Source organism: Anomalospiza imberbis, chromosome 26 (genome assembly GCF_031753505.1).
Source record: "Anomalospiza imberbis isolate Cuckoo-Finch-1a 21T00152 chromosome 26, ASM3175350v1, whole genome shotgun sequence".
Classification (NCBI taxonomy): Eukaryota; Metazoa; Chordata; class Aves; order Passeriformes; family Viduidae; genus Anomalospiza; species Anomalospiza imberbis.
Window position 1 is genome coordinate 4,572,407 of NC_089706.1, and position 119,223 is coordinate 4,691,629.

Sequence of the window (119,223 nt, forward strand, 5' to 3'; positions counted from 1 at the left end):
ACAAAGCCCATGGGAAACCTTTGCATCTCCAGCTGGTTTTCCAAGGAATCACTGCAGGGCTCACTGTCAGGCAAGCAGGTGGCATTAGCTACTGAGCACCCCAGCTGAACCTGTAAAACAGGGATTAGACTGCCATGGTGCAGTGACACCCTGCACCTCACCACAGACAGGTGAGCAGGTACAGCTGTGTTGGGACACTTCACAGCTGTGGGAAACTGTCACAGTCAGGGACGAGTTAAATACTGAACAACGAGTTGTAACCAAAACTTTAATCCCAAGGATCTCACAAAAGACATTTTACAAGTGACATGAAAATTCTTGTACAGTAAAGAAATGTTTAATAACTAATGTTTCCAATGTACCATTAGACACAACACATCCACTCCAGGTGTCAGTTCTGCTGTGGATTTGGTCTATTCAGAGCTTCTGGAATACATGGTCAATCAACAATCATCTAATGAAGGACTCTACTCACACCAAGTACAAAATTAACTGACCCTACAGCTAAAAAGTTTCATTTCATGGAATATAAAGCAGCTCAGTCAGAACTGGAGCTGGATGAAGCTGCAGACCCCAACCCTTTCCCTCCCCATACCACAGGCTCACTACTCTCTTTCCCAGACCTGGGCTATGGAGCACCTGTGTCCTGCTCTGCTCCTGGCCTGATCCCACAAGGAAAACATCACCCCTGCACACTTCCTCGAGCCGAGCCCCAGCAACCCCCAGCCCAGCCCTGCTGTCCCAGCTACACAACACAGACCATTTGCCATTCCACACACACACACACACACACCTCATGTCTAGTAGTACATTGGAAAACCATTAATATTACAAATCATAGGATCTGCTCAGAACCATATACAGATTCACATCTTTACACCTGCCACCTGTTACAAGATACAAGGAACAAAGCAAGTTCGACAGCTAAAACATTTTAAAAATGCACCAAGCTTTATGAAGTCTCAAAACAAAACAATGTTCTGTACATACTCCTGGCCTCGGATCTCATGACTTCCTGTACACAGCTCCTTCCCACAGTCCTATTTCCTCTCATTTGACCTGGAGCGACTGAAGAACAACAGACAGGTAAGGTTAGGATCAGGCATCAGGAACAGCAGATTTCCTTTAAGCCCCCCAGCCACAATCAGCAGGTGAAATGTAAGCATTTTTAAAATACTGTTTATTTAATAAAACTGAGTATTCTGCTGTTTAAGGTGAAGAATCTCTTACGACATTACAGGTGGTTCTCCAACAAGGCACAAAGTTATTTTCACATTTACTCAGAACACACAAACACTGACGGCTCTTCTTACCTGCGAGACCTGGAAAAGGAGCGAGAAGGCTTGTGGTTCCTCTCCCGTGAGAGTGATCTCTCTCTTCTTCTGTCTCTGGAGAGGGACCTGGTACAGATCACAACACCACATCATCAGAGCAAAGCTTAATTAGGCCAAGGAGGCTCCTTGAGGAGCTTCCCTTCAGGAGTGAAGGTTTCAAACTATTCATCCAGGGAAAACCTGTTACCCATGCTGCTACTAACCCTTTCTTGAGGGAAGAATAATTAGCCTGAACCAACAACTTATAATGTGCTGTAAACAGGCATGTAGTACTTTGCAGAAGTTTGGGGTGGTTTTTTTTTCTTTTTTCCTTTTCAGAATCCCACTAAATCACATTCTGATTTATGGCTGGACTCCATCTTAATTGTCTTTTCCCACCTCAGGGCTCAATGATCCTATGCTCACAGTATCTGTGAGAGAGTAACACATTAACACTTAAACTTTGGGGAAAACTGACAGAAGACGCCAGGCAGCTGCAGCAAGGAAATTACTTCTGTTCTCAGTATCCTTCCACTGCTATCCCTGGAATCTCAAACAGCTCAGTAATTTCCAGGCAAGCATTATGACAGAAGCAAATCTGTTTCTCTTTTACCAAACTACTGACTGTGCACAGCCCACACGTGGAGCTGTTTTGGGCTGTTCTCTTCAACCCCCAGGCTGGAGCAGTCCATGGGGTAGGGAAGGGATTCGTACCTGCTGCGGCTCCGGGAAAAGCTTCTCCTTCGCGGTGATCTAGAACCAGAAAACCAAATGTGAGGCACTTTATCCATTCTTTGAGCTTTAACGGGGTGAGGCATTTCCCAACTTGTCAAACTCACTGTTGGGCCCAGGGAATGTGCCAAGAATAACTGGCATCCATCATCCAGTAAAAGGCATAGAAAGATTAGGCAGTAAAACCAAGCTCAGTGTGAACAGCACGTTTCCAACCACGAATTCACTTAACTAAGAACGCGTCAGAGCAGAGTTGTCCAATGCAACACTTTCCATTTCAACTAAATACACTGCCCAGAACACCACACCAAAGTCCCACAGGTGGTTCAAAAAAAAAAAAAAAATAGCACAGAGCAAATGTTTTGGAACCCATGCAAGCCAAAAAGGTCCATAACAAGACATAAAAGATATCAAGTGGAAAAAAAAAGTGAAAATGCGCTCAGTGTCAATATTGATAATGCCATTAAGTGCTACATTAGAACTGCATATTTGTGATTGTCATTTTTAATGCCATAGAGTGTGTTTAGACTATTTTCTTATAAAAAATAAAAAATTTAAAAATATAACCTTAGCTCGGCCCAGTTCATCCCAAAAAGTAATTGTTTTAAGTTTTGAAAACTGTTAGTAAAACCATTTAAAGGTGATAGGATTTTTCTGGCAAGGAAAAGCTACATTCGTTAGAGCTTTATTAATTTAGTTTGGCATCTCACATGCAAATATCCTGGTTTTTACATTATTCACAGTGTAAGAGCTTCCATATCACCCTTAAAAGTTTTCTCAAGCAACATATGTACGTTACCACTCAATTATGCACAGCCAGCCTTTGATTGAGAAAAGTAATTACTTATAAGCCGCTTACTCCTTATTTTAACCAGCAGTAAACTGTATAAGCAGGAAAAACTTACAAGTCTTTGGTTTCAACAAGCTAGAAATGGTGAGGTGAGGCTGCCGGACTGACTGCCAAGAAGAATTTGCTGAAAAGGTTTTGCCAGATGTTGCGTTGTATTTAGTTGGTTGGCGAAGGGGGTGTTGTGGATTTTTCCTGCTTTTTTGTTAGCCGAAGGCTGCTGCTGTAGTTGTTGTGAAGACATTTGGTAAATAAACAGCTGAGCTGATTGGCCGGGAATGTGTGGGCGGTCGAGGTGGCTGCTGCCGATTTGGTTAAGGTTGGAGAGAAGGCTGAGAGAAAACAGCATGCTCGGGAACCAAAGGGCGGTGCAACCTGACGACTGGCCATGCCTGGGTCATGTGAAACGACACCAGCCAAGCTGCATGGGGCGCGCTGGTCACATGACGCTGAAAGGGCTAGTTGGCTGGCTAATGCAGACTCAGAGGGTGGTGAGAAGAGACATGATGGTGACTCTGTAACGGGTTCATTTTTATTAATAGATGGACCAAAAAGCATAAAAAAAATGAAAAACAAGCCATCAGTACAACCATCTATTAGCTAACAAATACTCCTAATGTGTTATTTTTTTCAACAGCAAAAGGGTAAGCTTGAAACCCTGGCTTGGGAGGACTTCACTCACCTGCCACAGGTAAATTCAGTCCTGTAAAAACCACGGTGCACACTTAAACTGCCAGACAAACTAGTCTGTGTCCAAGAACGTGCCAGTTCCCAAAAATCCTGCCATATGCTAGAGCTGGGTTTGCAAACCTCAAGTGACAGGATCGTCACACGATGCTTTATTTCCACGCTAACACTAAAGTGTCAAGATTCCAGATGTTTAGAGCAACTGTTACTCAATTATTAAACAGCTGCTTGCTTGGGAAGTATTTAAGTTCTGTAAACAAAGTGGAAAAACCCATTGGTATGGAAATGCTATACTGCTGTATGTCATGTTTTGCCATTATGGAGTAAAGGAAAGGAACAGCCTAAGTTGAAGTATGGGGAAGAAAGGGAAAGTGTGACTAGAAGATGAGCAGGTTTTAAGAGGAAGGAGGATAAGCCCAGGACAGAGGGCACTGGCTACCAACTGCACAGTCACCTAAGGACAAACGCCAACAACATTCAACACAACTGAAGTTCACCTCGATTTTGTGGGGGGGTTGATTTTGGGGTTTTTTTTTAGCATCTGTCATTTCCGAATCACAATCAGATAGATGAATGCCATCCATCAACGTGCCTTTAACAAGCCTGCTTCTAGGATGCTACGTGGTAACTGTGCCAAGAGCTCTAGGATTGTGCTGTGCCCAGGTACCTGCGCCGAGGAGGGGGACTCCTCCTGCGATAGTCATCCCGAGGGCGCCGGCCCCACGACGGAGGGGGGCCACGGTTCCGACTCCGCTTCTCCCCGTTGGAGAGCTCCACTCGGACGCGACACCCACACAGCGTTCTGGAAGAGAGGGGGACTCTGGTTAGCACTGCCAAGGAAAGGCAGCGTGGATAAAGCATACGCGATCAAGAAGATGGAAAAACAATGCATAAAGGCAAAAATGTTCTGTCATCAAAGCACAGTGCCCAGAGCCAGCTCCAGCATGACTGCAGGGGACCCTTCTCTGGAAGTGTCCAAGCCCAGGCTGGACAGGCTTGGAGCAACCTGATCTATTTAGTGGAAGGTGTCCCTGCCCACGGCAGAGGGTGGAACTGGATGGGCTTCCAGCCCAAACCATTCTGACGTTCTTTGGCAGACAAAAGGTTTGGCTGCTTCTCAAAACTGCTGTGCCAGTAAAGCAGGCAGGGAAAGAGCAAAGGAGAGTCTCCACTATCAGTTCTACCTCTTTATAGTAAGACCATCTGCAATTTAATTAACACACACAGAGATGCAAGTAATTTCTAACTTGGGAGCTCAATTGAGAAGTGCAAAATTAACCATTACAATGCTGTTCACAAAGGAGGGCAGGGATAGATGGGATACTGGGAAGGAGTTCTTCCCTGTGAGAGTGGGGAGGCCCTGGCACAGAGAGCCCAGAGCAGCTGTGGCTGCCCCTGAGTCCCTGAAAGTGTCCAAGGCCAGGCTGAATGCGGCTTGGAGCAACCTGGGATGGTGGAAGGTGTCCCTACCCATGGGGAGTATGGGACTGGATGAGCTTTGAGGTTCCTTCCAGCCCAAACCATTCTGGGATTCTATTGCTGCACTACAAGAACACCCTTATAGTATCATAAAAACAAACAGTGCAGCAGAAATGTGTCAAGACCTTAGTCCTGCAGTTTAAGCTTCACAATTTAAAACTGTATCACTGCTATAATAGCTCATATTTTGACCAGCCAAGCCAAGCACACTTTACCTTCCATCTAGTTCTCTTACTGCATCAGCTGCATCTCGGGGATCTTCAAATTCCACAAAGGCAAACCCAGGAGGATTTCTCGCCACCCATACACTGCGCAGTGGTCCATAGTAGCCAAAAGCTCGCTCTAATTCTGTTTTGTTGCCATTGTTTCCAAGGTTACCCACATAGACCTTGCAGTCCAGCGGACAAGAGTCACGATGCATTGCTAGGACAAGAAAAAAGAAGTTCACATATATTAAACACAGCGCATGTGCTTGGTCACTTCCAAGGGAAGTTACTCTATTAGCTGCTTCCCCCTGAAACTTCAGCAGCGATGCGCCGTGATGGAGACACTGTTTGGAAAGGGCGAGTGGGGTGGGCGAAAACTTAAAGCACAACTAGAGAGCTGCTATGCCACAGTGTGATGAATATTCACTATTTCGGGGAAATTCGTTTACTTTTACTGTTTAGATTGCTGGCGGGAGGTCCTGCGCCCCTTTTCCTGCTTAGCGCGGGGGGGTCTGCAGAGGGCGCTGCGCGGGGGAGGCTCCATTGTTCCCGGATCAGGATTAGGATCAGGGCGATCCGCGCACGAACCGGGGGAAGGGGGGAGGGCAGGGCCATCTCCCGCCGAGCTCCGCGGGCAATGCCCGGGGACTCGCTCCGGAGCTGCTCCTCGGCGCGGCGTGAGGGACAAGCGCAGCCACGGGCGGACAGGACACCGCCACACCGCCCCCGCGGCGCTTCCCACCCCGCGTGGCCTCACGCCCCGCGGGGAACAGGCCGAGAACGGGCTCCTCCCGGCAACCCGCCGCCTCCCCGCCCGGTTCCGCTCCGGGCCGCGGCAGCCGCCGCCCCAGGCCCGGCGATACAAAATGGCGGCCGCTCTTTGTTTGCCGCCGCCGCTGCCTCCATCCGCCCTGCCGGGCACCGAGACCGCGGCTGCCGCCTCCCCCCCACCCTCCGGGATGAAGATCCTCACCGGTGCTTAAAGGGAGGGCGCGCGAAGGGAGCCCGCGCTAAACTCAGCCGACTCGACCCTCAGCGAGACCCCAGCTCCGCTTTTCCTCACTGGACAAAATGGCGGCTGGGACGGACCCCGCCCGCCCTTATATAGGGCCAGTCCTCTCCCACGTGACGCCAGGCGACAGCGAATCAGAGGGCGCCGTTGCGCTGATTGACAGGTGGCGTCACGGCGCGCGCGCGGGCCCCCGGCGATAATGGCGGGAGCGCTGAGGGGGCGCCGCCCGGGCCCTGGAATCACGGCTGCCGTTTGTCCCGGCTAACATGAAAAATAAAGTTTTATTTCCTTTTGGTCTCTGGCCCGATGAGCTCCGTCCAGGAAGGGTTTACACCTCTGAGCGCTTCAATTCTCTCAGACCCATTTGTCCCCCCGAGCTTTAAATAAGTGTGTTGAGCAAACTGCTGTAAGCCAGAGTTATTTGTAAATGTTATGTCCGGGCTTGGCTTACTGAGGCACAAAGGACGGAACTGGTTTTTTTTGGGGGTTTTTTTTGGTTTTTTTTTGTTTTTTTTTTTTTTTTTTTTTTTTTTTTTTTTTTTTTTTGTTTTGTTGTTTGGTTTTTTTTTTTTTGCGCTTGAGAAAACGAGAGGATTTGAATGGAGGAATTTAAGTTACAGAAAATGCAGCGCTGTTGATGTGCTTTGCCAAACTCTCATTCATACATTACATTTGTACATACTCTTATAAACGCCAATCACTTGGTTTTTAAAATTTTTTAAAGTTTAATAATAATAAAATAGTTATAAAAATAGTAATGCAATTAGAGTAACGAAAATTTAGAGGTAGGACAATTACAAGACAATAAAAAGCAAAGAATTACGGATGGATGCTCTCGGGCACTTAAGCCCGATAAGCATGCCTTGTGAACAAAGGAATAATCTTAATGAAAATTTAGAGTTAGGACAACTACAAGACAATAAAAAGCAAAGAATTACGGACGTCCGGATGCTCTCGGGCACTTAAGCCCGATAAGCATGCCTTGTGAACAAAGGAATAACCTTTAAAAGCAGTAGCCTGTTGCATATTCATACATCTCATACATGATGCATAAATCCCTTGCAAATTAAGAACTTTTCTGGTTTTTGTCAACTTCTTCCCCTTAATCCTGGTGGTTCCATACAGACGGAGAGAAGGTGGAAGAATGTTTGTCTTTTCCGATAAGGAGGCAGTAATTCTTTATGGGCCCCCATCATTGTCATCTCTGTGTGAAGAGTTTCTTCATTATCTCATCTCTTGCTTGAGCTAGTAAAAAAAAACCCCACATACATAGGTTCTATTTTAACTACAAAACTACATTTACCATACTATTAAAATGTTAATACAGCACTTCTAATCAATATAACATAATACATATAGTATTCAATTTAATATTTGCGAAAAGCCAATCATAAAATATGCATTTTTCACACATACGACGTGGGTTTTAACCTCTAATTAAAGTATTAACTTGCTCCAAATGGGTTGCCCTAGATAACAAACCTCCTGATTTCAGTTGTCAGGTAATATAGGAAACCCACCCAGGGTTGTTGCTGCAATAACTTCCCAAAAACCTCCCCTCGCAGCCAGGCTGGGTTTAATCCAGACTTCAACTCTGCAGGTATAATTAATAATATTTTAATCATGTCATACACAAAAAGGCATTTTGAGTCCAAATTAAGGCTTGTTGACTCTGTTTTCCAAGCAGGAACTGTGCAAAGGATGGGATATCCTTGTCTACCAGAATTCCAGAAACAGAACTGGAATTAAAAACAACCAGCTGATATAATTAACTGGAATTTTCCAAAATCTTTTGCAGCATCGCCAATTATTTTTAAGAGCTTTTTCTCAGTAAAATCTTCAAAGGGTCAAAACTGGCCAAGGGACAGAAACACAACAATGATTTTGAGGTAATGAATGCTCCGAAGTCTCTTTATTGTGTATAGTTATCTGAGAGTTACCTGCCTTTAATTAAGGAAATCTAATCCACTGCAATCTAAATTAGCTGATGGCTAATTTCCTGAGGCAAAACAAACAAAGGAAATAATTTGAAGCTATTTTTCACTTTGTGACTTCTTTGAGACCCGTGATTTCCAGCACTTACCTCCCTTCTCCAAGGGGGTTTGCAGCATTCCTAGACCCTCCTCACTTCACATAATGTGCATTTCAAACACGATTTAAGTTTTGTAATAACTGATATTAAAAAAAAAAAAAAAAAAGAACAAATATTAGAGACCAACTTGGACAAACTTATAATCTTTAATTTCATACTAAAGTTACACATGATGTATGAAGACAATTCCAGGTGACAGACTTGGGAACAAAGGATTTATTCCGAAGCCAGCTCACCTGCTGCAAAGCAAACAGAGCACTCACCTAGGACATGTTACCTGCTCTTTTCAAGCACTTCTTCCCTGCGGTTAAGCCTGTCACATTTTATAAATCACAGTCCACAGTAATCACGTCATACAAACATAATCCGTTTTCGGTTTGTTTTTGGTGTTATTCAGAAACTAAACAATGCCCATCACCGGGACACGAGGCAGAGGTCAGAGTGCTCAGCCAAATTCCCAGAGCTGAGGCTGGGATGTGCCAGCACAGCCACAAGACTCTTGTGTCATTCCAAAGTCAGTGGTTTGATTGTCCTCCCAAAGCTGGTCCCCAAACCAGCCCTGTGGATGTCACATACGTGGAAGCTTTATGCTACATTACTTCTCTCCTTCTTCCAGGTTTGTGAGTGTTTGGAAAATCCTGCTGCATTGCACTCGCTGGCTTTTACCACTTGTGTCCAATATCATTGGTGAAATGTTTTATAACACCCCCAGACCAGGATCCAAGACCACACTGATCTGGAGTAAGGTGTTCCAGTCAAACTGTTGCTGTGGTTGCTGAGATTTCAGTCTCAGAGGAAAATGAACACATTCTAGACATTATGATTTCGAAGAAACCTCAGCTGTGTGAGCCAAATTTAAGAGATCACTGAGCCACAGAATAGCCTGAGCTGGAAGGGACCCACAAGAACCATCAAAAATCTACTCCTGGCCCTTCACAGGACACCCCAAAATCCCACCCTGTGACTGAGAGCATTGTCCAAAAGCTTCTGGAGCTCTGGATGCCTCAGGAGACAGATAATATTGACTGGAGAACACTTCTATCTGCAAGAGGATCTCTTTGAGCTGCTCCTTAAGCAAAACTAGACACCAGCAAAACCAGTTATTTACTGGCACAGTTCTGCCCACAGAAAGGCCTCTTGTGGGAAATTCATTGCTCAAACACAACAGGAACTGGTGGGGGGATGCATCTTCAGTCAGAAACCGACTGCACACGGGCACATCTGAGCCTGCTGTCGTGAGGTTCCTGTGGATTCGCCCCATTTTCACATCCTGCCCATCCACCAACCCTGGTGAAGGCTGTTTTCTGAAGAAACAGAGACTTACACAAGCCTGATCTTTAGATATATTTCAGTGCATAGGTTTATTCCCACACACTCTTCTGTTTAAAGGGTACAAGTCCCTTATTTCCTCACTTTTAAAACATATATTTTTACACAGTGAAAGCTTTTATCTCTACCTCAGACTTCATGTAAAGAGAGAGTGAAACAACAGACTGTAATTTATATATCATAGACCCAAAGTAAGACACAACACCAAGCACAGGGGGCACAGCACGTCCCCAAGACTCAGCATCTGGGGATTAATTATTGTGACATTTCTTTACTTGGATGACATTTAATTGCTCATCCTCCATCTTCACCTTCCCAGGTGTGAGGCTTCTGCCACTCTTGGGGTCTCATGTCTAAGCTATTGACACCACAGTGACCTTCTCCTGCAGGGGCAGATCCCAGAGAGTTCCTTCTCATGGAGACAGGGCCCATGGCACTGGGAGACATCCCTTCTTTTTTTTTTTTTTTTTTTTTGTTTTTACTCAGGTGAGGTCCTCAGGAGACTTCTGCAACACTGTGGAACCTGGGATAAGCTCAGAGTCCAGTGGGTGTTACAGAAGCAGCAGAAGGGATCTGAGTCTTTGTCTCAGTTTCACCTGAATTTGTTTTGCACACATTAAAATATTCCATCTGGAGATTATTTTGGGCAGAAAAGAGAACCAGCCCCAGGCTTGGCTTCAGGGTAGGTTTTGGAGGAAAAAACACTCACCCTTGCTACCATGTTCAGACAGAACTGTGAGTCCCAGGAGCTTCTGCAGATCTGGCTTGAAATCAGAAAATGGAAAATGAAAACAGCGAGCCTGAGTCACTGCTGTTCAACTCTAATTTTAATTCCCTGGAAGATGTGAGTTTTCTCTGGAATGACGCAGTACACAGTGCACAGGGGCCACGATTTCAAACTGCTCCTGGAACAGTTTGCCCCCCTCCCAAAAGTGATTGCTGGCACCTCTCCAGACGGCACAGGACTGTCCTCAGCGACACGGAGGTGGCACAGAAGAGCTAAAAGGACCCAGAGGGAGGGGAAGCCTGGAACTCACTCCTGGAAGCTGAACTTCACCTCTTGAAATGGTTATGGAAGCCATGGCTCTGCTGGCTCCTTCCCCGGGGACAGAGAGCTGGTGATGCCCCTGTAGCACCTCGAGTGCAGGTGTGATGGTGCCAAACCCTTCGTGGTTTGCTGTGAGGTGTCATTTCCTCTGGTCTCTGAGCGAGGGACCAGGGAGGGCAAACAGCCCTTCGGCAGCTGCTGCTTCTCCAGAGCTCAGGGCAGCTCTATTTACCCTGAGCGTGGTCAGAGCGTTTCCTCTCGGCAGGGCGGTGCCCGGCTTTCCACACACGGCACAGCAGCTCACAGGATTTCGGGTCTGTTGGGCTAAGAAAAAAAAAAAAAAAAACAACAAAAAAACCACAACCCGAAAATAATAATAATGAAAAAATAGTTGATGTTCTCGTCAGGGAAGCAGGAAGATTTCTGGAGCCCACACTCCTGTTACTGGTGAGTAACAGAGAACAGCACACGGAAAAAATTCCTCAGATCTCTCAGCCCGTCTCCTTACAGATAGAGGATCCCTTTGATGCAGCACAGCCTTTGTTTAATTAAGTTTTCAAATCCCAGGCCAGAGGATCCCCCTTACCCTAACGAGGCTATTTGCACATTTGCTTTGCTTTCTGTTCCCTCCCCCAGTTCCTTCTTCCCCCTCAACCGGGCCTCCAGGCTTTCTCTTCCCTTTTTCTTTCATGCCTTGCAGCAGGCCATATTCCTTTCCTCCCCCACCTGGCTCCCCGGGGAAAGGACTGGAAAGCAAAACAAAAGAATCACTCCCTGGGAAACTATAATTGGCACAACCCTCCTGCTCCGAAACTCCCGCTGAAGGTGAGGGAACAGCGAAAGCTCCTCCCATGCAGGGACCAGGAAAAGCCGGAGGGAGGGAGTGAAGGCTCTGAAGCCAAGGCTGAAACCTTGGATGGCTCCAAGAATGCTGTGGGGGAGGCCCCGAGGGCAGCAAGCTCTGGTCAGCCCGAATCCCTCCCTCGTCACCTCCCCTGCAGAACGGGCTCCTACTCCATTCTGCACCGCTCAGGCCTCTCACAACGCTTAACTTATCCCAGCTGAAAATATCACCTGGGAGTGCTGGTGGTACAATTTCCCCCTGTGACACTAGCGCTGACCCCATTACAGCTGGGAACGTTTCCTCCTGGGTGTGTGCCTTAGGTCTGCAATGGACACATTTTATATTTTCTTTAGAAATCTTGTATCTCTCATGGATATAGGGTAACCCTGGCACGGTCCAACTTTCTGAGAGATGTCACAAAGTGACGACCATGGTTATTCTGACTTCTCCAGAGTCCTTGGTGGAAAGAAATGGCCGGGGGAAGGGCAAAGCCATGGCAGTGTGGTGTGACCACCAGAACATTCTCCGAGTGCTCCTGTCCTGATCCCACATCACCATCTCTGCTTGTGGTCACTCAGTTGATGTTTTTCCGGTGGAGATGCTGATAATTGCATCTGATGAAAACCCATTGTACACTGGAGATTTGAAAAGTTCATGATGAATTGTCCCAGATGTTTCACACAGGACTTTGGCCAACGCTTATTAATCCTTGAAGATGTATCCAAGGGATCCACGGCGGATAATTTGGTGTAACAGTGTAAGTGCTGCCCTGGAGACTCAGACGTGAAGCTGGGCCCTGATCTACCAATATTTAATGAATGTCAGCCTTAATTGGTGATGCACTCAAATGTGTGACACTCTCCTTAACGATCAGGACACAGGTAATGAAATGGGGAATGTTTATTGGGTGTCTCAGACATAGTGTGGGGCTCAGACAAGCTGCCTTGAGGAACATAATGAGAAGCAATTTGGTGTCCGTGGAAGCTGCGAGAGCAGGGGCTGTGGAGCCCTGCAAGGGGCCTGTCTGTGCAGGACGTGTCTGCATCCACCTGAGCCTGGCTTTGTCAGGAACGCAGCCCTGTGCCTATGGGAAAGGAATCCGTGGCTTTGGAAAACACTGAGCAAATGATCTTTCCAATCTTCCCAAGGAATTGCTACTCAGAGGTGACAAATACTGTTTTTCACTTTGAGAAGCAGGAACTGGTCCTTTTAAGTAGTTCCAGCCTAATGATCCAGCCACACCCCGAATATCCAAATTCTATTGAAACGACCTGCTTTGAGATCATACAGTGAATATAAAACCTTGTGTGGTGTCAGCTTGCAGGATTTCAAAACATACTGGAATTTGGCTTTTTGCCTGTACTACTACTTGCATTGTTATTGCTTAGTGAGTTTCTCCCATTTTCCAAGATTTCAAATTTTTTTTTTTTTTTTTTACTGTACAATCAACAGATTTAAATTAAATTTGTACTGAACATTAAAATCCAGGGGGATCTTATTTTGGTTGCCCAGAGAAGCTGTGGCTGTCCCATCCCTGGAAGTGTCCAAGGCCAGGTTGGACATGGCTTGGAGCAGCCTGGGATGGTGGAAGATGTCGCTGACCATGGCAGAGGGTGGGATGGTGGGCTTTAGAGTCCCTTCCAGTCTAACCATTCTGGGATTTTATTATATACCAGCTCTTGAGATTTTCTGTAACTTGAACTTGCTTGAACGTGTCCAGAGGGAGGAAACAAGGCTGGTGAAGGGCTTAGAACACAAGCCCTATGAAGAATGGCTGAGGGAGCTGGGGGTGCTCAGCCTGGAGAAAAGGAGACTCAGGGGTGACCTTATCACTCTCCACAACTCCCTGAAAGGTGGCTGTAGTCAGGTGGGACTCGGTGTCTGCACTGACAGAACGAGAGGACACACCCTTAAGCTGCACCAGGGGGAGTTTAGGATGGACATCAGAAAAAAATTCTTAACTGAAAGAGTGATTGGGCACTGGAATCATCTGCCCAGGGAGGTGGTGGAGACCATCCAGGATGTGATTACAAAAAGCCTGGACGTGGCACTCAGTGCTGTGGTTTAGTTGATGAGGAGGTGTTAGGTCATAGGTTGGACTAGATGATCTTAAAGGTCTTTTCCAACCTGGTTGATTCTGTGATTCTGTAACTGGGTTTTGCTGACTGTACATTGCAGGTGTCACCAGTACTGTTAATTTAGATTCCTCTTACCCAACTCAGGGTCCACACCTGAGCCATAAGAACAGGAAAAGAGCAAAATCTATTTCCCCACCAGAGATGCTTTTCTGGATCAACCCTGGAACAGTTGGATATCCGCTGTCCATCATCTTGGGACACAGCAAAGCTGTGTTAGAATCAAAAGTTCCCACAAAACACGAGAGACTGCAAAGGAAGAAGAAACTGCCTGCAAAGCTGTGATCTTTTCCTTAGTCAGAGCTGAATCTTTTAAAATCCCAGATTTATTATTGCTGGAGCTGTCTCATTTCCCTGGCACAAGGTCTTAGTCACGGAGTGCTGTGCAGCCCATTCCCATTGTTCCTGAGCTCTCTGGGCTGCTATAAAAGGTGGTCAAGGGCACTTGGTGTCACTGTGCTGGAGCATCACCACGGGGCTGGCAGGAGACTCTGCAGGTCAGGACTTCCCTGGGATCCAAACACCATCAGTAAGTGAATAAAGTTCCTTTTGTAACTGGGAGATGCTTTTAATTAGAGTTTACTGTTGATCACTGTCGCAAAGTGTCATTTCTCTATTGTGTGTGAACATTCATTAGCATAATTTCAAATATCCCTCAGCATTTAATACACACATCTCTATGTATATTTATGTGCATGTATCTGCATTTAATACACATGTTTTTTATCAGAACGAATACCCACTTGTTATTTCGCATCTACTTTGATTTCAACATATTGCCCAAGAAAATTATTGACAAATTACTGAGGCAGGCTTATTAAGAACAAGCTTGTTAAAAGCAAATACAGAATTGATGTCTATTTACGTTCTGTTAATGTATAATTTGCTTTATTATCCAGTCACTGACAGTATTCAAGTTAGTATAAAGACAAGTCATTTGAGGAGATGCTGAGTTTTTTATTATCCCAATTTTTTTCTGCACAGAAAGAATTATTCCTACAAAAAATTGTACAGGAACTTGTCTTTACTACTCTTACATAACAATTTAAATGCTACAACTTTTTTTGTTGTTGTTGCTGTCCCTCCAGGTTTTGATGTAACAATTAATACAGGATTTGCTGGTAAATGAATAAAGGGCTAGGCTGGAGCCAATCCTAAAGCAGGGTACAGTCATTAGTACCAAAAATACAGAAATTTTAGGGCTAGACGTGGCAATAAAGGTGTGGTGGGGTTGAAGGGATGGGTAGGTATGGGTGTACCAATGCCAAGAGCAGATATAGAGCTGGATGAAATGATAACATAGATTAAAATAATAATTTTTAATTGCACAATTACATCTTCTAGTTGTCCCTTCCCTAAGCCAAAAATCCACTTCTTCACAGAAAATAAATCCAGCATCAGTCTAATATAATCCTGGATATTTGGGTGTCAGCACTTGTCTTGCTCGTGGAAAAGGTTGTGTTATTGAAGGCCCAAACCCAAGGGCTGTGAACATGTTTTAACTTAATATTCCTGCTCTGCCTTAAATCCCTTTTGGCTTTCACAATTTTCAGCAATCCTGATCTTTGTGTCAAATTGCTGTGAAGATTTTTTTATCAGGAGGGTTTCTTCCAAGTCCTAAAATAATTTTCTGTGCTTGCAAATGCACAAGAGTTCAAAATGTTATATCGAGAGGCAACAGTGGGAAAGGAGATTTAGGACTCTAAGCAAGGAAATGTAGAAATATCCTGTGAATCCTATCTGTCCTTTCCTGTGCACGTTACAAATCCATGGTCTGGGATGATGTGGGAGGTCCTGGGATGTTTTACCACAGCACAGTGCTCCACTCTCACCCCTGCTTAAAGGCTGAAATTCATTTTGTCAGGTGAAAGCAAGAACAGAGGAAAAGATTTCTGATCACACCGTCAGCCTCTGGTCCTGTGGAGCTGATTTAAAGAAGAGAGAAAATGTTCCAGCCCCAGATATCTCTGCAGACAGTTACATTTTTGGCAATTCTTTTTTTTGCCTGTTTTGCAATGGGCCAAGACCTTGAAAAGTAAGCAATATTACCTTTTTACTTCATTGATATCATTAGAAAACTGCTCATTTTGATTTCATGGGCTGTGTTCTGCACTGCTCTTAGTTACTCCAGGCACGGGAGAAGAAAAATTTGATGTATTTGATACAGCACCATTTTACCTCACCCTCTCTGCAGTATAAAATTAGACCGATTGCATTTTTAGATGTGCAACATGGACCACATTTCAGTTGTCACTTTTAAACACAGTGTGGCAAATCACATAAGGATGTTCAACAGAAGCCCTGGAGATGGCACATTCTGAAATTCCATATTTAGGTTCCCATTCAGATCCAAATCTGCAGTAGGAGCCTATAGCTGCTGTTAGATCTTATCTAAGCAGCCTGGAATCCTGAAACATTTGCATCTGAGATTTAGCCTGCCCTCCTCAGTCAACAGCTGACTCAAAAATTTTGGTGTATCTGAAGAAAATAGGAGTTTGGTTTCATTTCATGGACGTCAGTGATTTCAGGTAAATTACTCCCAAGTTACAACTCTGGAAGGAAAGAAACAAACCCAAGAGTCCTGTAACACTGAGGTGATGGAAAAGGAACCTTATTCTGCTATTGAAACCTCTGAAAATAATCTAAATTTGGGAAAGATCAAATTGTCAGTCTCCCCAGTTTACCTTTCTTAAAAAAGAGGAGATTCAAGGCATGCCTTTGGGAATAGCACACCATTTCAGCTTTGTTGGAATCTGAAATGCAGGGAACTCTCAGGACTTTGGGCCTGTAAGCCAAAGCTTAGAATTAAACACGGGATTTGACCTGAGACTTTAGAAAAGGCTTCCAAATTTAGGTGCTAAAAGCAAGAATGTGGATTTATAATTTTAAAGCAGAGACACATTAAACTAAGTAGAAGAAAGTTTAGAGTTTTAGGGTACAGTGTTTTAGGTTTGTGTGTCATAAGGAAGCTTACACTGTAACATAAGTCCATAAGATGAAATATTTAAAGATTAAGTCAAAAACATAAATATCCTTGTTGACACTGTTTTATTAGTTAATAAATCCTTTAAAAGTCTTTTAACTAGAGCTCTTGTTACCTTCTGAGCCATGCAGTGAAGATGTGAGCCAAACTCACCCTTCCTGCCTATGTAGAAGATAAAAAAAAAACAAACCCACACCATCTAAAACAACTCAAAAAACCCATCTCTAAATTAATTCAAAATTCTTTCAAAATCCCCACAAACTTCCCATCTGCAGGAATCTTTAGACTTCCTGACAGGCTGCTGGAGCCTGAGGCATTTCCAGTGCTCCTCAGTGCAGAGAAGCATCTGGGATCGATGGATGCCAGTCTGCATCTCCCGTCCCTGACTCCCTGTTCCTTCCCCTGCAGCAGGAGGGCAGTGACCGAGCACCAGCTCCTGCACGACAAAGGGAGGGCGCTCCAAGGGCTGAAGCGGCTGATGTGGCTGCACCACGCCCTGGGTGCCGTGCACACCGCCAGCAGCAGGGATATCCCACTCCCAAACGCCAGGTGGGACGCGCAGAAGAGCCAAAATCCCTCAGATTTCAACAGCAGCGATGGAGATGAGGCTTCCAGCCAGATGAAGCAGCTGCTGGAACCGATGGAAGCTCCGGGCTTCCTCCCACCAAAGCAGCTGGATGGGAACATCCCAGAGGGTAACTGGAACCCATAGCGCCTTTTCAAGCCCCTTTGACTTCTCCCAGCACTGTCAGCCCAGCCTCTGTCCTTGGCTTTACACGTGCACTGCTGGAGGGAACAGCCCCAGCACAAAGGGGAACAGCAAAATGAAAACCCTTAAGGGCATTCACTCCTCCAGGTGTTCACAGAGACCCTCCCACAGAGGGTTAGGGTCCTCTCCCATCTGAGCGCTGTGACTGTGAGATGCAGAACTCCAACAGGTCCCTTCTCTTCCCCTGCCAGGGCCCTCCATCCATCCCATCCATCGCTGGGGATGTCTTAGGCATGCTGCAGCCAGCTGGGGCTCCTGGAGCTCACACTAGCAGGAAGTTTGGGGCATTAATCTGCACATTCGCAGCCTAATGTTTTGACAAAGAACTTTAACTCTGGATACAGGTTCTCTTCCATTCACACCTGCCTGCAGTAATTTCACACTCTGCTCTAGTAATCACTTTTCTTATAGTGTAGTTACAAAGGGTTTTTCCTGCTCCCTCAGCATGCAGACTGTTTTAGACACCTCGGACCCTCAGGTTTTCCTTTGTTTTCTCAGGTAGAAGTTGGCAGTGATCCCCATTCAGCCAAAGCCCCAGACACTCACCTTGTTCTGCTGATGGAGGAGATGAGAATGAGCTTTCAGGATCTCTCTTTGAGCCTTTTGTTCCACACTTCCTTTTCTTTTCTCAAGTGAAATCCTCTCCAGGAGCTCCCACAGCAGCAGGAAAACAGATTCATGAGGCCACCTGTGTCTCCTGAGAGGTACCACTTGATTTTGCTGTTCACCTTTGATAATAAATAGATCATCTCTGTCTAAGCAAAGCAAGGTCCAGTTTAACTGTAAAGTCAGTCTTTCAGAAGTTAAATCTGTCATGTGTGTTGCAAATATATCAGCTTTTCCATTGTGTAGGGACACTGTTTTAATCCTGAAAAAATTTCTCCGTTGCTGATAGACTTCAACTGTGCTGAATGCAGTTCTCAGTGATTAAAATGTTAATAATAAAAACCCTTTTCACTCTCTTAATTGCACTGTTTTTTAATTTTTTCTTCGGTAGAAATGTAAATAAAATGAAGCACAACATTTTCCCAATGTCTCCACACATCTGGGATGACTATTTGTTATGTCATTCCTCATAGCTCCCTACTAGGTTCCCAAGGCTAGTCAAACCATTATTGAAGCTGATGGTTTCAGATATTTTAGATGAGCTGGCAGGAGTGAGATGAAAATGAGTTGTGCAGCCCCAGCTGTACAATGAGCTTGCTGAGCTGGGATGTGGGAGCTCTTCCTCACCAGAGTCAGAGGATGGAGCCCCGAGGACCTGACTGTGACAGCTCAAACCTCTGGGAAATGATCCTGTCCTGCCCAGCACACTGTGGATCAGCCTCTCTGTCCTTCTAGATGCAGTTTCCTCGGGGACTGAGGGCTTGTTTCCGTGATCCCTGAGAGGCAGAAGTGACTGTTGGTGGCTTGGTGGCCTCTGTCCCCTGGGCTCCTGTGGCCATAGGGGGATGTGTATCGCCTCTATGGGGACGGGCAAAACCAACCTCCTCTGGATGGTGAGCCCAGGCTGTGTGCTGGGAGGCTGCAGGTCACAGCACCATTGTGGGAAGGAGGCAGCTAGGACAGGACTTCCCAGGCTGGCAGGAGTACCCCAGGAGCATCCTAGAAGCAGTGTAGGTACACGGCAGTGTAGATACACAGCTTGTGGTAATTGGGAGTGGGGCTGCGGCCGAGCCTCATCCCCAGTGGGCTCCAGCTGTGTAGATCAGGGGCCCAGCATTGAAGGGAATGAGACATGGAGTGCCGAGGTGTACTGACCAAGCAACCACCAAAGGGTAAAGAGGGCACACAGGTGCAGTGCATGAAGGATAAGGGTGTAAAAAGTTGTGCTGAAGAACAAGAAAGGACAGATTCTTGCAGCCTTCTGAAGTGACACGATGTTACTCGGTATGGGCAGACACCCGAGGACTTGCGCTGTGGTATTGTGTACGGTATCTGTACGAGCGAACGCTTAAAGCCTTCTGAAACTGTAAAAGGTTGTGCTGAAGAACAAGAAAGGACAGACTCTTGCAGCCTTCTGAAGTGACATGATGTTACTCGGTATGGGCAGACACTCGAGGACTTGCGCTGTGGTATTGTGTACGGTATCTGTACGAGCGAACGCTTAAAGCCTTCTGAAACTGTATGGCGATGCTCTGTGTATCGCGGACGTCTCGACTGTGACACCGCAGACAGGCCGGCACCGCGGAGCTCGCAGCGCCGGTGCCTCTGTCCGGACTCAGGGGAGAGCAAGGGCTGCTCTGGCTCCGCGCCCGCCCGTCCGCAGCCCCGGGCCGCCGCAGCCCCGGGCGCGGCGCAGGCGCTGCCGGCGGGGGCGGGCGGGCGCGGGGCTCCGCCCGGGCGGGGCGGGCCGGGCGCGGGGCGCCTGCGCCGCCGTAGCGGTCCCTGGGCCGCCCGTCCCGGCCGGGTCGCTGTCGGTGCGGGGGGCGGCGGTAGCGGCCGTGGGGGTTCCGGTGGCCCCGGTCCCGAGCCCCCCACCCGCCGCTCCGCAGCCGCCTCGCCGGGACCCCGCCTCGCCTGCAGCTCCTGCCGCCCCTCCCGGGGGCTCCGGGTAAGCCGCTCCCGCCTTGTTCCCACGGGCGCTCCGCATCCTCTCCCCGCCCTCCTCTGTCCCTCCCTCTCCGCGGGCCCTTTGCCGCTCCGGGGGAGCGGAGCGCTGGGGTCCGGCGGGGCTGGGGTCCCGGGGTCCGTCCAGCGGTGGGTGTCCCTCCCGCGGGGCGGCCGCGCTGCGGCTCCGGGGCCGGCGGGAGTCCCCTGCTCCTCCTCTGGTGGTGGCTCGGGCCCCCTTTGTCCGCTCCCGGGGATGCTGCCGGGCCCCTCCGCCGGCCGGGCCGCGGGGCCGCCACCCCAGTGCCACGCCGGTGTCACCTCCCCGGTTGAGCCCCGGTGCGGGGGCGTCCAGCCCCGCTGCCTCCCGCAGCCCCCGGGGTGGTGGTTGATGGGCTCTGAGCGCCCATCCCCGTGGAAGGAGCCCCAAGCACTAACAGGTGGTTTGGCACCGATACTTTCTCTTTTCTTCCCCTTCCTTTTTTTTTTTTTTTTAATTTTGTTTTTGTTTTTTGTTTTTTTTTCCCCTGCACCCCCTTTCTGTCAGATAACTTTCCTGGTTTGTTCTTTAGGAAGTGAAAACCACCCATGGCTTTTACACCTCCCACTCACAACCACAGAGTGTATAAGTCCCATTTCTGGGAGCGTGAGCACTCACCTCAGATATGTAACCCCATATCCAGGGGTACTCGCAGAGTGTGACCCCCCACTCGTGCCTGCCACTCTGAGCTGCTCTTGCATAAAGCCACGATTCCACCTCACATAAAGACGTAATTCCATCTCAAAAGCCACCCAGCTGGAGATGGTCACCAGCTCGTGTCCCACGAGGAACCTGTAAAGACAGCACACACGGAGCTGCTGTCTGGGAAGGAGGTGGCTTGCAGGGCCCTGTGGTGACGCCTCGTAAAGATCTGCAAAAAGTGAACAGAAAGAGTCATTCGAGTGTGTTGGCAGCGCCCAGGGTTATAAAAATGGGAAGTGTCTCACCTGTTTTGTCTGCAATTTCTAGTAATAGTTGCAAAACTCTCTTACCTTACTGCGAGTTACGTGATGCACAGGAGAACCAGGGGTGGTTGTACATTGGAAATCTTTAGGGTTTTTTATGCATATCAGGAAATAGAGCTGGGGTGTCAAATCCACTGAAGCTGCTACTGGTTAGGGGTGCCACACTCCATTTATATAGTGTATTCTCAGAAATTGAAAGGATATTAAAATACATATATCTTTCTTAGAAATAAATATGTTACATACTTACACTAGGGTTTGGGGTTTTGGCTATTTTTTTAAGCTACAGCTTGCTCAAAGGCAGTGATCCTCTGCATTTGACCAAATTTCTGTGAGAAAACATCTTGTAAAAGTGTTTAAGGACAACTAAATGCTCTTTTTGCTCATTCCTCAGTTGCTCCCTTTTTGGGATGACTTGCAGGATTTAGATAAATTTCACAGCAGAAGAGCCAGTAGGTAACTGGTGGAATTATTTCTGCAGGGGTTATGAGAAGAATAACTTCTGGATTAGATGTTTCAGTGTGATATTCCTGAATTTTGAACATTCATTAAAGATAGAATGTGGTGGGAGCAATAAGCACTTGCAGTACTGGCTGAAATTGTGGTTTTTGAGGTACAAAGTTTCTTTAGTTTCCTTCCCTCTAATTTCAGATCAAAAAATGTTCAAAACAGGAAGTTTGACTTGTACCTTTTATTTTGTAAGACTTTTCCCTGCTTAGCTTAGACTGGTGGTATTTGTTGTTAAAACCTGAACTCTGTGATTAAGCATCACTTAATGGGTTTGGACTCTTGTTTGCAGATTATTTGTAATTTATAATGTTTGATGTTCCTCCTTTCTCCTTTCCTACCAGCCATGGCCATGACAGGCCCTACGCCATGCTCATCCATGAGTAACCACACCAAGGAGAGAGTCACAATGACAAAGGTGACGTTGGAAAACTTCTACAGCAACCTCATAGCTCAGCACGAGGAGCGAGAGATGAGGTAAAAATCCTTCTTGTTTCCCTTCCATACTGAAGAAGAGCCAAACTTTACATTGAACTAGTTTCATTTTAAAAGCAAAAATAATAAAATCACAGACTGGTTTGTGTTGGAAGGGACCTTAAAGCTCATCCACTCTCACCCCCTGCCATGGCAGGGACACCTTCCACTAGCCCAGGTTGCTCCAAGCCCTGTCCAACCTGGCCTTGGACATTTCCAGGGATGGAGCAGCCAGAGCTGCTCTGGGCACCCTGTGCCAGGGCCTCAGCACCCTCTCAGCCAGCAATTCCTTCTCAGTATCCCACCTAACCCTGCCCTGTGGCAGTGGGAAGCCATTCCCTCTTGTTCTGTCCTCCCAGGCTCTTGTCCCAAGCCCCTCTCCATCCCTCTTGGAGCCCCTTTAGGTACTGGAGGGGGTTCTGAGGTCTCCCTGGAGGATTCTCCTATGCAGGCTGGGCATTCCCAGCTCTCCCAGCCTGGCTTCAGCCATCAGAGCATCTCCATGGCCTCCTCTGGACTCTCCAGCAGCTCCGGCTCCGTCCTGTGCTGGCCAGCTCTGCAGGTGGGGTCTCACCTGAGCAGGGCAGAGGGGCAGAATCCCCCCTCCCCTGCTGCGCACACTGGGGGAGCAGCCCAGGGCTCCGTGGGGTCTGCACTGGGGCATGTCCAGCTCTGCCTCACCAGCACCCCCAAATCCTTCTCCCAGGGCTGCTCCCAGTCCATTCTCTGCATTTGTGCTGGGATTGCCCCGACCCATGTGTAGGATGTGCGGGAAGACAATGCAGGGAGCCAAGGAGGGGCTGTTGTGGGGAGTCACTCAGTGCTGCCTGTGACTGACCTGAACCTGGGGCACCTCTTTAAATTCCCCAGTCCAATCCAGCAATGGACTGCACTGAGCTGTGTGACTTAACCTTGGCTGGAACCCTCTAATTTGCTGAATATCCTCAAGTTGTAGCACTGGGACTTCTGCTGTTCTCCCAGCTTGCCATGGAGTCTATAACCAGAATTTGGAAAATGGTTCAGTGTTGGTTTGGCTTTGCTGCCAAAGCTGTAATGAGCTCCCTGAGGAGCTCCCCAATGCCTGCTCACTGCAAGAGCTGCAGAAATGAGGAAGCAATTTAGAAATAAATACTAATGTGCAAAGATATTTGCTTCAAAGCTTCCGATGAGTAAAGAGAGACTGAGGTCCAATTCAGACAGAAAATATCACCGATTTAATGAGTTTCTTTCTCCTCACACAGCTCTTGCCTTTAAAATTTATTTACTTACTATGAGCACTGTTGTGTGTTCCCAAAACCTCAATTATTTTTTCTGTTTAGGATCAAGACCTTGTCTGAACAGACTGGAGTTTATAAGTTACATGGTTTTTGTAACAACAGACATCTGTGGGTGTTTAATTTGGAGTTTAAATAGTGTTGACACTGTACCCTGAAGTGCAGATTGACCCTGTTAGGGACATTTGGGGGAATTTCAGCATGGCTTTGGCATCACTCAGTCCTGCTGAGCTGTTTAATTCTGTGTATTGCACAGACTTTGCTACTGGAGTTGCTGGTTTGAGTGTGGGTTGGGATGCCTGGGCAGGGCTCACTGGTACTTGAGCAAGGGCATTTTCATTGTGCCCGATTCTGAAGTGATAGCCCCAAATATTATCACATCACAGCAGCTGCAGAGAGCCCCGGGAGACAGGAAGAGGATCTTGCAAAGAATGACTTGCAGAAAGAGAAGGAATTTTTTAGTACATCTGTAATGTTCCAAACCACCAGGCCCAGTTCAGCCAGCTGTTAATACGACCGGCACTGGGAAAAAGTTGCCAGAGGATAATCATTGCAAATGTCCCCTGAAGTCATTCCCCTTCTGAAGTCTTGCTTCCTCCTTTCTTTTCTCCCAAATAATCCTTTTGTACTAAGACTGAAAATATTTCTGATTCTTTAAGGGGGAGAACATGTACAGACAAGTTTCCTCTTCCCAAATATTTTGAGTGTTTCAGGGATTAGGAAATCTAAACTAACTTTTCTCATCTTGCATGTGAATAATTTGAGATGCAGAGAAATTTTAAATGTGTTTGAATACTAATTCTTCCTGGAATAAGTGAAATTTTGGTGTTTAAATGCTTCTTATGGCTCTGGCCTGAAGTGACTTGCCCAGCTGTCAGAGAGAGATAAGAACAGAACCCAGATCGCTCAATTTGTATTTGTGTACAGCAAAAATGTACACTTGAATAACTTGTGGAACTCAAGGCAGGTTTAGTTTATTAAAACCAGAGAGGACAAGGTTGGAATTATAAAACTGGATAGTAGATTCTTCAAAATTAATTTCCTGTCTGAGTCTCTCCTTTAAGGAGAGGTACATCTTTACCTCATAACTTGCTGGCACAGACCAGAGGTTGTGGATATGTGCACCTTGTTAAGAAACAATGATTCAACCTGTTTTTTTTTTCTAATTTCAAGGTTAATGATTCAACCTTTATTTTTCTAATTTGTCTCTGCTCTAGACAAAAGAAACTAGAACAAATGATGGAAGAAGAAGGCCTAAAAGATGAAGAGGTAATGAATATGGAAAAACTAATCTTAATGGTTATACAAGAAATTTTCTTTTTCTAAATGGAGATCTGGGATCTTTCCTTGGAATTGCTGTGGTCCCTGTGGAACCCACCTGCAGAGCTCTCACTGGGGTCTTTTAACTCTAGAAAAGAATCAGGAGGTCGGCACACGCGCAAAAGGAGACGGAGTTCCTTCGCCTGAAGAGAACCAGGCTTGGCCTGGAGGACTTTGAGTCTCTAAAAGTAATAGGCAGAGGAGCATTTGGAGAGGTGAGTCCAGAAAAAAATGACTACGTGTGTTTTTAACTGGCTCTGGTGTTTGTTAAAGACTTGCTTAGTTTGTACAAGCAAAAGGAAAGTGTAACAATCACTGATTGTCACCGATTTAGCTGAACAGTCACCTGCAGCTGTTTTTTTACCTAATAAATGCGGGTTCAAGGCATCCTGTGCTTTAAAGGAAGCACAGTGATGTTGAGAAGGACCTGATGGACAGCTAAATACAGGTTTGCAGTGGGTTTTAAAGGGGAACTTCTGAAGCTGGACTTCAGGAGAGGTGGAGGGCCCTTGCAAAGTCTCTTCAGAGAAGGGGCTTTGGACCACCTGCTTTAGGTGTGTTGCATTATGGTTTTTTCTGATTTAGAGATGGGGTAATTGAGAGGTGTTTTAAAAACTTTTATTCTGTTTTTAGTCTCATGTGAAGGGTGAGACAATACAGATGTTATAATTTACACCATCACAATCAGAAGTTAACTATTTCTTAGTTACAATATATTATTAGTGTTTCTTGGTCTATCACTTTTTGCTACACTATATTGTAAATGCTTTAAAGCTAGTTATCTCAAATTACTCTTCGTGGGTCTTATTACAATGTATTTCTTTTAAAACTTGTTTCTAATTCTGTTTTTCTCTCAACAATGTTTATCCTATTCCATAATACTTCTAACTTAATATTTCTTACCTCAAAGTTTACATACAAATGTATACTATGTGAACTTTCTGTTAAATTTTAAGAATTCTCTACAAATCTATTTCCTACAGGTGTGAATCACTCATGGTCCTCTGTTAAAATAACTGCAGCTCTTAGCATTAACAGGACTTTCTGCCACTGCTGTGCCCTGTGTAATGCTTCTTGTGTTTTATAATCTGAGACAATTTCATGAAATGACAGCCAAGGGCTTGATAGCCAACTTTGCCAAGAGCTGTGCTGGGAATGCTGGATTTGATCCAATCTTTGTGTGCCCCCAGGTGCGCCTGGTCCAGAAGAAGGACACGGGGCACGTTTATGCCATGAAGATCCTACGCAAAGCTGATATGCTTGAGAAGGAGCAGGTGAGGAACACCCCGAGCAGGAGCTGTACCATGGGTCACTGTGGTGTGTGCAGAGGAGGAATAGGCATCTGTGCTTTAGCAGCTAAAAATTCTGGGGGGTTTTTTGTGTCTTTTCTTATAGAGGAAATAAGTCAGAAAAATCTCTGAACTCGCAAGGACTTCTTTTCTAGTGGGCTCTTTCAACACAAAGTCCTGTGCAAATGATTCAATGCAGACTTCAAGGCCAGTGTTTTACTGCACTTTTGACTTACAGGATTGGATATAAATACCAGAGATACAACTGCTGGAATTCAGACTCAGAGACATAAAGCAGCAACATTTAACATATTTAAGGCTTTCCTTTGCTAGTACTTCTGGATATATAATGATCTGGGACAGTCATGTGTTCAGCACTGGGATGAAGCTCTTGTGTTTTCAAAAAGAGATCTAATCAGTAGGTAAAAATTGAGGTTTTTGTTTATAGGATTTATATAATGTATAGGTTTACTAGGTGTATATATAATAAGTATAAAATATATGTATCTAATCAACCACATGTTGAAGTTCTGATAGTGTTTCTGCCTTTGTGCAGAAGTTTGACTTTTGTCTTCTCAATATTTGATGCTGTTCAGAATAATAATTGAATTGCCTCTGAAATAAATGCATTTAATAAAACTTATCCAATGCACTATGTCTGTCCAGGTTGGCCACATCCGTGCAGAACGGGACATCCTGGTGGAGGCAGACAGCTTGTGGGTTGTGAAGATGTTCTACAGTTTCCAGGACAAGCTAAACCTCTACTTGATCATGGAGTTCCTGCCTGGAGGTAACTCTTGGGAATGCAAGGGCTGCTCTCCTTTTGGGGATTGCTAATTTCTTCATTACAAATGCAGTCTGGGACTAGAGTGCATGTGGGTGCCCTGCAGTGGTGTTTGTACTGTACATCTGGAAGGGAACAAGATTTCTGCTTTTTAGGGTACTGAGGTGTTTGGGCAGGCTTCAGGTTTCCTGTTGGGGTCTTCAAGCTGTAGATATTTAAATTTGATTTTAATATTTTTCTATTTAAACTTGGCTTTAATATTCTTCTATTCTAATATTCTACCCTTGCTGTGTATAGAGCCACAGCATATCCAGGTTTGGCAACCTCTAACCTGCTGTTTTAGCTGAATGCAGCAGAAATAGCTTTTTTCTACAAATGTCTTCACACTCAGTGAGAGTGGAGCCCGTGTGTTCACCTCTGGGGGGTTTCCAGGTGACATGATGACACTGTTGATGAAGAAGGACACTCTGACAGAGGAGGAGACGCAGTTCTACATCGCCGAGACCGTGCTCGCCATTGACTCCATCCACCAGCTGGGATTCATCCATCGTGACATAAAACCAGACAACCTCCTCCTGGACAGCAAGGTATGGGCTGGCCACAGGCTGGGGAGGAGCAAAGAGGCCTTGTGATTGCTCATATTGACCTGAAGGGCTGTTGACAGTTGTGGAAGAAGATGGTGCTTCTTTATTTAGCCCTGTTCCTTCCAGCTTTTGAGGGCATATCTGCCAAATTGCCGGGGAGAATCCCCAAAAGCCAGGAAAGACCCCAGCTCCACTCAGACCCTGAGCTCTTCTGACAGCTGTTTAAACTATTTTTGGCTATTTCAGATGCAGTTTAGAGCACGTGGTTTCAGTTCCCTCTTAGGCAAAGCCGTTTCCCTTTTCTCTCACATCTGTTACACTCCCACTTGCCAGCTCTGGTCGTACCAAACGTGAAGGACGTGGCTGTTCAGTAGCCAGGCTGAGAGTGGAGAACCTCCCTCAGGGTCAGGGTGTACCCCCGAGGGCTGGCCAGGCTACCTGGTTATTGCAGGCACTTTGCAAAAGCCTGATTGTTTCAATGTCCTCCTATTGCTCACTCCAAGTTTGGCTAAAATCAAGGTTTCTTGGGAAGAGTTTGCCAGCAGTAAATAATGACTTTCCCACTACTGTGTAATGCACTGTTGGAATTACTGTAGAATCCCAGAATGGTTTGGGTTGGAAGGGACCTTGAAACTCATCCTGTTCCACCCCCTGCCATGGGCAGGGACACCTTCTGCTGTCCCAGGTTGCTCTAAGCCCTGCCCAGCCTGGCCTTGGACACTTCCATGGATCCAGGGGCAGCCACAGCTTCTCCAAGCAGTGTGTCCATTTCAGAATGTTCACATTTAGACATGATGACATTTAGGACTTTGAAAAGGAGGTATATTTTATAGATACACTTCTGAAAATTGCACATAGTCAGTGTGGTCACGTTATGCACCAGGACAGGTTCAATCACTGAATCAAGGGTGTTTTTCATCTCTTGGGGCCAATACACAACCCAGGGACTGCAGCTGCCTCTGGAGACATTTCCTTTCACCCTGAAGTGGTTGAGAACTTGCAGAGCAGAGGTTTCCTGAAGTAAATTGTCACTGGGCTTTCTCTGTGGAGTAGCAGTGGAAATGATGGCTTCATTCCCTGTACACATCCAGTGTTGGGTTTAAACAAGGAAGGCAAAGGACCCTGAGGGGCTGGAGTGTGTCCAGAGAAGGGAATGGAGCTGAGGATGGGTCTGGAGCACCAAGAGCAGCTGAGACACCTGAGGGGGTTAAAAGGAGGCTCAGGGGGCCTTCCTGCTCTCCCTGCCAGGAAGGTGCAGCCAGGTGGGGGTCAGGCTCTTCTGCCATGTCTCAAGTTAAAGAATGAGAGGAACTGGCCTTAAGTTGTGCTGGGGAGGTTCAGATTAGATTTTTTTTTCCACTCTAGGAGTGGTCAGGCATTGGAATAAATTGCCCAGGGAGGTGGTGGAGTCACAGTCTCTGGAAGTGTTCAAGAGGCATTTGGATGTGACATTTGGAGACATCATTTAGAGGTGTTGATGGTGGTGTTGGGTTCTCTTCCAACCTTGCTGATGCTGTGATTTACTATGATAATATCTTATATATTTTTTTTTTTGTTTTTGTTTATTTTGTGTTTTGTTTATTTCTAGGGCCACGTGAAACTCTCAGATTTTGGTCTGTGTACTGGACTGAAGAAAGCCCACAGGACAGAATTTTACAGGAATTTAAACCACAGTCTTCCCAGTGACTTCAGTAAGTTCTTTGGCTCCAAAGAGTATCCAGTTGGTTGCTCTTGGGTCCTGACAAAACTCCTTTCAGTGTGAGGGCGTGGCTGCAGTGAGGAGTCTAATAATCAACTTTACATCTTGAGGTGGATTTTCATTTTCTGGAAAATCAGTTCAGTTAATTTAAACCCTTTTTCATTTCCAGAAGTTTGTCTCTGAAACAGACTCTGCTGTAGCCCTTTGCACGTGTAATAAAATGAGAACTCAGTGACTCGGTGGCTGCTGGCTGGATCTCAGGTGTTACTGAAATTAATAAACCAGCAGAGTCTCTGAGTATCCAGGGTTATTCTCAAGGGGAAGGACGTGGGTCATGGAGTTACATCAACCCTGAAAGCATGGCTTGCTAATGAAAGGCTCAGTTAGATGCTGCCCACATTTCATAGGTTTGGAAGGTGCTGAGAGGTTTAGGTTTGGGGTATTGACACACATCCTAAATGAGATATTTAGTGTAATGGTTTTGGGGTAAAAATATATTAGGTGACCAGTAGGATTCAGTCACAGCTATTGAATCTCCTTCAGCTTTCCAGAATATGAATTCCAAAAGGAAAGCAGAGACTTGGAAGAGGAATCGCCGGCAGCTGGTGAGTAGGTTCCACCTGCTTGGAGATGTTCCTGCTGAGGTGCTGCATCCAAATGGAACATGGATTTACATGGAAGTTTTTAATGCATCTGAGTTCTGGACAGTTGTGAAAGGAAAAGATTCAGGCATTTTTTAAAAAGAAGAGGAATGACTCTAGTTTGTCCTTCATCCATCTGCTGAACAGCTGGTGACATATGTGCTAGAGATAGCACTGCCATAATTATTTACATGGATATCTGAAGTCTCCCAGCCAAAACTATCAGTTCTTGCCACTTCCAATCTCACAAAGGGCTGCTGACCCATTCCAAGGTGACCCATTACAGGACAGTGAAACCCTTCTCTGTTTTCCTGATGCTATTTTAAGACTCTTTCATGTGAAGACATTAATTTTGTCTCTACATATCTTGGAGGAAAGGCTTTAAACACCTTTGCGAAAGGATCTTGGAGACAATCTGGTGTCTTCCTCAAAATAACCACTGTTGTATAAGTTCCCATGTCAGGCAGTTTTCCCTGCAGATGCATAACTGATGGTGTTTGTTCCAGGCTTTTTCTACGGTGGGAACTCCAGATTACATTGCTCCTGAGGTTTTCATGCAGACTGGATACAACAAGCTGTGTGACTGGTGGTCCCTGGGGGTCATCATGTACGAGATGTTGATTGGTAAGGAGCAGGCAGGGCAGGCTGTAAGTGGGAATGGTGGAGCAGAACATCAGCTGTATTCATAGAATCCCAGACTGGTTTAGACTGGAAGGGACTTCAAAGCTCATCCCTGACACGCCCTGCCATGGGCAGGGACACCTTCACTGTCCCAGGTTGCTCCAAGCCCTGTCCAACCTGACCTTGGACACTTTCAGGGCTGGGGCAGCCACAGCTTCTCTGGGCAGCTTATTTCTGAGCTTGGGGTCAAGTTCTCAGAGCATCCACTCCCTGCCTGGTGTCTGAGGTGTGTTTTGGCTTCAGGAATTAATTTTGCTTGATCCAAGATTATATTTTTGTTTCTTTTCAGGTTATCCACCATTCTGTTCCGAGACTCCTCAAGAGACATACAAGAAAGTGATGAACTGGAAGGAGACCCTGACATTTCCTCCAGAGGTTCCAATCTCTGATAAAGCAAAGGATCTTATTTTAAGGTGCCAGCCCCATGGTTTGCCACTTAATACAGCACTAACTTTCTTGTCTTGTCTCTGTATTCTGTGCCTCTCATGTTTTGTTTCACATGGAAAAACCCAGATGCTACAAACTGTTACACACATGCATCAAATGCTGAACTCCCTTGCCAAATACTTTAGTCTTCAGGACATTTAGTGGTTCCCTGACTAAACTGTCCTAAAAAGGAGTTCCCATGGAAGTGCTACTACTCTGGCAAAATGCTTCTGCTCCTTATTTTGCCTGCAGGCTTCTCATGGAAGGACACAAGTTCAATCCTTTTGACAGAGCTGACTTCTTGCAACAGCAATGATTTTGCCTTTGTATGCACTGGAGCATACAAATGTATCCCAGTGCTTGCTGACTCATTTGTACTTCAGTATCTATTCTCAGGACAGAAATATAAATGTCTGGTTTTCTAGGCTTTATATGTTCTCTACTCTGGTCCTGAAATGGAAAGGTCACATTATCCTGTTGTTAAGGAGTAGCACATCTTAACTGTGGCATTGGACATGACATTCCTATACATAACTTTGTGTGTTGGTTTTGCTGTGGAAGTTTTTAGTCTGCTCCATTTATATGTTAAGATTTTAGTCTGCTCCATTTATATGTTAAGAAACTGAAGCAGTATCAGTTCAGAAAACTGTTCCATTTCTGGATGGAATGCTTCCGTTTTCATTCTCCCTTCATTTTCATTCTTCCTTCCATCCCAGATTTTGCTGTGAATGGGAGCACAGAATTGGTGCATCTGGTGTGGAGGAAATAAAGAGTAACCCATTCTTTGAAGGGGTTGATTGGGAGCACATCAGGTAAGATGCTTTGCAGAAAAGCAACTGCTCTTCTCTAGGGACTGCTCAGGCCAGCCCTGGTCTGCAGCAGGGAGCAGCTGACTGGCATTTATCAAATCCAGCTGTGGGTGAGAGCATTTTGTTCTCTGCCTGAAGCTTGCTGAGGTTTAGGTACCTTCAGTCTTGCTTGTGTTAGGAAATGGAAGGTGGCTGAATCTTGCTTTGTTTGCCTTTGAAATCTCAATGCTTCATCTGCTCTTCTTGGCAGAGAGAGACCTGCTGCAATTTCAATAGAAATTAAAAGCATTGATGATACCTCAAACTTTGATGAATTTCCAGAATCTGATATCCTTAAACCAACAGGTAAATGAGTGTTTCATTCTCTGTGTAAACCTTCCTCTTCTCCTGTAGAATAATCCTTCCTGTTAGTCAGATCTTACTAGATGCTGATTTTATTTTTTATCATGACCAAATAGCTTGGAAACCTTGTGGTGCAGGGGGTGCAAACTGGAATTTGGGTTCCAGGAGATGCAGGCTTGTAAATGATGTGGGAGTTGCCTGAGAAAGGGCAGCTCTCAGAGGCAGCAGAGCTTCCAGAAAGTTCAGATCTCAGCAGGGCCTGAGAGCCCAATGCTGCAAGCTCCCCTCAGTGCTGATTCCTGCTGGCACTTGGAGTAGGGGTAGGGAAGGGTGGAACTCAAGGGGATGTTTTGCTGTGAATCTCTGAAGGATCAGAGCATAGTCACACATTTGTTCTGTGAGTTTAAAAACAGAACCACAGACTGGTTTGGGTTGGAAGGGACCTTAAAGCTCATCCCCTTCCACCCTCTGCCATGGGCAGGGACACCTTCCACTATCCTAGGTTGCTCCAAGCCTGTCCAACCTGACCTGGAACACTTCCAGGGACTGGGGCATCCACCACCTCTCTGGGCAACCTGTGCCAGTGTTTCACAGCTCACACTGTAAAAATTTCTTCTTTCTATGTGGTGTGAATCTACCCTCTTCTAGCTTACAACGCTTGTGCCATGTCCTGTCCCAGCAGTTCTTTCCTGGGGCTGAAGCATGAAGCTGCATCTGCGGTTAGGATATTTTTTTTTTCCTTTAGAAACATTCATCCAGTGTTTTGAATGAAAATAAACTCTGCAGTTTCAAAGAATAATTCTGTTTCTTCTATGTCTTCCCAGTGGCAACAAGCAACCACCCAGAGACAGACTACAAGAACAAAGACTGGGTTTTTATCAATTACACCTACAAGCGTTTCGAGGGCCTGACAGCCCGAGGAGCAATTCCATCCTACATGAAAGGAGGGAAGTAACACAGCTTTACCTGAGACTTCTGAGCCGTGGAATTCTGTTGCTGTACTTTGGGTTTATACCCATAAAAGAACTTGTTCTTTTTTTTTTTTTTTTAAGAAAACTTGAGGGCTATCAACTCTTGGAGAAGACTTCAGGACCCTGTTTTGTTACATAATTGGTTGTTATTAAGGATTTTTTTTCCCCTGTGCCATTGAAAAATTCCACATATTTGCATCATCTCTGCTGCCAGCACCTTTTGCTGCTTCAGGAGCAAGAGGGTTTTTTTTTATATTCTTTGACAGACTGTCCAGTCCACTGGGAGATGAGAGCAAGCTTTCCCTTTGGCATTGCAATGCATGGGATTCTCCAGGACTGCATCCAGTCCTGCATGAAGTGACAAACTCACTCTGCTAATTCTGCCAGCACTGTTTGCCCAGTAGTTGAAGACTCCAGGACAGAGGAAACAAAGCAATAATTGAAGCTTGAGACAGACAACTCTCCAGGAAACTGTCTAGTAGAAGGACACAACTTGGATTGCCTTAACCTTACTTTGTAGTGCTGTTTTTATAATGCTCCCTGGAAGCCTCTTCAATAGCATTTCTCAGCTCTGTTGCTGTGGCCCCCAGTTCTGGTGCACTTTACTTTTGGTACTAAGTGACCCTCAAGCCATTTAATGTTTTTTCTAAATTAAAAAATTTTGCAACACTTTTTCTTTCCTACATAGAGGAGAAATGGGCCATTTCCTCCACTGAGCGCTGAGTTTTTGGTTACTGTATGTCAGGATGGATCCATAAACAATGCAGATAAACTACAGCTAGTCACATAAGTGGGTCTGGAATTAGAGCAGAGGGAGGGAAATTCCAGGAACTTGATCCTTGGTGGGCAAGTTGTGCACAGCTGGGTCAGCCCTGAGGCTCCCCAGGCCGGTGGCTGTTGTTTCTTGGCCACCTCTGAGCTCTGCTGCATCTTCAGTGGTTTAAAGGCCAAACCCCAACTTCTGTGGCCTTTTTGCTGTTGGTTTTGAGCAGAACAGGATCAGAATGTTGCTGATGGAGGCCTGCCTGGTGTTCCCTCACAGAGCTGCTCTTGCTGTCCTGGCTGTACCATCTGTACCCGGAGTGTTCCACGGATGGTGCCTCATGGGCTCACTTTTGGGGCACTGGAACCCCCCATGTCCACTTGTTGATTGTTGCCTATTCTAATTTACAAAAGTATATTCAGTTCTGATCAGGGTCTCTCCAGAGAGCCCCGAAGTGCCTTTCCTTGCCTAAGCCTCTCTCAGAACATGACAGCATTTTGGGAGGGAGGATTCTGCCTCAGCTGAGCTTTTCCCCGATTCCGTTTTCTAACCACAAGCTCCACTTTGTGCCCGTTTGTAGTTAACGCTGCACTTCCAGGGGCAGGTGGCATTAACCCTTGGGCCTGCATGGTTCCAGTCTGGAATTTGCAATCAGATATTAAAAATACAATTCAATGAGTTTTCTAAAAGCGTGTCTCAATTCAAATTGTCTTGGATTCCTGCCAACTTCTCTTGGCGCTGAACACTTAACTCCAGACAAGAAAAAGCTCCAGTGATGTCTCACAGGAAAAAAAAAAAGGCTTCCAGGTCTGTTTAGTCCTGACTTTCTTGATTAGAAAATGAAACAAAATGGATTTGTAGTGGAACTTTTTTTTTAATATAGGTGCTTTTAGGGAATGTTTACCTAGATGTCTCTTGACTTGAGTGCCATCCCGAAGGACTGGTGGGGGACTGCCAGTACTGTACAGAACTTGTCAGGTCCTCCCCTCACCACCCCTGTGCTTTTTGTACATGTCCTACAAGTTTATGACTTGCCATAAGCAGTTCAGACAGCAGTTGGATCCTACCAAGCTAAAATGCAAAACTAGCCTTAGTTGGAAGTCCCAGGATCTCTGCAGTCAGAAGGGCTCACTCAGATGAATAAGGGCTAATGGAAGGAATGACTTACAGGATCAGGCTTTCATCAACTCGTCCCTAGATCACATTCTGCTCCCTTCTGACCTTGCATGAAGGACTCATACCAGCTTCTGCAACTGTTCCATCCTTATCCTGCAGATTCTTCTAGCCATTAGAAAATGTTGCCTTATAAACCATTGGAATTAATGTAAGACCTTTTTTTTTCAATTCCTAACAGCTTAGTTACTGCCTTAAAATAAAAACAAAAATCAAAATCCTTTGAAGCTGCTGTGGATTAGGAACAAATAATTTTGAGATAATAGCTGCATTCTTAGCCCTTTACTGAAAGGGACCAGCATTTTTATTTATGAATACCAAAGATGAAGAAGCTAAACAATTTTAAGTTGTGATAAGTTGCTGTGAAAAACCAACTCTCTAGTACTGTGTATTGTGCATTTTTAGGCTGTGTTTGAAGTGGGACCCCTCAGGTGTGTCACTGGAGTCCAAGGTGAAGTTTTCAATGGCACGAGGAGCAGTTGGGGTACCATCTTGTTGTCTTCCAGCAAAAGCTGGATGTCTTTGAATCCAGTCCTGCTGGACACACCTTTGCAGTGGGAGGTTCTGTATCCCAGGTGCACTGTAAGCCTGCATCCTTTTCCAGTTTTTTAACAACATTAGGGAAAAAAGTGTCTCCTACAGCATCTCCTTCCCAGGATCCACACTTCACTGCTAACAGTACGGATTTTGTATGCCTGTTACATCTCCCACAGTAGCCAAACATTTTTACACTTTTTTTTTGTGTTTTGAGGTTCTTAGTATCTTTTTTTTTTTTTTTTTAAGCTGCGGTTGCTGGATTTGTAGAAGTAATTCCAGTCTGAATTTCCAGTGGATCTGAACACCTTATATTGCCAGTTCATCTCTGTATCATGCCTAGCACCAAGCTGCACTAAGTGTTTCTTATCACTGTGCCCTGACTCTGCCTTAACCTCTAAGTTGAAAAAGTGTTCTGTAAATATTTAAAAGCTGTTACAAAATTGCACTGTACAATTTGGCAGGTGTAGTCAACTTTTTATGGAGCGATCTCATTGTGTTGTGTAAATAAAATCCTCTTAGTAAACACACTCTTGTTGGTACGCTGTTTTACAAACAAGAATCAGGGAATCCTGGAATGGTTTGGGTTGGAAGGATTTAAAGCTCATCCATTCCCAGGCTCTGCCATGGGCAGGGACACCTTCCACTGGCCCAGGTTGCTCCCAGCCCCATCCAGCCTGGCCTTGGACACTGCCAGGGATCCAGGAGCAGCCACAGCTGCTCTGGGCACCCTGTGCCAGGGCCTCAGCACCCTCACAGGGAACAATTCCTTCCCAATATCCCATCCATCCCTGTCCTCTGGCAGTGGGAAGCCATTCCCCTTGTCCAGGTCCTGATGAAGACTCCTCCACTTCTCTTGTAGCCCCTCTACATAGTGGAAGGTGATGTGAGGTCTTCACACAAATCCCACCTTGTTTGAACTGTTAGTGCCCTTCCCAACCTTCATCAAGAGAAGCCTGGAAGTACATCCAAGGATGAAGATGGAAATCAAAGCCAGACCTGCTCCAAAGCTGTTTTCTTCTGAAGACAAGTAGGTAGAAGTGGAAAGCACTTTTCACAGCACGGATCAAAAATACTGGGGCTTGCTAGAGATGCTGCAGTCCGTGGGTCAAGGAGTGTTGTCTGTGCTGCCTTTGGAACATCACTGCAATGAGGTGTGGGGATGAAGAGAACTTTGGGGTCCTCTCAGCACAAATGGGGCGAACACTTCCGTGCAAACCAGGCTCTGATGCCAAACTACTCCTAAGACTTTGGAATCACAACCCACACTTACTTAATGAAGCAAGGAAACAAAACGTTGTAGCTTTCTACGCCCTGCCTGTTCTACTCCACATTTAAAACAAATTTTAAAGGAGCCAAACAAGTCACATATAATTTATACTTTAATACAGATAAAGAAACCATACATCTGGGGTTCATACACAGCACAGGAGCACTTCAGTACATCTAGAGTAAGACAAAAGTTGACCTTGTACTTGAAGTAGGTGACCATGAGAGGAGGAAAAACAAACACGTTTAAAATTTGATTCAGTGTTCCAATGGAACTCACTCTACTAACAAAATTTAAAATCCAGAATGAATAATTACTTGGGAAAGCCAATAAACTACAGTGGGTAAGTGGTAAAAACTGCATGGAAATCATGGGAGCTGGATAATGCGCATCCCATGCTGAAGGGGCAGTTGATTGCACAGGGAACCACCAACTCCTACAGGCACTGACAGTCTGTAACTCCCAAAAGGGCTGGGTGCAGCGTAATAAACTGCCTGAATCCTTCCAGAGGCTGAGCTGCCCCTGGGCTCAGGGACACACTAGGTGGGATTTGGTTTGGCTGGATATGGTACTTTAGCTGTCAGATCCCAAAAGGTGCTGTTGAGGTGCAATTCTCAGCACATGATGCCTTGACACAGTCCTGAGGAAGAGCTCTGAACAACACCCACACTTCAGTCCTTAGAGCAGAACATGTGGAACCTCCAATCCCAGCTCAGCTGGGCAACACTCATTTACTTACACCTGACACTGCTGGGGAAATAAATACACACTGGAAAACATAATCACGGAGCCTGGGGGCCTTCACTGCTGGGCACTCAGGACCTAGGGCCAAGTTCCACCACTGCTGGGCTCACCAGTGCTTCTGTTTGTCCTGAGGAACAGCTCACCACCAAGGCAAGGACTGGGGTTGGTGTGGTCCCTGGTGGAGGCTCATGGTCCATGTGTCTTCCATTCTCTAGCAATTCATCTGGACCAATAATGGAGTGTCTGCATATCACCCCAGCTCTGTGCAGGCACCAAAGGACACTTCTCTCTACTGACCTAAGGACACACAGGGAGGAGTTTTCAAAAGTAGTCAAGAGAAATTTAGGCATCTGAACACCTGGGACTCTTAGAAGGTCCTGAAATCTTCCCATAGGCACTTCTTTTTAGAAGAAATCTATTTGCTGCACTTGGGAAAGAAGCTAAGAAGGGAAACACTGAGAGAATGGAACTTGTATCCATACTAACGGAAACTAAAATGTGCCTTGGCAGAGATTTGTTACTTGCAACTAAAAATTTCTGCTTGATCTTGTTATGTTACTTGCACTGAACACCACAAACACCTTGGCAGCAACCAGCACTGCTCAGTTCACCATGCACTTGGCAGTCAGAAGGAGAACAATACAAATTTGCTTGATGTTGCAGCATGGCAAAAAATGATTCAACTTTCTAGGGCCAGACTAATACCTACACCTCAATTTTGCCTAGTCTGACCAGGTAACTCAACACTCATGCAATCCAGGTTTCAACACCTTTGCCAGAGCAGCACTGACCTGCCCAGTTTTGCGAGGAGCTCTGTCCCTCACCTTCTTGAATGGTTTCAGCTTTTCTTTGCACCAGCACCATGTTTTAAAATTCTGGTTTGGGTACATAGAGCCTTTACGCAGCCACCAGAAGGGATGGCTTTGTGAGGCAGCCCAGTTCTGGGTGCCCTCAGCTCAGCTGGGGCAGTGCAGAACTCACTGTGTGCTCATCAGGGGTTAAGCCACTTCCTACAGGGAACTCTCACAGGGAATTCCTACATGTAACTCCCACAGGGAACTCAGTGCTGCAGGAGCAGGACCAGTGAGGCTCCAATCCACCTGAGCTAAACCAGCCTGGAGTGTGCCTGTTCTTAGAGTCACAGCTTTGTTGGCCCTGAATCCAAACTCCCAGAGCCCTACACAGATCAGGATAATACACTCAGAGCAGCAATGGAGAGCTGTTCCCAGGTATGTGCATTTTTCTCTGCTGAGGTCTGGTTTACTATTGGTATTTCTTACCTGCCTGACAAAAATGGTCCAGTCAGTTCCAAATTGGGAAGGAAGTAGCTGGCTTTTTAAAGCTGGAGCAGCAGCTCCTTGGAGAGTCTACAGCAAGTCTGACTTAGGTTGATGAGACCAAGGATTTTACTCAGGTAGTCAACTGGGAGCTCCTCCACTGGCTTTATTTGTCTTAACAGGGGGATGGAGAAGACAACTCAAAGTCTTCAGTGTACACAGTCACCTCTAGAAAGCTTCTTCCATTTATTTGGCTATTAACAGATTTATTTTATTGGTAAAATATCAGCTACAGTCTTTTGTGGGTTTTCCTTCAGCATGATCTACTCATTTTACAGAACTTTACAGAAAACATCCCTAGAAACAGTGATTCCATCTCACAGAGAAGTACAGATGGGGAATTCCTGTGAACATGCTTCCTATGGAACTGGTTCCTCCTTCCTAGGGCAGCAGTACACCACGCTGGATCCAAAGCCAGGTGGCAGTGCAAACAGATTCCTCCTTGCTCAGGGTTTGCTGTCACACTGTGCTACATTTCTGCTGGTTGATATAGAATATCATCTGTCCTGCTTTGATGTTCACTCCTCTGTAACTCACAAAAACAAAGCAGTGCCTAATGGTAAAGGAATGCTTTGTCTTGACAGGCCCAGACCTTCCTCTCTCATGTCACACAAGTCGTTTCCACACACTTGTGCTCTTCTTTCAGAAGTTTAGATAAAATATTCAGCACCCACAATCTGGAAGCCTTTGTAGTAGAAACAACAGGTCATTTCTTTTTGTCTGAGCAGACGTTGCTTTTGATTGCACAATTAAGACTATGCAGTGTGGCTCTTTATTAACATGCTTGAAATATGACAACGTAGTAAGAGCATGAACGAGGAAAAAGCACCTTGCAGGAGTCTGTGTCCCATCACCTGGGATGAAACTGCGGCGAGAGGTTCCCACATCCAGCAGGATTCTCCACCCTGAGCCGCACTAATCCGGTAGATCATTAACAACCATCTGGGAGAAGGGGGCGTTCAGCCTGTCCAGTTCATCCACTTGTGGGGGATGATGCATTATAACCTCGTGGTCCTCTGAAACATCATCCCCCACCGTGACCAGGTTTGTTAGGGATTTGCTCCGAACACACTGGAAATCCACGTGGCGGCTCTTGCCCTCCTCCTTCTCCCAGGACATCTGAATGAACGGCCGCTGCACATAGTTGTAGATCACCTCGGAGCGGCCACCAGGCCTCCTCTTCACCTTCTCCTTGCAGGTGGGATACCCTGGAGACACAGACAGCCATTCAGTTTCACTGCACCTCTCTGACTCACAAAGGGACAACAGGATTCCAGAACTCCCAGGCAGGAGTGACTGTGGGGTCAGGGAGGGACACACACACAACTCAGTAGACAAATGCTCAGATTCCAGATGAATGCTCAGATTCCACATTTAGCATTATTGGCTTGCAAAAACCTGTTCTCTTTTCCCCTGAAAAGGAGTCCTGGAAAGCTGGACATTCTTCAAGAAGGAAAACTTAAGGCTCCAGGAGCAGGTCATCCCCATGTGCCAAAAGATGAGCCAGTGAGGATAAGAAGGAAAAAGGGCCAGATGAATCAGGAGGACTATGAGGAGGTTATGTGAGGAGAAAATGAGGAGTCAAGCCTGAACATGAGCCCAGGCAGGCAACAAGGCCATGGGGACCTGGGCTGTACCAGCCACGGTCTGTCCAGCAGGCCCAGGGCAGTGATTGTCCCCCTGTGCTGGGCACTGCTGAGGCACCTTGAATATCGAGTCCAATTTTGGGCCCCTCACAACAAGAAAGACGAGGGCTGGAACACGTCCAGAGAAGGGAACGGAGCTGGGGAAGGGCCTGGAGCACCAGGAGCAGCTGAGGGAGCTGCTGGGGCTCAGCCTGGAGCAAAGGAAGCTCAGGGGGGACCTTGTGGCTGTGCACAACTCCCTGACAGGAGGGGGCAGCCTGGGGGAGTCAGGCTCTGCTGCCAGGGAACAGGGACAGAACAAGACAAAACAGCCTCAAGCTGTGCTGGAGGAGTTTAGATTGGATATTAGGGCAAATTTCTTCACCAGGGTTGTCCAGCTCTGGCACAGGCTGTCCAGGGCAGTGACTCCAGAGTCACCATCCCTGGAGGGATTTAAAAGACATATGGATGTGACACTTGGTGATGAGGTGGGCTTAGCAGTGCTGGGTTAATAGTTGTACTCAATCATCTCAGAGGTTTTTTCCAACCTAAATAATTCCATGATTCTCTGACAAGAGGGTGCAGCACTGTGTGTAGTCAGCCTGCAGGTGCTGCACAGCACCAGCCATTCTGTGAGCAAACATAACTACTATAAAAATAAGTCTCCCAGGACAGAGCCCAGCATCCTCTAAGGGAAAGCTTGGATCAGCAGGTGGAAGAATTTGACTCCTGTTTCCTGTTTACTCATTCCTAAGGAGACAAGTCTTTCTCACTCGTTATGTACCTTTCACTTTTCTTTAACTTTTAAGCCCCTTGGCCAATTTCAGTGGAACACGGTAGAGGCAAAGGAAAAACATGCTGAGTTTTAACTGGCTTCGTAAAGATAAATGTAAAACACAGAGTAAACAAGGAAATGCCTGGAGTCCAGAAGAAATCAGGCTTTGCTGACTGTGGAGTCACCTGCTTATGCATTTCCCTTGCTGAAGCAGCACTTTACCTTCGATGCCAATGCGAATGTTCTTCAGGCCCCGTTCCTTTAACACAGCTTTTGCCACGTCCCGGTTCTCAATGTACTTGAAGAATCTGTACAGCTTGGAACTGTAAAGGACTTGAGAAATAAAAGAGGTGATTAGACTCAACAAAGAGGAACCTTCTCCCTGCTTCTGACATGCCCCGTTGCGCCAAAAGCCAGGTGTGGATTCCAAGAATTACTTCAGGTGTCTTTTCCTCACTGGGATTAATTGCACTTCCTTTTGGGAGGGCAGAGATGCACATCACAGTCTCGACAGACTGGGTGCTGATGGGAGTGTAAAGCAAAGAATATTCCCTCACTGAGGATCCTGGAAAAGGCTGAGGGGGAGGGAGAAACAGAAGGAAAAGTGCAGTGAGTGCTGGGATCAGTTCTAACTAGCCAGGCATCCTGCCTCCAGCAGCACCGAGCTCATACACTAATCAGGGTTCCACATGCCAGCATCTTTCCTGGAGGAAGCCAGTTTGGGAATGTGTCCTTTCCTTATGGCTGGGTGTGTGTGGAGCAGAGTGCAGAGCCCTTACTTTGTGAATACTCCTCTCCCATGGGGGGTGGATGATCCTCATCCCAGTCCACGGTGTCCTCATCGGTCAGCACAACGATGTGACACTCCCGCTCGCCCTTCCGCGCGCTGTCCACCATGATGGGCAGGATCAGCTCCTCCAGGTAGCTGTCAAACTGCTTGTGAGCCCCATCATTGGAGAGCTCATGTAACAAAGCACCTGAGGAGACACAGATCACAGCAGCTTTGCTACAGCATGAAAATATCTCAGCTCTGCACTTCCCAGATCCATCCAAGAGCACAGCCAGAATTATTCTTCAGACAAAATGCTCAACATATGTTCAGACACATCAACAGCCTCCAGATCCAGAACTGGCAAAGTCAGAAGTGCAGACTGCATTTCAAATGGGATGCAAATGGCACTGCAGAACCATTCCATTCCCATTAAAAACTCACCAGGCTCCAATCAATACGGTGAAACAGTAACAGACCGAATAATTAATTCATTATGATACTTAACTTAAATTTCCAGCAACAACCTCTGCCCTTGAAAGTACATTTTGCTGCCTTCTCTGCGATCACTCACCAAAGAACAGGGCAGGAAATTCCACCCACAACCTGTGTTATGATACCACACACCCCATTTCAGTAATGTGCCTTTCACAGACCTGCCTGTGTTAAAAGTACTTCTTTTTGCCAGCATGCCCACCAAAAAGCTGCTCCCAATCAAATCCCTTCATGACCAGGAATTCTACTGCTCTCCAGATTTGGTATCCTTGGTTCCTGCTCTGCCCATCAGCCTTTAGCTTAAATTATTCATGATTCTCTAGTACAATTTGGATAGGGGTTATAATCCTGCTTTTAGCCTTCATTTTGTTGGCAGTAACAGCAAGCTGTGCTCAGCCTCTGTTAGAAAAAGAGACTAAAATGTCTATAATTTGCTTTTGGAGCAAAGTACCTGTGTTCTGGAGAATTTGCTCACTTCACTTTGGATTGAAACAGCCAAAAGGAAGCTGTTTAAATGCAGCTTGAGCCCCAGGGAAATCCACATGTTCATGCTTAAACTAAAGCTCAAGATTAAGAACTGCACTGAATCAGGATCAGAGTACTCAACACCCTGCAGATGATCTCCTAAGAGCTGATTTCTCTCCATACTTACTTAAATCTTGACATTTGATGGTGTTGAAATCAAAGTTTATGCAGAGGTAATCACATGTGTCTCGAAGGTCTGGGATGGAAATCCCATCAGGGCAGTTAATGATTCCAGTTTTGTAATAATCCTGTGAATAAAAGGACAGTTTTTGGAGACAAAAATTATGAACATCTTGGACTATGATAATTCCTAATTAGTTCTTTATTTTGTTTACTAATATTGGAGAGATGCTGAAACTATTTATAGCTCTGTGTACAGTAAAACAGCCCTGCTTGTCCGAGAATCTACATCTTTTTGCAGATCCTCTAGGGTCTGATAAATTATGAGCTCCAGTTAAAACTTTTCCATGGCACAGGGTTTCATAATACCATAATATTCAATATGTATTTATATTAATATGAAACCACAAGGTCAGAATACAGGTGAGGAATTACAACAGCAGGACATAGAAAAGGTAAAAGGCAACACGAGGAAATATCTGAAATGTGGACTTATACCAAAGCTATATTTTTTCTTTAGAAATTACAATGCAAAACCTAAAACCAGAATGTCCAGGGAGTGCCTGGAGATGGCTGAGATGGCTCAGCTGTGCACATGTGACAAACAGATTGTTTGTTTCTTTTCTCCCCACCTGCAGAGCTGCCCTTACCAGCACAGTGCGGAACACGGCTGAGCTGATCCCTTCTGCGATCTCGTACTCGCCCTTCTCATTTGGCCGGGTGAAATTGTATTCTCTGCCTGGCCCAAACATTCTGAAAGAGGTAAAGAACTGTGTAAGTGCACAAGAACATCAAAATGCATTTATTTAAGAGATAAACAGAAACACTGGGGTTAAAAAATTCTTTCCTGTGAGGGCGAGGAGGGCTGGCAGAGGCTGTCCAGAGCAGCTGTGGTTGCCCCAGCCCTGGAAGTGTCCAAAGCCAGGCTGGATGGGGCTTGAGTAACCTGGGACAGTGGAAGGTGTCCCTGCCCATGGCAGGGGGTGAAATAAACTGAGCTTCCAGGACTCTTGCAGCTGAGGCCATTCCATGATTCTGTGATGAAGTGACACAGAGATACAAGAACTTAAACCTCCACTATAATCTCTTCCTTAGTAAATAAGGACAAGAGCTGGCTCAGAGAGGCCTCTGTTGCTACGGCTACTGCACTCTAAGGAACAAGCCAAAGGAACAGATCATTCGGTCCCGGGGCAGAAAATCCCCTGGCAATAAAGCCCTTGCACTGACCTACAGCAGGTAACTCCACATGGCTTTAGAAGCCTTGTTTTACACAATTACCCACAGAATTCAGTGACCCAACAGAACCCTTTGGCCAGAGAGGTGGGAAGTGCTGGCAATACAGCACACAAGCATTTCTTGGTGCAGCAACAGGCTCCAACCTCTCAGCAGGAGCTGAGTAACTTCTCTTTCGGAAGAGTATTGAGAGATTGGAGAGATAGGCAGCAGCAGGGGATGGAGCATTATCATATTCCCCATTCAGGAGGAAGGTTATCAGCTGGGCACAGATGTACAGCTGACAGACCAGGCAAACACTTGGGGAGAATGAAAAGGAGACCACCTTTGGCTGAAAGTGTGCATGTCTTAATGGACACAGAGACTTATCTGGAGAACTACCAACTCTCCATCTGGTCAGGTCTTCCAGGCCTCACTCACAGCCAAATTCTGTCTGAAGCCACCGTGTGTTACAGATGAGATCACAAAACAAACATTACATGTTTATTCCATTAATTTTTTTTTTAGATTGTCTTGAGGTACCTTGAAGGTAACAGAAGTGACCTACCTTCCCAGCATGGTGTCAGGGTGAGCAGTGAAGATCTGGGGATTCACTGCAAAGCGGGTGCCATCCACCACCAGGGTCACTTTCTCTGGAGCTACTGTCTGGGAACTGCTGCTTGAAGACAATGCACAGCATCCATGGCGTTCCTGGGTATTAAAATATTCCATCTGTCTCTTATTTCCATCTGGGATATGGCAGTTGTGAGGTTCTTCAGGAGCAGACAGCATGCTACTGATCTGGGGATTTACTGGGCAAGTGTGTCGGCATTCAGAATCCAAACCTGAGGGACACAAACAAACATTGCAAGGGGAGGAGAGAATTTACTGAAAAACATCATTTCATAGTAAGACTTCCTACTGAAATGAGAAAACTGAGTCATGCAATAATTAAAGATGCCCTAACTGTCAGGGTGATGTTATATGACATAAAACTAGGCTGTTATTGAACTGAACCAGCAGCTGGATATTTTGGTGAGCCATGGTGCTTAATGCTCCTTGTTAAAGCAAGATGGATTCAGATGAAAAGGGCAGCAGCACAGGAATTAAACAAGGCCAGAAATACAGACCCAGCCTGCTGGCAAGACTCCCACAGGAAGCTGAGCAGCAGCACACACCTCACCAGAGTGGTGTAAGGCAGCAGTGCCCAGTGCCAGTCCGTGGTGGGCACACGGGACTGTCCAGATGCCTGCAATGAATCTGTTCAGGGCCAGCTCCTGTGGGATGGTCTTGCCAAGATGCTGAACTCTGCTGTGAACTTCTGTCCTTTAGAGCAGCCTGGCACAGGCAGGGCACATACTGCCCAGTGCAAACTGCCCTGTGATACTGGAACACTTCCAAAACACAACACCCCTTAAAGCCCAAAAAATAATCTCCCTCAAAGACTGAGGGCATTATCCTTACCCTCAGTCCTGGGAACTGCAGGGCTGTGACCTCCTAACACCACAGAACTTTCTTCTGACTCATGGGCTGCTACAGTTCTGTTTTCCACAGGACAACTGGACTCCAGCTTTCTCAACCAGTCTGTGCCCCCAGCACAGTTCCCATTCATGCTGGGCCTCCGTGCTGTGAGGAGTTGGTGGCGTTTCCTAAGAGAAGAGCTGGAGAGAGAATCCAGGTTGTTAGTTTTGGAAGAAACTCCCAAGCAATGAAGTTCAAATCTCTGTATCTGGTACTACAAACAAGGTCCCTCAGGTTCAAAAGGCATTTCTTCAGATATTTAACTGTGTTTCAGAGGCTTATGGTGCTAGCTATGCCCCTATCCTCACCTGGGAAGTGGGGAAAAAAATTTAAAGTAATCAGGGGTCTATTAAATCTATTGACCTTCACTTTTTTAAAGGTAAGTCTAAAGCCACTGATGTATTTAGATCACATGTGTGTTCCTGCAAATACCTTCCTGGCAACTCCGCCAAGACCTCTACAGCCCTTTAAAAATGTTTATATTCTTGACTCCCAGTCCTGGCCAAATGAGCTCTGTAATATGGTTACAGCCTGAAATATAACATTTTCCCAGTTAACAGCTCAGGCATTGCCTCTTAACCACTCTGAGGTTTGACCAGGAGGTTCCCTGCTGCCAGTCATTGCTTAGTTTTGTTCTTTCTTCTTGACTTATGCCATGCTGTCACACAGTGCTCCCCCCAGTATTTAACCCACTACAGTCCCACAACAGACACTTGGATGGCGCAGAAAAGCTGGAGCAGCCCCACACAGTGCTTTAACCTCTGCCACCACATCTGGAATGCTCTTCCAGCATATGCAGAGACACAGCTTCCTTTTTTTTCCAAGTAAAATTCCTTCCTCCTTCTATCTTTAAGACCCACTTCACTCGTTTGTATCTCCTAACAGATCAGATCTCTTTGCTGTTTCTTTCCCTCATTCTCTCTAGCATTTGTTTTGCTCTGCACAAGAACCAGCTCTCCTTTCCTGGCTTCAAGTGTCTTCCTTTCACTCTCTCAAACATAAAACACCAATTTCCTCATTAATGAATTTTTCCAATTTCCCCCCTGCAGAACAATTGTCCTGTGTCTTCCCCTTGGCTGAATGATGACTGCAGGGCCTGTGGGTGCCACCTCTGACGCCTGGCAGAACACTGCTGTGGCAGAGACAAAGTAGATAAAGCACAGCACTAATAAAACAGCAAAATGCCAAGTCAGAGTTGCTGAGTTTTCTGGCCAGCACCTGCTGAGGGTGAAGGCCTTAATGAGCAGTTCAGTGGTGGGTTTCAAGCCCATTGTTACTGGCAGTCTGAATTAAGCTTTTTATTCCTAATGAGAATTTAAAAAAAGGAGTAACAATTAATTCTTTTTGTTCTGTAAACCCAATTCTAAGTTGCCAGCATTATTATATCTGTATATTTTTAGAAAATCTGCTGCTTACACATCATGTGATGGTGATCCAAAAGAAGATTTTTGGCTACAACAAAACTACTTCTTTTTTTAAAGGCTCTGCCTGGCAGCACAGTGACACAAGGAGCCCCCAAAGGTCATCTCAGTCCCATCAACCTGAACAGCACTCAGAGCACTGCCTTGCCCTCTGCTCTCACCAAAATACCCAGCGTGGGAAAACTCCCTCTCTCCACACCTTCCAGGCTGCTTTCCTGTCCTGGCTGCCTGGACCCTGGAGAAACCCCCTCAGCAGTCCCACCAGAAACCCCTGTGAATGCTGCCTTGTACCTGGGAATAGACTCATGGAATATCTTGAGTTGGAGAACATCAGTATGAGAGTCCACCTCCCTGCTGCTCACAGGACCACCCACAACTAAACTGTGTGACCAAGCATCCTCCAGGGAGAATCATGGGATATCCTGAGCTGGAAGGGACCACAGGGATCACTGAGTCCAGCTCCTGGCCCTGCACAGACAGCCCAACAATCCCACCCTGTCCCAGGAGCTCTGGCAGCTTTGGGGCTGTGCCCATTCCCTGGGGAGCCTGGTCAGTGCCCAGCTCTGGGGGAAGAACCTTTCCTAACATCTTAACTGGGATGGATGTGGTCACACATGAACAAATCTTTTACCTGAACACAAACTCCATGTGAACAACCTGAGCAACCCTCTGCCCTCTTCTCTCGTGTGCCAGAGCAACAAAGGGGTGGTAGAATGTCCAGCAGTGCCAGGCAGTGGGACACAGAGGTGTGGAGGGAAATCTAAATATGAAAACCCACATACTCTAAAACACCCTGGATGAAAAAAAAGCCCACCCCTATCCCCCTCCCCAACGCCACCAAAAGCCTTTAAATCAATTCCAGAATTGATAATGTCCAGTGGAACAAAAAGTCAACTCAACTATTCCCCTGTTTCACAGCACTGTAATTATTGTGAGGAAATGGAATTTTTATTTATATTTATTTATTTATTTATATTATTTATACAACTAATAATGTGATTTCAAACACATTCACTGAATTATTATATTGTATGTTTTGACCCTGAGATTAGCTCAGTTGGCTGGAGCATGATGCGGATAACACCAAGGTTGTACATTCAATCCCTGCATGGGCCATTCACTGAAGATTTGGACTTAATGATCCTTGTAAATCCCTTTCAACTCAGAACATTCTGCAATCTGTAACCTGAACCAAAATGCTTTAAAAATTGGTAACTGCACTGAAAGCCAAAACCTGTTTTTAAAATGCAGTTTGATTTACTTAGGGAAAAGTATTTTGAGATGGGGAAAAGAATACCCTTGTTGAGCAGATATATAATCATAACCCTAAGGGAAAACCCTTAAAGGGAGTAATTCTTGAGACTTGCTGGCTGTCAGAATGCTCTGGGTTGAAGGGACCTTAAAGCATCTTGAGGGACACCTGCCACTAGCCCAAGTTGCTCAGAGGAACAGACACCACACTGGGTTGTGCTCAGGAACTCTTCTCCCCCAGCATTAACATTCCTACACTGAAACAATATCCCTGACAAAGCTGATGCTACCACACTCACCAGGGAACAAAATTTGCTCTGTGAGCTGACAAGAACTCCATTAAGAAAACAAGATAAGCATAAAATTTACTTCTTGGGCCTCTTTCTTCCAGAAGTGCTGAATCGCTGCAGCTCTGCCAACAACCTTCCCTTGTGGTGCCTGAACAATCTCTTGATTATTTAATACATTACTCAGCAGAGAGGAGAAATTAGGCAGGAAACCAGATCAGTAAGTAGAGTACATGAAGGCAAAGAGCAGTGTTATTCAGGGACACTTAGACTCCCTAACTTCCCCAGAGCTCTGCCTTACAAACCCCATTTAAATGATGTCAAATAGCACGAAACACCAACAGACTGAATTTCACAACAACCAAACTGGGCTGGCTGAATGTTGAAATCTTTGTTCATCACCTCAAGCTCTGAATTAAATGCTTAGACTCTGCACACCCTTCAGCAGAGTCCTTAACTACAGCAGCCCAGAAATTATTTACAGAACTATCAGCAGTTACTCAGGAACTACAATACACCAATTTTCCTTTGTCATTGCCCCCCTTCTGCTGCTTTATCTGTTAAGCAGGATTGTCAGGGAAAAAATGTCCCAGCTGTTTGACATGTTTCTCCTCCTTTTCTGTTTTCTTCAACAAAGTTGAGCACCAGCAAAGCCTGCTGAAGGCAGCTGCTCTTTGCAATGTGGTCGATTTCCCAAGCATAAGATCTGACTTTCCTCTTTCCTGGAAGTGGAACAGCCAGTCCTGCTGATCATCCAACTCATCTCAGGCTCCTGGCCCCTCCTGGCATGCCAAAATCCTGCACGTTGTGTGTCAGCAGAATTGAGGGAAATGAGAAAAGATCTTTTGGCACATCTGGCTGGTACAATAAATCCCCAAACTGGTCATTTAACGTGACAAATATATTGCAAACACACCCAGAACCCAGTGGGGAAACAAGTACATAAAGACTTCAAGGCCAAACTCCTGCCTGACCAGCTTACAAATGTCCCGGTTTCCTTTCATGCCCAGGATGAAGGAGAACTACCCGTGGTGAGAATGAATGCCTATAAATAATAATTAGCACCATTCAGCTTCAAAGCTTTTTACAAATATTAACTGCTCATTGCTCCTAAGAGCCCTGGGAAGCACTGCAGGGAAGCATTTTATGAGAGAAAACAGGGAGACAGAGGCAGAGACCTAATCCTCAGGCTCAGAGCAGCAGGCCCACTGCCTACTCAGGTGTTACTGACTTGGAGCACGTTCACTACTCAGCTCCCTGGCCCTCCACCAGCAGTTCCCCTGTCCTAGCAGGACAAACACTGCCAGGTTACCACCCTCCTTAAAGGGCTCCTTTCCACTCTCTGGGAAGTGTAAGTTGGCTGGTACCACAGGATGGCTCAGGAGCAGTTAACAGGCACCCTGATGTCTTTCCTCGCTTCTCTGTGACTCGTTTGTGTGCTCAGATCCTGAAGGATCAGGTAAGAACCAGTCCACAGAGGACCTGAAGCCTCACAGCTGGATTTTGGGAGCTGGGCATTCAGGAGCAGCAAAAGCCCCGTGTCATATTCAGCACTAAAGATCAGAGCAAGAGCTCCTCCAGGCAGAGAAAGGCTGGGTTTTTAATTTTTCTTAAGGGAGTCAGTATCAGAATCAAAAATCAAAATTCCCATCTGGCTCTGGCCATACATGGAGCATGTGGGCCCCTCCTTCCTCTGGAACACAACAATGTCAAGAATGAGCTGTGCAACTGCACAAACATCTCTGTTCCCCAGACCCTGTGCTGGTGGTCCCACTGAAATAATCTCTTTTTAAACTTGTCTAGAGCCTTGTCTTTTGTTGAGGAAAAAACACAGAAGTTATATTTCAGTTGTTTTTAATCACAAAGTGGAAACACTTTAATTTTGCAATGCACCACTGGTACAAACAATTCATGCTGCAAATGTTTTGCAGAGATAAAGAGGCTGATCTCTGCTCTTTGCAATCCTTAAGAAGTGCTCTGGAATGTAAAGAGGCTGTGACATCTTCAGTACATTATCCTTCCCCACCCTAAGGGATCTAAAGCACATCCAAAGCCACTTCCCAAAGCATACAGCTCTCACCCCATTACTGGAAGAGCTCAATGGCTTCACTTGCACAGAGCACCATGAACAAGGTGATGCGTGCCGTGAAAAGAAACTCAAATGTCGCAACGTGGCCAGCAGAGAAAACCCATTTAGATACAGCACATTTATTAAGCAAGAGAAAATAAAAGCATCAGTACAAATGTGCTGGTTTCTACTTTTTATTTATTGTATTTCATAAATACAATATTCTATTATATTTATAAAGATATACTCCTTATCATTGGATTTTTAAAAATTCCAGTGATAGAGTATTTTAAGTATGAAGAACTTCACAGAAACTTCAAAGAAAAATAATAAAAAGCCTAGCTGCCAAAATCCATTGAGGAGTAAAGCCCTTGCTATAAGACCTGACAGCTTATACAGGGTCTCACTGTCATGTGGCATGGCAAGAGAGAAGGTGTAAGAGAGTAAAAATAGTAGAAATGAGTGGCTTTATTTCACCATTTGGTTTGTAAATGGTGAGGAAGCACCAGCAGTGAGTGAATCAGCTGGTGAACAATCCTCCCCTCTTCCTAAACCACAGCCTAACCATCACGACAGAAATAAAACTCTAAACAACTCATTTTTAAGGTGACAACACTCCTTTAAGCCTACAAAAACATTCCCATGTACAATTATTCTCAGAAATATGAGCAAGCAGGAAACACGCATATGCAGGGTGTGCCTGACCTAATTCCACAGTCCTACACTGAGAACAAGATGGATTTCTAATGGAACTGCACGTCTTTCCACATTGGCTAAAGCCTGGCTTTAATTTGTGTCCTGCTTTAACCCCAGATGGCAACTGAGCCCCAAACAGCCACGTGCTCACTGCTCCCTGGTGGAATGGGGAGAGAACTGGAAAAGTAACTCGTGGGTTGAGATCCAGATGTTTTAATAGGTAAAGGAAAAGAGAAGGTTTTGTGGAGACCTCACAGCACCTTCCAGGATCTGAAGGGGCTCCAAGGAAGCCAGAGAGGGACTGCTGGAGTGACAGAACAAAAGCAAGGATAGATGTGATAGCAGCAAGGAATTCTTTTCTGTGAGGGTGGGCAGGCCCTGGCACAGGGTGCCCAGAGCATCTGTGACTGCTCCTGGATCCCTGGAAGTGTCCAAGGCCAGGCTTAACAGGGCTTGGAGCAACCTGGGACAGTGGGAGGTGTCCCAGCCATGGCAGGGGGTGGAATATGATGAATTGTAAGGTTCCTTCCACCCCAAGCCAGTCTGGCATTCTATGACTATAAAAGCTGTGCATGCAAGTAAAGCAAAAAAGGAATTCCTCCCCCACTTTCCATGGGCAAGAAGGTGTTCAGCCACGCCTAAGAGAGCAGGGCTCCATCATCTGGGAAGCAAAACACCATCACTCCTAACATCCCCCCCTGTTCCTTCTTCCCCCAGCTCTAAATACTGAGCACAATGGCATAAGGAGTGGAATATCCATCCCTGGGTCAGCTGGCCTGGCTGCGTCCCCCAGCTCCTGTACACCCCCAGCCCACTGGGAGGTGGGGAGCAAAAAAGGCCTTAGCTATGTGTGAGCCCTGCTCAGCAATAACTAAAACACCCCTGTGTTATCAACCTCTTTTTTCCAGCAAAAATCCAAACCACAGCCCCCTATAAGCTATTAGGAAGAAAACTAACTTTCTATCAGACAAAACCAGTAGAAATTCTTACAAGGGCTCCTTAGAATATTCCAAAAGTTTCTCTAAACATAAAAGCAGAGAAACAAATCAGCAATGATTAGCGTTCTACTTTGGAGAGAAAAAGGGCAATCTCGTGGGTTTAAGATAAATAAGGAGAAGTCTTTCCTGTACATAAGGATTAGGGGAATCACTGAAAGGTATAAACCACAGCAGGGAATGCAGCACGGAGATAATGGATCTCCCCTGGGCTGGGTAACACTGGTTAAGTAAAAAAGCAGCCATCAAACTTGACCTGAAAAATTATAATATTGGCAAGTAGGCAGCAATCCAACTTCTAATTTTCATAATAACTATTTGCTTCTGATCATCAGATGAAGACTTTCCCAGAGAAAGAGAAAAAACAAATGTCAGCTCAGTTCACCTGCAATAGAATCTTCCCAGTGGCAGGGAGGCATTCACTCACTTCTTGTGCAGAGTGACAGGAACTCATCCAGTAGAAAGAAAGGCAGAAAGTGAAATGTTCTCCTCTATTAAAAATTAGACCTGACGGCTCATTCTGTAACTATGAAGGATCTCAAAGCCCCCCCCAGTGCCAGCCCCTGCCATGGGCAGGGACACCTTCCATGATCCCAGGTTGCTCCCAGCCTTGTCCAGCCTGGCCTTGGACACTTCCAGGGATCCAGGAGCAGCCACAGCTGCTCTGGGCACCCTGTGCCAGGGCCTCAGCACCCTCACAGGGAACAATTCCTTCCCAATATCCCATCCATCCCTGTCCTCTGGCAGTGGGAAGCCATTCCCTGTGTCCTGTCACTCCAGGCTCGTCCCAAGCCCCTGCCCAGCTCTCTTAGTCCCTTCAGTCCCTGGAAGGGGGTCTAAGGTCTCCCTGGAGCTTTCTCCCATCCAGGTTGGACAACTCCAGCTCTCCCAGTCTGGCTCCTCAGGTCTCTCCCAGCCAGGGAAACCAGCACTTCCAGGCTGAGCCCCAAGCACTGCCCCGTGCACCTGAACCAATGGAGATGCTCAGGGCAAGGTGAGACTTTGCAGGTGTGGGGCTTCCACTCTCTGGCACCTGTAGATATACCTGGAGCATTGGAGAACAACATGGTCCAGGCATTCACCTGGACTGCACCAGAGAGAAAAACATCTAACTGCAGCCTTCACATGCTTTTCACAAACCTCCTACTGATCCTCATTTCTTTTTCCCAACACAAACACAAGCAGACAATACAATCTGATTTAGAGGTTGAACCAGCACAGGCACATGACAAAAAGCTTTTCCCTTGTTATGAAATAACTCTACCAATAAACAGAGGATTCATTTTCTGACTGGCTTCAAACGATAGATGGAAAATAATGTCCAGCAGGCCTGATGCAATGCAGGACAGCCCGAAAATGTTGGCAAGAGACAGCAAGGAGGCTGATGAAATGCTTGATTGTTTCTCCCATTCTCTGCATAGTGTTACACTGTTAGCAAAGTTTACTGGCTTACTCATTTACTTGAGGCTCAACAAAAATCCACTGTTTCTACAAATGCAATTCAAAACTACAGTTGGCAATACGGGTTTAAGGGTTTAACACTGCACTTGCACACCTTGATTTAAGACCCAGAGTCACCAGGTCCTTCTGTCACCACCAGTGCTCAGTTTATGCCTTGAACTGACCCCTCATCAGCACCCCACACTCACAGCACTTCTTTTGCCAATTTACAATCACCAAGACTAAAACCTGCAGAAAAAGAATGGATATTTATTAACTGAATGTAACCTATTACAGACTTTCCCAAAATAGGAAGGTCACACCGTAGCAGCCTCATCAACAGAACAGATGAAATGCATCCAGCAGTGTTCCACAACGAGAGTAAAATTCCTCATCATGGCAACAAGTTACTGCTTTCTTATTTCCCTCCCTCTGAGGCCCAAGGTATTAATGTCAGAGAGCAAACCCAAGTGAACTGTAAAGGGTATTTCCTCACAATACTGGAATAAAGACAGTCACCTGAAAAATTATATTTGGTCCTCATAAAGACCTTCTTTTACCACTATGGCAATGGCAACTTTGCCAGTGCTATCTGATTAAATTCAGCAATTTTAATAAAGCTGGCCATGCCCATATAGAATACACACCTCCTTCCTTGGCAGAAGTTTGGATTGTGCAGATATAATCAGGGAAAAGGGAAAAAACTGGCAAAAGATGAGATGTTGCAAATATAAGCAGGATATTTTTACCTAGAGACAGGAAAAACAAATGTTCCCTGCTAAAATAAACAATACTGAGCTAAATAAAGTTTTAAGGCAGTTGACACCTGTGAGTTACACTTTCTCTCCACCTGTGTTAAATTAAGCTACAAATACTTAGGTGAAAGCCTGCAACTTGTGCTACAGACAACAGTTTGGCTGTGTTCTCTGTTCTACCATTTGCTGCAAAAGTATTTATAAAGATTTCAGAAAATCCCACACACTTCAGCAAAGCATAAAAAAAACAAGAGCTACCTTATCCCTTTAGATTTAAAAAACCTTTTATTTCTCAACTTTTGTTCTTAGGCAGTTAAATCAAACTTGGTTCCAAATTCCCTCGATTTCAATTCCTGCACTTGTATTATAAGAAGTCCAGTTTTTCAATTATAAACTGCAGCAAACAGCATAAGAATATTTCTGAGGGAGTTCTAACAGAGAATCTGATCCACCTGCAACCACCAGAAGTTCTGAGCAGAACTGATCACCCACGTTTCCTGGTGTAACTCTGGAGCAAACCCTCTGCCAAGCACCCCTCACTTACTGCCGGCTCATCTGTGCTCGGTGCTCCCTGCACCACGACCCGAAATCCTCCTGGAGCAGAGGGAAGCACCAGGGCACAGCAAAGCTTGGGAGTTTAAACTCCTCAGCAGCACTGGTCACTCCCCCAAAGCCCGGGCGGCTGATTCATGTAAATATTTCAGGTTAAAAGTCCCTCCAGCTGATTCGTGGAAATTTTGAATATAAACTGTGTGGTAACAGCTTAAAGTCTCCTCTTTTCAAGTAAAAGCCTCTCGAATATCTCTTCTCTCTCCAGATTCCTCACCAGACAGTTTTGCAGGAATTGTGTGGCAGAAAAGGCTCAGTTTTATTAAACCCTTGATACCATTTGGTCAACCACCCTCCTGCCACACTTCCCTTAGACAGGCAGAGAGGAATTAGCCACAGAATTTTTGGTTATGTACGGAAATATGTGCACATGGATTCCCAAGCCCAGGAGCCCTAGGGCGTGGGCCCAAACAAATGGACAGTAACTGAGGATAAAATGAGTTATTTTGACACACCAGTGCATTGCTGAAGAGCCTCAGTAAGAACCACCACTCTCCCTCAGTGCTCTGGTGCCATGGCCAAGGCAATATATGTTTATGTCACCTGGAAATGTTACCCTCTGTCAGCTCAAATATTAAATCAATCTGTTCTGTCTCTCACTGCTCTCCCCTAAGATACAGCTGGATTGCTCAGAGACTGCTCCAAACACAATTTCACAAAACAACAGAATTAAATATATCACATATCATCAATAATATATAATTTTTAATGCAAAGAGAACCTAAACAGGCAGGAAACTATTTTCCTCCTGATTCATGCCAGTGATAAAGCACTTGTGCCCTGGCAAGTCTGAATAAAAGATGCCTTTAGAGAGCTCTCAATTAAAAACAAACCAAGCAAGACAACATAGAAAAAAATCCAAGTCACTAATTTACTAACTTTTGTATGCAAAAACTTCTTATTGCTTCTGGTTTGGGAGCAAGATTTTATTTCTTTAATGCCCAATTCTCTCATCTGTCCAGATACAGGTGTAATAAATCACCTGTGCCCTGGTAAAGAGGCTGGGGGAATGTAAACAGCAAGAATCTCTGATCACCAAGAAGTGTTGTCCCACACCAGGTGAGGCTGGTGGCCATCATCAGGAAAAAGAATAGATTTATATATTTTTATCTATAATTTACATAATTTGTGTGTGTATAATTTATAAATTAGCTCTTATAATTACCCTATTTATTTTTAGCACAGCAACTGTCCACTGTGGCTCTCTCGAGATAAGCATTGGTGTATTATCAGTGTGTTTTGAACTACATAAGTTTTAGTTAATTTAAGTAAAAATTAAAATTTCAGCAGAGACAATATCCTAAACCAAAACTCCTTTCCTCATTCACAGAGCTTTTGGTTTGCTAAAAAAAATTATCTGACATTTCACCCATGGCAAAAAGCACCTACTTGTTTGGACTCTTATTTTAGAAAGGCTATGAGCAGGTCAGAACTCCACCTTCCTTCTCTGGAAGGGATCCCAACAAGTAACTGCTCACTCATTCCCAGCTCATCTGCTACAACTCTGCCCTACAAATCCAACTGCCATTCATTTCTAACCAATTACATGGCAGCAGCTCGGGAAACTAACAATAGGTGGCACATTTTTGAAAGTTGGATGCAGTCACAGGAGCCTTCAAAATAATAACAATGAAAAAACTCAAAGCAAACCGAAGAAACAAACCCAGGGAGGCTGCAATGGCATGCAATTACATTGGCAAGGAAATACTGCCACGCTGAGAAGAGGTTCGGACCGCAGGTCCAGCAGCAGTTTGTGTCCAGTGTGGAAGGGCAGAAGTCAGGTGTCCCCCAGCAGTGGGAATCTTGCCCCAGGTGCGGGATGGTGCAGGCTGGCACGGGGTCCCTGCCAGGGGCACTATCTGCCATCCCCACGGGGCGCTGCCCTATCTCACCACAGCAGGTGCTGGAACCCTGTTCAGATAAAGGCACAGCTGAATTTTCCTGTGGAAGGGCAGAGATGCTCCTTGGAGCTGAGGCACAAAGGGAACATTATCAGTGTTGTCCTTAGAAAGAAGAGAGTTCTCTGAATCAGACACATGGTTTAATTCTCATTAAGATACAGACAATAAGAAAAAGCAAAACAAACATAAGGCTCCTTTCACAGTGCAGCTGCATTAGTAACTGCAAGTAATACTGAGTAATCCGAAACCAAAATAAACACAGGAGTTTTATTTAGCACAATTACAGCTCTTTGGAAAACACCTCTTGATTTATTCTGAGGAAGGCAAGAGCAGGGGCTACAATTTCATCTAGGTGAGGCCAACCATTAGCACTCTGCCAATTCATGTCAGCAGAGAACCCGATACCTTATTTTCAAGAACTGAAAAACAGTTCATGATTTCAGCCAAGGTTTACAAGGGGACATTGGCAAGACACCTCTTGCTTTGTTTACATGCCTGGATAAATATTTTACATGTCAAGCATAGTTATAACACTTTCTAAGAATATTCCATTACATTCTTTCTTCTATGACTAATAGTTCTTCCACAAAAATATTTGGCTAGTGCAGCATTACAGCAAAATTAGTCAGGAACTGGAGACATATTTTGAGGGAGTAAAAAAAGGGAAATACCACAAAAAATATACTAAATTGAAAAAGCAGAGAAGATGCCTATTTCAACACACATAATGAGGTGTTTGTGCTGGTGGAAGGTGTCCATTTGGGTACTGGATAAGGTCACTCTTAGGGGGAAGTTCTAAAATTGAAATGTACTCCAGTACAGGCCTCTCTGGCTTGTTTTCATCTCGACAAGTGAGAACCCAGCAATATTGTAGCCAGCTGGTTTCATGTCTATCTCAAAGATAACATGCAAAAGAAATTCCAGGAATTTTTAAAAGTTACTTTTTTCAAGGAAATGATCTTCAAAGCCTGTCCTTGTGAGGAATATTCACTCTTCTGCTGAATAATCCAAGAGAATCTCAAATTAATTAGCATCTTTCAGCAGTAGAGCTTATGTGTGATTTTAATAAATCCTTAACAAGAAGACAGGTTTTCCTGCAGAGCCTGCTAATTAAAGGATCTATAAATGTCCCAAAAGCATCTCCCTCCAACCCGATGATTTCAACTCAGTCCTGACCAGAGGTGACCACACTGTGACATTTTAGAGCTCTTAACATGGCCTGCATGAAATGAGGTGACTTTTGTCAGTCTGGCTGAAGACACAAGACATCAATCACCTCTTACTGCTGAACCTGAAGCACCTCTCCCATAAGCAGAAGTCCCAGTAGGGGAACATCTCCTCCAGTCCCGTGTGCCAGACACGGCCTGGGCAGCATGAGGGGCTGGAATGCTCCTTGTCAGGGCTCCAGCTGTTCCATAAGTAAAGCCTTTAAAGCTCATGGCTCTCTGTGTGGTTCACAGGAGGTTTTGAGTTGTTATTTTTACTTCAGCTGTGACAGCCTTCTAATTAAAGATAGCACTAAGTGTCTGCAGAACACAGGGTGAGAGGCTGGAGAACACTCTATTTTCTGCATTAAGAATTATTTCATCTCTCAGAAATGCAATCATTCTACTCTCCAAATGGTGAAGTGGCATTTCCCATAGCTGTTCATAACACCTTTAAAATGCTCTTGGAATGACTTAACAGCACAAAGTCAAGACACACAGAGGTGCCACAGCCATGGCATATTAACCACTTTATTGAAAACAACTGATTTTCAAAACCAACTTTAAAAAAGAGAGGCCCATGATCTTGGCAAAGAACACTTTGCAATAGGGACATTTGACAGACAGGACACCACTTAAATATAGCACAGTGCTAATGCACAAAGCTCTCCACAGCTTTATAATTATCAATACACAAACCCAGTTTCCCCCTTGCTCAGCCAGCACAAGGTAACAGAAATCATTAGACTGGCTTCTCTTCAGTATCTTGTGCAGAGCATTCCAGCTGACCTCCTCTAACCCAGCTGTTTATCACTCCTTGGGCCTGACAGCAAAACTGCACGTGAACACAGCTCCTTGCACCAAATAAACTCATTCTGGTCTTTCTGAGAGCCACCTTGTTCAGCCCTGTGAGGGGACTGCCACTCCAGAACAGCAGGAGCAGTGACAGAGCTGTCACAGCGCCCTTCCCACCTCACCCAGCACATCTCACCACAGGCTCACCCCGAGCCTGAGCTGGGAGAGAGGCAGAGATGCTCCAGCCCCATTACTGGATGTGAAACAGGAGAGAATGCTGGGAATGAGAAAGCTCCTCTCCCACGTGCCAAGAAATAAATGCTCATGATCAATATTGTTCTCCATCAGAGCAGCATCCAAATCGATGGATTCAATCGCGCTCAAAGGGAGCCCTGAAATCACTGGGCAGCACAGCTAAGTCCAGAGATCAGCAGCATTTAGAATAAAAGCTAAAACCTGCCTGTCCCAAGAGACTCAAACATTAGCTAATTTACACATGCTTAGGATGGATCTCAGCAAAGCCTGGATATGGGCAAAACCTTATGGTCTTTAGGTGCTTTATAGTAGAGCTGAACCACTTCTCAAATATACCTGAATCATCTGATTTGCACATGACTGAATAATCTTACGATTTTTCATATTTGTAAGGAAAGGAAAAATTAGATCCTATAGAAAAAGGCTAGGTTGTGCTCACATATATGAAACTCCATGGATTTAAGAAATCAAATTTTAACTGCAAATCAAAACTTGAGATTTTAATAATCTCTATTTAATTTCTATTCCTTAGTTGGATTCCTTTCCCAGCACAGGCAGTAAAGTATTTTTTCCCAAACCCATTATCAGTTTAAAGGCCTTTGCTATGTACATGTCCATCTCCTGAGGCTGTATCAGCCCCTGACACCTGACTAAGGGCTTCTCAGCAAGCATTAGACTACAGGGAAGTCTTAAAGTGCCTGCTGGAACATTTCTGTCAATGGATTAGGGAACTCATTCATAACCACCAACTGCCACAGCACAGATAACATTCCAGACAGACGGAAGCTTTTCTGTGGGTAGAGATTATGTAACACCATGATTTTAATCCACTTGCCCAGAGGAAGAAGGAATGAGCTCACTTTCACGAAGGTTAAAGCTTCCTTATTCTATTTTTCTCCATTATTTGTGCCAGTCATGTTGAACTAGCAGATGATACTGAACACATGAACTGAGGGACTCAGAAAATCCACTGTGCTCATCTCCCGTCCATCCAGAAACTCTGCTGCTGCTGCCATTACTTCCTCTTCCTGCCTTTTCCATACTCACATCTTTTGCGGACCTCTCACTCCAATTAATCCAAGTTACCAGAATAACCTGAGAACTGCAGTCATTCAGTTATAAAACAGGCACCACTCAGAAAAAAAAAAATAATGTGAATGATTATTAAACTGAGCCTATCGCTCAAACTGGGGCAGATGCTTAATCCTGACAGTTTACAGGACATCCAGTGGCATCACGTGGACGCACAGATTCATTTCAGGAAATGTGACCAGCTGCTGTCCGAGCACAGCGAGCCACAGGGTTGGGCTCCAAGGGACTCACCTATGCTTTCTAGTCAAGGAATTACATTTATTGAAAACCCCTCTTTTATTAAACATGGCCTTGTTATTTACATCTTCCTTGTCTGTTTTGCAAAGCTACAAAAACTTTGCATACAAACCAGGTGGCAGCAGCAATCATTAACTGTTACATACCACCTCTCACTGCTGTCACAAGGGTCACTTCTGTTTTTATGGCTGCCAAGCTCTGCTTGCTTCTGAAAACTTCCTGATTCAATGAACTGAACTTTGACACTCAGCACAGGTCAAGGACATAGCACTGTTTTATGGGAGCTAGTTGGGAAATGCATTCATTTCCCAGTTCTTGGAAATGCTGCTGCCACTGAAAGCTGGACTGACTAATACACTCTAATCTAGACTATTTGTTCATAAATTGCAGAGGCAGACCTGACACAGAGCTGTACTCTCATTTCTCTGTCTTTAGTCCATTTCCATCACCTCTTTTCTTTATTGGTTCTTTTGGCTATTTCTGTATTGAATCTCAGGCAGCTTTCTATTCTCCCAGTAAAAAGCTGAGTAATTCTCAGGCACTCTGACAGTGGGATACATATCATTGTTACATTTTATAGCTCACAAGGGTATTTCTATATTTGTGTGTTCAGTAGCAAAACCAAAGCAATGGTTGCACATTCCTGCTCCCAGGAGCAATCCATGGATTAACACAATTTTTAATAGCTGCACACAACACATTTGAGGTTGTTCTGAGGGCAACAAGAGAAAACCAATCACAAATTGCAGAAGAAGTTACTGAATGTTGAGCTTCAGCAACTACAGCCCATGTTCAATGCTGCTTCCAAGACTAACAGACATTGATTTTCCTTCTCGATTTCAGGCCTGTGCTTATGGAACAGCTGCCCTTCAAAAGTCCTTAGTGTTCTTTTGCCCACAGGGGCCAGTGAAGTCTCTGCTGAGGCTGGAGGACACATTGTGACTGCAAATTAGAACTGGAGCAAGACACAGGTGGAGAAATAGTTGTGAAAACTGATGGAATAACACAGGGAAGGCAGGTGCCAGGACTTCAGCTACTTCAGCACCTGTAATTATTGCCTTGTTACACTCCAAAAACACATCCCCTCCCCACTACCTGGATCACAGCTTCTCTGCATTGTCATGGCTCAGAACAGGGAGGCTGTTCAGTGAACAATTCATGTGGCAAGACCATCCAAAAGCCAGAGACCCAAAATTGTACCAACCTTGGCAAAGAGGGTCCAGCAGTGCTACCTGACTGTCATGTTGGAATTGGAGGGGATACTGGGATCAGAAACCTGAAATCAGAGTGGCTTTCATCAGCAGCCAGGTCAGGTCTCCCCAAAAAACAGATATTGCAATCACATTGTTTCTATAAAAATGTTAATGACACCAAATTGGTAATTTCTAAACTTTACATTAGCTCTAGTTATGCTATTTATGAAGAAAGTGAAGAAAAAAATGCTGATGGCTCCCCATCCTTTTGCATTTTCCCCCACAGAAAAGGTATTTATTGTGCTGCTTGTCTGGATGTGGGTTCAATTATCCAGTAATACACTGATCCTCTGGCTAAATTCACTTTTTATTAAGAAACTAATTTAAAAATCAGGAGGTCCTTTAGACAGCTCAAGTGACCTTTATCAGCAGGCACCAACGCAGCACTTTTCTTGTAAAGAAAGAGCTCATTATCCACACACTCCTCTGGAATCTCCAAGCAGCAGACAGAAGTTCCAGAGTTCACCCCAAGCTGAAGCTTTCAGAAGACTCACTTTGAATTTATTAGGCAGGATTTGACTTTCTAGGAGGAGGAAGAATTCTCGACAGTGGCTTTGGCAAGCGCAGGCACCACAGAGAGAGCTCACAGGTGCTATTTCAGGAGTGCTGCAAGGCTCCTTCCCCCAGTTATTTGGCTGCTGAGTTGGCCTTTCATTGTGCAGTGACTTTCCAAACAGACTCTGCAGCTCTGTGATGCAATTATTAATCCAGTCCCACTGCCTGACCAATGTCCCTTGGTGATCACAGCTTTTGGCAAAGAGGGACAAAGGTGTTGTTAACTACAGCACTGGAACCTTACAGCAAATTCATTACACAGGGTGAAATGTTATTTACTTATCTCTACACCCAAATTTTCTGCTTATGGGTTTTCAGGTGTTTAAGTAGAATTAATAGCAAGACTTTAAAACAATATTATACTTTCATTCTCCTGAGTGCAGTTACACAGTGAACTGAACACTTGGCTGTCTGTCATGGGCACATGGAACGAGTTCAAGATGAGGTCGAGTGACAAACACATCCTGGCATGGCCCAAACTCGGGGCTGAAAGCATCAGCTAATAAAATGAGATGATGATTCTTACTTCTCATGACCTGTAAAGACAGACTGAGTCACCACACAAAAAATGTTACAATATCCTGAATGGAAAACTGCAAGCAACTGGTTATGAAACCTCTTGGATTCTGAGAAGGCAGGACTGAGCATGCCAAAACATGAAGGTATTTCAAAGAGACTAAGGTAAGATCAGATTTATGATCAAATCAGCTGAAGTAAGAGAGTTTCTCAAGCCTGATGGTTAAAAATACTTTGGGGATACAAATATTGATTACTGGTGTGCAGAGCTCAGGTAAGGAAACCTCTAGAGCACAGGAAAACAAAAGTGTAACTTAAGAGTGATTTTATACTGGACACATCCAACAACTCTAGATGGATCTTAGATAATACATTTCTGACAGCACAACCAGTGATGAGGCTTCTGGAATGGCTATCTCATCTGCCACTCCAAGAACTATCTCAAAACCTTTCCAGAAAATAAACAACCCCAAGAAAACCCCAAATTCATTTGCTCTGTCTGCAGGTACATGCACTTAACATCCAACAGCTCAAATGACTTTGCTGCTTGGTTCTCACCATTGTTAAGAAGGATAGAAATAACCAGTTTGGGTCTTTCATCTACAGCTCCTGCCAGCTGCCCCTGCAGCTTGACTGAGCTCACTAAACTCCACTCATTTATAGAGAGTAAATACAAAACAGAAAGCTCCCCCAAAATAAAATGATGTAATGAACTCCTACCAGAAAGATCATTCTTTTCAAGCCCAAATCAAACACAAAACTCATCCCCTTTAATTCTGGCAGCACAAGACAGCATCAAAAGATATCAAAAAGCATTTTACATGCTGCAAATTAGTCTGTCTTGAAACAAACACCAACAAATCAGCACATGCCTATTTTAATGACAGCAGAACTTACTTTAACCTGTACTTAATTGCTTTAAGATAAGGTGAAGTAAGTCTAGACACAGTCTTTGCACAGGCTTCCCTTGGTTTACATAAGCTACTGCATTTCAGCCTTAAGATCAGAACATGGATGTTATTATGGAAAATAAAGACAATTGTTGTACAGGCTGCTTTGCAGAAGAGCATTTGTTAGTGATGCAAATACAGAGTTATGCTATAAACAGTGTATTTATTTTAGCAAAAGGTGACTGCTTCCCTAAACAGAATAATAATAAAGGCACACGGAAATCCAGTCTGGAGAATAATAAGTCTCACAAGCAGCTTTGCCTACACACTAACCCACAGCTCCTGACCCAAACAATTCAATGTTTTGATGCTCAGATCACTGAAAACACTTCTGAGAACTGAGCACTGAGGTATTTATAACCCTCACAGCCAGGTGACTGTGAGCAGTGCAGCCTCTCAGCCCCTGCACAGGGTAAACAAGGACACACCTGAACAGGGAAAGCTCAGGGCTCCCGTCGATTCCCAGACACAACTTCCTTCCAATGAGCTGTTTGTGACTGCTACTAATGCCAGCAGGAAGGACTGCGACCGAGGTGAGGATAAGGCTCTCACAGGGACCACAGGTGAACTTTCTGCCTTAAAGCCATAATCTACAGCTACAACACGATTTGGGTTGCAGCAACCCTGGCAAAACAATTCAAAACACTCTCCCTACAGAGATTCTCAATCTCCCAGGTTTACAGAATCCCAGAATGGTTTGGGTGGGAAGAGATCTTAAAGCTCATCCTGTTCCAGCCCCTGCCATGGCAGGGACACCTGCCACTAACCCAGGCTGTTCCAAGCCCCATCCAGCCTGGCCTTGGACACTTCCAGGGATCCAGGGGCAGCCACAGTTTCTCTGGGCACCCTGTGCCAGGGCCTCACCACCCTCACAGTAAAGAATTTTTTCCGAATATCCCATCTAAATCTACTGTCATAGTGAAGCCCTTCCCCCTTGGCCTGTTACTCCAGGCCCTTGTAAACAGTTTTTCTCCATTTTTCTGCAGGCTCTCTTCAGCTCCTGGAAGGGCACAATACAGTCAGCCCAAACCTTCTCTTTTCCAGCCTGAACAAGCCCAAAGCTCAGCCTTTCCTCACAGCAGAGCTGCTCCATCCCTTTGATCATCCCAGTGGTCTCCTCCAACAGCTTCATGTCCTGCCTGTGCTGGACCCCAGGGTTGGAGGCAGCTCTGCAGGTGGAGTCTCACCTGAGCAGGACAGAGGGGGAGAATCCCACCCCTCCAATGCTGCCCACACTGGGGGAGCAGCCCAGGGCTTCGGGGGTTCTGGGTCCAACACATGTGACCAAGGCATGTCCAAGCAACTCATGCCCAAGTCCTTCTCCCAGGGCTGTTCTCCAGCTCTTCATTCCCAGCCTGGATTGATACTGGAGTTGACCTGACCCTGATGCAGCACCTGGACCTTGGTCCTATTAAATCTCATACCCAAGACTGCATTATTATCATCCCTTCTCTGAAGGGCCTCAGGTCACTGAGATGGCAGAACAGAGGCAGGCAGGATCACAGCTAACACAAAAATGTGCCTATGAGCAGAGGTGGGCTGAGGTCTCACCCACTCACGAGAAAACCCCCTAGAAACTCCTGCTCCTTTCAAAGCACAGTGGGGCCAGAAAGGAGGGAGGAAAAGGAAGGTTAACTCAAGCCTAAAAACATGCTTAAGACTAACCCTGCACCAGCCTACAGCCCCAGAACACGTGTAGGAGGGTGGTGTGTGACCAACCAGCACCCCAGGGGGAGGCTGGTTCCATTCTGGGGGTGGTGGGCACAGCACGGGGCACTGGGCACAGTCCCGGCCTCACACACAGCCCAGGAAAACGTGAACGCGTCAGGGACACGAGGATGCAGTGCTAACCTAGGGATAACAGTCCCAGCCCCCCACCAAACCCAGAGTGAGGAGACACTCCAAAGACCCCCTTTGCAAGTAAACACTACAAAGGTGGCAGCACCCCCACTCTCAGAGATGGCCCCCGTCAGTGCACAAAGGGGCTGTCCCTAAACACCCTCAGAGCAGCCCCCAAAGCTCCCCAGGCCCCTCCAAAGCACATTCACAACAACAGAGTCCGCTGTGACCCCCCAGACACCCCCTCGGCCCCACAGCCCACTCCAGCCTATCCTCTGTGACCCCCAAACACTCCCTCAGCCCCACAACCCCTCTGACGGCCAGACACCCCCAGCCCCTTCATCCATGTCCCCCGACCCTCTCTTCCATGCCCCCTGTGATCCCCAGATACCCCCCTAACCCCCTCCAAAGCCCATGCACAACAACGGAGCTCCCTGTGACCCCCAGCGAGCCCCTCAGCTCCCTCCCCCACGTTTCCTGTGAGCCCCAGGCCCCTCTCGGCCCCACACTCTCCTCTATGCCCGCTGGGCCAGGAAAGCCCCCCCAACCCCCTTTTCCGGAGACAGAGCGCACTGCGGGAGTCCCCAGGCCCGTAACCGCCCTCAAATCACCGAGAGCACGGAGAAGACCCCCAGAAGCTCAGAGGAAAGCGGGAAGGGGTCCCCAAAAGCCCCGCGGGGTCCGCGGCCGCCCCCGGCCCTCCGAGGCCTCACTCACCGCGTCCCCGCCGCGGCCGCTCCCTCAGGCGGGCGGTGGGCGGGGCCCCGCCCCTGAGCCCCGCCCGCCGCCCACGCCGCCACGCGATTGGACTAGCTTTGTGATTGGCTTACCCAGGTGGCCAATGGGAATCGAGAGAGCATGAGGGGGCGGGGCGCGAAGGGTCGGTGTCCGCGGGAGGCGGAGCCCTCCCAGTCCAGCCCAGTCCAGCCCAGTCCCCTCCAGCTCTATCCCAGTCCCCTCCCGCAGCCCCTCCTTGTCCCCAGGACTGCCTCCCAGTCCAGCCCAGTCCAGCCCAGTCCCCTCCCGCAGCCCCTCCTTGTCCCCAGGAGTGCCTCCCAGTCCAGCCCAGTCCCCTCCAGCTCTATCCCAGTCCCCTCCCGCAGCCCCTCCTTGTCCCCAGGAGTGCCTCCCAGTCCAGCCCAGTCCCCTCCAGCTCTATCCCAGTCCCCTCCCGCAGCCCCTCCTTGTCCCCAGGACTGCCTCCCAGTCCAGCCCAGTCCCCTCCCGCAGCCCCTCCTTGTCCCCAAGCGTGCCTCCCAGTCCAGCCCAGTCCCCTCCCAGTCCCCTCCCGCAGCCCCTCCTTGTCCCCAGGACTGCCTCCCAGTCCAGCCCGGTCCCCTCCCGCAGCCCCTCCTTGTCCCCAGGACTGCCTCCCAGTCCAGCCCGGTCCCCTCCCAGTCCCCTCCCGCAGCCCCTCCTTGTCCCCAGGAGTGCCTCCCAGTCCAGCTCAGTCCCCTCCAGCTCTATCCCAGTCCCCTCCCGCAGCCCGTCCTTGTCCCCAAGCGTGCCTCCCAGTCCAGCCCGGTCCCCTCCAGCTCTATCCCAGTCCCCTCCCGCAGCCCCTCCTTGTCCCCAGGACTGCCTCCCAGTCCAGCCCAGTCCCCTCCCGCAGCCCCTCCTTGTCCCCAGGACTGCCTCCCAGTCCAGCCCGGTCCCCTCCCAGTCCCCTCCCGCAGCCCCTCCTTGTCCCCAGGAGTGCCTCCCAGTCCAGCCCAGTCCCCTCCAGCTCTATCCCAGTCCCCTCCCAGTCCACCCCCCTATATCCTAGTCTATGCCGGCGTCACCAGTGGTTCCCAGAGCCCTTCTAGTGCCCCTTTTGTTCCTAAAAGTACTCGTTTTGTCCCTCCCAGTCTATCCCAGTGCCTTAACAGTCCACTCCCAGTGCCCTTTCTGTCCATAAAAGTGCCTCACAGTCCTTCCCAGTCCTGTCCAAACCCTCCCAAATCCCGTTCAATCCCCTTCAAGTCTATCCCAGTCACTTCCAGCTCATCTCAGTCTATCCCAGTGCCTTCCAAACCTATTCCAGTGACTCCCAGTCCATCCCAGTCTATCCCATTACCCGCCTCAGCCGCTCCCAGTCCCCTCCCCGTGCCCCTTTTTTCCTAAAAGAGTACTTTTTGTCCCTCCCAGTCCCTTCAAAGCCCGTCCCAGCCCCTCCAGCTACCCCTAGAGCCCCACAGCGTGTGTGTCCACACCACAGGGTGTGCGCGGGGGCAGGTGGGCACCCTCCAGGTGCGCTCCCACCTCCCGCTGCTCCGGGACCGGCGCGCAGCTTTCCCCCGGCCCCGGCCGCGCCTGGCGGGGACAAAGCACGAACCCCGGTGCCGGAGCTGCTCCCGGCGTGTCCCGGGATCGCTCCGTCCTCCGCCCGCGTGTCGGCCCGCGGGGCCCCGGCCGCAGGAGCTTTCCCGGTGCTGTCCCGGTACCGGGCGGAGCGGGGCGAGCCGCGCGGTCACGGCCCGGGCGGGGGCGGGGGGAGCACGACCCGGCCCCGGGCGCTGTCCCCGGCGCTCTCCGGCTTCCCGGGGCTCCGGCCCGTTTCGATTTCGTTTTTCGCGAGGATCGCGCCGCCGAGCGCTCCGGACACCGCGGCAGCGCCGGGCTCCGCTCGCACCGGGCCGGCGAGCGGCCGCCCACGGCCACCGGCCATGCAGGTAGGAGCCCGGGCCGGGCCCTTGTCCTCCCTCCTCCCCGTCCCCTCTCGGGATTTCTCCTCCTCAGCTCGGGCTGGAAGTTCATGCCCTGGGGGGTGACCCCCTACCCCACCTCCAAACGGCCTCACAAAGCGCGGAGCAGCCGGGAGCCTCTGTTCCCCCATTTGGTTCTGAGCAAAAAGCTGCTCTCACACATCTGGGGGCTCCTTTTCACCCTGCTTTTTCTCACTTTCCCACTCAAACACCCCCAAGGACAGTATTTCCCCTTGAAACAAAGAAAAGCTTCAGAAAAGTCTGAAAGTAGCTAAGCAGGGATAAAAGCAAGAACATAAAATTAGTATAGCATAATAAAAATTCAGAATGTATCTCAAGGCCTAGAAATCTTTAGGAGCAAGAAGAATACCAGATTTGTTCTGGTTTTACTGTAAATCTTGTTTGTAAGAGAGTCACATCGATGGGAGAAAATTAAAATAACTTTTAGAGAGTTCTAGACAAAATACACTGCTAATTTCTTTCACTTTTATTTTCCCCATAGCTTATTGCTTAGAGTGAATTTGAAAGACAGTTTTCAGTGCTGGCAAGCCTGCTCAGAGTTTATTCTGGAGTCTCACTGTTCTCCTCATGCAGTGTCATGTAGTTGCCTGCTTTTTCAATCCAACCCAGTGACCACCAAATTGTCCTTGTGCTGAAGAAACCCCCTCACCAGCCTGATGCCTTCTGCTGTAACTCCCAGGGAAGCAGTTTTCCCTGGATTGATGCACTGTATTGCTCCTGTCTCCTGGTCTGATTTTGGGAGCTTCAGCTTTGCATTTAAGATGTGTCCAGCTCCCATCTCCTCACCCTTCATTTTCAGAGGGCTCAGCTCCTCTGCCCGCACACACAGTCAAGGGGTGGCTGCTCTAAATCATCTGCAAAAGCCTGCCTGAGCCTGAAGCGCTCAGATTTGGTAGCTGCTTCAGAAAATGCCATTTGACAGCAAAATTGTTAATTTTCTGGTGAGTGAAGCTGAGAAATTGCTGGGATTCACACTAATAGGTTTTTAAGGGGAAACATTATCTGCTTGGCTGCCAGTAATATTTCAAGATCTAGATGTGGCTGGAAGCAGGATCTGAGCTCCCTTCTGGCTAAGATGCCCTGGCTGAAGGGGAAAAATAATTCTTGAGGGGCCAGACCTCCATGGAGAGCGAGCAAGAGGAGCTTGCTTCCCCCTAAACTATGGGATGGCCATTTCCACTTATGCCCAAATGATCACTGGGGACAGAGTGAGAGACCTCTCTCCATATGGTGTTTTCAGGACAAAATCAAAGCACTGTTGCCGGCTTTATTTTCACAGCTCTAAAGAACAGAAGTGCTCTTCTAAAGCCTTGAGCATCCATCGAGCATCAGAGGGTCCTGCAGGAGCACAGGCACCGCAGGCTCGGCCAGTCTTAGCTCCATCTTCTACTTCCCTGCAGCCATGGGGAGTGGGGATGGATAACCCCCACCCAGAGCCTGAATGAGGGCAGGTTCCTCTGCTAAAGAGCTGGAGAAAGAGAGGCAACCTGGCATCTCTTGGCAAGCAGGGATTCATCCTGGGGCCGGGATGAGGAGAAGTGTGAGGAAGAGCTGTAGACAACACATCACGTCTGTGGTCGATGAAAGTCTGGTCAGAGAAAGAGTCAGATAAACTTTCCCAAGCATTACTCTGGGAAGTTTGAGAAAGCTCAGAGGAAGAATTAAAACAATCCTTAATCTTTACTAGTAGTGTTTTAAACATATTATTTACTTATAAAATATTTGCAAGAAGGGTGTTATTTCTAATTAACCAACAGTATAAAGAGTATTAAAGACAAATCAAGTCCAACTTTATCATAGCTATCTATAAAAGAATATATATATGTCTAATAAAATTTGCCTTTACCTTCTAAAAACCTAAGAGTTTATGTCACTTCATTCATGCATCCTTAATACAAAAACAACACACATCACATCACACTGCTATGAGAAACCAGTTAGGAAATACTGGAGCAGGTAGAGGCACCTCCAAAGCAGAGGCAGGACCAGAATTTCCCCCCACTGATGTATCTGATCTCTTCCCCAGGGCAAAGTGGCCATCAGCTCTTCCAGTCCCGTGGTGGCAGTGTCGTTACCACCCCCAGCCCAGGCCAGACCCTCACCCCTCACTGGGCAGATCTTCAGGCTTCCAGGGAGGCTGAGTGAGTAGAGGTTAAGCAAGTCAGTGCTGCTCAAAAAGGAGCTGCCATGGGGTGGGACAGGGTGGGTACAGCCATGGTTTCCCCCCGCCCAGGGACCATTCCCTGCTGGCAAGGGGGACAAGGCTTTGTCAGGGTTCATTTTCTCTCTTTGTGGTGTTTTTGACTCGTGAGTGCTTAATATAGAGGGGAAGTTTGGTGATGGAGAAGAAGCCCCACCCTGCCACTCAGCAGTTTTGAGAACAGAGCTGTTTCAGAGGCTGCTCCTGGTTTCAGGAATCCAGCCCTCACTGTGGAGCAAGGATGATGTGATCCACTGGCTACGATGGGCTGAGAAGGAATATTCCCTGCGGCCCACTGACGAGAGCAAGTTCGAAATGAACGGCAAAGCCTTGTGCATCCTCACCAAGGATGACTTCAGACACCGAGCTCCGAGCTCAGGTTAGACCCAGGGGTTTGTGAGCTTCAACCCAGCACAAGGTGTGCTCTGCTGAGAGGGCTCGATGGGTCCACAAAACTCGACGGGTTTTGTGCTGGAGATGAGGACAGCTCTTCCTTTCTCTGGTCTGTCTGAATTGCAAATACTTTGGGATGGGGAATAACCCCATACTGTGTCGTTCAGAATCTCAGCAACACTACCTGAGAGGGATCATTATCCAAAGTCATCTGAGCAGAGTTTCCTTCCCTGCAGGGGATGTGCTTTATGAAATACTCCAGTTCATTAAAACTCAGAGAAGAGCTCTGGTGTGCAGCCCCTTGCTGAGCTCACCCTTCAGGAAAGCCAGGAGCACGGAGGAAGGTATGATGGGAGAAAAATATCCTGGGAGAATGGCAGTGTCCAGCAGGCAGAACCTGCCTGGTTGCACACACCTGGGGCTTGGAGCTCAGCCTTCTGAAACCATCCCACACCACCCGAGAGAGGCAACCAAGCTCAGCAAAGTCCAGGCCACCTAGGAAGTTTGTAGTGATGCAGCAGGTCAGAACCAGTGCTGTGGGGGTCTGTGGCAAACTGGCAAGGCTATGGCTTCCCTAAGAAGTCTGCCTGCAGACTGAGATTTGGATCAGGGACGGTCAAAGCCAGGCAGAGGCACAGCCCTGCTGGAGACTAGTCCTGCAACATAGCTGGGGAAGGGCTGAGGAGCTGGGGCTGAGCTTACACAGAGCTTCTGGGTCAGTGGGTGGGGTGGGGAGAGGGCCCAGGTGAGGCTGGTGGGGGCCAGTGAGGCTTCTTCATGCCCTTGGGGGACCCAGGTAGGAGTTAGGGTGGGGTTGGATTGGTGTCAGAGGCTGGATGTGTGTGGAGGTGGATCTGGGAGCACTTTCCTGGACTCTTCTACTGGTTCATGTGCAAGGTAGTTAACATATTAAGTCCTCACAAAATTTACCAGGGGGTGCCTGTGCTCTGGGGCATTTTCCTGGGCCAGTTTTTCTTCTGTGTCTGACCCTTACCCTACCTGGCATCTCCTCTAACCTCCCTGGACTTTCTGCTGCTCCAGCCCTAGGAAAATCCCAGGCTTTCCTCAGCACCCTCCTCTGCTGGGCTGGTCCCAGGCTGATAATCACTCCGGGCTGTCCCTCCCCTCCTGTTTCAGGGCTTTGCAAGGTCTGGGACCCTAATGAGCCACAGGGTGCTTAATAGGGTTTTTTTTTTTTTTTGCAGGTGAAGACTGCAGTGCTGAGGCTGCCCCAGTTGTTTCCTCCTGGCTGGGCTGTGCCGAGCAGCCCGTGTTCCACAGCCACACGCAGCCACTGAACCTCTCCCACCACAGCTCAGGGAGTAGCTGCAGGCCAGCTGCCATCTGTTCTTTTCCTGCTACCCTGTCGGCCCCAGTGGATGGGAAAATTGCAGGTAATTATGAATTTATAGCCTTGTTCCTTGGGGAAATGAGATGGTACTTTGTCCTGTCTGCCCATCTCTCTCCCTTCCCCTCATTCCATGCTTTTCCACCTCAGTTTCCCCGCCTGAAAAATTGTAATTGCTCTGAGATCTCGCACTAAAAGTGCCATGAGCTCTGGTTCTTCTCATATGTATTGTCGCTGCTAAATGTGCAATCCTGCTGCCTGGCCAGCCTGGCTGGAGCACAGTGGCAGTTCTGTGACCACCAGTTCCCCCGTGCTCAGACTGCAGGCTGCTGTGGGAATACGTGTACCAGCTGCTGGCCGACCGCCGCTACGAGCCCTACATCAGGTGGGAGGACAGGGAGGCCAAGGTCTTCCGCGTCGTCAACCCAAATGGGCTTGCCCAGCTCTGGGGCAACCACAAGGTGAATGCAACTGAGAGTGAATTTGTCATCCCTGAGAAGGAATTTGTCATCCCTGCATGTCCCTGTATGAGCTGTTCCCTAGAGCTGATGGCCCAGGGGCTGGGGAGGGGGACACAGGGGGGTGCAGGGTTAGTGGGAGATGCCAGCCTGGTGGTTAAAGTGGGACTTTCTCATCCCTTGGAAAGCAAACCATGAAGCCAGTCTGGGTTAGGGGCCCACACTACAGACCCACAATGCCCCAAACATCCTCAGATGTCCCATGTGTGGCCCTGCTGCACACAGACCCAGACCAAGTGTTGCTGTTCACTTTTGCTCAACACCCCCCAATCCTTTTCTCCTTCCAGAACCGGATGAACATGACCTATGAGAAGATGTCACGAGCGCTCAGACACTACTACAAACTCAACATCATCAAAAAGGAGCCAGGGCAGAAGCTGTTGTTCAGGTGAGGTGAAGCAGAACAGAAGAATGAGCTGCCTGGGATGGCATAGATGGGGCATGGAAAGGTGATGAGCTCCAGATGTTGGCAGCTGCTTCATCCAGCAACATCCTGCCCTGCACATACCCCAGTGGGTTTGTGTCCAGGCTCTGTCCTGTGCCAGCTGGGAGCTCAGTGCTCCCTGGGATCCTCAGCACAGCCCAAGGATGGCAAATCCCCTCTGAGCTCCAGAGCTCAGCTGATCACAGACTCGTGGAAAGGTTTGTGTTGGAAGGGACCTTAAAGCTCATCTCATTCTACCCCCCGGGCAGGGACACCTTCCACTCTCCCAGGTTGCTCCAAGCCCCATTGAGCCTGGCCTTGTTGAGGGCATAGGCTCCAGCATTTGCATGCATGCAAAGGCAAAGGATCCCCATCTCTGGTTTGGGGATGGGGTTGGATGTGCCCTTAAAGTCATCACAAAAATGCATTTCAGGTTTTTGAAGACTCCTGGGGAGGTTGTCCATGAGAAATCAAGCAAACTGGAGCAGCTGGAGAATGAGGACCATGAAGATTTGAAGGAAGACCCAGTGGAGGTTTCAGCATAGTGAATCTGTGGAGGTTTCACTGCAGTGCATCACAGGGACACTTGTGCTTTCCTGGGCAGTGCTGGTGTCTCTTGCCTCTCCTGGATAGAAGGCCACAGAGCTGGCCTGGATTTCAAAGCCTGCTGTGAGCCAAAGCTGGGGCATCTCTAGGACTTTATTAGCAAAACACCCCCAGAAACTGTCCCCCAGCCCCCAAGGCACAGGGGGATGTGTGGGCGGATCTTCTGCTGGTTCCCCTCCTGCCCTTCAGGAGGTAATGTGATATTTTTGCTCTGAAATGTTGGTGCTTGTCTTTAAGGTCCAACCCTGTGGAAAAGATCCCTCTGTTCTTCCAGGGAGATGAGCTGAGCAGAGCAGGAGCTCTGGGCCGAGCACCTGCTGCTCTGCTTGGGCAGTGAGAGCTGTCCCCAGCTGTGAGCGAGGGCGCATTGCAAATGTGGTGCATGCTGGAATCTCTGTCTCCTGTGAGGTTGCTCCTGGGATCAAGGTTAGGAGTGTGCTGAAATACCTGCCTGGATCAGGCCTGGCTGAAGCTCCGTGGTTGCCCATAGCTGGTATTCACTTTAACTCCTTTCCCTCCAGATAATGACTTTTGTAATTAATTTTGTGATTGAATAATGTGAAAAGAAACAAAGCCAGTAACAAATATGACCCCACCCATGGTCAGATATGTGATTATTTGTTTTGAGTTTGAAGCAGGAATACCTGAAGTGAACAGTGTGTTTGTGTGTGTGTGTGTGTGTGTGAAAACAGAAAATACCCACTACAATTTTCACTTTGCTTTCCACAGAGGAAATAAAATGCTGTGACTGTAAGGTTGAAAATCTCACTTCTTGCTGTTTGAAGGTCTGAAACTGGGAAATCCAAGCTTTCCTCATTTAAAACCAGCTCCTGTGGGCACCCAGATCTCATCCCCAACATCTTTTGGCACCAGTCTGAGCTGCTCAGCAGCTGATGGGTGAGCACAGTACAAACACGTGGTTGCACCATGAGGTTTCCACTAAAACAGGTTACTGCCAACCTGAAACTAAAATCCCTTTGGCTGTAACTGATCTTGGTCCTGCAAAACTGCTTTACACCTCCAGCCTGGAGATGCTAAGTGGGCAGCAGTGGATGGCAAAGCTTCAGCAGTGCAACATCTCTGGAGAACTGGCTGAGGAGATTCACTTCCAGAAAAAATCACCAGCTCATTAGCAGAACAGAGGTGCTTGAAAATTTGAGTGGTGGAGGAGAAGGAAACAAGGAGCTCTAGTGGGGCAAATGAGTGTGAGGTCACAGCCTGGGGGAGATCCTGGCTAGGAAGGGAGGCCACAGTCCCTGCTAGGAAAGAGGGCTAAAGGTTACCCAGCACACACCCAGCTGCAGCCTGGGAATGCTCCACAGCTGCAAGGTGCAGTGGAGCACCCAAACCTCATCCTTCTCTCCACAAAGGATACTTTTTGTCCCACGGAAGAGTCAAACCAAATCTTTCTTGGGGTGAAATCCTTCAGCTTTGGTGGGACAGCAAATCTTCTTCCTTGGGAGCTGTAACATCTGGGCCCTGCGCCACTCCTGGGATATGCACCCACAGGTGCATTTTTCCTGATCTCCTCTTTCCACTCCACTTTCTTGCAACAGAACCGGCCCTGATGGCTCCTGAGGATCCCACTGCTTCTTCCAGCTGTGTGTTTGTTTTGTTGGAGCAGGTGACAGCTGGTGGCCCTGGCTCTTGTGCTGTGCTCACAGGGAGTGTGCGAGGCGACGTCTCTTCACCTGCTTTTCCCATGATGACTAAAGATCACTCTGGGCTTGGCTGGGGCTTTCCTTTCCTTGCTGGGAAGCTGCCAAAAGCCCTCAACCCCCTTTGTGCCTCCCTGAGCAGCTCTAGAGGGGTCTTGGGGAGTGACAATCCAAGGGTACCTTTGCAGGATGGGTTGGAAGCTTTGTTCACACTCCTAGGAAGCTTTTGTGTACCTCCTGGAGAAATACCTGTCTTTCCCTTTGACAAACAGAGGCAGGAGGGCTGTAAATCTGCAGCTTTCCTGGAACAGGAACCCATCCCTGTCAGTAAACAACAAAATAACCACTGCCTGTGCCAGGGAGTTTGGTGTGGGGGTGTGAGGAGGGACAGCACACGGTTGTTGGTGACTTTTGGCATGGCTGGAGTTCAGGGGCTGTGAAACGCAGACAGGTGTCTCATGTGGGCTTTCCCAGAGGTTTCCAGGGGCTTCATTCCCTGGAGAACATCAGCCACCCTTCAGCAGCCCCACATCTGCGGGTGTTTGGTGCAGGGCATTGCACATTGCTCATCTGTGTGGGGAATCAGTTAAAACCACGGCCAGGGCTGGAGGAAAAGAGGATTTGCTTTGGAGGCTGGTGCCCACCACCCTTTTGTATCAGAGGAACTACAGAACTGGGCTGAGAGGGTTCCACTGAGGCCATGTGCCGGCTGGGGCAGGGAGCAGTGGCTGCCCTCCACACCCCCACCATGGTTCAGATTCTTCCCTCCAAACCCCCACCATGGATCAGATCTGCAGCTGCTGTGGTTTTGTGCCCAGGTGGCTGGTTGATGCCTCAAAGGGACCTTTGTGGTCGACATGAAGCAGGGTGGCCTCCTACACCAGGTTAGGTTGGCTGTGGCTTTGTCTGGCCAAGCTAGAAGACCTCCAGGTGGGGTGATTCCCAACCCCTCCAGACATCCATTTGAGCGTGTCCCAGCCTCCTGCAGAGGAGAGCTTTCCTCATGCCCAATCTCAGCCTGCGTCTTCCCAAGGAATGCAGGTGCTTTGACACCTGCCTTCTGAAGCTGTTGTTGCCCCCTGCACCTTGCAGCTCCATGTGGGGAATGCCTCTCCCTTGTTTTTTTTCTTGTCTTCTGAAGCAATTTCCGGCACAGAAGCCGCTTATCCCCTGCTGTGTTCCCATGGGTTTAGTTCTGCTTTTCCCCCCAACGTCACTGGCCTGAAGATGCCAACCCCAGCATTGGGTGCTCCCCCAGCACAACTGCATTTCCTGCTGTCGCTGTTGGACATGAAATGAGCACACAGAAGCTTGGTAAGTTCAAAAGAGAAAAAGACTCAGTTTTATTCAAACATCTGGTATTTATAGAATTCCAAAGGTGACTGTGGATGGGAGGATGGAATTACCACCTCTCCAACCACACTGGTCCAAAGATCAATCAATGATTTCTCTCCACACACAGATAAATATGTAAACTATTCTATTTATACATGAAATTGTGTGGGAACTCTGACTCTCAAATATGTAAACATTATCAGAAAGCTACAGAAGTTTTATGAGAACTTTAAAACTTCCAAAAGAACTATAAAAGAAAACTTAACACTTTTAAAAATCAGGGCAACATCCTGCCAGCTTCTTTGTTCTCTCCCAGCACTGATAAGAAAAGTGGATGAAAAGTTTGGGTCCAGACCTCTTGCCCCCACTCTGGTAATGGGATTTTGGTTTATCTCAGTCCCCTGTATCTTTTTCTTGTGCCTCTCCCCCTTTAGGTTTGAACATGTCCCAAATCCCAGGAGTGATGTGAGCTTGGGTAAAGGTCCCAGTCCTGAATCACATTTCAGGTGAAGATTTCTCCTGGAGTTTGGCTCTCCCATCTTCTGGCTGTGTCTGGAAGAGGCCATACATCAATTCTGATTCCCAGTGGAATCATGAGCAGGGATGGTGTTTGGACCCAACCTTGGGGAATCTCCAGTAGAAAGGTCTCCAAACTGGAGATGGCCAAACTGACCCCCATGGCCCGAGTGGAAATGGCTTTTTGTTTTATTGAACAAAATAGATTGTGAAACTCCTCCTCATCTCCTGGAATCGACTTGCTTGTGGAAGGATGTGGACAAGAGCTGGGAAGCAGCCTGGAAGCTCCTCCTCACCCATTTATCAGTCGATGGGGGTGCTGAAAAACTGAGCCAGGTAATTCCTAATCGATACCAGACTCTGATTCAGCCGTGTGGGCTCAGGAAAAATGAAGGGACGTGGTGTGGATCTCTCCCAGTTACAGGAAATTACGGCATAGAGAGTTTATAGAAAGAGAAATAAAACAGTCCTGATTGCAAGCTGAACTCTGTATCAGGAAAAGAATTTTTTTATCCAGGAGACACCTTGGCTGAACATCATTCCAGCTGAAAACAGCGCTGCTCTGGAGGAAATCTTCCCGAGGGGTTTTCCAAAAAGGGGTTTTCCAAAGCCTACGTGTCTGCGGCTGCCGCCCGGTCCGGCCCCATCCCCGCGAGCTGCAGTGCAGAATTTTGCCATCAGATGGCAAAGCAGCGATGGGGAATAGTGGGAAGCACCTGCCGGATGCCACAACCACGGGAGGGGGCACCGGGGTGGCCGTGGGGCCAAACGGAGCTTTGCTGTCAGATTTGCTCAGCCCGGGTGCAGTTTGTAGGTGTTGGGTTGGGCAGATCTGCCTGGTGGGAGATTTTCCATCCCTGGGTGAGGCTGAGTGGGAGCCACGGGAGTGGGAAGGATTTGGGGCAAGAGCTGGTTCATGATTTAGGGTGGAAGCATGAGCTGTCTGAACCCAGGGTGGGTTTCCTGGATGTTTCAGCCCAGCCGTGCCCAGGGTTGTGCAAGAGCCTGACAGTGCCGTGTCCCAGAGTGTCTGTGGCCCCAAAAGAGCCGCCTGGGAGCTCCAGGCATGTGAGCAGGGCACTCTGCTTCCTGCACTGAAACCCTGCTCATTCGAGAAAGTTGTGACACCCCCTCACAGACACAACCCGTAAGAGCCCATTTCGGGCATCACACCCAGTAAAAAACAACAAACCAAACCAAACCCAAAGGCAAACAGCTGCCTGAGATAGCTGGTCTCAAAGGGCAGTGCTTACACCAGGTGACAGGTGATTTTATGTTGTTTTGCTGCTACTTGTCATAAGGAAATTGCTTTCCCCTCCAGTGAAACTCACGCCCATTGATCTCCACCACGAGGGCGGTGATAGCGGGGATCCCAGGCGGAAGCCTTGGCTGCTCTCCTACCTGAATGGCTGCTAAAAATAGGACTTAACTCAGCCACCAGCTTGGGTATAAAAAGGCACCTCCCAGGAGAGCCTGGGATCCCTCAGTGCCTGTGGCCCAGGAACTCATCTTGAACTGCGTCCAAAGGAGCAGAAATAATGATGGAAAGGTAAAAACCAAACCAGCAAATAACCGATGTTGTGGTCAATGTACTGGAATCAATCAAAGTAGGATGGGGGTTGTGTCTTCACTGTGATTAAATTTAGTGGGATGATTTTTTGTTGAGTGTTTGGTGGGCTTTGGTGTTGGCTTGGATGAAGGGAACTTGCCTTTCTGATCCCAAAAGCAGGCTGAGGTGGGGTGGGTGGGTGTGCTGTGTGTTGTGATGACGATCTGTGGGTCTGAGCGGAGGCTGATTCCCAACTCCAGGGTGCTTTGTACAGCCAAGTGTGCCAGATTTCAGTGCTGGTTCCCCGTGTGCTGTTCAGCGGTGGAGAAATCTGGTTTGGGTCGTGTTCTTTGAAGGGTGAAATTGGTAATGGAGGTAAAACCAGCACGAGGCACCATCATGGCTCTCTGGTTTTCCAATAGCAGTGTCTTTGGTTGAATTTTGCTTGTAAATGTAGAGAAAAAGGTGGTGGGAAAGGCAGGCATTGGTGCTCTGAGCTCTGTTCCCAGCCCTGTCCTGGTGGGAGCTCATAGAAGGGCTGTGTCATCACAAGGTGACCAAGGCCATTTGCAGGAGCCCACATCCCTTGGCCTCTCCAGGGGTTGCAATGATTTTTAGCAGCCAATACTTTAAGGAGAAATACTCTAAATTCTGGGTTCTGTGGCTCACTGGGTGCTCCTGGGGTGTGGTTTTTCATGTTAGTGTGGGAACATGTTGCTGTGAGATAATGGGATGGTGTCTGGGTGATGTCCTTGCTGGGTAAAACCCCTTGGGTGATGGCCAGGCTCCTCCTCTAGGATATGCCCAGCCCAACTCCCTCCTCTCCACAGTTTCGGTTCCTTTACCAACACATGTGTGGTTATAAAACCCCATGTGGGCCGTCTGCATCAGGAGCACTCAGATAATGACCATAAAACTGACTGATCATTAACCAGGAGCATTAACAACCCCAGACACCCACAGCACCCCTGCGTGCCAGCTCGAGGGAGGTTTCCATCTGGCCCAGTACGACTGTGCAGTGGCCTGGGGAAGGCAAAAACCAGACTGAAAATGTTGTTTTTTTTTCTCCACAGCAACACTCAGGCTCCGGCTGAGGAGATGCCTCAGTGGGATGTGGGGAGGCAGCCGTTGGGCAAGATCCTCTCTCTGGACAGGCGAGAGGCCAAGAAAGTGCTGGAGATTTATGTCAAGCGCTCACTGAGCTGCCATGAAAACTCACCGGTGGCCAAAAAAACCCTTCAGGAGAAAAACAGAGGGCGAGGGAGGAAAACTGATGGGCTACAACGGTCAGAAAGTGATTTCTGCACGTACTCACGTGCCAGACCCAGCCCCAGGAAGGACCAGGAGGAGAGACTCAAAGCACCAGACCTGGAGGAGACTTTGGGTGATGACAGCAAAGCTCCCCAGGAGGTGCCTAAAGAGGGGCTGAAGGCCAAGAGGAAAAGCACAAAAAACTCTTCCCAGGGCAAAACGCAACACTCGGGTTCAAAACCAGCCTGGCTGAAAGGTTTCTTAAATCTCTTCTTGAAGAAGAGCCCTGAGGACCAGAAGGAAAACACAGGGCAAAAAGCAAAGGAGAAAGATGTCAAAGCTCTTCAGGGCTCCAAACCAGAAGGAGCCAAAAAACACAGAGTAGACTCCAGCACGTCCCCAGCTTTGGGCAGAGCCCTGAAGAAGAAACCCAGCCTCAAGAAGGTTTTCTCCCTGAAGAAGCACGGTGAGGAGGAGCGGGGAGAGCCGGGATCCGGGGCGAGGAGCAAGCGCCCCAGCTGCCTTCCCCTGTGGCACGTCCTGGCCCCGGCCCAGCCAGGTGAGACCCTCCCCCAATCCTGACCCACCCCTGCTGCCAGCAGGACCCTGCTGGGCTTCTTTGGGGAACTCCATGGTGTTTAGTGCTGGTTTCTAACCCCCTCCCAGGATTTTCTGGGGCCTGGGATAGGTTTTGGAGACTCCAGCTCCAACCTGCTGCCCCAGGGTCATTCTGCTCCTGCTTTGAACGCAGTCACTCGAAGTCAGCTGTGGGCAGTTATGACCCAAGCATGAGCTTTCCTCCTCTGCCAACCAAGGGTTGCAGAGGTTTAGTTAAAACCTGTATTTGAGCCCTGAGATGAGATCCCAAGCCACTCTAGGGCCAACATTAAGCTGCTTGAGATCTGCCCTGGGGCCGGGCGCAGGCAGAGCCCGCAGGACGCCGTCCCCAGCCCAGCCCAGCCCAGCCCAGCCCTTCCCATGCCAAAACCCTGCCCAGGGCATTTCTGAGGAGCTCTGGCAGATTCGGGGCAGGTCGCAGCTGCTCCATTTCTCCCTTGACCTTCGGAATGTGCTGATCCGGGGTGGGCATCGCTGCTGCAGCGGCTTTTCCCCGCCGGTCAACGCTGACAAAAGCAATCCTCACTCCTGGATCTGTGTTTGTGTCCCAGCAGAGGCGGAGCGGCCCGATGGATACTACACACAGGTGTCCGAGGAGATCGGGCTGATCGTGCAGGGCGGCGAGAGCCGGGGTGGCACAGCAGGAGGGTGTGGGGAGCCCCCGCAGCCCCCCGGCACCGACGGGGTCGGTGAGTGTTGGCCTTGGAAACAAACGTGGACATGACTTGTTCCCTGCAGAGCCTGCATGGGATCCACCCCAGCTTCAGTCCTGGTCCTGGGGCTTTAATGACCCCGAGAGTTGGATGAAGACTTTGTGAGAGATTTTTGGCATCAGGGTTTGACCAGGGGAGAGGGAGATTCACAGAAACCCAAAATGGGTTTTGGGTTGGAAAGGACTTTAAAGAACACCTCATTCCAGCCCCCCTGCCATGAGCAGAGACACCTTCCACTAGACCACAAGAAAGACAAAATTCAGGGGTAAGAGAGTATTTTTACTGGCTGAAGGTAAGAAGGGTAACAAGGCATGTGGCAATAGGCTGAAATGGGTTTTGGAAGGATGGAGGTGGATAAACATTGCTCAAGGAATTTTTCCTGGGGACTAAACAGAGCATCTGGATGTGTGAGGCTTAGAGAAAGGGCTGGAGATAACCTGGTGTCTCTCTACAGATGAAGCCATCAGGAGAATCGTTGCCCTGCTTCGGAGTGCAGGAGATGAGCTGGACAGGCAGGTGAGAGAGCTGTGGACAGCTGGATGGGGTGAGGGAATCTGGGCCAAGCTCTGCACTGCTGTAAAATAAATACAGCAACACTATGGATTTCCCCGGGGCAGGAAAACACTCAGGAAAATCAGGAAATGGCAACTTTTAATTCCTTGCCTGGGCGTGATGTTGCCTGGCTGTCTGTTCTCAGCTGCAGCCCTGGTGTGGAGTGAAGGTGTCAGCATGAGGGTGGCACATGGAGCCCTTCCCTCATGATGTGCACTCACTTGTCTCCCACCAGGTGAGGGAGGACGCACGGCTGCAGCTGTTCTTCAGGGACATGTCCTACAGCTCCTTCAAGAACCTGGCCGACGCCTACGTCCAGAGGGAGCTGACAGCCAGCAGGCCCAACGTCAACCCCCAGGAGATCCAGTTTGCCTACACGGTCCATCTCACCGCCACGGTGGCGGGGATCTGCAGCCAGGCAGTGAACAGGATCATGGGCTTCGGCACCCGCTACCTGGACGATTCCTTTGCACCCTACAGCAAAATTATCCAGGTGAGGAGCAGGGTGAGCCTGGGGCTGAGCTCCCAGCAGCAAGTTTGGGCAAGTGCCCCAGGAAGCGGCAGCTGCTCATCTGTGGAAGTGTTCCAGGACAGGTTGGATGGGGCTTGGAGCAACCTGGGGTAGTGGAAGGTGTCCCTGCCCATGGCAGGGGTGGATGAGCTTTAAAGGTCCCTTGCAGGCACACAGTTTGTGGTAGTTGGGATGGGGGCCCAGCCTCATCCCAAGGGGTCCAGCTGTGAGAGGCAGGTGAGCAGCACTGACAGCAATGAGCCATGGAGTGCCCAGGTGTGCTGAGCAATCGCACAGGGAACAGAGGGCACACAGGTGCAATGCATGAACCATGAGGGTATAAAAGGCTGGGCTAAAAAACAAGAAGGGCTGATCTTGAAGCCTTCTGGTATTGTATGGTGTTACTCTGTGTATTGTGGCTGGCTCAAGTGTGACATATGCTGTGACAGTCTCTTCCAATCCAAAGTATTCCATGATTCTAAGAATGTTTCCTTCTGTCACAGCAGGAGAGAGAAAAGCTCAGGACAGACCACTGTGACAGCCCGGACTGACAGCGGCTGCTAGGGGTCCGTGGTGCCTGGGAACCCAAGGATGAACATTTAGTGGTGGGAGGACAGTCCCTGATGGTGACCTGGATTTGGGGCGAATTTCTGAGCTGTGGATTTAAAATCTTTCCAGGAGAACCAGCGGTGTGAAATGCTTGAACCCCACCTGGCTGGGGGCAAAAAGTCAGAAAATCAAACAGAGCCCAAATTTCCCCCTGTATTTGTATTTTAGCTCCTGCCAAGTGCTTGTGTTGAACCTCAGGGGTTGTTGCTGTTTGTGCACATGTATTTATTTACCTGCTTTTCTAAATGTGTTTGTGAATGTACAACATAATTTTTGTAGTTTCTGCTACCAGCCAAGAATCCAGTTTGTAAAAAAATCTAAAACTCAAATAAATTGGTGCCTAAATGCCAGCCAGGCTTGTCTGCTGGGAGTTGTGTTATAGATGGAATAACGTTTGCTTTGCTCCAGCTGCTGTGGGCTGCTCCTTTCCAGCCAAATTCCAAGTGGCACAAGGGACAGTGGGAGCAGATACACAGTGATGTCCTGCCATTTTTACAATTTATAGGCCTTCCCTTTCCAGCAGAAGGAGATTTACTACCCAGAGCAGCTTGTTCTGACACCAAGAACTGGGTAAAGCTCATTCCCAAGCAGTGCAGGAGCTGTAACATCCTCAAGGACTGAGGGGATTTACAGCTGCCAGGGTCTCACCTATGAGCTCTAAGAAGATATGAAATGCCAAAGCGATTTAAGCCCTAATCACTGGGAATGTTTCCAGCTAATCTTTGCCCAGACCCCTAAGCAGGGCCATGGATTAAGACAGCTCTGGGCTGGGTTGGGGGGGGGGGTTGCCAGGGCTTCGTGTGGTAGCACCAGCAGGAGCATCTCCTCTGCAAGGTTGGACTTGGCCTGGGGTGAAGGAGATGAAGTTTTGGAGTTTGCATTGTGCAGGAGGGATGCTCTAGTGGGTTGAAGAAGACGGTGGTGGCAAACAAATGTGTGGGTGTGTGTCACTGCCACATTTGGGGTGACAATCCCCCATGGGCCACTGGTGACAGCCCAGGGTCTGCCCAGCACATCCTCTCCTGGAGGATCTGACCTTCTTGGTCCTTGTAAAACCCAAAGTAAATGAAAATGGGGAAGCAGAGCCCTCACAGGACAGAAGCAGCTCTTCCCCACCCAGATCCACGTTCCCAGAGCCTTCAGGGCTGTGTTTGACAGACACAGGATTGAGTCACCAGCTGCTGAGGGAGGGGGGACACCTTGAAGGGCTCCAACTAATTCAGCCCAGGATAATTAGAGTGTGGAAAACATTAAATCCCACTCCTGGGTCCTGCCAACAGCATCAGCATCACAATTCCTTTCGGCTGGGAACAAACCCAGGAGATTTTACTGTGGGAGAGACTGAAACCGCCCTCGTTTGTTTGCAAGTCCCAACATTCCTGTTCCCTGCCCAGACCGTGGGGCTGTGCTGGGCTGGGACCAGGGCTGGGCGAGCTGGTGCTGGGGATGTGGTTAGAGGGTCACAGGATGCCCCAAAGTGTTTTGCATCGGAGCTCATGTGGTGGACTGGGATTTGCATGGAGCAGAAAAGGGCTCTGTCTCCTCACGGACTTCCCAGTGGAAAGTCAAATATCCTCTGTCCCAGAGGATATCATCTTCCATCAGCACGTGAGATGCACCTGCCAGGTGCAACATCAGAGAGGAAAACTCCCATTCCCTTCTCCTGTGCTATTCCCAATACCACAGCTGAACCAAACACTCTCCTTCTCTGCTCACTGGACCTTTTCCCACCCATTGGGGCAGCTGTGCTGGGGGAACAAGGAGCCAAACCTGTCCAGCCCCTTGCACAAGAGGCTCCTGCTCCCAAAAAACCCAACCCAGTGTGCAGGGATGCTGCTCCAGCTGGGCATGGTGGGATGAGGCGGGGAGCAGCCACAGCTGCCTTAGTGCAGCATCCCAGGGCTGGTGGCTTTTGGAGCCCAGGTCCCTTTCTGTGAGCAGATCCAGCACCTTGGATTAATCTTCTGGTTATAAAATTTGGACCCGTTTGCCTGTGACCACTGAAGATATTAAGAAGGTTTTAAAGAAGGGCAAATTATTAGTCCTGGGGGTTTGAGCCATTTCCAGCTCTCGGCATTACCTTCATCCTCCCCTAAACACCCTGTTGTGGCTTCCCTCAGCAGAGACAATCGCCTCGCACGAAAATCCCTGGGTCATGGACACCGGCCATCTGGGCAGGCAGATGATCCTGCCCGGGCAAACACAGCCCTGCACAGCCCCCAGCCCACCCAGGGCTCATGTGAGGCGGGGGCTTTCTCCCCAGACCCTCCCAGGCTGCTGTGGGGATCCTGCATCTCCAAAGCCGTCAGTCCCCACTAATCCTGCTTTGGAGTGCTGGGGGGGGAGGGAAGCTTAGAAAATCAGCTCGGCACTTAATGAGCCAATTAATGCAAAATTTGCTGTCACTAAGAGGATGATGACAAGGTTTCATCTCACGGGAGCATGGAACTGAGCCAGGCAGGATGATGCCTCCTGGATGCTGTCCCGGGCCGTGGTGTTGGCAGCTGGGGAGGGTGCAGGGGAGATTTGGCACCTTGGCCCTCCTGGAGAAGCCCCCGTGACTGAGTGCAGGACAGAGCTGTGTGTGGATAGAGGAGTGTGTTCTCACAGCTCCCATGGGATCATTTATACCTTTCCCAAACCTTGGCAGTCAGGGCTGGGCACGGCTGAGGAGGTGCAAGGGCTGAGTGAAGCAGGAGCATCCTACACCTCTTCATGAAGAGCCTGTTGGAGTCCCTGGGGGCCTGAGGCAAACAATAGGAACAGTTAATGCACAGAGAACATGGGAACAACTCATTCCAGCATACAAACCCTCTGCACTTGCAGTGTCCTGGCGTGTCTGGACCAGTCACAGCAACAGGTGATAGTTTTGTCCTTCATGAACTTCCAGTGCTGGAAGAAAATCCTTTAAATGAAGGGATTTGCATTCCTAAGGGCTGGAGAAGCCAGTGGCATGAATGATGCAGATCAAAGCTTTAATATCTCCAGGAGGCTGGTGGAGAGGTTGGGGCTTGTGGGAGACTCACCCAGCAAGGAGATAATGAGAAACATCAGACACTGGAAAGAAAAGAAATTAGGGGCTCCAGTAAGGCTGTGGATCTAGAAGCCCTAATTCAGGCAGTTGTTCAACTCCAGGGCAATCCCATTCATTATTAGATATGTCTTGGAGCTGGCAACCTCCTTCTGTGTGTCCTGACATCCAGGGAGCACCAGAGACCAATCCTGGCTGTGCTGTGACATTTACCTGTGGGGTTCCAGGCAATGTCCACTTGCTGCTTCTGGTGACATTTCAACCCAGGGACATTTTGCATGTCAGTGTGGGGGACTCTGCTCCAATTCCTGTCTTGGGGACACAGTCATGGCTGGAGAAGGCAGGGAAAAATGTATGAAAATTTGGGGTGAAACAGCACTGCAAAGGTGGTATCAGGATGCTGGGACCATGCCGTGGTTCCCTGTACTGTTCTGGCCAGGCTGGTGCATGGACACAGGGAAGGAGACCCTTGTTCCTTACCCACATGCCCATGTTGTGTTGTATACACAGCCCTAATTTTAACCCACGGAATGTTTCCTCTCAGTGTGCAGCTCTATGGATTTGGACAACAGAAATGACACAATATTTACCAGTACTTAATAAATACATCTGTTTAAATGGCAATTTTTGTTCTGTATATTGGCAGCAGCATTGGATCATTAAGGCTGAAAAGACAAGAAATCTATGGCATTTCTCCCTGGTTTTATAACTATCCCCCAGGCAATGAAGACAGGTCAAAGGCAGTTTGATTTTGGTTCAATAACCACAGGTTTGGGTCACGTGGTGCTGCTTTAGGGCCTCGTTGAGAGGGGAGAGAAAACCAGGTCTTTGTTTTTTGCCTGATGCAAACAATATCCAAGGGTCAGGTAAGGACAAAACCCTTCCAACAGGTAGCAAATATAAGGAATATTTCCAAACCTAACCCAGTGTAACGCCCTGCATCCACCCCTTGTGTAACACTCTCTGGCTTTAAATGTCTTATACAAGCCTTTACTCACTCAGTACTGAGCTGTGCCTAAGCTGGGATTGATGGAGAATCCAATTTAGGAAAACACCCTTTGATGAAGAAAGCGTGAAGCAAAGAGGAATTTTTGCATGGACGTTTCCAAGTGTGACGGGCACAATAACACCAGGACCCTCTCTGGGAGGGCTCCTGGGGCACTGCAGACCCATTGGCATGAGAGGGGAGCCCTGATTCAGCCCTGAGCATCCGAGCTGGCTGTGGTTGAGGATTATAAGAGCTGTTTTGATCAGGGGAAAATTTCCGTTTTTAGCACAGGCAGCAATTAAAATAGCTCGCGAATCTCAACGCCTCGGGAAGCTGTCATAAAAGGAGGCAGAAAATCCGTCTTCTGGACTCCTCTGCAGCTAGAGATGAGCCTGGAGGCAGCAGAGGAGAAGAGAGCCTGAGGTTCACCTGGTGAAAAAGGACAACCCCAAGACCTTGAGACAGATCCGCTGCTGTGATCCCGAGATGGCTGTGGAGGATCTCCGGGCTTCCAGCACCCCTTTCTCGCTCTCCTTTTCGGGCAGTGGCTTCCTGGCCCTGTACCAGGTTGGGGTGGTGCAGTCCCTGCTGGAGTTGGCTCCCGAGCTCCTCAAGTCTGCCTGCAAGGTCTACGGCTCCTCGGCCGGGTCGCTCATCGCCGCCGCCGTCGTGTGCGGCGTTGGCCTCGGTAAGAAAACCCCGGCCTCGAGTCCTTCCGGGAGCGCTTCTGTTCCATAAACCCAGGGGCTTTGGGGTGCTGGGGGGCAGTGGGGCTGGTGGGACTCTCCTCGCTCACCAGGCATTACAGAAACCCAAGGTGTTGCCACGCTTGGCAGGCAGTGCAGCACAGTTTTGGGAGGTGCAAGGTTGGTTCTTACAGCCTGAGTGTTCCCTGGCTCAGTGGGCAGAAATTAGGGGAAATCTGCATGTACCGGTCATTCCATATTCCATATTCCACTGGCTCCTTTTCCTGCTTCTGCTGGAGGGGCAGATCTCCTGCCCCTCTGCTCTGAGGTCTGAGGGGTGCTGGGGTGGGTCCCAAAGCCAGTCTGTGGAGCCTCAGGGGCTGGATTTACCCATGTAAAGCCCTCTTTTCCATATGGATCATGTTTCTTGGGATGTGAAGCTATGAAGGGAAACGAGTGGCTGTCACACAGGTAACTATAGAGCTGACAGCCTTGTTTGCATGCCACTTTGGCTGACCCCACTCAGCCTTCCCAGAACAAGGGGAGACGTTGTGTGAGTCCCAACTCCAGGTGCATCTTTCCCTGGTGCTCCAGCAGGATATTCCTGGAGGAACAGCAGTCTGCTCCAGCCTGGGGCTGGGATTTCTCCTATTGTTGCTAAAGGGGTTTTCCTCTGACCCTCTTTCAATTGTGTGAAAACAGGTCCCTCTAGCAACAAGATCCTCCATGTGTAGAATTAATTCAGAGTAGTTAATCCACTTTTAATAATCACATCCTCCCATATTTCCAATTAGTGCCCATGTGTAAACAAGTGTACAAAAGACTTAAGGCTCTAAAGCCTGATCCAAGTTCTGCTTCAAGCAATGGGGACATTTAGGAGGAGGAGAAGGTTTTGGGGACCAAAAAATGATGGAGGAAGCTGGGAGGGAACATACAGTTCCTGAAACCTCTGGTGGATGCTGGAACTGTTCTTCTGCAACTAAAAATAATTCAAAACATTAGCAAATATGTTTAGACTAGGCAGAAAGGAACATTTCTGCCCACATGGGGATGAACTCCTCCACAAATAAGCAAGGCCCCAAAAATTTCTGATTCCTCCTGGTGCTGTAATGGATGGAGCTGGGGTTGTCCAGCAGTAAAAATACATTCAGCAACTGCTCTTGCTGGGGGCACCAGTCCTGAACGGGACATCTGCTTCCCTGGAGGTGGAAGGCACCATCCACTTAGAGGAGCTGAGATGATCTTTTGCCCAAAATATCTTCCCCAGAGGAAGAAATGACACTTTGGACAGTGATGACTCTGGTCAGGTTTCTAACAAGGAAAACAAATGTGGCACAAGCTCTGTCATATTCATACTGTGGACGATAGGGTCAAAAAGAAGGTGAAAGGTGTGTTTGGTGTCCCACGGGGTGGCTGCAGTCTGGTGCCCGTCCCCTGCCCTGGGCTGGCTGAGGAGCTCTGAGCTCCCAGAGCCAGGCTGTCCTCTGTGACCCCACCAGTCACCTCGTGGGGACATGTTTGTCACCAGGCTGGTGCAGGCAGGAACAGTCACATTGCTGCCAGGCTCATCCTTCACTCGCTCTGCAAAGCTGGGCTCGGTTCTCACCTCTTACTTGGCAGTTTGTGGGCAGTTTTTCCATGTTTTCCCCTATTTCCAGGACACAGAGCAGCCAGACAGGGACCTGGGCATGCCCCACCTCCCTGGAGGTCTGGCTCTTTCAGCATCCCCTCTGTGCAAACCCGCCCAGTATTAATTGTTGCCCCGTGTGGCCTCAGCATCTGCTCAAACACACATAACCTCTCTTAATGCCTGTGTTGCTCCAGTTGTCTTCAGGACACGCCACCTAATCTGTCTGTCTGTCCACACAATCCCATGAGACTGCACAGCAACCTCTGCCCCTGCAAAGCCTTGGTGCTGAGCCAGGCCCGTGGCCTGGTGCTGGTGCAGGGTCCCAGGGAGCCCACATGGGTGCAAGGACAACTCTTTGCAGCTTCGGTGCTGGACAAGCTTTCACTGCAAGAGTTTAACCCCCCAGGTGGGATATTTTCCCGGGTGAGCTCTCCATGTCAGCAAAGGCACCAGCTTCCCTCTATGGGATCAGGGTGCCTGCAGGGTTTGCTTCACTCCTCTTCCTCCCCATCACAGTGAAACCTTTAAAACCTGGAGTCTCCTGAACCCTTGGCCGGGGCTCCAGGGCTCTGCTCCTTTAACCCAGCTCCTGGGATGTGCAGACATATGCCATGGCTGTTAACGCCTCCCTGGAGGTCGGAGGTTGCAGCGAGAGCTCAGGTGAGCCAGCAATGTGGAGCCAGGACACCTGGCTAGGAGGAAAGCCTTGAGCAGAAGAGGTGCCTCTCATCCCCTCATCCTCACACGGGAGCCAGCCCAGCTCCCTGTAAAGCCTGGGGCTGCCCACATGGAAAACCGGAGGTGGAAGGCAGGAATGTGTTGTGCAAGTCACATTGTCATGGATAACTGAGTGTCCCCCTTCCTGGGGCTCTCTGGAGCCTTTCCCTAATCCCAACCAGGAACGTCTTGAGGCCCCATCTCTGGTGCAGGTGGGGATTTCACCAGTGGGGTCACACAAAGACATGATGTCCTTTGAGGACATTATGGGGTCATGCCCCCCTTTTTGCCCTGCCTCAATATCGCCCACTGTAGCAGCAGTATCATCCTGGGGTTACAGAGGGGCTGCAGAAAGTTTTATTTGTGAGGAGTGTTAAAAATAGGATTTAAAATATCACTGTTAGTGCAGCAGGCATATTGACTTCCTTTCCATCTTTCCCTTGCCTCTTTCAGATGACCTCAAGGAGTTTTTCTTTGCACTGGCAACGGAAGTCAGGAAAACCATCCTGGGCCCCCTCTCTCCCAAGTGCAGCTTGCTGGCCAATCTCAAGGCTGTCCTGCAGCGGATGCTGCCGGAGGATTCCTACCTGCTGGCCTCAGGGCGGCTGCACATCTCGCTGACACGGGTGGTGGACGGCCAGAACGTCATGGCCTCAGAGTTCAGCTCCAAGGAAGAGCTCATTCAGGTACAGAGACCTTCCTCTGGTGCCTTAGGAAGGGCTCCACTGACCGCCTGGGATGGACATACCCCAAGTGTTGGTGGCTTTAGCTGCACTTTTTCTGCCCGAGATGGGGAGAGAGTCAAGAGGCTCTGCCAGAGCTGTGGTCCCACCCCAATGGGCTCCATGAGCTTGGGGGCAGGGAGGAAGGTTTGAGTTCCAGGGTCAGATGGAACAAATCATGCTAAAAAAAGCAGCTGGTTTGTTTCCAGCTTCATAAAGCTGATGTTGGGGCTCTAATAGTGACTTTGCAAAGAGCCCTGTCAGTGCTGATGCGACCTCTCAGCTCTCCCTACAGGTCTTTCCTCAGCCATCGGGCAATGGTTTTCCTTGTTGCTTCAGCACTTTCCTGGGAAGAGAGCTGGACAAAGCTGCTGCTGAATGACAAGCAGCTCATTAACCAGTAAATTATCTGCTGGGGGGAGAATCCCAGGGTAAAATCCTAACAGAGCTGACTGTGAAGTCCTGGGTCCCTTGTCCCAGGGAGACAATAGAGGATGGCAACTCCATGGAGGTGTTGGAGTTCACCCCATGGTGCCTCCTCTAGGCAGCCCAGGAGTCTGGAGTGCTCGTTCCCAGCTGATGAGATTGGTGGGAAATGGTTGCAAATGCCCCGGCAGTGGCTTTACCACTGACAAATCCCAGCAGAGTGAGGATGCCTTGTGAGGCTGTCTTGGTTTTGTCCAAAAGCCTGCAAAGATGGAAATTGGCCCCAAAGCTTCAGCTTGCCACCATCAAAGGGCAGTGTTGGACACAGACATGTAGATTTACAACTATTAATTCTGTCAGCTATAAAATTAAAAAATGCGGTGTTGTGCCCTCCTCCAGAGAAGTGTTTCCACTTCAATGAAATCAGATGTTTTCCCTTTCTTGAAGCCTTTCTTGCCACAATCCCCAGCAAAGTCCAGGTGGCACCAACAGCCTGATTCCAGACTTTGTCAAGGCTGAATTTTCAGGCACAAGTCCGCAGCTTTTGTCCAGAAGAACTTTGACAGGAACATTGACTTCTGCAATCCCTCTCCTCCCCAGGCTCTCCTCTGCAGCTGCTTTCTTCCAATTTACTGTGGATTCATCCCTCCATCCTACCGAGGAGTGGTGAGTGACATTTCCACTAAAACACACACTCCCAGCAGGGGGTTCTTGGTTTGAACTTTACATTCCTCTGTAAAGGAGGAATGCACAGACCAGGTAGGGATAGGTGTTTCCAGGCTTTTCCTTTAGTTGATGGAGGATGATAAAGCCCATCAGCTTATTCTTCACCACGTCCTAAGATGACAGCTGAGTGGAATTGCCATCTGGAGAGTCCTCTCCTGCTTTGCCCATGGACAGAGTGTGGATGAACTTGCAGATCTCTTAGTGAGATAAGAGGATGCCCATGGTGGGGACCTTGAGACACAATCCAGTTATCCCGGGCAGGCCTGGCTGCAGTGCAGGTTCATCCCTCGGCTCAGGTGCTGACTTGCACAGCTGAGACATTGAGAGTATGTGGGAGGATCGTGCCCCATCTTGCATTTCCATGCTCTGAGCATTTCCATGCTCTGCTTGCCTGAGGGAGGGGAAGGAGGAGCTTGTCAGTGTTTTCCAGTGGCAGTGTTTTCCAGTGTTTTCCGGGCAACCTGTGCAGGGCCTCACCATCCTCACAGGGAAGGATTTCTTTCCAGTATTCCATCTAACCCTAATGGCAGTGGGAAGCCATTGCCCCTTGTCCTGTCACTCCATCCCTTCAACTCTCTATCACTCCATCTTCAACTCTCTTGGAGGCCCTCCAGGGTCTCTAAGGTCCCTGGAAATGTTCAAGGCCAGGTTGGACGTGGCTTGGACCAACTTTGGATAGTGGAAGGTTTCTCTGCCCACGGCAGGGGGTGGAATGGGATGAGCTTTAAGGTCCCTTCCAACCCAACCCATCCCCAGGTGTGTGACTGCTCTGTGAGGCCTCTCTGCACTGTTATTTCAGCAACATTTAATTCCATCAGCTGCAACTTCCAATCCCACTGAGGTGGGTGGTAAATCCAGATTTCTTTTGGAATAAAGCAATTGACATTTTCCCTGCCCAGTGAGTAATCCCCCATGAATCTGCAAGCAATTATTAAACATGGGGGCCTTACTGCTCAAGCTCAGGACTTGAAAGTTATACAACACTGTGTATTCGGTGATGTCTGAATTGGCTCTTGACTGCCAAAAATTGTTCTACAAAGCTTTGTGAATTAAAATAATTATATTTCTAATTTAATAACTGCTGTGGATTAGAGACCAGGTCGAGAAGCTGGCTGGGTGCCAGAGGCAGGGCAGGGGAAGGAGTTGGCGAAGGAATAAAGAGCATAGGTGGGACAAGACGCTGTTGGAAGTGGGAAGGGAGGACAAGCTGGGATGGGCTCACGACAGGAATGTCACCTGTGCAGCTGCTGGCTCCCAACTCAGTGACACTGCAAAGGCCCCCAAAGCAAACCCTCCCTCTGCTCCTCCCCCAGCGCTACGTGGACGGAGGCTTCACGGGCCTGCAGCCCGTGTCCAGCCTGGAGGAGCCTGTGATCACCGTGTCCCCGTTCACCGGCGAGCTGGACATCTGCCCCCGCGACTGCCCTGCCATCTTCTTCTGCTTCCAGATCTTCAACGGCAGCATCCAGATCTCCATAGAGAACCTGTGCAGGATCAGCTACGCTCTCTTTCCACCCAGCACCATGGTGAGCCCACCAGAACTTCTCCCAGCTTAGTTTTGGTGAAAAGATTAATGCTGCTCCTGCCTTTTCAAGATTTAAGGTTCAGCTCAATCTCCACTGTTAATTAATGGGATTTCAAAGGGAGGGGGCAGCACTGTTTTTGCAGTACATTTTGGGGAAGGGACACTGCTGATGGGTGGCCAGCTTGGGATGGGTCCACAACCTGCAAAGGACCAGAAAAAACCAGGTGATCTCTAAGGTCCCTTCCAACCCAAACCATTCTGCGTTTCTCTGACTGGTGCTGTGGTGGTTGGAATCCAAGCAGTGCTTGCTGCCTTCCTAAATGGGCCATCCCAACCCTCCACAGTCAAACAGCTTTGGATAGATCCTGTAGTACTGGCATCAGGGCTCTCAATGACCTCGAGTGTTTCTCCTTGCAGGTCTTGAATGACATTTTCTCCCAGGGATACCAGGACACTGCCCTTTTCCTGTACAGGAACAGTAAGTGACACCCCAGTACCTGAGAGACACCTCGGTGTGACACAGACAAACATCACCCTTTTCTCTCTGTGTCTCTCAGATGCCTTTGGCTTTAACTACTTTGATGGCAATTTCCGTTTCGGCAGCACCTGTGGGAAGAATGACTCTGGAAAATCCAATGGGACACACCCTGGCCTGTACAAAAGGGTCCCTCAGTGCCTGACCCCTTACTTCCTGCCAGGTAGAGGTTTTGGGGTGCTTAGCTTGGGTTTAGGGCTGCTGCAGCCTTCAAGAGCAGCAGTGTTATATTTAAGACATTACTGAGTTATTTATTAGAGTAAATATTTCTATTGCAAAAAGACTTTGTAAGAGTGGCTCCAGCTGGACTCTGGCCTGGGCTTCAATACCTACCTGAGTTGGGCAAGAAATGCTATTGCATTTATTTAATTGTTACTAATTACTGGTCTTTATTTCCTTCTTTGCTGCCATTCCTGGGTGCAGGCTTGTGGAAGAAGGAGCAGGTGAATGGACTGCAGGACCCACTTGCAAAGATCCTGCTGCAGCCGTACAGGCTCCCAGCCTTATTCAGGAAGGGGTAAGAACATCCCAACAGAGGCATTAAGGAATGACACACAAACCAGGGGCTGTGCCTTTAGCAGTGGTGGGGCAGCTGAAGGGACACATGGAGGGATTTGGTGTTCCCTGAAGGCAAGATCCAAGGGAGAGGAGGTACGGCTAGTGGGAACGCCACAGCACCTCTTGGTTATGGAAAAGATTATTACAGTGTGCATTTACCATGAACACCCTCCCCTTTTGCTGCCTTCAGCCATCATTAAACTCGGCCTATGTACTTTGCTTTTGCAGGGTGAAGAAGATTTGGGGGCTGCTGGAAGGTATTAGGTCCCTGGTACAACGACTCCACGAGCTCCTCCAAACGTTGGCACCCGGTTTGCCTAAGACAGCTGTGGACAGGAGGAGGTGAGGGGCTGGGGGGGGGTTGCAGACCCGAAGCATAAAGAGAGAAGGGTGCAGAGCTGGGAGAGTTTGGGAACCTCACCCACTGGGTCACTGATGCTGAGTGTGGCTAAAAACTCCAAATCTGGAGCAGCCCACATTAAAAGTAGCTATTGTTTTATCCCTGTGATATTTTGATATCTCAAGCTACAGTCCAGCTTAGTGCCACCTCCCTACTGCAATACATTTGTGTTCTAGATATTTATCTGCCGGGCTCTGTCCTGGCAGGACACCAGGCACATTCAGCAACACCTTGAAAGATGTTCTGTCACTAAGATCTCAGGGATTTAAGGCATATCCCCTTAAAATATGCTTGCAAGTTCCCTCCTGTGCAGCTGCCCAAGAGACTCAGAATGATTTCACCCTGAGGCAGCTGCAAACTCCCCAGCTGTGAGAAAGTCCTTTGGAGTCAAACATTCCTGGGGCTGCTCATCCCTGTCAGTACCTCGACCCTGCCTCAGCTCTCACTTTGTTCCCACAGGTAACAAGATAACAAGGATTGTCCCAGCGGGGCCCTGGGGGTCTCCAGCACTGCCTCGGAATGTGGTGGGCAACACCAGCCCACACCAGCACGGCTGCTGGTTCTCGAGTGAATATTTGGGGACTATTTTTTTCTTCAGAACCTGTCTGGTTCTGTCTGCAGTGCTGCCACTGCAGTGCCCCTGCTCAAGCCTCACCTGCTTTTCCATGATGGCCGAGGCAAAGCTCTGGTGCTGCTCCTGGGACCCACTCCAGGCTGCAGGGGCTACGGGGCAGCTTCACCTGCAGACCTCATAGCCCAGTCCTTTCCCTGCCCACTCTGTCTCCTCCCCACCAGCGGCATCCCTTCCCTGCTTTAATGCAGATTACAGGGTGGGCAGTTACCAGGACATGCCAAGTTTTAAGTGTTTTCTTCCCACTCAAAAACTTTAAGAGAGATTCCTCAGAGAGAGAGAGAGAGAGAGAGAGAGAGAGAGAGAACTTAGGGAGCACCATACTGGGCAGGAAGTAATTTTTCTACAGTTCCCCAAAGTTTTTTTACCAAGTATCAATTATTGAGCTTGACACCTGCCCATAGCCCTGCTTCTCCTGCCTGTGGAGGTGGGAATGCATTTGGATCCCCCTGGAACTTGCAGATGTACAGAAGGATGGAGGAACCTAAAGATTAACTTCCCCTAGTACCGAGTCCCGCAGGCTGCACCTCCTGAGATTTCACAAATATATGAGTTCTTCTGCAATTGTCTGTAACTCATGGTCACACAGAGAACGGCCCAGGCAAACACACCCTGTGTCACTGGGCTGCACACAGAATTAATCAGCAGCATTGTTAATTATCCCAAAACTGTGCTGCATATCAGAGGCTATGGATTGGCTTTGCCCCAACTGTGTCTCCCTATTTGTTGGTTCTTGACAGGCAACAAATGGATCCCAACAGCAGCAGCTGTTTATTAGAGCAAATAGCCTGTTTAATTGCACAAAGGGAAATGGAAGAGAGGGACGTTTCATCCAAAGGGTCATGGAGACTGCAGGAATGAATGTGAGGAATAGCTGAAGGCAGCCTTGATGTAAACAGATTCAAAGTTAGCTAGGAGTGCTGTGTGAAAGAACAATAACTGGTGTTCTCCCATCTTTGGTTGAAATCAGTGACCTGGGAATACCTTCTCTGGAATGAGTTTGATAAAGAAACCTGGATGCTTATTTCATAGAATCATGAAAAGGTTTGGGTTAAAAGGGACCTTAAAGATCACCCAGTTCTAACCCCTCCTACGGGCAGGGACATCTTCACTATCCCAGGTCGTTCGAAGTGCCATCCAACCTGGTCTTGAACAATTCCAGGGATCCAGGGGCAGACACAGCTGCTCTGGGCACCCTGTGCCAGGGCCTCCCACCCTCACAGGGAAGAATTCCTTCGCAATATCCCATCTATCCCTGCCATCTGGCAGTGGGTAGCCACTGACCCTTGTCCTGCCCTGGAAGTTCCTGATGAGGGGTCCCCTTCCAGCTTCCCTGTAGCTCCTTCAGCTCCTTGAAAGGGCTATGAGGTCTCCACACAAGCTTCTCTTCTCCTGGCTGAACAGCCCCCACTTCCTCAGCCTGTCTCCATAGGGGAGATGCTCCAGTCCCCTTATAGCTTTCTGGCCCATTTTGATGGATGCCGTTTGCATTGGATCCTGTCTGCTCCTGTCTTGCATCCATCCTGGATGGATTTACACTTCTCAAGCACTGCAGCCAAAGGCAGGCTGCTCAAATCCAGCAGTTCCTGCCACAGGGCAAAGTGGAAGGCTCAGAGACACCCAGGCCTCCCCAGGCAGGAACAATCAGTCCATCATTTGCTTTTGCAGCTCTGCTCCCTCCCACTTATCCAACAGCTCCTTCTCCAGGCTGCTGCAAGCACCATCCCCACCTCCAGGCCGGATATTACCATTTCAGTCAGCCTGAGGCAGCTACCCTATTGAAATGGGCATTAAAATCTGCCAGAGAAAGTTCTCATCTAGGAACTGGACTTCCAAATCCATTAAATGCATCTGCAAACCTTAGACACAAACAGGAGCACAGTTTGAAATGCCCAGTGTATCTCACCTGCCCCATGTGGTGCTTGATCATAAACAATTAGTAAAACTTGGAGAAGTTTAAGAAAAATCCATCTACAAGGAATCCCCAAACTAAAATGGTCTCAACACAGAATCCTCCTGCTCCAAACCTGCAGGAATGAGGAAGAAAGAATTATTTAACAACCCAGTATTCCAATCAGCTGGGTTTTGCTTTATTAATCCCTCATCTTTTCAAGCAAGCAGAGCTGGTGCTGTCTCCTCTTGGAGACGTGAGCTTGGAGCTAATGGCAATGGATGCTTTGCCAGAGGCAATGGATAGGGCAAAGTTTGGGATTGATTGGAATCATCTTGTGCAGGAGCTTGTTTCACCCCAAGGAAGCAAAGCGGGAAGCCCAGCTGCACCCAGTGGGGATAGAACCAGCCTGGAATGCCTCCTCTAGGGGTGGATCATGGGAATCATCCAGGGGCTGTGGCCCTGCCTGTGCTGTGGCATTGCTGGCACAGTCCATGTGCTCCTCGGGGCAGGTCAGGCACATCCTTCACATCCTTGGGTTCCAAGTTGCTCATTGCCTTTTTAAAGCAGAAACTGGGGCCAAAGGCAGCAGCGGGCTCAGAAATGCTCTTCTGTGGCCAGCCTGGCCCTAAAGGGAATAAAACCACGTTGGTCAGTCTGACAGACACCTCTGGCAGTTCCTGTGGGACAAAGTGCCTGGTCAGAGCCGCTTCCCTTCCTCCCGATGTGTAAAGGGCAGCCGGTTTTGGTATCCTCAAAATATTACCCTTGTACTCCTGTCCTGTTGCTTGTCTCCTTCTGCTTCAAACTCAGCAGGAATGTGAAGCCTGAGGTGGATGGGATGAGAGTCTGGAGACAAGCCAAGACAGCAGAGCTCCCTCTGGAGCTGGACCCCACTGCAGGTCTAGAGGGAAGAGTCCTTGAGTCTGATCCATGAAACTGAGCCCAACAAAGCCAAGCATGTGCCCAGTCCTGCCCGTGGCTCTGGCTGTTGGCTGCAGGTGCTTTATGCCAGACTCTGTTTCCAGTCTGGGCACCAAGGAGGGTGCAATTCCTTGTGCAGTTGTCCTGCTGGGCACACAGATAAGTGGCTTGTGGATAACCTGCTAGTGCAGCCCGAGCCTCGTGGGATTGCAGGCTGCAGACTCTTGTCCAAGAAATCAAGTACAACTTGTTCACAAGTTTATCCCCCTGCTGCTTTGGTAGCATCACTGATGTTCTGGCATTGCACAGAGAAACAGTGAAAGAGCCTTTTCCTGGCCTTGATCAGTGGGGCTTTTCCTTCCCAGAACTGGAAGATGTGATGTGCTTCTGCTCTGGAGATGGGGAGCCTGGACTCACCCCTTGGTTGCTCTCTGGCCTAACAAATGAGTCTTGATTCCTCCCACAGGAGGAATTTTTCACCTCAGGCTGGTTAAAAACCTTGCAGCCCAGCTGCAAAGCAGAGGCAGAGATTCCTGATAGCCCAGAGCTGCCCAACTTCCAAAGAAACCTCATTCCCACCGTGTTGCTTCCAAAAGCTCCACATCGGTCAGACTGATGGAGCCTTTAAAAAAGCAACCAGGGAAGCAACTTCTACAGCCTAACACTGTGTCCTGCATTTCTTAGTGGGTCGAGAGTTGGCTTGTTTTCAAAGGAAATTTCCTTCTTGCTTCCATTTTATGTTTTCCAACCTTCTCTTTTTAGATCTGGAATGGTAACGGTCCTATTCTTTCCCCTTTATATTCCTCATTTCTTCTAGACCTTCTAGCTATACCTCATTGTATCTTTAATCAGTTCTCATTTAATTTATGTGGCTCCATTTTAAATAATCCTCATGTTGAAAAAGCTGAGTAATTTTTCTTAATCTGATAAATTCTGAAACGTTGAAAGGCTCGGAAAGAAAGAGAAAATAAAGCGTAAATTGGAAATAAATATTGAATTTTATGCTCTGATTCTTTGTATTTTTTACTTACAACAAGCTGGAAACTGAAATGCTGTGGATTGACTGGTTTTCCATGCAAAACTAAAATGGGAGCAGGCATTATTTTGCATGGGATTGCAGAAAACAATAAGTTTTGGATTTAAACCTGCCTTGTGTTGCTTGAAAATGATACAGCAAGAAGTTTACCTGCAGCTCTAACATGCTTTCCTTGCACATTGTATATCTGTGGCTGCAGCCAGAGTTCCTAAGGAGAAGTTTGGATTTGGCTGGCACAGCGAAGGCGGCATGAACCCTTGCGACACCCCTAAAGAAGGGGTGTGTGGGCAGAACCTGTTCTTACCTCCCTGGGTGAGTGAATACATGGTCTTCTCCATGGAAGGAGCTCCTTCTCCATGGAGCCCTTCTGAGCCAGCCACCAATGAAGTCCTCAATGCTCACCCAAATCCGGGGTGAGGGCTCAGTGGGAGGCCTCACTCCTAAGCCCTGATGTGAGAGGGAACTTTCTCCCCTTCCTGATGTTCTCACCTGCCCCAGAGCCTCTTTGGGCACTGACAGCCCTGGGCAAGTGTCACTTGAAAATCGATGGGGTAAAGGAAGAGCTGGTTCTTTACCTTCCTGGGGGTGGAGAAGGCGGCGTGGGGCTTCCTATTCTTCCTCATCTGCTGCCTGGCCGATCCCTGGATTCTCTTTGGTGTCATCCTCATGATCTGTGACTCTGGAGTGAAGAACCCTCAGTTGTGGCTTCAGGTGCAGGGTCTCGTCACCATTCTGATTTGATTCATTGGCCAAGGAAAGTGTGAAGCCCTCGAAGTAATTCACCTGGAAATCCCCTGGTGGGAAGAGATTCCAGCTCTCACTGCTTGTTGCTCAGCTGCCAGGTCTGCAGCAGTGTGAGGCATGACCTGGGCTGAGTGGAAATCAGGAATACTGATAACCCCGGGGCTCAGGAATCACCAAACATTGCTGCTCTGTGCCTCAGGGCCTCATCAAACACCACACAGGGCACGTGAGCCTGCGCTTGTGTCTAGAGGTCCTGGGACCTGTGTTCCCTGGAAAAAAGGTCTGTCATGTCCAGTGTGGCAGAGAAAAGGGGAGTGTGGCTCCAGAAGCAGCTTCAGGAGAGGCCAGGACTCAAGGAATCCTGGCAGTGCCAGGAACACCGGCATTACTCTGCCCCAGTCACTCTGGGGCAGCATCTCTTACCTTGTGTCAGCAAACCAAGGATGTAGGGAAAGCACCCAACCTACCTGTCCACACTTCCAGCCACTTACTCAGTCTTTTTAGGAAGGAGACCATGTCCTGGTAGCCCTGGATAGAAAAGCGGTCCATGACCTGTGAGGGAGGTGGCAGTCAGTGCAGCTGGGCTGCTGCAGGGGGCTCATGGCTCTGGCTACCTGGAGAAGCTGCTCACCTGACATGTGGGAACCTGAAAAATGTGCTGTAAGCGGCAGATGTTCATTTTTGAGATCTGTAAGATACAGTCAGAGAGCTGGAAGGTCAAGAAGGCAGCGGGGCCATCCTTGGGGCAGATGTCGTATTCGCCGGCGAAGCCAGAGATGGTGATGGTGGTGCGGGACACGAAGTCGGCTTTCCACATGGCCAGCTCCCCATCCAGGTAGCGCTGGGAGACAGAACAGGGAGCCCTGAGCCTTCCCCTCGCAGGGAGAGCAGTGCTGTTCACATGGGGAAACGTGGGCATTGTTCCCCAGTCAGGCCCACACCAGACCGAGGTTCTGGGGCTCCACAGATCCTCTTGCAGGGAACTGCCCCACTTGCTGCTCCCGTGCTCCAGGTCCACACCTGCCCTACTCCCTTCCCCCCAAAAAACTGCTGCAATCAAACCGGGAGGACAGTGCAGCAGAAGAGAGCTGAGGCAACCCCAGGGACAGGAGAAGATGGAGAATTCTGTGAGAAGCTCAGTCCTGTCTGCAGTGAGGGCAGATTGTGGGGCCCTGTTCTTCCCTCTGCAGACACTGGGGGAAGCCAGCCTCGAGCTACGTTGGTGGTAGAACACAGCTAGAAAGATCCTTACTGCCACCACTGGAGAAAGGACAGAGGCTGGAGGGGCCCTGGGCCTGAGCTGGGACAGGGTCTCCAGACCACAAAGCTACTCACCACCCCACGGAACGTTGGAGGGAAAATCCCAAAATACAGTGGAATGAAGCAACTGCACATCACAGCCTGTGGGCGAGATGGGAAGGACAGAGGTGAGTGAAGAGCCACAGAAACTGTTACCTTTGGGAGGGGTGGCTGATCTGTGAGTGCCAAAACAGGGCCCCCCAGCTGGGTTATTGGCACCACAGACTAACGGGCACCAGACCATGTCTGATACCCACAGCCAGGGCAGAGAAGTAGGAAGGGAACCTGTGAAATGCCTCAAATTGATCTCTTCATGTTCAGGATAAGTCAGACAGTAATCAAAAGGGGTGATTTTTGAAACTTATTTCAGCTTGTCTGGATTCAGAGGGTGGCAAGGACAGAAATCATGGCATGCACTAGAATGGACCAGGGCCTGTTAGGATAAGACAAGGGGTGATGGTTTGTAACTACAAGGGGGGAGATTTAGATATAGGGAAGATATTTTTTACCAGGAGGGTGTTGAGGCCCTGCACAGGTTGCCCAGAGAAGCTGGCCATCCTGGAACCATCCAAGGCCAGCTTGGATGGGGCTGGAGACCAACCTGGGACAGTGGAAGGTGTCCCTGCCCATGGCAGGGTGGATCTTGATGAGCTTTAAGGTCCCGTCCAACCCTAACCGGTCTGTGATTCTGTGCTGTGGGACATGGCCAGGCAGCAAATGTCTCCCAGCTCCTCCCTCACGGGTGGCTGTGGCTGCTCCCACCTGAATCAGCTCCTCCTTCGAGGCAAACTCGGACACTGTCACGCATCTCCAGTCGTGCAGGCGGGTGAGGATAATGTGCAGCTTTCCAGACACCAGCTCGTGGGCATTTGGAGGCAGGAATTTGTTTAAGGTCTCCCTTAAGATTCGATGTGCCCTTCCTCCAGGGACCAGCCCCCAGAGAGAGATTTTCAGCCGACTGAAGAAGTACTGAAGTACCTCATCTGAAGCAAAGCAAAGCAAAGCAATCATTCTACATCCCTTATATTGTTATTTATGTGCATTCTGAGCTGCACTTCCACCTGGGAAAGGGGTATTTTATCCAGCTGCTAAATGCTCATTTAGAGACCTTGTGTTTCATTAGGGCTGAAGCTCCCATGAGTGGACACAACTTTTCCAAGGACTTTCAATACTGAAGGAGGCAGAAATATTTTGTTTTCTTTTCCCATTTCTCCCAATTTTCTGCACAAGGCATCTTAAAAGTTTTTGGAGATATGGACAGGAAGCTTTTGTATAACATTTCCTCCTGTTAGCTCTGCATCTGTGGCCCTGCTAATGTGATTTGTTTCTCCTTGGTGCTTTGGGAATCTACCAACAACCCCCAATGCCTTATCAGGGACAGCATCTCTTTTTCTTTTACTTGATATTCCTGCCATGTATTTCAGTTTATAAGATGCAATGACTATATCTACGCTGTTTTATCTGTGCCGCTTAGTTCACCCATGTTTTTCAGTATTCTAGAAGCCAATAAAGTTTAAAAATCTGAGGACTTAACCACTAATAATGCAAACAAAAATATTTGGAACTCCAAAATTCACAGGTATTCCATCTCTTTTGACACAAAATAAACAGAAATCTGTAGCCCTTACCCATATCACATCCACACAATCCGAATGTAGCTATAATGGATCCTGAAGATCCTCCATAGATCCTGTGTGCATATTTCATTATGTCCGGAGACAAGTCCCGCAAAGCAGATAACACTCCAGCTTGGTATACAATCATGAAACTACATCCTCTAAACAGGATAGAGTAAGGTCTTCCCTCTTTTCCACTTATTTTCAGCATCTCTGCTAACTCCAAGCACCCCAACAGCAAGAGAACAGCTGCCCAACAGCTTCAATGGGTTGTCCAGAGCCAGCCAGTGCTCAGCTGTGGTTCTCTTTCCAACCACACTCTCACTGCCTTATATGCCTCTGGCCAAAGGTCCAGTGAAACAGCAGCAGTGGGCAGAAGTGGATGATGTGGTGTCCCAATGCTCATTAAAATAAGATTACTGCAATGCAAGGTGCCTGAGGTGAGCACTGGCAGCCCCAGGCGATGGGGACAGCCACATGTCACACTGATGTGTTGGGGAGCAGCCCAGGGGTCTGGTGTGCCCCAGGACTGAGTCTTTGGGAAGGAAAAGCTGCTTCTCAAAGTGGTGGACTGCTTCAGTAATACCCTGGAGTTCCAGCACAAAATTCCAGCCTCTTGGGCAGTAGGAATCCGCAAATATTCCCTGGCACAAAAGAGTCTTGCAAGCTGCTGCTCAAAACTCTCTTGCCCCATTTGCAACAGGTTGCCAAACCCCATCACAGGGAGTGCAGAAGGTGGCTGGATTACTAAAGAAATCACAACAGAATTTGGAGCAGGTGATTGGGATACTAAAAAATTACAACCCAAGTTGTTATCCTTGTTTCACAATTTCAGGGCTTGAGTTAGCTTACAAAAGGGTAAAAATACAGAGTCCAGGTGACAACTCATTATTTCACCTGCCTCCTATATGGCTGAAATTTCAGTAGAGAAAGAGGTTGATAAAGAAGGAAAGAAGGAGGAAAAAAGTCTGACCAATGCAGGGATTTATTGGTTATCCATGGAGAAATGCAAAGCCTTCTTAGCTTTGCTGCTGGCTGAGACGCTGGGAAGCTGCTGGTGGGAAAAGCAGCGCTGAGGGCTGGGCCAGACAGAGGCAAAGTGGCCAGCACAGACAATAACAACTTGGACATGCCTCTCCTGATATACACAGAAATCTCAGCAACATCTTCAGGCAAAATGCTTCCAAAGCCACCAGGAGATGCTTCTCTCCCTCTTGCTGTGTGCCAGAGCAGTGCTGGAGCGATTTGGATGCAGCCATGATCTCTGTGAGGGGGCTGCAAAACAGCCCTGAGGATGACAGAGCAGCTGTGCTGGACCTGCTGGGGCTGGCAGGGCTGTGGGCTCCACTAACCCCAAAGCATCAGCGCAAGGTTAATCCAGCCCCAATTCCACATGGGAGCAGTGTCTGCCACCACCCGGGAGCCAAGGCCCTGAGCTCCTTGCACACACCTTGCAGGTCCTGCTGCTGCGCAGCAAAAGAAAACTGAAGACTCAAGACAAGAGGCATAAATATATTCCGTGCCTAATCAAGAGGACAAATGCACTGGAAATCATTTTCCATCTGCTCTTTGGTGCAAGGATCCCCTAAGAATTGACTGCAATGAGAAGAGTCAACTTCAGAAGCAGCTTCTGGTGCAGGAGGGAAGGGGCCTTTGGAATGCATGGGCGAGGCACACAAAGCTCGTGAGCTTAAGGAAAACCTTTATGGCCACTTGCATGGCTTGTGGAAAATACCAGAGCCAGTCTGGTAGCAGCACCAGCATTCCCGGTGCTTCAAGCCTTGTGCTCAAGCCTCCTGCTCTCCGTCAGCAGCATGAGAAGGAACTAGAAATGTGACACATTATTGCGCTGCTTTCCAAATACAGCTGGAGAGCTCTGGCACTCCAGTCCCAAACCAAAGCCACGGATCACGCCACACAGGCCTTGTTTTACTCTTAATTGCAGCTCTGTGCAATTATATGGAGAGAGTTTGTAAATCCCATTGCTTTACCTTCTTACCCAGTCTTGCAGCACCAAGAGGTAAACAGTGTTTATCTTGGAAAAGCAGAGGGAAGCCAAGAGTGCACCTGCTTATTCCCTCCTAGCATTAGTGCCACATCTCCCAGGCTTTCAAAGCCTTGGACTGTCCCTGGTGTCTTCCAAAGGGAGCAAGGAGTTAGAAAAAATGCAGTTGGAGGCAGTTGTTGTCAGAGTGAGGTACAGGGCTCCAAAAAGGTGTGTTTTGGAAAGCAGCAATCCAGGTGATCTGAGTAGGAGTGACCCAGGTGGCATGAACAGTGATTGGGAAATGCTGCTGTGGAAATGCAGAAGCTGTTTCTTGGCCTCTCTCTGCCCTGCCCCAGGATGGGACACAGGCTGTGTGTGTCCCTGAGTGATGCCCTGTGTTTCAAGTCTGTTGTTTTACCAGGCCAAACAGCCTCATGGCATTTGGCATTTCCCCATCACCGGGTCAGAAACCACTGTGAGCCCAGGGACCCTGCTCATCTGTCCCTCATTTTGTCATCCTGGCTTTGGGGACAAATGTCACCAGTCCTGCCTCCCAAGAAACCAGCCTAGCCTCAGTGCCTCCTGCTCCCGTGGATAATTGGAAACACCCTGTGATGCTGCAGGGTCCAACACAGGGAATCTGACCATTCTCTACAGCTACAGCAGGGCAAGAAGAAAGGACTGAGGGGCAGAAAGACACCAGTGCAGAAAGGCAAAAATGCAGTTCTATGATGGGTTGAAATCTTCTCGTGTAAGAGTGTAATCTTAGCAAAAACCAGTTTGTGTTTCTCTGCTTCATGAAAGCTGAGTTTTAGTATTTGTGTCTAAACAGTCCGTGATTAATCAAGGCGTTTCCATGGCACTTCCCCAGCTGAGTGCACTGGAACAGGAGCAGAATAAAGGAGTGGCTCTGGCAGGGGTCTGAACTTGCTCACCTGTGTGTGCTCACCTGGGCCCCTCAGTTGCCTCTTGGCTGCTCCATGTTTCCTGACGTGCCAGTGGCTGCCTCCTCAGCAGGCAGGGCTGACGCTGGCCTAGGGAGCACATTCCCACCATCCCTGCCCTCCCACCAGGACACAGATTGTAGCAGAGTTGACAACACGAGTGACGCTTTTGCCGGTGATGTCACAGGCAACCTTTCTTCTAGGTAGGAAAGAATGAGTGGAAATGATGCACCCTGGACCTTGCCTCACTACTTGGTATTTCTGTGGCTTTGGCAGCTCCCAGAACGTGCCCCAACACACTTACCTTTCCTTCTACCAGGAGTGTGGCACAGGAACCTCCAGCCTATCCTACGTTCAGCATTAAGCAGAGAAACCTTTTCCCTGTTCCTGTGACAAACACCTCATCCGGGGACATGAGGTGATGATGTCACTGCCCAGGGCAGCTGCGAGAGCTGCGCTGACGGAGATGAAATGGTGACTTCAGCACGGTGACTTCACCCGGCTCTGGAGCAGTGCCTGGTGCTTCAAGCCAAGGGCAGGGCTCTGCAGGACAGACCTTCCTGCTCAGCTGCACCCCTGGGCAGAGAGCACCAGGAAATGTTGGAGCAGATCACCTCCAGCTGGAAGGAGTTCTGGCAGGCACAGCTTCATTTCAGGCCAGAAGAGATTCCTTAGCCTTGCCAAAGCCTTAGGATCACTCTGTTATACCACTAAGACATTTCAGTAGTAGAGAATGGTTTGGCCTGGAAGAAACTTTAAACCATATCCAGTTCCACCCCGGCCATGGCAGGGACACCTTCACTAACCCAGATTGCTCCAAGCCTTGTCCAACCCAGCCTTGAAATAATTACACACCAGAGCCAAGGGGGAGTCCTGCACGATGTAGGCGCAGCTGGACTGCTGGGTTACTTTGGAAAAAGGAAAAAGCTCAGCCTAGATGATTTACACCCAAGTGACAGCCTGGGAGTCTCTGGTGCGGGGCTGCTGCTCAGCAGCAGGAGGATAATGCTTCCACAGAATTGTGGAATCATCGACTCATGGAATGGTTTGGACTGGAAGGGATCCTTAAGCTCATCTCATTCCTGCCCCTGCCATGGTCAGGACCACCTTCCACTAGACCAGGTTCCTTCAAGCCCTGTCCAGCCTGGCCTTGCTCCAGGTGCTCCCTGGTGAATCTCTATTCCCTGGATTAATCTCTATTCCCTGGATTAACCTCTTTATCCCGGGTTTAGGTGTCCCTGGTCAGGGCCTGTTTCTCCTGTTGCTCTGAGGGCTCGGCCGTTCCTGTTCCCGTTGCTCTGAGGGCTCGGCCGTTCCCGCTCCCATTCCCCTGAAGGCTCGGCCGTTCCCACTCCCATTCCCCTGAGGGCGCGGCCGTTCCTGTTCCCGTTGCTCTGAGGGCTCGGCTGTTCCCTTTGTTCTGAGGGCTCAGCCGATCCCATTCCCTTTGCTCTGAGGGCTCGGCTGTTCCCTTTGTTCTCAGGGCTCGGCCGTTGCCATTCCCGTTGCTCTGAGGGCTCGGCCGATCCCACTCCCGTTCCCCTGGGGGCTCGGCCGATCCCATTCCCTTTGCTCTGAGGGCTCGGCTGTTCCCTTTGCTCTGAGGGTTCGGCCGTTCCCGCTCCCATTCCCCTGAGGGCTCGGCTGTTCCCTTTGTTCTCAGGGCTCGGCCGATCCCACTCCCGTTCCCCTGAGGGCTCGGCCGTTCCCACTCCCGTTCCCCTGAGGGCTCGGCCGTTCTCGCTCCCATTCCCCTGAGGGCTCGGCTGTTCCCTTTGTTCTCAGGGCTCGGCCGATCCCACTCCCGTTCCCCTGAGGGCTCGGCCGATCCCACTCCCGTTCCCCTGAGGGCTCGGCCGTTCCCACTCCCATTCCCCTGAGGGCTCGGCCGTTCCCTTTGTTCTCAGGGCTCGGCCGTTGCCATTCCCGTTCCCCTGAGGGCTCGGCCGTTCCCACTCCCGTTCCCCTGAGGGCTCGGCCGTTCCCGCTCCCATTCCCCTGAAGGCTCGGCAGTTCCGGCTCCCAGCGCTGTGAGGGCTTGGCCGTTCCTTCTGCCCTCACTCCTGCTTTTGCCAACTCGGCGACCGCTGCAAGCGTCGGCCCTTAGCATGCATCGTGGGAGCCGTTAGAAACGCAGGTAAGGCTTGTTAATTTGTGGTGGTTGCTATGAATATTTTTTTTTGGCTGATGTTACATTCTCTCTGCACAGCCCAGACCATGTCTGATGCTGATGATGAAGCCGGGCTTGTTGTCACCAACACCCACAGTGTGCTGGTGCTCCCAAATCATGAAGGATTTAGAGAATCCCAGACTGTTCTGGGTAGGAAGGGGCCTTAAAGCTCATCTCCTTTCAATTCCTTCCTTAGGGTGAGGATATGGAGATATTTAAGCAGATCTCCTTCAGCTGGAAAGTGTTTGGGCAGGCCCAACTGAATTTCAGCCTAGAAGAGATTCTTTAGCCTATGTGACCCCTTAGGATCACCCGGTTATACCAGAAAGACACTTGAAAAGTAGATCACAGAATCCCAGAATGTTTTAGGTTGGAAGGGACCTCAAAGCTCATCCAGTCTCGCCCCCTGCTATGGCAGGGACACCTTCACCATCCCAGGTTGCTCCAAGCGAGAAGCCACTGACCCTTGTCCTGCCCTGGCAGTTCCTGATGAGGGGTCCCTCTCCAGCTTCCCTGTAGCCCCTTCAGCTCCTTGAAAGGGCTATGAGGTCTCCACACAAGCTTCTCTTCTCCTGGCTGAACAGCCCCCACTTCCTCAGCCTGTCTCCATAGGGGAGGTGCTCCAGTCCCCTTATAGCTTTCTGGCCCATTTTGATGGATGCCGTTTGCATTGGATCCTGTCTGCTCCTGTCTTGCATCCATCCTGGATGGATTTACACTTCTCAAGCACTGCAGCCAAAGGCAGGCTGCTCAAATCCAGCAGTTCCTGCCACAGGGCAAAGTGGAAGGCTCAGAGACACCCAGGCCTCCCCAGGCAGGAACAATCAGTCCATCATTTGCTTTTGCAGCTCTGCTCCCTCCCACTTATCCAACAGCTCCTTCTCCAGGCTGCTGCAAGCACCATCCCCACCTCCAGGCCGGATATTACCATTTCAGTCAGCCTGAGGCAGCTACCCTATTGAAATGGGCATTAAAATCTGCCAGAGAAAGTTCTCATCTAGGAACTGGACTTCCAAATCCATTAAATGCATCTGCAAACCTTAGACACAAACAGGAGCACAGTTTGAAATGCCCAGTGTATCTCACCTGCCCCATGTGGTGCTTGATCATAAACAATTAGTAAAACTTGGAGAAGTTTAAGAAAAATCCATCTACAAGGAATCCCCAAACTAAAATGGTCTCAACACAGAATTCTCCCGCTCCAAACCTGCAGGAATGAGGAAGAAAGAATGATTTAACAACTCAGTATTCCAATCAGCTGGGTTTTGCTTTATTAATCCCTCATCTTTTCAAGCAAGCAGAGCTGGTGCTGTCTCCTCTTGGAGACGTGAGCTTGGAGCTAATGGCAATGGATGCTTTGCCAGAGGCAATGGATAGGGCAAAGTTTGGGATTGATTGGAATCATCTTGTGCAGGAGCTTGTTTCACCCCAAGGAAGCAAAGTGGGAAGCCCAGCTGCACCCAGTGGGGATAGAACCAGCCTGGAATGCCTCCTCTAGGGGTGGATCATGGGAATCATCCAGGGGCTGTGGCCCTGCCTGTGCTGTGGCATTGCTGGCACAGTCCATGTGCTCCTCGGGGCAGGTCAGGCACATCCTTCAGGCTGGGTTCCAAGTTGCTCATTGCCTTTTTAAAGCAGAAACTGGGGCCAAAGGCAGCAGCGGGCTCAGAAATGCTCTTCTGTGGCCAGCCTGGCCCTAAAGGGAATAAAACCACGTTGGTCAGTCTGACAGACACCTCTGGCAGTTCCTGTGGGACAAAGTGCCTGGTCAGAGCCGCTTCCCTTCCTCCCGATGTGTAAAGGGCAGCCGGTTTTGGTATCCTCAAAATATTACCCTTGTACTCCTGTCCTGTTGCTTGTCTCCTTCTGCTTCAAACTCAGCAGGAATGTGAAGCCTGAGGTGGATGGGATGAGAGTCTGGAGACAAGCCAAGACAGCAGAGCTCCCTCTGGAGCTGGACCCCACTGCAGGTCTAGAGGGAAGAGTCCTTGAGTCTGATCCATGAAACTGAGCCCAACAAAGCCAAGCATGTGCCCAGTCCTGCCCGTGGCTCTGGCTGTTGGCTGCAGGTGCTTTATGCCAGACTCTGTTTCCAGTCTGGGCACCAAGGAGGGTGCAATTCCTTGTGCAGTTGTCCTGCTGGGCACACAGATAAGTGGCTTGTGGATAACCTGCTAGTGCAGCCCGAGCCTCGTGGGATTGCAGGCTGCAGACTCTTGTCCAAGAAATCAAGTACAACTTGTTCACAAGTTTATCCCCCTGCTGCTTTGGTAGCATCACTGATGTTCTGGCATTGCACAGAGAAACAGTGAAAGAGCCTTTTCCTGGCCTTGATCAGTGGGGCTTTTCCTTCCCAGAACTGGAAGATGTGATGTGCTTCTGCTCTGGAGATGGGGAGCCTGGACTCACCCCTTGGCTGCTCTCTGGCCTAACAAATGAGTCTTGATTCCTCCCACAGGAGGAATTTTTCACCTCAGGCTGGTTAAAAACCTTGCAGCCCAGCTGCAAAGCAGAGGCAGAGATTCCTGATAGCCCAGAGCTGCCCAACTTCCAAAGAATCCTCATTCCCACCGTGTTGCTTCCAAAAGCTCCACATCGGTCAGACTGATGGAGCCTTTAAAAAAGCAACCAGGGAAGCAACTTCTACAGCCTAACACTGTGTCCTGCATTTCTTAGTGGATCGAGAGTTGGCTTGTTTTCAAAGGAAATTTCCTTCTTGCTTCCATTTTATGTTTTCCAACCTTCTCTTTTTAGATCTGGAATGGTAACGGTCCTATTCTTTCCCCTTTATATTCCTCATTTCTTCTAGACCTTCTAGCTATACCTCATTGTATCTTTTATCAGTTCTCATTTAATTTATGTGGCTCCATTTTAAATAATCCTCATGTTGAAAAAGCTGAGTAATTTTTCTTAATCTGATAAATTCTGAAACGTTGAAAGGCTCGGAAAGAAAGAGAAAATAAAGCGTAAATTGGAAATAAATATTGAATTTCATGCGATGATTTTTGTATTTTTTACTTACAACAAGCTGGAAACTGAAATGCTGTGGATTGACTGGTTTTCCATGCAAAACTAAAATGGGAGCAGGCATTATTTTGCATGGGATTGCAGAAAACAATAAGTTTTGGATTTAAACCTGCCTTGTGTTGCTTGAAAATGATACAGCAAGAAGTTTACCTGCAGCTCTAACATGCTTTCCTTGCACATTGTATATCTGTGGCTGCAGCCAGAGTTCCTAAAGAGAAGTTTGGATTTGGCTGGCACAGCGAAGGCAGCATGAACCCTTGCGACACCCCTAAAGAAGGGGTGTGTGGGCAGAACCTGTTCTTACCTCCCTGGGTGAGTGAATACATGGTCTTCTCCATGGAAGGAGCTCCTTCTCCATGGAGCCCTTCTGAGCCAGCCACCAATGAAGTCCTCAATGCTCACCCAAATCCGGGGTGAGGGCTCAGTGGGAGGCCTCACTCCTAAGCCCTGATGTGAGAGGGAACTTTCTCTCCTTCCTGATGTTCTCACCTGCCCCAGAGCCTCTTTGGGCACTGACAGCCCTGGGCAAGTGTCACTTGAAAATCAATGGGGTAAAGGAAGAGCTGGTTCTTTACCTTCCTGGGGGTGGAGAAGGCGGCGTGGGGCTTCCTATTCTTCCTCATCTGCTGCCTGGCCGATCCCTGGATTCTCTTTGGTGTCATCCTCATGATCTGTGACTCTGGAGTGAAGAACCCTCAGTTGTGGCTTCAGGTGCAGGGTCTCGTCACCATTCTGATTTGATTCATTGGCCAAGGAAAGTGTGAAGCCCTCGAAGTAATTCACCTGGAAATCCCCTGGTGGGAAGAGATTCCAGCTCTCACTGCTTGTTGCTCAGCTGCCAGGTCTGCAGCAGTGTGAGGCATGACCTGGGCTGAGTGGAAATCAGGAATACTGATAACCCCGGGGCTCAGGAATCACCAAACATTGCTGCTTTGTGCCTCAGGGCCTCATCAAACACCACACAGGGCACGTGAGCCTGCGCTTGTGTCTAGAGGTCCTGGGACCTGTGTTCCCTGGAAAAAAGGTCTGTCATGTCCAGTGTGGCAGAGAAAAGGGGAGTGTGGCTCCAGAAGCAGCTTCAGGAGAGGCCAGGACTCAAGGAATCCTGGCAGTGCCAGGAACACCGGCATTACTCTGCCCCAGTCACTCTGGGGCAGCATCTCTTACCTTGTGTCAGCAAACCAAGGATGTAGGGAAAGCACCCAACCTACCTGTCCACACTTCCAGCCACTTACTCAGTCTTTTTAGGAAGGAGACCATGTCCTGGTAGCCCTGGATAGAAAAGCGGTCCATGACCTGTGAGGGAGGTGGCAGTCAGTGCAGCTGGGCTGCTGCAGGGGGCTCATGGCTCTGGCTACCTGGAGGAGCTGCTCACCTGACGTGTGGGAACCTGAAAAATGTGCTGTAAGCGGCAGATGTTCATTTTTGAGATCTGTAAGATACAGTCAGAGAGCTGGAAGGTCAAGAAGGCAGCGGGGCCATCCTTGGGGCAGATGTCGTATTCGCCGGCGAAGCCAGAGATGGTGATGGTGGTGCGGGACACGAAGTCGGCTTTCCACATGGCCAGCTCCCCGTCCAGGTAGCGCTGGGAGACAGAACAGGGAGCCCTGAGCCTTCCCCTCGCAGGGAGAGCAGTGCTGTTCACACGGGGAAACGTGGGCATTGTTCCCCAGCCAGGCCCACACCAGACCGAGGTTCTGGGGCTCCACAGATCCCCTTGCAGGGAACTGCCCCACTTGCTGCTCCCGTGCTCCAGGTCCACACCTGCCCTACTCCCTTCCCCCCAAAAAACTGCTGCAATCAAACTGGGAGGACAGTGCAGCAGAAGAGAGCTGAGGCACCCCCAGGGACAGGAGAAGATGGAGAATTCTGTGAGAAGCTCAGTCCTGTCTGCAGTGAGGGCAGATTGTGGGGCCCTGTTCTTCCCTCTGCAGACACTGGGGGAAGCCAGCCTCGAGCTACGTTGGTGGTAGAACACAGCTAGAAAGATCCTTACTGCCACTACTGGAGAAAGGACAGAGGCTGGAGGGGCCCTGGGCCTGAGCTGGGACAGGGTCTCCAGACCACAAAGCTACTCACCACCCCACGGAACGTTGGAGGGAAAATCCCAAAATACGGTAGGAGGAAGCAACTGCACATCACAGCCTGTGGGCGAGATGGGAAGGACAGAGGTGAGTGAAGAGCCACAGAAACTGTTACCTTTGGGAGGGGTGGCTCATCTGTGAGTGCCAAAACAGGGCCCTCCAGCTGGGTTATTGTCACCACAGACTAATGGGCACCAGACCATGTCTGATACCCACAGCCAGGGCAGAGAAATAGGAAGGGAACCTGTGAAATGCCTCAAATTGCTCTCTTCATGTTCAGGATAAGTCAGACAGTAATCAAAAGGGGTGATTTTTGAAACTTATTTCAGCTTGTCTGGATTCAGAGGGTGGCAAGGACAGAAATCATGGCATGCACTAGAATGGACCAGGGCCTGTTAGGATAAGACAAGGGGTGATGGTTTGTAACTACAAGGGGGGAGATTTAGATATAGGGAAGATATTTTTTACCAGGAGGGTGTTGAGGCCCTGCACAGGTTGCCCAGAGAAGCTGGCCATCCTGGAACCATCCAAGGCCAGCTTGGATGGGGCTGGAGACCAACCTGGGACAGTGGAAGGTGTCCCTGCCCATGGCAGGGTGGATCTTGATGAGCTTTAAGGTCCCGTCCAACCCTAACCGGTCTGTGATTCTGTGCTGTGGGACATGGCCAGGCAGCAAATGTCTCCCAGCTCCTCCCTCACGGGTGGCTGTGGCTGCTCCCACCTGAATCAGCTCCTCCTTCGAGGCAAACTCGGACACTGTCACGCATCTCCAGTCGTGCAGGCGGGTGAGGATAATGTGCAGCTTTCCAGACACCAGCTCGTGGGCATTTGGAGGCAGGAATTTGTTTAAGGTCTCCCTTAAGACTCGGTGTGCCCTTCCTCCAGGGACCAGCCCCCAGAGAGAGATTTTCAACCGACTGAAGAAGTACTGAAGTACCTCATCTGAAGCAAAGCAAAGCAAAGCAATCATTCTACATCCCTTATATTGTTATTTATGTGCATTCTGAGCTGCACTTCCACCTGGGAAAGGGGTATTTTATCCAGCTGCTAAATGCTCATTTAGAGACCTTGTGTTTCATTAGGGCTGAAGCTCCCATGAGTGGACACAACTTTTCCAAGGACTTTCAATACTGAAGGAGGCAGAAATATTTTGTTTTCTTTTCCCATTTCTCCCCATTTTCTGCACAAGGCATCTTAAAAGTTTTTGGAGATATGGGAGACAATGGACAGGAAGCCTTTGTATAACATTTCCTCCTGTTAGCTCTGCATCTGTGGCCCTGCTAATGTGATTTGTTTCTCCTTGGTGCTTTGGGAATCTACCAACAACCCCCAATGCCTTATCAGGGACAGCATCTCTGTTTCTTTTACTAGATATTCCTGCCATGTATTTCAGTTTATAAGATGCAATGACTATATCTACGCTGTTTTATCTGTGCCGCTTAGTTCACCCATGTTTTTCAGTATTCTAGAAGCCAATAAAGTTTAAAAATCTGAGGACTTAACCACTAATAATGCAAACAAAAATATTTGGAACTCCAAAATTCACAGGTATTCCATCTCTTTTGACACAAAATAAACAGAAATCTGTAGCCCTTACCCATATCACATCCACACAATCCGAATGTAGCTATAATGGATCCTGAAGATCCTCCATAGATCCTGTGTGCATATTTCATTATGTCCGGAGACAAGTCCTGCAAAGCAGATAACACTCCAGCTTGGTATACAATCATGAAACTACATCCTCTAAACAGGATAGAGTAAGGTCTTCCCTCTTTTCCACTTATTTTCAGCATCTCTGCTAACTCCAAGCACCCCAACAGCAAGAAAACAGCTGCCCAACAGCTTCAATGGGTTGTCCAGAGCCAGCCAGTGCTCAGCTGTGGTTCTCTTTCCAACCACACTCTCACTGCCTTATATGCCTCTGGCCAAAGGTCCAGTGAAACAGCAGCAGTGGGCAGAAGTGGATGATGTGGTGTCCTAATGCTCATTAAAATAAGATTACTGCAATGCAAGGTGCCTGAGGTGAGCACTGGCAGCCCCAGGCGATGGGGACAGCCACATGTCACACTGATGTGTTGGGGAGCAGCCCAGGGGTCTGGTGTGCCCCAGGACTGAGTCTTCGGGAAGGAAAAGCTGCTTCTCAAAGTGGTGGACTGCTTCAGTAATACCCTGGAGTTCCAGCACAAAATTCCAGCCTCTTGGGCAGTAGGAATCCGCAAATATTCCCTGGCACAAAAGAGTCTTGCAAGCTGCTGCTCAAAACTCTCTTGCCCCATTTGCAACAGGTTGCCAAACCCCATCACAGGGAGTGCAGAAGGTGGCTGGATTACTAAAGAAATCACAACAGAATTTGGAGCAGGTGATTGGGATACTAAAAAATTACAACCCAAGTTGTTATCCTTGTTTCACAATTTCAGGGCTTGAGTTAGCTTACAAAAGGGTAAAAATACAGAGTCCAGGTGACAACTCATTATTTCACCTGCCTCCTATATGGCTGAAATTTCAGTAGAGAAAGAGGTTGATAAAGAAGGAAAGAAGGAGGAAAAAAGTCCGACCAATGCAGGGATTTATTGGTTATCCATGGAGAAATGCAAAGCCTTCTTAGCTTTGCTGCTGGCTGAGACGCTGGGAAGCTGCTGGTGGGAAAAGCAGCGCTGAGAGCTGGGCCAGACAGAGGCAAAGTGGCCAGCACAGACAATAACAACTTGGACACGCCTCTCCTGATATACACAGAAATCTCAGCAACATCTTCAGGCAAAATGCTTCCAAAGCCACCAGGAGATGCTTCTCTCCCTCTTGCTGTGTGCCAGGGCAGTGCTGGAGCGATGTGGATGCAGCCATGATCTCTGTGAGGGGGCTGCAAAACAGCCCTGAGGATGACAGAGCAGCTGTGCTGGACCTGCTGGGGCTGGCAAGGCTGTGGGCTCCACTAACCCCAAAGCATCAGCGCAAGGTTAATCCAGCCCCAATTCCACATGGGAGCAGTGTCTGCCACCACCCGGGAGCCAAGGCCCTGAGCTCCTTGCACACACCTTGCAGGTCCTGCTGCTGTGCAGCAAAAGAATACTGAAGACTCAAGACAAGAGGCATAAATATATTCCGTGCCTAATCAGGAGGACAAATGCACTGGAAATCATTTTCCATCTACTCTTTGGTGCAAGGATCCCCTAAGAATTGACTGCAATGAGAAGAGTCAACTTCAGAAGCAGCTTCTGGTGCAGGAGGGAAGGGGCCTTTGGAATGCATGGGCGAGGCACACAAAGCTCGTGAGCTTAAGGAAAACCTTTATGGCCACTTGCATGGCTTGTGGAAAATACCAGAGCCAGTCTGGTAGCAGCACCAGCATTCCCAGTGCTTCAAGCCTTGTGTTCAAGCCTCCTGCTCTCCGTCAGCAGCATGAGAAGGAACTAGAAATGTGACACATTATTGCGCCGCTTTCCACATACAGCTGGAGAGCTCTGGCACTCCAGTCCCAAACCAAAGCCACGGATCACGCCACACAGGCCTTGTTTTACTCTTAATTGCAGCTCTGTGCAATTATATGGAGAGAGTTTGTAAATCCCATTGCTTTACCTTCTTACCCAGTCTTGCAGCACCAAGAGGTAAACAGTGTTTATCTTGGAAAAGCAGAGGGAAGCCAAGAGTGCACCTGCTTATTCCCTCCTAGCATTAGTGCCACATCTCCCAGGCTTTCAAAGCCTTGGACTGTCCCTGGTGTCTTCCAAAGGGAGCAAGGAGTTAGAAAAAATGCAGTTGGAGGCAGTTGTTGTCAGAGTGAGGTACAGGGCTCCAAAAAGGTGTGTTTTGGAAAGCAGCAATCCAGATGATCTGAGTAGGAGTGACCCAGGTGGCATGAACAGTGATTGGGAAATGCTGCTGTGGAAATGCAGAAGCTGTTTCTTGGCCTCTCTCTGCCCTGCCCCAGGATGGGACACAGGCTGTGTGTGTCCCTGAGTGATGCCCTGTGTTTCAAGTCTGTTGTTTTACCAGGCCAAACAGCCTCATGGCATTTGGCATTTCCCCATCACCGGGTCAGAAACCACTGTGAGCCCAGGGACCCTGCTCATCTGTCCCTCATTTTGTCATCCTGGCTTTGGGGACAAATGTCACCAGTCCTGCCTCCCAAGAAACCAGCCTAGCCTCAGTGCCTCCTGCTCCCGTGGATAATTGGAAACACCCTGTGATGCTGCAGGGTCCAACACAGGGAATCTGACCATTCTCTACAGCTACAGCAGGGCAAGAAGAAAGGACTGAGGGGCAGAAAGACACCAGTGCAGAAAGGCAAAAATGCAGTTCTATGATGGGTTGAAATCTTCTCGTGTAAGAGTGTAATCTTAGCAAAAACCAGTTTGTGTTTCTCTGCTTCATGAAAGCTGAGTTTCAGTATTTGTGTCTAAACAGTCCGTGATTAATCAAGGCGTTTCCATGGCACTTCCCCAGCTGAGTGCACTGGAACAGGAGCAGAATAAAGGAGTGGCTCTGGCAGGGGTCTGAACTTGCTCACCTGTGTGTGCTCACCTGGGCCCCTCAGTTGCCTCTTGGCTGCTCCATGTTTCCTGACGTGCCAGTGGCTGCCTCCTCAGCAGGCAGGGCTGACGCTGGCCTAGGGAGCACATTCCCACCATCCCTGCCCTCCCACCAGGACACAGATTGTAGCAGAGTTGACAACACGAGTGACGCTTTTGCCGGTGATGTCACAGGCAACCTTTCTTCTAGGTAGGAAAGAATGAGTGGAAATGATGCACCCTGGACCTTGCCTCACTACTTGGTATTTCTGTGGCTTTGGCAGCTCCCAGAACGTGCCCCAACACACTTACCTTTCCTTCTACCAGGAGTGTGGCACAGGAACCTCCAGCCTATCCTACGTTCAGCATTAAGCAGAGAAACCTTTTCCCTGTTCCTGTGACAAACACCTCATCCGGGGACATGAGGTGATGATGTCACTGCCCAGGGCAGCTGCGAGAGCTGCGCTGACGGAGATGAAATGGTGACTTCAGCACGGTGACTTCACCCGGCTCTGGAGCAGTGCCTGGTGCTTCAAGCCAAGGGCAGGGCTCTGCAGGACAGACCTTCCTGCTCAGCTGCACCCCTGGGCAGAGAGCACCAGGAAATGTTGGAGCAGATCACCTCCAGCTGGAAGGAGTTCTGGCAGGCACAGCTTCATTTCAGGCCAGAAGAGATTCCTTAGCCTTGCCAAAGCCTTAGGATCACTCTGTTATACCACTAAGACATTTCAGTAGTAGAGAATGGTTTGGCCTGGAAGAAACTTTAAACCATATCCAGTTCCACCCCGGCCATGGCAGGGACACCTTCACTAACCCAGATTGCTCCAAGCCTTGTTCAACCCAGCCTTGAAATAATTACACACCAGAGCCAAGGGGGAGTCCTGCACGATGTAGGCGCAGCTGGACTGCTGGGTTACTTTGGAAAAAGGAAAAAGCTCAGCCTAGATGATTTACACCCAAGTGACAGCCTGGGAGTCTCTGGTGCGGGGCTGCTGCTCAGCAGCAGGAGGATAATGCTTCCACAGAATTGTGGAATCATCGACTCATGGAATGGTTTGGACTGGAAGGGATCCTTAAGCTCATCTCATTCTTGC

General features: G+C 48.5%; 8 protein-coding genes across 13 annotated transcripts; 4 read left to right on the plus strand and 4 right to left on the minus strand.

Annotated features, from left to right (window-relative positions):
• Positions 1-254: 254 nt before the first annotated feature.
• Positions 255-6,375, minus strand: SRSF3 (serine and arginine rich splicing factor 3). The gene is made up of 6 exons (XM_068173391.1): positions 6,238-6,375; positions 5,274-5,481; positions 4,247-4,381; positions 2,028-2,066; positions 1,314-1,400; positions 255-1,068 (listed from the first exon to the last, which is right to left on the minus strand). The coding sequence occupies exons 2-6, from the start codon at positions 5,477-5,479 to the stop codon at positions 1,041-1,043; spliced, it is 495 nt and encodes a 164-aa protein (XP_068029492.1). The 5' UTR covers positions 5,480-5,481; positions 6,238-6,375; the 3' UTR covers positions 255-1,040.
• Positions 6,376-19,861: 13,486 nt separating this feature from the next.
• Positions 19,862-35,832, plus strand: STK38 (serine/threonine kinase 38). Its single transcript, XM_068173147.1, has 14 exons — positions 19,862-20,030; positions 21,883-22,015; positions 24,504-24,555; positions 24,699-24,821; positions 25,797-25,880; positions 26,562-26,685; positions 27,112-27,266; positions 28,852-28,954; positions 29,506-29,567; positions 30,110-30,227; positions 30,574-30,697; positions 31,427-31,522; positions 31,770-31,864; positions 32,686-35,832. Exons 2-14 carry the CDS (start codon positions 21,885-21,887, stop codon positions 32,814-32,816), a joined length of 1,398 nt encoding a protein of 465 aa, XP_068029248.1. The 5' UTR covers positions 19,862-20,030; positions 21,883-21,884; the 3' UTR covers positions 32,817-35,832.
• Positions 35,833-38,567: 2,735 nt separating this feature from the next.
• Positions 38,568-66,665, minus strand: KCTD20 (potassium channel tetramerization domain containing 20). Of its 3 annotated transcripts, none has more exons than XM_068173146.1 (8): positions 66,533-66,665; positions 45,639-45,835; positions 44,743-45,019; positions 43,613-43,715; positions 42,970-43,090; positions 41,833-42,030; positions 41,276-41,386; positions 38,568-39,861 (listed from the first exon to the last, which is right to left on the minus strand). In XM_068173146.1, the coding sequence occupies exons 2-8, from the start codon at positions 45,784-45,786 to the stop codon at positions 39,569-39,571; spliced, it is 1,251 nt and encodes a 416-aa protein (XP_068029247.1). In that variant the 5' UTR covers positions 45,787-45,835; positions 66,533-66,665; the 3' UTR covers positions 38,568-39,568. The 3 variants fall into 3 exon arrangements, with proteins under 3 accessions (XP_068029247.1, XP_068029244.1, XP_068029245.1); XM_068173143.1 differs by lacking the exon at positions 66,533-66,665 and adding an exon at positions 63,924-64,856; XM_068173144.1 differs by lacking the exon at positions 66,533-66,665 and adding an exon at positions 55,153-55,178.
• A 3,862-nt stretch (positions 66,666-70,527) lies between these two features.
• On the plus strand, positions 70,528-74,687 carry ETV7 (ETS variant transcription factor 7). The gene is made up of 7 exons (XM_068173148.1): positions 70,528-70,664; positions 70,938-71,102; positions 71,353-71,460; positions 72,322-72,510; positions 72,783-72,925; positions 73,270-73,370; positions 73,840-74,687. Exons 2-7 carry the CDS (start codon positions 71,039-71,041, stop codon positions 73,949-73,951), a joined length of 717 nt encoding a protein of 238 aa, XP_068029249.1. The 5' UTR covers positions 70,528-70,664; positions 70,938-71,038; the 3' UTR covers positions 73,952-74,687.
• A 3,675-nt stretch (positions 74,688-78,362) lies between these two features.
• BNIP5 (BCL2 interacting protein 5) lies at positions 78,363-83,674 on the plus strand. 4 transcript variants are annotated; one of them, XM_068173267.1, is made up of 6 exons: positions 78,363-79,070; positions 80,144-80,880; positions 81,491-81,628; positions 82,107-82,168; positions 82,440-82,697; positions 83,219-83,674. In XM_068173267.1, the coding sequence occupies exons 1-6, from the start codon at positions 79,060-79,062 to the stop codon at positions 83,264-83,266; spliced, it is 1,254 nt and encodes a 417-aa protein (XP_068029368.1). In that variant the 5' UTR covers positions 78,363-79,059; the 3' UTR covers positions 83,267-83,674. The 4 variants fall into 4 exon arrangements, with proteins under 4 accessions (XP_068029368.1, XP_068029365.1, XP_068029366.1 ...); XM_068173264.1 differs by lacking the exon at positions 78,363-79,070 and having other exon boundaries at positions 79,591-80,880; XM_068173265.1 differs by lacking the exon at positions 78,363-79,070 and having other exon boundaries at positions 79,593-80,880; positions 83,222-83,674.
• A 3,637-nt stretch (positions 83,675-87,311) lies between these two features.
• On the plus strand, positions 87,312-96,904 carry PNPLA1 (patatin like phospholipase domain containing 1). The gene is made up of 9 exons (XM_068173020.1): positions 87,312-88,031; positions 90,830-91,062; positions 92,125-92,190; positions 93,564-93,776; positions 94,193-94,253; positions 94,333-94,473; positions 94,734-94,827; positions 95,097-95,210; positions 95,736-96,904. Exons 1-9 carry the CDS (start codon positions 87,830-87,832, stop codon positions 95,737-95,739), a joined length of 1,128 nt encoding a protein of 375 aa, XP_068029121.1. The 5' UTR covers positions 87,312-87,829; the 3' UTR covers positions 95,740-96,904.
• Positions 96,905-97,965: 1,061 nt separating this feature from the next.
• LOC137462860 (omega-hydroxyceramide transacylase-like) lies at positions 97,966-102,804 on the minus strand. The gene is made up of 5 exons (XM_068173663.1): positions 102,556-102,804; positions 101,830-101,895; positions 100,986-101,335; positions 100,326-100,544; positions 97,966-98,470 (listed from the first exon to the last, which is right to left on the minus strand). The coding sequence occupies exons 1-3, from the start codon at positions 102,802-102,804 to the stop codon at positions 101,105-101,107; spliced, it is 546 nt and encodes a 181-aa protein (XP_068029764.1). The 3' UTR covers positions 97,966-98,470; positions 100,326-100,544; positions 100,986-101,104.
• A 6,952-nt stretch (positions 102,805-109,756) lies between these two features.
• Positions 109,757-114,591, minus strand: LOC137462861 (omega-hydroxyceramide transacylase-like). Its single transcript, XM_068173664.1, has 6 exons — positions 114,343-114,591; positions 113,617-113,682; positions 112,913-113,122; positions 112,749-112,833; positions 112,113-112,331; positions 109,757-110,258 (listed from the first exon to the last, which is right to left on the minus strand). The coding sequence occupies exons 1-5, from the start codon at positions 114,589-114,591 to the stop codon at positions 112,147-112,149; spliced, it is 795 nt and encodes a 264-aa protein (XP_068029765.1). The 3' UTR covers positions 109,757-110,258; positions 112,113-112,146.
• Positions 114,592-119,223: the final 4,632 nt, after the last annotated feature.

Excerpts from the sequence above, each read along its gene's own strand:
- SRSF3 (XM_068173391.1), bottom strand. The coding sequence starts at position 5,479 with ATGCATCGTGACTCTTGTCCGCTGGACTGCAAGGTCTATGTGGGTAAC. Across the intron at positions 4,382-5,273 it reads GTAAGAGAACTAGATGGAAG|AACGCTGTGTGGGTGTCGCG; the intron begins GTAAAGTGTGCT and ends CCTCTCTTCCAG. Across the intron at positions 1,069-1,313 it reads TCCTTTTCCAGGTCTCGCAG|TCGCTCCAGGTCAAATGAGA; the intron begins GTAAGAAGAGCC and ends GTTGTTCTTCAG.
- STK38 (XM_068173147.1), top strand. The coding sequence starts at position 21,885 with ATGGCCATGACAGGCCCTACGCCATGCTCATCCATGAGTAACCACACC. Across the intron at positions 28,955-29,505 it reads CAGTCTTCCCAGTGACTTCA|CTTTCCAGAATATGAATTCC; the intron begins GTAAGTTCTTTG and ends AATCTCCTTCAG. Across the intron at positions 30,698-31,426 it reads GCAAAGGATCTTATTTTAAG|ATTTTGCTGTGAATGGGAGC; the intron begins GTGCCAGCCCCA and ends CTTCCATCCCAG.
- KCTD20 (XM_068173143.1), bottom strand. The coding sequence starts at position 64,096 with ATGCTCTTCTGCAAAGCAGCCTGTACAACAATTGTCTTTATTTTCCAT. Across the intron at positions 43,091-43,612 it reads CCGTGTTCCGCACTGTGCTG|GATTATTACAAAACTGGAAT; the intron begins GTAAGGGCAGCT and ends TTTTATTCACAG. Across the intron at positions 39,862-41,275 it reads CATTCGCATTGGCATCGAAG|GGTATCCCACCTGCAAGGAG; the intron begins GTAAAGTGCTGC and ends CTGTGTCTCCAG.
- ETV7 (XM_068173148.1), top strand. The coding sequence starts at position 71,039 with ATGAACGGCAAAGCCTTGTGCATCCTCACCAAGGATGACTTCAGACAC. Across the intron at positions 71,461-72,321 it reads AGCCAGGAGCACGGAGGAAG|GTGAAGACTGCAGTGCTGAG; the intron begins GTATGATGGGAG and ends TTTTTTTTGCAG. Across the intron at positions 73,371-73,839 it reads GGGCAGAAGCTGTTGTTCAG|GTTTTTGAAGACTCCTGGGG; the intron begins GTGAGGTGAAGC and ends AATGCATTTCAG.
- BNIP5 (XM_068173264.1), top strand. The coding sequence starts at position 80,121 with ATGTTGTTTTTTTTTCTCCACAGCAACACTCAGGCTCCGGCTGAGGAG. Across the intron at positions 81,629-82,106 it reads CCCCGGCACCGACGGGGTCG|ATGAAGCCATCAGGAGAATC; the intron begins GTGAGTGTTGGC and ends GTCTCTCTACAG. Across the intron at positions 82,169-82,439 it reads GAGATGAGCTGGACAGGCAG|GTGAGGGAGGACGCACGGCT; the intron begins GTGAGAGAGCTG and ends GTCTCCCACCAG.
- PNPLA1 (XM_068173020.1), top strand. The coding sequence starts at position 87,830 with ATGGCTGTGGAGGATCTCCGGGCTTCCAGCACCCCTTTCTCGCTCTCC. Across the intron at positions 88,032-90,829 it reads CGTGTGCGGCGTTGGCCTCG|ATGACCTCAAGGAGTTTTTC; the intron begins GTAAGAAAACCC and ends TGCCTCTTTCAG. Across the intron at positions 94,828-95,096 it reads CCAGCCTTATTCAGGAAGGG|GGTGAAGAAGATTTGGGGGC; the intron begins GTAAGAACATCC and ends TTGCTTTTGCAG.
- LOC137462860 (XM_068173663.1), bottom strand. The coding sequence starts at position 102,804 with ATGATTGCTTTGCTTTGCTTTGCTTCAGATGAGGTACTTCAGTACTTC. Across the intron at positions 101,896-102,555 it reads CGAAGGAGGAGCTGATTCAG|GCTGTGATGTGCAGTTGCTT; the intron begins GTGGGAGCAGCC and ends TCTCGCCCACAG. Across the intron at positions 101,336-101,829 it reads CTCCAACGTTCCGTGGGGTG|CGCTACCTGGATGGGGAGCT; the intron begins GTGAGTAGCTTT and ends TCTGTCTCCCAG.
- LOC137462861 (XM_068173664.1), bottom strand. The coding sequence starts at position 114,591 with ATGATTGCTTTGCTTTGCTTTGCTTCAGATGAGGTACTTCAGTACTTC. Across the intron at positions 112,834-112,912 it reads TTCAGGTTCCCACACGTCAG|GTCATGGACCGCTTTTCTAT; the intron begins GTGAGCAGCTCC and ends CCTCCCTCACAG. Across the intron at positions 112,332-112,748 it reads GTGGCTGGAAGTGTGGACAG|GGGATTTCCAGGTGAATTAC; the intron begins GTAGGTTGGGTG and ends TCTTCCCACCAG.